A 135,382-nucleotide genomic window follows, 5' to 3' on the forward strand; every position below is an offset into this window, starting at 1 on the left:
TCTTCAGAGCCCATTACACCTTTAGTAAAGGCTGTTCTCCAATTGGAGTACTTGCAGGCAAGTGTTTCCCAGTTGTTGGTGTTTATACTACATTTTTTTTTAAATTGCCTTGAGACAGTCCTTAAACCTCTTTTGTTGACCACCAGCATTACGCTTTCCATTTTTAAGTTTGGAATAGAGTAGTTGCTTTGGAAGACAATAATCAGGCACCCACACAACATGACCAGTCCAACGAAGTTGATGTTGAAGAATCATTGTTTCAACACTGGTGATTTTTGCTTCTTCCGGTACACAGGTATTAGCTCGCCTGTCTTCCCAAGTGATGTGTAGAATAACAGTAGACTCATGGCTAAAGCATATGTATGGTCAAATTCTTAATCTAAAGTCAGTATTACAGACAAAGGTGAAATCCAACACATACATTTTGAGTGCTCTGACGCCAGTTTAACATGCCCATTTGACTGCTTCAGTCTGTGGAACTGGCACTGTTACAGATACAACATAATATTCATTCTGCACTCGTAAGAAATCAATCATTTAGTGCTATATCTCTTGCTGTATTCTTTTTGGCACATTGCTCAAAACATTTATGTTTAGGCAAGCTTATCCAGACAGGTGTGTTTTATCACTTTTTCATCATCTTTTCGATGCTTCTTGGATACCTTTTCCAACTGTTTTATAATCAAGAATTTTAATGTTTTGTTTTATATTCTTGTAAACTGCTTAGGTTTTCTTACAGTCAAGCGGTCTGCCCATGGGCCTGGTGCCAGCTCCCCGTAGAGTCCTGGAGAGGAAAAGGTGTTGTGGTAGGGGGCTTGTGGAAAGACCGCACAACAAACAACATGCGTTTGGGGTGTGCTTTGCAGAATTACCTTAAGTTTTCATGCTAATTAAAACTCTAGAAGGACAGACGGATTTAAAAATATATACATATATTAGGAAGTTCCATGCAGAGCAAGCAAAGAACTTAACGCACCCACCCACACAGCAGAGAGAAATTTGAACAATGCACAATTATTCATTGCTTTAATATGTGATACAGCTACTGTTTAAGCTATCAGATTCGGCTGCCTTAGTACACTGAGATTAGAACAGATTTTCTCAGCAGCCAGCCTCCGCAGTCAAGTTATCCCCCTGCCCCACCCCTTTCCAGTTTAAAAACAGTTTTTGCTTCAGGGTGGAATTCACAATATTCTTCTGGCAGGCAAGAATAATATGAACACCTTTTACCTTGGGTAAGATGTGATTTCTAATTGAATTGCAGCAGATGATGACACTGACACCAATTTTTCCCCACTAAAAGGCCACTTTGATGCAAAGCTTAGAGGACCCATCTCTTTATGGCAGTGCGTGAGATCCGATGCTGATTAACTGTGTTTATACAAAAATCCCCGCTCTCCCCCAAAGGGGAGGGAAGAGTTTAAAAAAAATGGCACAGCTGAGTTTTGAAGTTCCTTCCAAAGAGGCTGGTAACTGACACACAAATACCCTAACGGTTCCTGCAGATGGTCTCAGTTTAAATTATGTGCATATCCGAGTTAGTGGCTGGTAGAAGGAAACCCATGAGGGAAAAGAATCACAACATCTTCTCAAGGTACCAAACTAAAAGTTGTCAAAGAAAAGAGTTCCTTCCAAGTTACCCAGGCTGACATGCTTCACCAATGTAAAAAGCTCACTGCATGTATAAAAGCAGCATACAGTGGTACCTCGGTTTACGAACTTAATCCATTCCGGAAGTCCGTTCTTAAAGCAAAGCCATTCTTAAACCAAGGTGTGCTTTCCCTAATGAGGCCTCTTGCCACCAGTGCCCTTCCACCGCTTGGCTTCTGTTCGTACACCGAAGTAAAGGTCAACAACCGGAACACTACTTCCGGTTTTGCAGAGTTCGTTTACTGAATAGTTCATAAACAGGGCTGTTCTTAAACCGAGGTACCACTGTATTAGGAAAAGGTATAGGTGGGGCTTGTCCACCTGGGAGAAGGAAAACTCTGCCCCGAAACATGGGCGGGGGTGGGCTTTATGTTAGGGGGGCAGAACCGAGCTGTTAGTTAAGCATTTCTATTTATTTACTTGATTGGGGGGCAGCTGCCCCTCTGCCCCCACTTGGCTACTCCCATGCCCAAAACCTCTTTTGCCTTGTGGGACATCTCCGAGAGAAGAAAAGGCTACAGAGTAAGCCCTACACCAGGGGTTGGCAACCTACAGCCCATGGGCCAGATGTGGCCCAATCGCCTTCTCAATCCAGTCCACGGACGGTCCCGGAATCAGCATGTTTTTGTTGTTATTGTTTAGTTGTTTAGTCGTTTAGTCGTGTCCGACTCTTCAAGACCCCATGGACCAGAGCACGCCAGGAACTCCTGTCTTCCACTGCCTCCCGCAGTTTGGTCAAACTCATGCTGGTCGCTTCGAGAACACTGTCCAACCATCTCGTCCTCTGTTGTCCCCTTCTCCTTGTGCCCTCCATCTTTCCCAACATCATGGTCTTTTCCAGGGAGTCTTCTCTTCTCATGAGGTGGCCAAAGTATTGGAGCCTCAGCTTCAGGATCTGTCCTTCCAGTGAGCACTCAGGGTTGATTTCCTTAAGAATGGATAGGTTTGATCTTCTTGCAGTCCATGGAACTCTCAGGAGTCTCCTCCAGCATCATAATTCAAAAGCATCAATTCTTTAGCGATCAGCCTTCTTTATGGTCCAGCTCTCACTTCCATACATCACTACTGGGAAAACCATAGTTTTGACTATACGGGCCTTTGTTGGCAAGGGGATGTTTCTGCTTTTTAAGATGCTGTCTAGGTTTGTCATTGAGTAGAATGTGTCCTTTTATTTAAAATGCATCTCTGGGTTATTTGTGGGGCATAGGAATTCGTTCATTTTTCCCCCTCCAAAATATAGTCCGGCCCCTCACAAGGTCTGAGGGATGGTGGACCGGCCCACAGCTGAAAAAGGTTGCTGACCCCTGCCCTACACAAATCCAGAGTGGAGTCCCTAAGGCAGTTGGATGGTGCTCTGTAATCCTCCTTCCAGCAACTCCTGCAGCCAAGCTGGTGCCAAATATCTTGCTCTGCTTCCCTTTGAACCACATCAGTGAGGCCGAGGGAGGGGGGTCTTGTCATCTCTTCCATACACACTGCCCAGGTTTGCATCCTGGGGGAGTTCACTTTATTGTTGCTAATGCAGCAGTTTGACTTCACCCCCAGAGGTGCACTCCATTGTCTCTCGAGGCAGATAGATGCCAATGGCAGCAACTGGAAAAAGACTACACTAAACCTCCTTCTCTGATATACTTCTTTGCCAGATGCAGGGAGTTTGGTTCTTTCTTCTTTTTATACCTGGACGTACATGCAAATCAGAGTCTCCAACCTGCAGTGAGAAGGGGCATGGATCAGTGCTATTGAGATGTTCTGCATGCAGAAGATCCCAGATTCAGCTTCCATTGTCTTCAGTTCAAAGGATCTCAGAGAGCAGGCTGAGCCCATTTGAAGCTTCTTCTGCCCTGTCTTTTTTTTTAAAAAAAAAAAATATTTATTAAAGATTTTTTGATTACCATACAAATAAAGAAAAAAACAAAATAACACATATCATAACATATTTTCTCAACTTCTTTGGACTCCCTCACATCTCCCGCTCCTGCGTTCCTAATTTATAAATGTCTAACCAGCAATTTATCCCCTTATTTCCATTCTTATTATCTATTTTTCCAATATTGTATCTCTAATTTTAGATATCTTTTATTCAAATCTATAAAATTTAAATTTAACCTGATAATTATCCAAAGTTTATCTTTTCTTCAATTTAACTTATCTTCATACTTCATTTCAACTAGCTTAATGGTGCCAAGTTACTTCCAATCTAGCATCCTTCTTAACATTCATACAATTTACAATGTTTCTGTAGGTAGATCTTGAATTCCTTCCAGTCTTCTTCTACCGTCTCCTCTCCCAGGTCTCGGATTCTGCCAGTCATCTCAGCCAGTTCCATATAATCTATCAGTTGCATCTGCCATTCTTCCAGTGTGGGTAAATCTTGGGTTTTCCAGTGCTTGGCAACGAGTATCCTTGCTGCTGTTGTTGCATACATAAAAAATGTTCGATCCTTCTTTAACACCCTCTGGCCGACAATACCCAGAAGGAAGGCCTCTGGTTTCTTAGGGAAGGTATACTTAAATACCTTTTTCAGCTCATTATATATCATTTCCCAGAAAGCCTTCACTCTAGGGCAGGTCCACCAGAGGTGAAAGAAAGTTCCTTCATTTTCTTTACATTTCCAACACTTATTATCAGACAAGTGGTATATTTTTGCAAGTTTGACTGGGGTCATGTACCATCTATATATCATTTTAATAACATTTTCTTTCAAAGCATTACATGCAGTGAAATTCAGCACAACGGTCCACAACCTTTCCCAGTCTTCAAACATGATATTATACCCAATGTCCTGTGCCCACTTTATCATAGCCGATTTGACCGTTTCATCTTGTGTGTTCCATTTTAACAGCAAGTTATACATTCTTGAAAGTACCTTAGTCTTAGGTTCTAACAATTCTGTTTCCAACTTCGATTTTTCCACCTGGAATCCTAACTTTTTATCAAGTTTAAAAACTTCTTTAATCTGAGCGTAATGTAACCAATCTCGCACTTTGTCTCTCATTTTTTCCATACTCTGCAATTTCCAATTATCTCCATCTTTTTCTAATATTTCCCAATACTTCGGCCATTCGGCCTCCATATTGAGTCTTTTGCGGGCCTTAGCTTCCAATGGTGAGAGCCACCTTGGAGTTTTATTTTCCAGTAAGTCTTTGTATTTTGTCCAGACATTAAACACTGCTTTTCTGACAATATGGTTCTTAAAAGCCCTGTTAATCTTAACCTTGTCATACCATAGATATGCATGCCAACCAAAAGCATTATCAAAACCTTCCAAATCCAGTACATCAGTGTTTTCGAGAAGCAGCCAGTCTTTTAGCCAGCAGAAAGCTGCTGATTTGTAGTATAACCTTAAGTCTGGCAGGGCAAAGCCCCCTCTTTCTTTCGCATCAGTTAATATCAAAGGCCTTCTCTGCATCTATAAAAATTAACACAGCTTTTGTATTGATATTTGTTTGTAGAAGTTCCAAAATATCAATAATGTTCCTTGTGTTAGCAAAAAAATGTCTACCTGGGAGAAAGCCTGCCTGGTCCTTATGAATTACTTCATTTAAAACTTTTTTAAATCTACTTGCTAAAATGTCTGCAAATATTTTGTAATCCACATTTAAAAGGGAGATGGGACGGTAGTTCTTGAGTTGTGTCTTTTCCGTTTCCAATTTAGGTATCAATGTGATGAAAGCTTCTTTCCACGATTCCGGCTCCTTCTTCCCCTCCAAGATTTCATTGCCAACCTCCATCAATGGATGTATCAAATAGTCTTTCAGTGTCTTATAGTACTTGGCAGTGAGCCCGTCTGGCCCTGGAGATTTGCCCAGTTGCATATTCTGAATGGCTTGTTCAATCTCTTGTCGTGTTATTTTACAGTTCAGGATTGATCTATTTTCCTGTGATAGTTTTGGTAATCCATTCTTTATCAAAAATTGCTCTATTTCCACCTCATTTTGCGGCCCTTGAGTATACAATTGTTTAAAATATCTCTGGAAACACTTTCTAATCTCCACAGGGTTCTGAATATTTCTTCCTTCAGTCTCTAAATTTGTGACTGTATTTAGTTTTTGTCTCTTCTTCAACTGCCATGCTAGCAGTTTCCCGCATTTATTCGCCGATTCGAATGTTCTTTGTTTCATTAATTTAACTTTCCACTCTATTTCCTGGTTTATCAATTTAGAATATTGTGCTTGATAGAGTTTAATTTCTCTCAAAATCAGCTGTGACTTCGGTTTTAATCTTAGCTTCTTCTCACATTCTTTAATTTTCTCCAAAATCTTGTCTTTTTTCTCATTTTGTATCCTTTTCTTTACAGCATTCTGTTGTATCAAGAACCCCCTCATCACAGCCTTACTTGCGTCCCAGATAGTTCTTTTTTCCACCATAGTGTTCAAATTTATCTCAAAATAATCCTTCAAAACTTTTGGGGCCTTCTTGATGATCTCCTGATCTCTAAACAAATTGTCATTCATCTTCCATCTGAAGGAGCCAGTTGGTAGTAGTCTCATGTCCATCTTTACTACATTATGGTCGGAGCAGGTCTTTGGGCAGATTTCCACTTTTCTGATCTTTGGTGCCAGACCTCTAGATGTCCATATTTGGTCAATTCTTGTCCATGTCAGTTGGGCTTCAGAAAAGAATGTTCCCTCTCTTCCCAAGGGGTTCCTTGTCCTCCAAATATCAATCAAGTCCATATTGTCAGTCAGCTCAAAAAAAGTCTTAGGTAGTCTGCCATCTTTGGTCACATTTTGGCTTTGTGACTTATCCATGTTAGTTGATACCACTCCATTCATATCTCCCATCATAATGATGTTGTCATAGTCTTCTGCCCTGTCATCCTTCAGAGGTAAATGCCCAGACAGTTTTGTTTTCCAATTACCAGGGACCTCATATACTTGATGTTATTTTAATAGGAATGTGAAGCTGCCATTGGGCCTGTTCGAGATGCTTTTGCTGGTACAAAATGCTGATGGGGCATCACCTTGTCAACCTCTGTCTGCCCAGGCCCAAGGACTCCTCTTTGATGGGCCATCAAGACCCTTTGTCATGTTTAATAGATTGGCTTATACCACAGCCCACTGTGTGAAGCTGCCTAGGCTTGTGATTACTGGTGTCCAAACTTTTTTCAAAGTGGGCCAGATTTGATGAAGTGAAGGGCCTTGAGTTGACCTTTTTTTAGGGTTGAAGTTGCTGAGGTTTTTTTAGGATTTTACCCCAGGATTTTACCCCAGGAAATAAACTGCCACCGACTTAGGCCCCTGAAACAGACTTTGGACATGCCCATCCTACACTGAATGCAACAGCACTTGGCTTGGTTTGAATTTACCAAACTTTGCTCACTTTGTGAATTTATGAGTTTGCTCATATTTCAGCTTTTTACTGACTAGAGATGATGGCAAATCTGCCTCTCCCCCAAACTCATGACAAGATGCACACACAAGCATGCTGAACTCTTGTCTACCAGTTGAGCAGAACAAGAACATAGGGCGCTGCCTAATATCAGCATGTAACCATCTAGTGCAGCATTTTCTGCTCTGATTGACAGCCGCTCTCTGAGATCCCAGGCCTTTCCAACCTCCTGCTAACTGATCCTTTTAATGATGCCAAGGGATTGGACATGTAGACTTTCTGCATGCAAGGTGTGTGCTGTACCACTGCATCATTGATCACTCCTCTGCCCAAAAGGCACCCAAAGAAATGCACCACTGATAGCACTCTGGTCATGGAATTCTTTTGGACACTTGACAACTTTGATTAATTCTGTTGCAAGGGCTTGCCATTACCAGTTCCTGCCAAGAATGGTCCAGTGGCCAGTTGCTAAGACACAAGTGAAAAGCGCTTTTCTTCATTTGCATGTCTCCTGGTATTCTTCTCTCCTCACTCACCCCATGTGCCCAGCCACATTGAATTTCTTTGTGAACCGGCTCCCTGTTTAGCTTTGTCATTCCTGTAAGCTCTTCTTCCTCCTTTATTAAAGTTTCTATTTCCTCTGGGAGCCAGTGTGGTGTAGTGGTTAAGAGCGGTAGTCTTGTAATCTGGTGAACCGGGTTCATGTCTCCGTTCCTCCACATGCAGCTGCTGGGTGACCTTGGGCCAGTCACACTTCTTGGAAGTCTCTCAGCCCCACTCACCTCACAGAGTGTTTGCTGTGGGGGAGGAAGGGAAAGGAGAATGTTAGCCGCTTTGAGACTCCTTCGGGTAGTGATAAAGCAGGATATCAAATCCAAACTACTCCTCCTCCTCCTCCTCCTCTTCTTCTTCTTCTTCTTCTGAATTCTTACTATATGCAATCTGGTAATTGATTGGGTAGGTCCAGCGAGTTGATCATAGGCGCCTCTGGTCAGCTATTGCTGAAAGTGACCACTAGCCCCACTCTTCCCCTTCTAGCCTTTCACTCTGGATCCCTCCCAAGTAGAGGGAGGCTGCGTTAAGGGGGTGAGCTTCTCCTCTGGGCCTGTCTGGCCCGTTGCTCAGCAAAGCGCAGGATTCTCCTTCAGTTGGGTGTCAGAGGGGAAGGAGAGCCAGCAGGACTGGGAGTGACCTGCTGCTGTGTAGCAGGGTCAACCTCTGACTCCTCTCTGTCTGAGTCTGCACTCACATTGTGCCTCTCAGCTGTGGGGTGTGAAACACAAAGCAGTCAAATACAACATTCCTAGAGTGGACATAAAAAGGAGATGTCTGGACCAGCCAGTCAGAACTTCCTGTTTCCTCCTGGGCTGGGACAAATTTCCTCTACATGTGACCAGAGATGGGCGTGACCTCACCTGGGCAGGTAACAAAATAGCACAGGGAAGGCAGCCATCTCTCTCTGACTCCATTCCTCAAAGAAGCAACATCTCCTTAGTCTGAGATGCTCTCTTGGCTTCCAACCAAGAGAGGACAAAGGAACTATCTCCTTATGGGATAGATTCCAGGTGTATATATTTTGTAACTTAAGTCTACCTTCTGGGATCTTTCTGTGAACAGAATGTGAGTAAACTATTTTATATACAGTGATACCTCCGGTTAAGAACTTAATTCATTCTGGATGTCCGTTCTTAACCTGAAACTGTTCTTACCCTGAGGTACAACTTTAGCTAATGGGGCCTCCCGCTGCCGCCGTGCCACCACCACACAATTTCTGTTCTCATCCTGAAGCAAAGTTCTTAACCCGAGGTACTATTTCTGGGTCAGTGGAGTCTGTAACCTGAAGCGTCTGTAACCCAAGGTACCACTGTACTTTTATACAAGACTATGTCGTGTCTATTCTTTTTAGGAGGGAATAAAGGGGAATTACCAGGAAACTTATTTTAGAGGCTTATACAAGCCTGGCAAACCTATCCACTGTGAAAGTTTAAAAGAGGAATGTTACTCTGCTAAAAGGTAGAACTTGTTAACACAAGTTGGGAAGGATATAATTAAACAATATATCCTCTCCTGCCTCCCTGAACATTCCCACATCAGCCTCTAACCCCGTCCTGGAAGACCCTCCTTCTTCTGACCTCCCCTTGATCACTCAGCCCCCCTGCTTCTAGCACCTCCCAGGGCATCCCATCTGCAGACTGCTCCTCATTGTCCCACCACCAGGACCCAGGATCTATGTTGTCATCTTCTGTGCCCTCCTTGGGATCCAGACACAAAATCCACATTTTGAAAAATTATGTCCAGGTGCCATTTTCGACAGACGAATTCCAGCTATGCCAGGAAATTCTGGATGTATGGCAGCCGTATCAGTGGAGGGGTCTTGGGCAGATGGCTCCCACCATGCTTCCTCTGCCATCCAGTCCCTTTGTTCTCAAAGCGCTGGGATACTTCCTTCCTAATCACTGATAATGAGGCATACTTTTTTTTCCTTCCCCATTGGAAGTCTCCCTCAGCCTAACTTATTCCTACTTGCTAAGCACCCTCCCGGTCTTCTAGATTCATGCCCTAATTCACTGTTCCAACCTGACTCAGCACCTGGCTTTGGACTGACTCTGCCTTTAGATTCGCTTTCTAGTGCAATGTTTGCATGGTTCCGCTTCCTGCTTAGATCCTCTTGTTGCCTTTATCATGGTGCTCCATTCCCGCTCTGACCCTAATTCTACCAAGACGAATATTTTCAGCTTTCCAGGGGCTGGGCTGCTAATGATCCAGCCTTGATTTGACTCACTTTCATCTTATCCTTTTCCTCCATTAGTGAAAAAGCAAATAAAGCAGGGAGTGCTATACTTCGCCACCAGTTTGAAGCACCAGAAATTCTTTGTTCCACGTGGCCACATTGCAGACTTTCAATGAAATGTTAAGGGATGAAAAAGCCAGAACAGGGAGGTCTTTGGTCCCTCTGCACTGCTGCAGCATCATATTCAAAAGCCATCAAAATACCCTTTGTTCTCAAAGCGCTGGGATACTTCCTTCCTAATCACTGATAATGAGGCATACTTCTTTTTTTTCCTTCCCCCTTGGAAAGCGAGAGATGGATTTGCCCCCCATGCTCTTCCCTTTGGCGCCCTTGTCTCCTCTTGATTCTTAGTTTGTTCTTTCTCCTAACCCATCATTACTTAAATTGTACCATTGTTCTTAACACATCGTGGGGACTTTATGACTAGCTCCGACCAGGAGGCAAAGGGAGACGGAGTCGTGACAGGGTTTGCTTTTGTTGTAACACACCTGCTTGGGCTAATTAATGAGAGTTTACAGCGCAGGATGGTCTCCAAAATCAGGAAGATGTGATTATCTTTTGAATTGCCAGTATGCAACAGAGCCCTTGCTTATAAATGAGATTTCTCCTTGGAAGCCAAACCTGCAATAGAAGTGTCATTTCAATTTTTTACAAAATGGCTTCTAATAATATAAGTGGCATAAACCCAAAGAGCTCACCACACCGATCTGTCTGGCCCTCCAAACTCTTCCCAGCTCCCACACCTCATCAGCCTCCTTGAGTGTTTTTGCCTGCCTGGAATGCATCCTTGAATGGTGATAATTCCTCTTCTTTGCCTGGAGAATGGAGAGATATGTGTTTAGAAAGTCATAATCAGCAGGGCTAGAATTTAGTCCTCTACACAAGGGCAAAAGCCACATCCATTGCTCCACTCACTTGTGCCTTTGGCTATGCCTGGGGGCCACTAGCATGCAGACCCCCAGATGGCTTTCCATGAGGGAGTGTGGCCCTCCATCTGAAGAAGGCCCCCCACCCTTCAGGCCTTGTTTGTTTGCAATCAGAGACAGATGGTGGAACGGCCCTTTTGACATGCCAACTATTCCACAAGCCTTACAAACACCGTTTTTTTTGCTCTATAAGACGCACCTTTTCCCTCCTAAAAAGTAAGGGGAAATGTGTGTGCGTCTCATGGAGTGAATGCAGGCTGCGCAGCTATTGCTGAAGCCAGAACAGCAAGAGGGGGAGCTGCGCAGCAATCCTTCTTGCTGTTCTGGCTTCAGGGATAGCCGCACAAAACCTCTTCAACAACATTTGATTCAGAATATTTTTCTTCTTGTTTTCCTCCTCTAAAAACTAGGTGTGTCTTATGGTCAGGTGCGTCTTATAGAGCGAAAAATACAGTACTTTTGTTGGAGGGGGTGAAGTCAAACTACTGCATTTGCAGCACCAAAATGACCTCCCCGGGGTGCAAGCCAGGGCCATGTATATGGACACCTTGGGCTGCCCAGACAACAAGACCCCCCTCTCAGCCTCACTGATGTGGTCCAAAGGAAAACAGAGCAATATGTTTGGCACCAGCTTGGCTGCAGGAGTTGCTGGAAGGAGGTCTTCAAAGTGCCTTCCAGCCACCTTAGGGACTCCACTGCAGATTTGTGTAGGGTTTACTCCATAGCCTTCTTCTTCTGAAGATATCTCACAAAGTAGCAGAAGTTTAAGATCAGTGTTTTCCTTCTCCTAGATGGGCTACCTTCCCAGGTGGATGGGGCTCACACATATGGCTTCAGATGTTATGGGCTGAGGATGATGGAGCGAACAGGAAGCTCATGGCTCCATGAGGGTTGCAAGATCTGCCCTGCTCTTGTGGCTTTAATTATGGCTTGAGGCACACACAAAAAGCAGCAGGTGGAGCTTTTGATGGCATGGAGATGCTCTCCTCATGCTCTCCCTAGCCACACCCTCTTTCCCCAGGCCCCGCCCCTCACCTGCCTTGCTGCTCATGCTCTTGAGTGTTTGTGCCTGGCTGGAATGTGTCCTTGAACTCAGATAATGCTTCTTGCTTGCCTGGATGGAGAACAGAGGGGTAAAATAAGCAGCTGCTCCCATTGACATCAGCCAGTGTGGTATAGTGGTTAAGGGTTTCTTACTAGGACCTGGGAGTAAAAAGGTAAAGGTAAAGGTACCCCTGACCATTAGGTCCAGTTGTGGCCGACTCTGGGGTTGCGGCGCTCATCTCGCTTTATCGGCCGAGGGAGCCGGCATATAGCTTCCGGGTCGTGTTGCCAGCATGACTAAGCCGCTTCTGGTGAACCAGAGCAGCACATGGAAACACCGTTTACCTTCCCGCCGGAGCGCTACCTATTTATCTACTTGCACTTTGACGTGCTTTCGAACTGCTAGGTTGGCAGGAACAGGGACCGAGCAACGGGAGCTCACTCCATTGCAGGGATTCAAACTGCCAACCTTCTGATCGGCAAGCCCTAGGCTCTGTGGTTTAACCCACAGCACCACCCGCATCCCATTAGGACCTGGGAGACAAGGGTTCAAATCCTTACTTGGCTATGAAGCTCACTGAGTGTCTTTGGGTCAGTCATTGCCCCTAGGCATAACCTTCCTCACAGAGGTTGTTGTGGGAGTTAAATGTGGTTGGAGAGAACCTAGAGCTCCTTGAAGAAAAAAGTGGGATATGAATGAAATAGACAAATGAGATCAGCCCTGGGATAGGAGACATCATATGGGAACAATCTTCCCCTGTGCTGCTTAAGTCCTTGTGTACTCCCAACATCTACCACTGTGCAGCAAAATTGTATGTTATAATTAAACAAATATATTGTCTTTCTGTCTGAAGACACTCAAATTTGATTAATTTCTATTTCAAGAAATGTATGCTAATGATAAAATGGTAAGGACAATGGTTAAAAGTAATTTGCATTTGAAAGGTGCCTGGACAATGTCCATTATGTCCAATACAATGTCCAATAGATGACATTTTCAGTGGTTCTGTCCACTACTGAACTGTTGGCTTTATTTCAACCGAAATTGCATTTGGCTTTGGGTTTTTGGAGGAGGTATTGTTGTGCCTCAATAAAACACACAACATGAAATGGGTTTTTAATCCCGTAATAGCCACAACTGAAGGACCCCGCAGACTTTTACACAGAGCGCCATTAAGAGTTAAACAGTCATTTACATTCAGGCTGTGATATTAATGGCCATTTACTGAAATGTAAACAATAGCTAGAGTTGCATGCTGAATTTTTCAGGCTGTAAGTTGAATATGAACCCCAGAGTACTTGAGAATTAATGGCAGCTTAACAAAGCGTAATCATCACTGTCTATGGACACATAATTTAGAGACTAATAAGTATGAACTGAACTGAATGTTAAAAGTGCATTTTAAAAAAATAGATTCGGGTGTTGCACCACAGATTAAAACACACCAAAGAAAAGCAGCACGCATAAGATTGTGCCATGAAATTTAAATCAACATCCCTTCCAGAAACTTTTATTTTATTCAAACCTTTTAGCGCTAAGTTTCTGTGCGGGGCTCATGCTAAACAGCTCCATGTTTTGCACCTCAGCATCTTGTATCCATGCAACAGGTTGTATTTAAGGAGATCCCAAAGAGCTTAATAATGTTTTGCAGAGCTAATGCACCCAGCAACTGCAAGAGAGTGAAGGAAAACCAGGGAGAAAACAACGAGTACTGTGGCAGTCACTCCAGACCAGGCAGTGGGAAACAGGTTGTGGGAAGATCAACGCTGCTAAAAAGCACACAACTTTGCAAATTATCCTAATACTCTGTTCACAACTTACTGGTTGCACAAGTTCACGGCCAGCCCTACCAGTGGCAGAAGCCAGTTTTACAGAGCTCTGCATTTCAGTGTTGTAAACAAAAAATGCCCTTTTCCCTTATGGGGTATCCAAGAGCCCATATAGAGTCCTTACATAGGTTCCCTATTGGTAGGAGAAAATAATAGAGGCCAACCAGAGAATATTGAGAAGCAAAGCAGTTAGTAAGCCTGATCTTTATTGATCTGTTTCAACAAGGTCCTCACTCACCACATGGAGGGGAGGAGGAACCCAGAACAATGGCGCACATGGGCTTATAAAGACTTTTGAAATTGCCACCCTGTAGATCAAGACCACCCCCAGAAACATCATACATACATCACAGAAGGGGTGCAACCTAAGACCACCCCGCAGATACATCATACCTACATCACAGAAAAGGCAGTCTAAAACAGAAATTTGAATGTTGTTTTCCTCCTGTCATTGTTTATCTCCTGTCTGGCAGGTTACTTGATTGGATTTTCTGGGGAGCCTGGCTAGTCTTTTGTAATGATAAATACTTAGTTCCTGAACAAAAAAAATTCCTTCCAGTAGCACCTTAAAGACCAACTAAGTTAGTTCCTGGGCCAGATCACAGGCTCACACCCTATTCATATCTTAAATGTGCCCTTAAGACAGGATTTGTGAGGGAAAAGACAATGGGGAGTCTTTTCCATTTTCCTTTGACCCTGCAGAGAAAACATTTGGTCAGTTTGGGACAGTTTGGGAATCAAAAATGGTTCCAGGTCAGTCTTCTGGTGCTGATCTATGTACGTGCTTGGTTGGTACACTTATGAACATTTAACATATAACTAAGACCTCAAAATTCCTATCACATCAGCAAACGCCGTACATATGCAACCAGCTAAACCTTTGAGCACATGTTTTGCCTGCAGTGCAGAAGGTCTCGTATCCAATCCTTAGCATCTCCACTTGTCAGGATCAGTTGGCAGGTGATGTGAAGGACTCCTGCCTGAGAACATGGATAGGCTCCGTCTGGTAGAGAAGGCGATGCTAAGCTAGATGTGTATATCGGCTGGCGTGCTCTGAAGCAGCTTCTTCTGCCCCATTTGGAAGAAACCATTTCCACCATTGCCCCCCATGTTCTTGCTGTTAAGCATAATTTTTTAATTCACACTGAAATGGAGAATGCTTGTGTGTGTTACCAGAAGGGATTGACTAGAAGGCTCCACCGAGGTTAGTGAAGAGCAAGAAGAGTTCACTGAGCAACTAGATTGGCTGATAATGAACGGTTGTCCTTCCCATGGCTATTTAACGTGGACCAGTTCTTGTGAATGAACACAAGGTGGCATTCAACTAAGTTTTACTCAGAACACAGCCATTGAAATTAATGGGCATGGCTGAGTTAGGCAGGCCCATTCATTTCAATGGTGGGATTCACCTAAAGAGCCTCATCAATGAAAAATCTCCTCCCAATGACTTCTGGGAGAAATCCCAGTGGCGCAGTGGAGGGATCGTTCCATATGGCAAGCTGAAAAGGTTGTGCAGATGGAATGTTATAGTGCAATGGGTCTACACTGAGTTGCATACTACCTATGGTCTTAATGTGCTGTAACAACAACAACAATTTGATTTACATACTGCCCTTTATCAAAAGATTCCTAGGTGGTGAAAAAACATTAAGAACATAATTTATGGAGCATAACAATAACATTACAGAGCATAATAATAGACAGCATAATAATAAAATAATAATCATAATAACAGCCTCCCACCAGCAACACATTTAACAGGCCATATATTATTTAATGGCCGAAGAGAAGAAGAAGAAGAAGAAGAAGAAGAAGAAGAAGAAGAAGAAGAAGAAGAAGAATTTGGATTTGATATCCCGCTTTATCACTACCCGAAGGAGTCTCAAAGCGGCTAACATTCTCCTTTCCCTTCCTCCCCCACAACAAACACTCTGTGAGGTGAGTGGGGCTGAGAGACTTCCAAGAAGTGTGACTGGCCCAAGGTCACCCAGCAGCTGCATGTGGAGGAGCGGAGACGCGAACCCGGTTCACCAGATTCCAAGACTACCACTCTTAACCACTACACCACACTGGCTCAGAGGAATGTTTTTGCCTGGTGCCAGCCAGGAGAGAGCATTCCACAGATGGGGAGCCACCACAGAAAAGGCCTGTTCTCGTGTCGTCATCCTCCTAAATTCTTGGGGCAGAGGGACATAGGGAAGGGCCTCAGATGACAAGTGCAGGGGCTGGGTCGGTTTGTATGGGGAGAGGCGCTCCTTAAGGTATTGAGCAAATACAGCAAAATGTTAACATTTTAACATGTGTTATATTATAAAGAAAAATACCTTTGATGAAACCTGGTCTCCCTTTTTTCATACATAAGGGGAAAAGAGGAGTATAGCATCTAGATCTCTAATAGGAGTATAGCATCTAGATCAAGGGAAGTAATAGTGCCACTGTATTCTGCTCTGGTCAGACCTCACCTGGAGTACTTTGTCCAGTTCCAGTTCTGGGCACCACAGTTCAAGAAGGACACTGACAAACTGGAACGTGTCCAGAGGAGGGCAACCAAAATGGTCAAAGGCCTGGAAACGATGCCTTATGAGGAACGGCTAAGGGAGCTGGGCATGTTTAACCTGGAGAAGAGGAGATTAAGGGGTGATATGATAGCCATGTTCAAATATATAAAAGGATGTCACATAGAGGAGGGAGAAAGGTTGTTTTCTGCTGCTCCAGAGAACCGGACACAGAGCAATGGTTCCAAACTACAAGAAAGAAGATTCCACCTAAACATTAGGAAGAACTTCCTGACAGTAAGAGCTGTTCGACAGTGGAATTTGCTGCCAAGGAGTGTGGTGGAGTCTCCTTCTTTGGAGGTCTTTAAGCAGAGGCTTGACAACCATATGTCAGGAGTGCTCTGATGGTGTTTCCTGCTTGGCAGGGGGTTGGACTCGATGGCCCTTGTGGTCTCTTCCAACTCTATGATTCTATGATTCTAGCTCTTCCCGCTGCCTCACAAACCTGTCTGCGGAGAACCTATACAGACTGCAATGTTTTAAGACCATGTAAAATGATTCCATGGGCTTGGTGCCATGTTCTTTTCTTTATTGTGACTGCACTGTATAATAAATATTTTAATTTAAAAACCGAAACAAAACAAAAAACATGTGTGTCAGAGCTGCCCCTAGGTCCCAGCTCACAGAGGACCAACGCGAGGCTGTCGTTATGTACAAAAGTCTTTATTGAGGTTCAGTTTCCATTTCAAAGCCGCAGCGCGCAGCTCTACGTCTTAAACCCTAGACCGGCGAAGTCCCGTCTGAATCTCCTCCCCTCTGACACCAGTTTAAGATCCTAGCCCTGCTCCACCTTTTCCGCTGCTTTCTCCTCCTCTGGGTCCTCCTGCCCGCTGGGGCATCCCCCTTTCTGGACTCTTCTGACGCTGAGTCGCTTAACTCCTCCCCCTGCCTCCGGCGGGCTTTAGGACCCGGTTCCCAATCCTCATTCTCTGCTGTCCCGCGCTCCTGTACATTTGAACTTGCCTCTCGCGCCAACCCAGTGACCTTCCTCCTGACCGTTACACTACTTCTGTCACTGCTTCCCTCTTCCGGGATACTGGCCGGATCTGACCTCCCCTCCGTTGTCTGACTCTCCAATGGAGGTGTGGTCAGCCCTGCCTTATCTTCTCTCCCTGGTGGGGAATGCACTGGCCCCGATCCTTGGGACTCTTCCCCCCCACTCTGCTCTGGTGGGGAAGCTGGTCCTGATTTCCAACTACTGCTCTGGGAGTCCCTGCTGCCCCCTTGCTCCTGGGGCGTTCCCCTTGGGAACCCCCTACCCCTGGCCACTGGCGCCCCCTTCTGTGAATCTTCCAATTCGCTGGAGAGGCTCATGGAATCCCTCGGTCCACTGTCCTCTTCTCCTACGCTCCCCTCGGATTCTTCCCCTTCGCTCTCCATCTCCTCTCTTCCCTGTGCCTCTGCTCCTGAGCCCCTGACAATATGTTATGTGGCTGATATGTTAAAAACTAGCAAATTCTAACAAATCCGATTCTAAGCAGAATCCCGTAAAAATTAGTCATGATTCAAGTCCCATTGGTTCCAATTACAGTTGTGGCCAAATCCCATTGCATTACTCTCAAGGAGAGCAGCATATTCACATGCCTGGAGATCCTTCCTTCAGTATGTATTACAACATTTGTAGTTTAATCAGCCGCAGACAAAAATAATTAGCTGTTTAAGGGGGAGAAAGCAAGAGCATAATAAATTCAAGAGGTTGAGGCTTTTTCTCCCCACATACAAACTCACAAATACCTTCCAAGCATTACAAAAGTTAAAATGGAGTGGATAATTTAAGCCCTGTGAATCATCTGCTGTTATACCAAAGTACTTCATCAGAGTGTTTTAAGCTTCAGTTAGCAGAGAGACATCTGGCATGCTTGAGGTTAAAGAACATCGTCTGAGGGCAATTTGTTTAGAACAGCATCACTCTCATTGCCCCAGAGCCTCTGCAAAGTGCTGTGGGATCTAAAGGTGAAAACATGGGGCAGGAATTGCTGCTATTACTTATGGTAACGATTCTTCCATTTGGCAAAGTCATCCATATGTGCAGGAGTGAGATCCCACCCAACCCCCCACATCCACCTCTCCAGCCAAACCACAGAAAAAATTAATGAGCTGAGAAGGACAGACTACTAGTCTGTGAAGATGCACATTGTTAAGTTGTGGGTGAACATATCAGACGACACAGCGATTCTTCAAAGAGCTCTTGTTTATTCACAGGCCAGAACAGAACAGAACTGAAGGGTTCAGCCAGCCTGCTTATATAGAGCTCCACTACAACGCAACTGTAACCACTTGCTGTAACTATCCAATCACTGAACGTCACTTTCAATCCCTTATTTGCAATATGTGGACCTGAGTGAAAACTATCTACAGTATCCCCCTGCTGGCCCAGGGTGAGAACTTCAGTACATAACACACATCAAGCAGGCAGAAAAGACTGTGGGTTTTCCACACCTCTCCAGCTCCTCACAGGCTGTTATGTACTGAGCTTGGATCCTAGAACAATAGATAGGCAGGATCCTAGAATACAACAACCTGATTGGCCTGCAAGAGTGGGCCAATCAGGCCCCAGGAGAAAGTTCATCAGCCTATTAGGTCAGTAGGATCCTAGAATGCAACAACCAATTGGCCTGCAGGAGCAGCCCAACCAGGCTCCAGGTGGGAAGCAGAGTCAGCCAATCACGTGGGACCCATTGTATAAAAAATGTTTATAAAGCCTGAGGTTTTTTGGGGAAATTCAATCACTGTTCCTATGAGCTGAAATAAAGAGCATGAAATTACAGTGGTGCCCCGCAAGACGAACGCCTCGCAAGACGGAAAACCCGCTAGACGAAAGGGTTTTCCGTTTTGGAGGCGCTTCGCAAAACGAATTTCCCTATGGGCTTGCTTCGCAAGACGAAAATGTCTTGCGAGTTCCTGCGGGGTTTTTTTCCTTCCCCCCTTTTTCTAAGCCGCTTATCAGCTGATCCGATAAGCCGATAAGCCGCTAAAAGCCGCTAAGCCGCTAATAGCGCTAAGCTGCTAAGCCGTCAATGGGCTTGCTTCGCAAGACGAAAAAACCGCTAGACGAAGAGACTCGCGGAACAGATTAATTTCGTCTTGCGAGGCACCACTGTACTATGCAACTCCAAGTATACTTCACAGGGGAAAATGACACCCACATCAAGATGACACCCACATCACACTTTAAAGCACATGGCTTCCACCAAAAGAAGAATCCTGGGAATTGCAATTTACCCCTTGTACAGCTACAATTCCCACACCCTTAGCAAACTACAGTTCCCAAAATTCTTTGGGGAAAGCCATGCGCTTTAAATGTATTAGCGGCTATTAGTCGTGTGAACCTGCAGCAAAAACGTTCTCCCTTATCCTCCTCTCCATGACTTTGTCTAGCCGCCTAAACCTTGATGCAATACATTGGAACAAATGAACGTCAGAAACTGCCTTGCACAGAGCCAAACGAATGGTCCATCTCAGGGGTGCCAACCTGAATAAAATATCTGGGGGAGAGGGGCCCTGGTAAACCCTGCCCAGCACAATTGATCGCATGATGCTGTGCGAGCACAGCATTTGAAGGGCAATGCCAATCGACTTTGTGAGGGGCCGAAGCCCCCTCGGCCTCTAGGAGCTGGCTTCTGTGGTCCATCTAACTCAGTTTTGTCTATACAGTGGTACCTCGGGTTAAGTACGGGCAGACCGTTTGGGCAGACCGTTTGGGCAGCGCTGAGCCTGTGGGCGCCCAAGCCACCTCATCTCTCCCAGGAGAGATGCATGGCTCGGGCGTACTGCAGGCCCTGCAGCGAGTGCCGCTCGGCATTTTGTCACCCCACTCAGTGGTGACACCCGGGCAAACCGCACCCCCAGCACCCCTTCCTCCACCCCTGGGTAAGCCCAGCCCTGCCTGGAGACATCAGGGATTGAACCAGATGCTTCACCCACGAACTATGGTCCTTCCCCAATTCCATAGATAGTATAGTGTGAAGGAAGTCTTTTGTTTTGCCTGTTCTGAATCTACAGCCTGTCAAAAGCATGGAAGTTCCCCATCCCATGCACAAATCGCAATAAAACACGGAATCCACAGGATTACAGGAGCTAAATTGTGACTGTCTTATGTTATCCACCCTCTAGTTAGCTTAAACAAGAAAACTTGTTCAGCAGCAAGAATATTATTGGCCCAAAAATGGAAGCAAGAAGAATTACCGACAAAAGAAGAATGGAGGATAAAATTAATGGACTATGCAGAACTGCATAAACTAACAGGAAGGATTCGAAATCGGCGGGACCAGAGATTCACAGAAGACTGGAGTAAATTTACGGATTATTTGAAAAGTATTTGTGAAGATCAGACAACATTTGTAAGTTTACAAGAAGTTTTGTGAGGAGTATTATTGGAATTATTGCAAAAATGGATAAGGGGGAGGATGATTAGTTAAGAAATTTAAAGGTAATATAAAGTTAAGAAATGCATAAGAAGTGATAAAAACGGTGGATCATCAGAGGTGCTGATGGAAGTCCAAAAAGATTGTGTAAGTGATAAAGTTTTGTGGTAAATATTATAATTTATATATTAAAATCAATAAAAAGCATTATATATATATAAAAAAACAAGAAAACTTGTTGTGCCATCAAGAACTGCAGGCTAAAGCAGGCTTAGCGTTAGTGCTTGCGAATGTAAACTGAAGTTCCGATCTCCATATGAGAAAGAATTTTCTTGATTATTAAGAACAAAGGGGCATTTTTTTCTTTCTGAACAAAGCCGCTATGCAGGCCTACTTTTTAAAATCTGAAATTAATTTTTTGCATAGAACTCATGGCATATTATGCTAGAAAGCCTGTGGGGTGCTGGGATGATAAAACACACACACAAAGCATAGTATTAATTTTTTAATAAAAAAAATAAGCCAGCAAAAGGTCATTTTACTTAATAAAATGACATTTTACTTGCTTATTTTTTAAATGTGATAAATGATCAGCAGGCTTGGTTGGACAAAGGAGCTCTACAGCCTGGCTGAACTTTCTGATTTATATTATACAGGAAACAAGAGGAAATGAATGGAAGCAAAACAGTATGATTTTTTTGAATAAGATAATCAAAACATGGTTATTTCATCTGTAATGTTGCAGATGTCTCCTCCACAACCATTGCTTTAGCAATTATATTATCTCATGCAAATAACACTTCTTCCTACTTGCACAAGATTAATCCACATTTAGGGAAAAGATTGACTCATCTGGATTTAAACAGTAAATGGCTACACTTCCGTCAATGGCTGATTAACATGCATGCAAGGGATGGAGGGTATGGCTATGCCCTTGGAAAGAAAGGCTGATTTCTTCCTTTCTTTTGCTTTAAAAGTATTTCGTTCTTTGCTGGATAAGTCATACCAGCCACGGTCATTCATGCAAGTTCTCAGGTTCTGTTTACAAGCTTCTCAAAGGAATTTGGCTGGTCACTGTAAGAAAAACAAAAATATGTATAAGCATTTATATTTATTGAATATAAATTGAATTTATTGAATATAAATTCAATCAACAACAACAACAAAGTGCTAGACTAGATGGGTCATTGGCCTGATCCAACAAAGCACTTCATAGGTTCTTATACCTTCTTAGGATGTGTACATAGCATGTGTTTAAAGCACATGACTTCACCCAAACAATCCTAGGAACTAAAGTTTTTAAGGAGGCTGAGGAATTATGGATATTCGAGGGGCTAACTACAGTTCCCAGGCTTCTTTAGGAGAAGCCATGTGCTTTAAATTTATGGTGTGTGCACAGTCACATCCAGAATAACAGTACAATCCTGATGAATGTTTACCTGTAAACTCTACTGTGCTCAACAGGGCTTTATCCAGAACAAGCATACATTGGATCATAGCCTAAGTGACTGCAATTCACACTGTGTGGGGTCCTCCCTATATCGTAATAGCACCTCCTTCTGGCATACCTCAGAGAACAATGGCCACCCATGCATTAAAGGTAAAGATAAAGGGATCCCTGACCATTAGGTCCAGTCATGACCAACTCTGGGGTTGCGGCGCTCATCTCGCTTTATTGGCCGAGGGAGCCGGCGTACAGCTTCTGGATCATGTGGCCAGCATGACTAAGCCGCTTCTGGCAAACCAGAGCAGCGCACAGAAATGCTGTTTACCTTCCCACCGGAGCAGTACCTATTTATCTACTTGCACATTGACATGCTTTCAAACTGCTACATGGGCAGGAGCTGGGACCAAGCAACGGGAGCTCACCCTGTCGCGGGGATTCGAACCGCCAACCTTCTGATCGGCAAGTCCTAGGCTCTGTGGTTTAACCCACAGCGCCACCCATGTCCCACCCATGCATTACATTAGCTAAATACATCAAGATCGTGGCAATACATTTTCATGCTACAAGGTGCCTACAGTGGATCAGTTGATTTTTGAAATAGCAATTCCAAAGCAGACAACACTTTCCTGATGCTCGAAAACACACTTCACATTGAATATCACAAAGGCAGGTGTTCAAGCTGCCATACAAGATTGAAGTTCCAACATACTTTTTAAAAAATATGTTCCAATGTATTTTTTTGAAAGTGACTGGTCATTACAGGAACTCTGCAACCAAGAAACAGTGACTAAGTTGTACCTTGACTTTTTGATGATTAGCCTGCAAGGAGAGTCTCATCATCACTGACATTTGGGAGTCCTATGGAGGCTAAAGAGCAGGATAAAAATGCTTTAAACAAATAATAAATTAATTTTAAAACCTTTTTAATAGGGTTATATATCGTGTGTGTGTGTGTGTGTGTGTGTGTGTGTGTGTGTGTGTGTGTGTTTAGTTGTATCCATTTTAATTTATGCTGTGAGGCATGTTGGGTCCTGCACTAGGAGAACGGTGGATGAAGAAGAAGAAGAAGAAGAAGAAGAAGAAGAAGAAGAAGAAGAAGAAGAAGAGGAAGAAGAAGTTGTTGCAGCCTTATTCCATGCCCTTGCCCTTCTTGGGTACAAGGTGGAAATCCCACATATGTTGAGCCTAAGATGTAGTGTTGGAAAAATCCGACAGACTTAGCTTCCTTTGCAGGAGGGAGAATTGGAATCTTTCAGTGCCTGGGCGAAAATAAATGTATTCACACCTCTATATGTTGAAAAGGAATAGATCCTGGAGTAGATATAAGCAAAAGCAGAATTAGCACAAGTGATTTTGGAGCCAAGGTTGATAAGGTCACCGGAAGGCAAGGAGAAAGTTGGCTGCATGCTGAGCAGCTGTACATATAGCTCCATCGCCCATTCCCCAACCCTGAAGGCTCAGCCTCCCTACACTTCTGCTCCCCATGGCTGTGGTCACTTGGCTAGCCGTGCGAAAGTTAGGGGGTTTCATCAAACTGGAAGTGGAAGGGTGAATTCAAGTTCAGACATCTCTATGAACAGATTTGGAGCACATGGGTGGGAAAACACAGGCACAGGGCCATATGCGGCCCTCCAGACTTCTCTGCCTGGCCCTTGGAACTCTTTCCAGGCCACACCCCTCTCCCAGGCCACACCCCTCACTGGTCCTCCTTGGTAAGCAGAATGTTTTTGCCAGGCTGGACTGAGTCACTGAACTCTGATAATGCCATCCAGTAATGGCTGGATGGAGGACAGAGATGGTGTGTGTAGCTTACTGTACAAAATTTACATTCACTGCTCCGCCCACTTCCCCCCCCCCCATGATCCCCACTTACCACTGGCATGTGGCCCCCAGACATTTGCCCCTGAGGGAATCCAATCCCCGGTTACCCACCATGACTTATGCAATGCATGAGAGGGCGCCTTGGTAGGAAGGCGTGCAATGCAAATGGTCAAGAGCAAGAAATATAACTAAATGGTAAGAAATGTTCTTAAAGAACTTGTGCTTGAGCTGGATGCCACTAATGAGGAAGGATGTTGAAAGGCTGGAAGATTTGCTGAGAAGGGCAACCAAAACGGGTCAGGACACCAAGCCTTATGAGGGATGGTTTAAGGAACTGGATATGTTTAGCCTGGAAAAGAGGAGACTGAGAGGAGATATGATTGTTGTTGTTGTTGTTGTTGTTTAGTTGTTTAGTTGTGTCCGACTCTTCGTGACCCCATGGACCAGAGCACGCCAGGCACTTCTGTCTTCCACTGCCTCCTGCAGTTTGGTCAAACTCATGCTGGTAGCTTCGAGAACACTATCCACACATCTCGTCCTCTCTCATCCCCTTCTCCTTGTGCCCTCCATCTTTCCCAACATCAGGGTCTTTTCCAGGGAGTCTTCTCTTCTCATGAGGTGGCCAAAGTATTGGAGCCTCAGCTTCAGGATCTGACCTTCCAGTGAGCACTCAGGGTTGATTTCCTTAAGAATGGATAGGTTTGATCTTCTTGCAGTCCATGGGACTCTCAAGAGTCTCCTCCAGCACCAGAATTCAAAAGCATCAATTCTTTAGCGATCAGCCTTCTTTATGGTCCAGCTCTCACTTCCATACATCACTACTGGGAAAACCATGGCTTTAACTATACGGACCTTTGTTGGCAAGGTGATGTCTCTACTTTTTAAGATGCTGTCTAGGTTTGTCATTGCTTTTCTCCCAAGAAGCAGGCGTCTTTTAATTTCGTGACTGCGGTCACCATCTGCAGTGATCATGGAGCCCAAGAAAGTAAAATCTCTCACTGCCTCCATGTCTTCCCCATCTATTTGCCAGGAGGTGATGGGCCCAGTGGCCATGAGCCATTTTCAAATATCTCAAGGGCTGTCACATGGAAGATGGAGCAAGCTTCTCCTGCTTTGGAGGGTAGGACTCAAACCAACGGATTCCAGTTACAAGAAGGGATATTCCAACTGAACATCAGGAAAAACTTTCTGACAGTGAAACATACTCCCTTGGGAGGTTATGGACTCTCCTTCACTAGAGATTTTAAAGCAGAGGCTGGATGGCCATCTGTCATGGATGCTTTAGTGGAGATTCCTGCATTGTAGGGGGTTGGACAAGACAACCCTCGGGATTCCTTCCAACTCTACAATTCTATCTACACCCTGACCTCGCTCTCTCTGTCCAGGCGGGTGAGAGGCATTGACACTGTTCAAGGACACATGCCAGCCAGGCAAAATCACTCGAGGTCACAGGACAGAGCGATTGAGGGCTGTGGCGAGTGGGTGTGGCCTGGGAAAGTCCTGAAAATCTAATAAGCTTCCTCAGCCCTCTCGTGATATTATACCTACTTAATTCATCAACAGCCACTAGGCCTTTTCCTTCAAATGCTGCCATTCCTCTGCACATCGAACCTTTCCAATTTTATACATTAGAGCAGTGATCTGAAAATTTAATTTGACCAGAAAAAAAGCAAGCATACCTAGCATATGGAAGAGCTAAAAAAAAAGCCAGTGAATGAATGAGAGAATATTGGCTGCTAATAGGATTCACTTGGACATTTTCGTTTCACACCTGAGAGCTGAATTTCCTATGTGGCAAGGGAAAAGGAGGTAGGGACAAGTTTGGGCTCAACTGCGCAGGAAAGGTGATGGAATACCTGTGAAGATTCTGTAATGCCACTGGGTACCGCGAGATGCAGAAGAAACACCGACACAAAGATGTTACTCTTCTAACTCAAGAGGGATGAGTTGCAATGAGAACTAAGTGTGCTCAATATCTCCAAAATGCTGACTATTGGAAGTGGAGTGGTTGGAGTGCAAAACCCAGAGAAGGGGAATTGAATGGCTAGATTCCTGAACTGCAGAACTCCACACTGCAACATATTATTGCTAGTTTCCCCCAACTTGTATTTACTTAAACTTTTCATGTACCTCTTTTTCCTTTTGGAAAGAGCAAAGCTGTTACCTTGATTCACTGGATATACTTTATCGCTTAATGAAAGCCCTGGTGCTTCTTTTAATTCCATATTTCAAGTTGTGCTTTATTTACAGTACCGGTACCTAACAAGGCTGCAAAGCTTCTCTGCTTGGAAGGCCAGCGTTCCTTTAAACCGAAAGCAGAAAGGATTCTGAGAACAGCTAATAGCATCTGATACCGGACTGGAACAGTGACATTTATCGTTGGGAGAAAGCAACCATTTTGCTGTAGCGGGACCATGGTAATAAATACCTTCAAATGTCATTCCCCCTCCCCTATTTTCAGGACTCTGCAGAAAATTCAAGTAGCTACACCCTTTGCCTTCGGTTTTTTCGTCTTGCTTGCTTGCTGCTGAATGAATGGGAATGTGTATTTCTTTCCACCAGATGTTTCAATAAGAATCAGTGGTCAATTTTGGTTTCTCCATCACCGAGAACAGAAAACATGGTTTCTGTGCAATCACCTTTGTGTATTTCTTTATTGTCTAATGCTCCAGCACCAAAAAGACAGAGGGCCAAAAGGACAGAACTATTTCCCACTCTGGCAGAAGCACGTTGTATGTTACAGAGGTTGATAATACATGGACTGAGATATGAAAAGGCCCTGATTGGTGAATATGCCCAAAACACAGGAGGCTGTTATTATCTCTGTGCAGCCGGAGTGTTGACTCACAAGTGGCCAAGCGTCAAGAGGAATGATTTTGTCTAATGCCTGCCATTTGCTTCCCTCCCTATCATTCATTCTAGCAGTTCACAGGGTGCATGCAAAGGTGAGAGAGGGCAGCTATGACGTTGCAGCAGTCGCCCCATGAGATATGTATGCTTGACCAATCTATTTGGAAGCTGAACGGTGATTACAGATATTAGCACACCTATTGTGAAGTGTATCCAGTGAGTCCTGCACTCAGCCCTTGCTATGGTGACTACTGAGAAGGTCTAAGTGACCCTTCTGAACTCTCCCTGTTTGTAAGACTGTTGTTTGCAATATAATCAGCACAGGAGGACCTGTTTTGAAAAGCAACAGTTGCTTCCTCCTCAAGCTTTTGTGGAGCAGTTTGCCTGTTGTTCCAAGCATCGAGATGACAAATTGAAACTACCTTTAATTTGAAATCCCCACGGGATGTTTGCTTTTAACAGGCAACTCTGCCAAAATGATCATAACAATATTTTAAAAATCAATAAGATTGATTTTGCCGCTATGCTGTGTTGTAAATGAAGTAAAAAAAAAAATAAAACCACACACGCCACAGAACAGTCCGATCTTATTCTGTTCAACCTGCACGTCTTCATGGCAAGGCAAAAGTTGCATGGGTTCTTACCTGAGAAATGTTGTCTGTAGCTGACACAGCCTTGACAGCACACTTAAGGGAAGCTTGAGAGAGACCCATTTTGCTGGGCCCAGGGGTAACCCAAGTAACGCGGTCCAGGTCCGGTCCCGAATCCAAGGGTTCCACGAGGAGTCAGTCCGACAGGGGCAAGGCATGACACGAGGCAAGGTCAGGCACAGGATCACAGGCAGGTTCTGGCAAACAGTGTGGTGTAGTGGTTAAGAGCGGTAGTCTCGTAATCTGGGGAACCGCATTCGCGTCTCCGCTCCTCCACATGCAGCTGCTGGGTGACCTTGGGCCAGTCACACTTCTTTGAAGTCTCTCAGCCCCACTCACCTCACAGAGTGTTTGTTGTGGGGGAGGAAGGGAAAGGAGAATGTTAGCCGCTTTGAGACTCCTTAAAGGGAGTGAAAGGCGGGATATCAAATCCAAACTCTTCTTCTTTTTCAACGTTGCTCCCACAACCTGGGGCAGGGTCCAGCAGCCTTTTATCTCTGTCAGGGTAACAGCCGGTCCTGATCCCCCGGTGACTCATCTCCCTGTCTCACCCGAAGGCGAGCACTCCTCCTGCGAGTACTCAGGTCTCTCCTTCTCTCAGACCTTAGTCTCTGCAGCTCGGGAGACCTTGGTGGGTTACTACACCCGGGGACTGCCTCAGCCTCTCCTGACCAAACTGGTAGTGGGGCAGCTGTAAGTGATGGCCCAGCTGGAGGCAACGAGGTAATCCCCGCATCTAGAGCCAGGGCAGGCTCAGGCCCCTGACTCGGCTCAGCTGGTGCTTGTTGCAGGGGAACCTGTGCAGATGGGGGCTCTTCAGGATCAGGCCCCAGATTAGGTTCAGCTGCCGCCTGAGGCAAAGGATCCACTGCAGACTGAGACTCCTCTGGTTCCGAGTCCGAGCCCAAGTCCCAGGCCATCACACCCATCAACCGTTTTGTGTGCAGGGAGTTCAGCCTTACCAACATCCTGGGTCAGGATGTCACCAGCACAGCACTCAGACATCAGCATTGGTGACCACACACTTGAGGAGGCAGATGATATTGTCAACCTGGGCTCCACCATAACCAGCAATCTCTCCATCGATGCTGAGCTGGACAAGCGCATTGGCAAGGAAGCTACAGCAATGACTCACCTCTCCAAAAGGGTATGGGAGAATGTGATGCTAATGACCAATACCAAGATGAAAGTCCACCAGGCTTGCGTGTGGAGCATGCTACTTTACGGTAGTGAGATATAGGCAGCTTACACCTGTCTGGAGCAATGCCTTGACGCCTTCCATATACACTGTCAGGAGGATTTTGGGCATCATATGGCAGGACAGAGTCTCAAACAAAGATGTGCTCTTCAGAACCTCGGCTCTGCCCTCTCTGGTCCTGGAAGGATCCTTTTAAAAAGTGCCATATGCTCAGAGACTTTGCGCCTGTTCATTGTGAGATATAGGAAGCCCAGAGAACTTTTCTTTAGATGCCCCTTTTATGAAGAGGCACGTAGTGAGACCATTGATCCCCTGCTGGTGAGGCTTGCTGACCTCCCAGAAAAGCAAAAATTTGACCTTTTCCTGTTAGGCAAAGATCATAAGACGACCTGGATGGTCGCCAGATTCTGTGTACAGATCTGTAGGCGCAGACCATCCATTGACCCAAACTAGTTTGTTAAGAAAATCCCCAAACTCAGTTCCATGCATGACTCTGGGTCATCTCTCTGCGGTAAGGTAAAGGTAAAGGGACCCCTGACCATTAGGTCCAGTCGTGACCGACTCTGGGGTTGCAGCGCTCATCTCGCTTTACTGGCCGAGGGAGCCAGTGTAGAGTTTCCGGGACATGTGGCCAGCATGACTAAGCCGCTTCTGGTGAACCAGAGCAGCGCATGGAAACGCCATTTACCTTCCCACCAGAGCGGTACCTATTTATCTACTTGTATTTTGGTGTGCTTTCAAACTGCTAGGTTGGCAGGAGCAGGGACCGAGCAACGGGAGCTCACCCCATCATGGGGATTCGAACCACCATCCTTCTGATTGGCAAGTCCTAGGCTCTGTGGTTTAACCCACAGCGCCACTCACGTCCCTTCTCTCTGTGGTAGCTTATCTTAAAGTTTTAAGTGTCTATACGCTTATCACATTTATAAATTTTAAATTTATTGTTGTACATTGTTTAAAATGTTTGTTTTCCTTCTGGGATTGTATCCCCAAGTGTGTTTTATAAGCTGGTCTCTGACCATAATAAATTATCTATCTATAGAGATGTGGTCTCCCGAGCCCAGATTCCCAGCATGTTTGCACTCCTGTCCCAGCGACGTCCACGCTGGCTTGGTCCTGTCCACAGAATGGAAGAGGGCAAGATCCCCATGGACGTGCTCCACGGGGAGCTGGCTTCAGGCACCAAGCCCATTGGCAGACCAACTCCGTGCTACAAAGATGTCTGCGAATGTGACATGAAACCTGGCAGCATCAACCCCGCTGTGTGGAAATCCCTTGTAGATGACTGCAGTGGCTGGAGGGCATCAGACAGGTTTTGTATCCACAGCAGTGACCAGAGGAGAAGTCACTGCTGGAAGGAGTGCAGAAAGAAGGAATGCCATGGTGCATCTGCATCAGCACAATCAGATGCCTTCATCTGCCCCGGTTGCAACGAAACATGTCTCTCCCATATCGGTCTCTACAGCCACTGCAGGCACTGTAACTCTCCAACGGTTTGGCTTCACTCCCAAAGGAGAGCTCTTCCATTGTCTCGCAATACAGATGGATACCAACCAGATAGCACTTGCCAGGTGGAGGGGGAACACCTCTAAGAGGTTTACAGTTAGAAGTACTGATTAAAAGAACAATTAAAAACAGGTGTTAAAAATATTAAGATGGTTGGACAGTGTTCTCGAAGCTACAAACATGAGTCTGACCAAACTGCGGGAGACAGTGGAAGACAGAAGTGCCTGGCGTGCTCTGGTCCATGGGGTCACGAAGAGTCGGACATGACTAAATGACCAAACAACAACAAAAATATTAAGAAGATGGTTAATATCAGCAGTGCCTTGTGGGCTGCCTTGAGATCTTTTGATGAAGGGTGGTATACAAATTGAAATATACTCGGAGTCGAGAGTGGATTTCATGCTCTTTATTCAGCTCATAGTGGTGAGGAGGAATGAATGTCCCCTCAAAGTATCTGTTTTATATACATTATTTACACAATGGGCTGCACGTGATTGGCTAATTCCGGAATTCTCCTGTAGGCCAATCAGGTTGTGGATTCACTTCCATCTGGAGCCGGATTGGGTGGCTCCTACAGACCAATCATACTGCTGCATTGTTCTAGGACCAATCAGACTGCTGCATTCTGAATCCTATTGTTCTAGGACCAATCAGACTGCTGCATTTTGGATCCTATTCAACTCAGTACATAACAAAATCTAATAATTAAAAATAAAAGAAATAAAAGGCACCTAGTGTCTTCAAGTCTGGATAGGCTTACCTAAACAAAAATGTTTTAAGCAGGCACCAAAAGAAGGGCGGGAGGGAGTTACAAAGATTTTGATGCTGCCAAACTAGAAAATAGATTTCTTACAAGTTGACCACCCTTTCTTACATTGACCGCCCTTTTTAAAAGAAGCAGTTGTGGATGCTTTGCTGATGACACACTGCTGGATCCTAGAGAGTTTGCTCACAAACTTCAACCAACCAAAAAAAAAAAAAAGCACATTAAATCAATATTTACATGACTCTCAATTTCCTGTCTACCTCGCACAGTATCTTTCTGGAAAGTCTGGAAACCATGGAAATTGGAAAGTGTCCAGAACTGAGCAAAGGCTGGGGACTCTTGATAGCACAGAGCTGCCCCAAGTTGTCCAATTTGTGGGGTATCAGTGAGCAAAAATTAGCATTTCCATGGTTGGGTTGTTCACAGAAAACTGCTACGATTCTGTGTTCAGGGAGGCTTCCTTGCTTCCTTAGCACCCTCCCAACGGGCTTACATATGGCAGAATAAAACTTTTGTAAAGAATAAGTTAAAATAAATTGATAAATATTTTGCTGTGGTCTTTTCTCTCCCACCCCCCCCTCCTTAAAAGTACAGTGGTACCTCTGGTTACATACTTAATTCGTTCCGGAGGTTCGTTCTTAACCTGAAACTGTTCTTAACCTGAAGCCCCACTTTAGCTAATGGGGCCGCCGGGCCACCACCGTGCAATTTCTGTTCTCATCCTGAAGCAAAGTTCTTAACCTGAGGTACTATTTCTGAGTTAGCGGAGTCTGTAACCTGAAGCATCTTTAACCTGAAGCGTTTGTAACCCGAGGTATCACTATATATACATCATTAAGAAAAATCAACAGATATATTTCATGGTATCTGCTATATTCATGCCCAAGGTTCCAGGTTCAATCCCCAGCTGGAGAGCTACTACCAGTTAGTGCAGGCAATACTCAACAAGATAGACTTGGCATAAGGCAACTTCCTCTGTTCCATCTCCAAGCTTACTACCGTATTTTTTGCTCTATAGGACGCACTTTTTCCCCTCCAAAAATGAAGGGGAAATGTGTGTGCATCCGGAGGCATGGCGTTGCTTTCGCTGAAGCCGCCTGAAGCCCCCGGAGCGCAGGGAACTCCTGCTGTGCTCCGAAGGCTTGCGGATAGCTGCCTGAAGCCTGAAGCCCCTGGAGCGCAGCGCAAAATCCCGCTGCGCTCCAGGGGCTTCAGGCGGCTATCCGCAAGTCTTTGGAGCACAGCAGGAGTTCCTGCTGCACTCCGAAGGCTTGCGGATAGCCGCCTGAAGCCTGGAGAGCGAGAGGGGTTGGTGCACACCGATCCCTCTTGCTCTCCAGGCTTCGCTTCGCTGGAGAGGCACTGCACAGTTTTCCCTCTCTGCGAATGGAAGGGGCTCCGTTTCTCCTGCTGCTTTGCTGAAGGGGCGCTGCGCAGAGAGGGGGATATTTTTTTTCCCCTGTTCTGCCCCTCCTATGATCCGGTGCGTCCTATGGTCCGGTGCGTCCTATAGAGCGAAAAATACAGTAATTATTCCATGCCCTTTTAAAGCACTTTTGTATACGACGTTTTATTAGAAACTGCTCAGAGCTTTGCTGTGAAATTGTATATCTGCAGGCATAGGCAAACTCGGCCCTCCAGATGTTTTGGGACTACAATTCCCATCATCCCTGACCACTGGTCCTGTTAGCTAGGGATCATGGGAGTTGTAGTCCCAAAACATCTGGAGAGCAGAGTTTGACTAGGCCTGGTATATCCATTTAATGCACACACAAAAAGTCGTGGGATGAAGTGAGAAGCCATGCCACTTAAATATCTTTCAATCTTTTCCCTGGAATAAATGGGGTGCTCTCATATTTAAACCAGGTCAAACTTTGGATAGCTTGCCTACCCCTAACAGCCAGCCTTCAACTTTTGTTGTTGTTTAGTCGTTTAGTCGTATCCGACTCTTCATGACCCCATGGACCAGAGTACGCCAGGCACTTGTCTTCCACTGCCTCCCGCAGCTTGGTCAGACTCATGCTGGTAACCTTGAAAACACTATCCAACCATCTCGTCCTCTGTCGTCCCCTTCTCCTTGTGCCCTCCATCTTTCCCAACATCAGGGTCTTTTCCAGGGAGTCTTCTCTTCTCATGAGGTGGCCAAAGTATTGGAGCCTCAGCTTCAGGATCTGTCCTTCCAGTGAGCACTCAGGGCTGATTTCCTTAAGAATGGATAGGTTTGATCTTCTTGCAGTCCATGGGACTCTCAAGAGTCTCCTCCAGCACCATAATTCAAAAGCATCAATTTTTTGGCGATCAGCCTTCTTTATGGTCCAGCTCTCACTTCCATACATCACTACTGGGAAAACCATACCTTTAACTATACAGACCTTTGTTGGCAAGGTGATGTCTCTGGTTTTTAAGATGCTGTCTAGGTTTGTCATTGCTTTTCACCCAATAAGGAGGTGTCTTTTAATTTCGTGACTGCTGTCACCATCTGCAGTGATCATGGAGCCCAAGAAAGTAAAATCTCTCACTGCCTCCATTTCTTCCGCATCTATTTTTTTTTTTTTATAATAATATTTATTAAATTTTTGTATAACCAATAAAAAACATACATAATAACATAATATTTTCCATTATCCACATTTCATTCTCAACTTTGGACTTCCTCACATCTCTTGTTCCTGCTTTCTAAACATAAATTTTACCAGCAAATTATTTACTTAGTTTAATTCGTATAATATAATTTTCCAATATTTAATGCCTCAAATTTTGGGATTTAACATACTCTTATTGAAGCTTAATCATAAAATATTACTTATCCAAAATTTATCTTTTCATCTTCCAATTAAATTTAAATTTATATTCTTTATAACTAGTTTGTTGGAGCCGTGTTTTTGCTAATCTTACATCTTTCTTAACATTCATGCAATTTACAATATTTTTGTAGATAGTCCTTAAATTTCTTCCAGTCCTCCTCCACCAGTTCTTCTCCCAGGTCTCGGATTCTGCCAGTCATCTCCACCAGTTCCATATAGTCTATCAGTTGCATCTGCCATTCTTCCAGTGTGGGTAATTCTTGAGTTTTCCAGCTTTTAGCGATGAGTATCCTTGCTGCTGTTGTAGCATACATAAAAAAGGTTCGATCCTTCTTTTGCACACTCTGACCAACAATGCCCAAGAGAAAGGCCTCTGGTTTCTTAAGGAAGGTATACTTAAATACCTTTTTCAGTTCATTATAAATCATTTCCCAGAAAACCTTCACTCTAGGGCAAGTCCACCAGAGGTGAAAGAATGTTCCTTCAGCTTCTTTACACTTCCAACATTTATTATCAGACACATGGTATATCTTTGCAAGCTTGACTGGGGTCATGTACCACCTGTATATCATTTTCATAATATTTTCTTTCAAGGCATTACATGCCGTAAATCTCAAACCTGTGGTCCATAACTTTTCCCAGTCAGCAAACATGATGTTGTACCCTATGTCCTGTGCCCATTTTATCATGGCTGATTTGACCGTTTCATCCTGTGTATTCCATTTTAACAGCAAATTATACATTCTTGAAAGTATCTTAGAGCTGGGTTCTAACAGTTCAGTTTCTAACTTTGATTTTTCCACCTGGAATCCTACCTTTTTATCCAACTTAAAAACTTCTTTAATCTGAGCATAATGTAGCCAATCTCGCACTTTATCTTTTATTTTCTCCATACTCTGCAACCTCCAGTTATCTCCATCTTTTTCTATTATTTCCCAATATTTCGGCCATTTGGCCTCCATATTGAGTTTTTTCAAGGCCTTAGCCTCCATTGGTGATAACCACCTTGGGGTCTTGTTTTCCAATAAGTCTTTATATTTCAACCAGACATTAAATACTGCTTTTCTGACAACATGGTTCTTGAAATTCTTATGTATTTTAGCCTTGTCATACCACAGATATGCATGCCACCCAAACGCATTGTTGAATCCTTCCAAATCTAAAACATCAGTGTTCTCAAGAAGTAGCCAGTCTTTCAACCAGCAGAAAGCTGCTGATTCATAATACAACTTTAAGTCTGGCAGGGCAAATCCCCCTCTTTCTTTAGCGTCAGTTAATATCTTAAACTTAATTCTGGGCTTTTTGCCCTGCCAGACAAATCTTGAAATATCTCTCTGCCACCTCCCAAAACACTCCATTTTGTCCACAATCTGCAAAGTTTGAAACAAAAATAACATTTTTGGCAATACATTCATCTTAATTGCAGCAATACGTCCTGTCAAAGAAAGTTTCAGTCTTGACCAAGCATCTAAATCCCTTTTAATTTCAGACCAACATTTTTCATAATTGTCTTTAAATAAGTTCCTGTTCTTCGCTGTTATATTTACCCCTAGGTATCTAACTTTTTTAACCACATTTAATTCTGTCTCTTTCTGAAACCTTTCTGATTCTGAAGAAGTCAAATTTTTTTCCAAAACCTTAGTTTTTTGCTTATTAAGTTTAAATCCCGCCACTCGACCAAACTCATAAATCAGTTGTAATACCCTTTTAGTACTGGGCTCTGGCTCCTGTAAGGTCAAAACTAGGTCATCTGCAAATGCTTTCAGTTTGTATTGTTTCGCTCCGACCATTTCTTCCGCATCTATTTGCCAGGAGGTGATGGGCCCAGTGGCCATGATCTTCGTTTTTTTGATGTTGAGCTTCAGCCCATATTTTGCGCTCTCCTCTTTCACCCTCATTAAAAGGTTCTTTAATTCCTCCTCACTATCTGCCATCAAGGTTGTGTCATCTGTATATCTTGTTGATATTTCTTCCGGCAATATTAATTCCGGCTTGGGATTCATCCAGCCCAGCCTTTCAGATGATGAATTCTGCATATAAGTTAAATAAGCAGGAAGACAATATACAGCCTTGTCGTACTCCTTTCCCAATTTTGAACCAATCAGTTGTTCCATATCCAGTTCTCACTAACTAACTTTCAACTAGGGGTGTAAAAAAGCGTCAATTTCCCTTCCACTCTGAATTCAAGTGCACACAGCACTGTTTCCTTTCTGCTTCAGTTCATCTTCTGCCCAAAACTATGCTGTGTGCTGTAGTGAAATTACATAAGCTATGTAACTACGTAATTAATTGCGTAAATTACATTGTCACTGTGTTATTCCACTCCATTCTTTTCAGTGCAAAGGAAACATAATGCAAATGTGGGAAGACAACATAACCAATGACAAACTGATGGCAGATGGGAATCTACAGCAACCGTGAATCCCAATCCTATTCGCTGGATTGAATTTCCGCTCCCATTTCTGTTGGGAATTGAGAGCAAAAAGGCCTTGCTAATAACTCGAAGCATCTATGCATCAGTACAGGGCATCCTGCTGGTGAGGGCAGGTAAGTTATTGCTACAGAGATGGCTGAGAACAGTGTGTCTCACTCATTGCTTCAGGGAGAGACAACTGCATACCCTCCAACATTTCTCTGATGAAAATAGGGACGTCCTATTCCATAGTAACAATTTTATTATTTATACACCGCCCATCTGACTGGGTTGGCCCAGCCACTCTGGTTGGCTTCCCATATATATAAAAACATAATGTAACATTAAACAATTTTTTACAAAAACTTTCCTATACGGGGCTGCCTTCAGATGTCTTCTAAAGGTTGTACAATCATACCTCAGGTTACAGCCGCTTCAGGTTACATTTTTTCAGGTTGCAGACTGCCAAAACCCGGAAGTACCGGAACGGGTTACTTATGGGTTTCGGCGGTTGCACATGCGCAGAAGCGCTAAATCGCACTTTGCGCATGCGCAGAAGTGCCAAATCGCAACCCGCGCGTGCGCAGACGCGGGTTGCGAACACTGTGGGTTGCGAACATGCACCCCGCACGGATCGTCCACTGTATAGTTACCATATTTATCTCCTTGGCTCAGGGTCGCAAAACTCCATTCCCTCCAATGAAAATAGGAGCATCCTAAGGGAAAGCAGGACATTCTGGAATCAAACCAGAAACCGGGACAGATTCTGTAAATCCAAGAGTGTCCCTGGAAAATAGGGACATGCATAAATAAGCATTATAGTATTAATGGAAAATAAGGGTAAAAATAAGTTAAGATATTTATATGACAGAAAATAGAGAAAGATGGAAAGGAATTGCTGAAACAATTAATAGAAGTGGAATACAAAAAGGGAGGTGAGAGGAGGTCGATGAAACAAGGGTATGAAAGATAGACTACTGAAATGGTATAATGTATGTTTTTAAATTGTTTTTGTTTTGTTTTGTTTAGGTTAATGTTGTGTTTTGTATTGTTTATATATTGTATTGTATTGTTTTTTCCCTTTCTTGTTGTTTTACTCCTGAAGGGGAGTGAAAGGCGGGATATCAAATCCAAACTCCTCCTCCTCCTCTTTTCTTCTCTTTCCTTTTTGTAAGTTTTAAAAGTAATAAATATTATTTATTTATTTATTTTAAAAAAGGAAAATAGGGACATGGAGGGTCTGCAACTGTAGATTTTCGCCATCTCATGGATGCATTAGTTGAGATTCTGGGATTGCAGGGGGTTGGACTGGGTGACCCTCTGTGTCCCTTCTGAGTCTACAATTCTGCGATTCTACTTTCAACACAGCTTAAAATCAGAAATCGGCTGACAATGAGCCCCTGGCAGTAGTCTAAGGCTCATGTAAACAGGCCCTGAGACAAAAGACAGTGTGACACTGGGCCACAGGAGGAAGTTTTACTTTTCCCCCATTATGCAAAGTGCCGGACTCCTTTGCAGCTGCACTGACCAATACTAATTAAAAACATTAATCAGTCCTCCCACTCTGTCGTTTCCCCCCCTTTAAGAAATGGAAGCAATGAGTAAACAAAACCAGACTTTTCTTGCAAAAGAGCAGTTGCTTAAAAGGGCAATCCAGTGAATAGCAAAGTGCACATTCTTGTTCCTTCCTAGCTGCACAGCATTTTGTATTCTTATAATGGGTAACTAAGGACTGCATTCAAAGCCTTGAAGACGAAAGGATTAAGGCTTTTTTTAAAAAAAAAAAAATTAAAAAAAGATATGCAGAAACAAAGTCAAGACATTGCCTGTCTGTGATTTTTTCAACTAACAACAAAAAACGGCTGCTTCTTGCTATTTGTTGCTTTAGATTGGATTGTGCTCACAATCTGTAGCTATGTGTGCTGAAGCACACTGAAAACAAGGGGCTTAAGCACACTTAATTCTGTACCGTTTCGTGGTTTGCTTAATGAATTACATTTGTTATATCAAGGAAGGGGGACCTGTGCCCCCCCCCCAGCGGTCACTGGACTCTGTTACCGGAAAAATCCGAGGGCTCCCTTGGACAAAAAGTAAAGACACCAACCAGAGTAAATTGGAGCAAATCAGCAGCCAGTAGGCTTGGCCTTTATTGATTGTTGCAACAGGGTGCTCCCCTCACTTGCAGGTGAGAGGAAAGACACAGAAAAATGGTGTGCAAGACTTTATAAAAACTTTTGAAATTCTCATCCTCTAGGTCAAGCCCACCCCCAGAAACATCATGCATACATTACAGAAAGGAGGGGTTGAGGGAGGAGTTGTGGTGGTAACCTGAATGTCCTGTCACCTGGCTGGTTCCCTTCTCCTCCTCCCCATGAGTCATTTTCTGAAGACAAAAGGTAGTCGCAGTTTCCTGCCCCCTGAGGGAAGATCTGATCATTGTCCTTTGTTCCAGTCCATGCTGAATCCATTCCCATATGCAAGTTCTTTGTGATCTTGATTGTCTTCTGTCTAGGACCATCAGGGTTGGCATAGCAACTGGGCAGGGCTCCTGTGGATGCGCTGGGATGGTGAAGGGATTATGGTGCCCTGTATCAAACCTTCCCCATTTTGTAGTCCTTCCTTCATGGAGTAAAATAAAAGTAGAACAGTGCAAATCCGATGCATGGTTGATTTTCTATGAATTTATAACAGAAGTGTAGCGTATGTAGTGTGTGAGTGTGTGTGAAGTTTGTACAAACTGAATGATGGGGGGGGGGAGTTTCCTGCTACAACTCCCAACTCCCATCATCCCCGGCCAACGTGGTCAATGGTCAGGGCTGATAGGATTTGTAGTTTAACAGCATCTGGAGGTTCTGAGGTTCCTGCTTGCAATGTCCATTGGGTATTTCCATAAGTGTCTAGGCTGGCTGTCATGGGATAATTCTGCATGCCATGAAACCACATTCCTGTTAGTATAGAGTATTCCCATCACTCTACATGGAGAAGCCGGGGTCAGCATCCCTCCTGTCCCAAAGCTTCCCCTCCCTAATCCTGCCCAATCCTTGCTACATGCAGGAGAATACTGACACAGGTAATGGGCAGATGGGAGATGTTGAACTCCATTGAAGCAGACTCCATACTGTAGACTTCTGCTCTGTTCTTCAGCAGGATTCGGCTATTCTACCCAAGTCAGCAAAAACATTTCTATTTATTTGCAAAAGGCAGAGAGGCTGCAGGTGTAACATGACTTTGCATCTTAGAAAAATGTGATCAAGAGAATAATTTGCAAGTATTTTGCAAAAGCACGATGCACAGATAGTCACTCGCGTGGATAACTTAAACAGATCTAAACAAATTTAGAACGAAACCTGAACTAAAAGTTGCAGCAACATGAACTGTTCAAACACATCCAGGCAAGCCTTGCAAGCAGAAATTGTACTGGGGTAGCAACTTACACCAATCATTAACATCAGCTTGGGGCAAGCCAATATTCCATGTAGAAAGACCCATTTGCTCCTGGGTTAAAACGTTACCCTTGGCCATTTTTTATCCGACAATTGTGGGAACTTACTGTTCTTTGAGGTGACAATGCCCTTATAGGACAAAGAGAAACACTATCCTCCTCTTTAGTGCAGAAAATGTGCACCTGGGACTGAAAATTACCCTTGATCTGAGCTTGAAGTTATTAAAAAATAATAAGCAAGGTTCTAGCACAAAGGATATATTCACTGGCATTGCACTGGCTGTTCCCACTCTCTTATATTTTGTGTCTTGTTGGGCTTATCCACAATTGCCTTTCCTCTGCTTGTTCCACCTGTGTCTGAGCATCCTTTATTTTTTTTGCTCCTGAGTTTTCCCCATGAAAACTCGCTGACGTTTGCTCCGACTGAGCGCTAAAGAGCCAGATTTTGTGGGGAAAGCTCAGGGCAACCCCCCCCCAAAACCCACCCACTCAGACACAGAGCATTGAAGAGCAGGGCAAAAAGTAAGTGTGAATAAGCCTTTAGTAAGAATAGTGTTTACATAGGTAAAAAGGTAAAGGTACCCCTGCCCGTACGGGCCAGTCTTGACAGACTCTGGGGTTGTGCGCCCATCTCACTTAAGAGGCCAGGGGCCAGCGCTGTCCGGAGACACTTCCGGGTCACGTGGCCAGCGTGACATCGCTGCTCTGGCCAGAGCCAGAGCCAGAGCCGCACACGGAAACGCCGTTTACCTTCCCGCTGGTAAGCGGTTCCTATTTATCTACTTGCACCCGGAGGTGCTTTCGAACTGCTAGGTTGGCAGGCGCTGGGACCGAGCAGCGGGAGCGCACCCCGCCGCAGGGATTCGAACCGCCGACCTTTCGATCGGCAAGCCCTAGGCGCTGAGGCTTTAACCCACAGCGCCACCTGCGTCCCCTCGTTTACATAGGTAAAACTGCACATATAGGATCCTTCCCATGGGACTGGAAGTGTTTCTTAATCCACTTTGTAAGAATAGGCTTTGCTCACGATCCCCACTGTAGATTGGGAATAGAGGGTTGTATCCAACAAATCACAAGGACGTAACCTTTTTCCTCTCCAAATCTGCTCTGGAGCTTGAGGGAAACCCCAGAACTGATTTGGGTGGTGGCTGGGCAGGGGGAGAGGAAGTCCTACTGAACTAAGGAGACAACTTCATTGGATACAAACTTTAGATTGGCACCATGATGCTGCTGCTTCCATAAAACGTGAATGTGTGGTTTCTGTTGTAGACAGGGCTAGTATATACCAAACATTCATCAAAAGTAGCATGAAGATTAACAGTCCATGTGGCTTGCTGAAAAAGTTCACCATCACCACTGTCAATAAACCAGTTTTATAAACACAAAATGGTTAGCATTAATTGCTGTGACATGGAAGAGCTGTTGGTGTGCATTTAAGGACATAATCAAAATACAGAGGCAACATCCTTAGCTCAAGAAAGATCCAAGCATTAATGCACTCTAGAAACAAACACGAGTAAATCAAGATTGCAGCTTCCTAGTGTACCATACTTAATGTACACTGGAAGCATGTAATCCGTCTGAAAAAGATGGAGAAATTTCTGGCTTGCGTATGATATGTTCACCATATCATTCTGTTTTGTTTAAGGTAACATTTTAAGTGGTTGATTGGGAAGGGAATGCCTCTATTCGTGGAATATGGATGATGGAATCACAAAAGCAGTCACATCACTAAAGAACAAGGTAACTTCAGAGGATACAGGAAGCTACCAAGTCTTTTGTTCATTAGAACCTGGGGGCTAAATTAGATATGGCATTTGTCACATAATTCACTCTTGCATAGTTGGGAATGCCCAAGGTGGATGCAGATTATGGCATCAGGGGAAGAGATCTTTAAATTTTTGCCCTGCTGGAGTCCTGACTGAAATCTAATTCTTCCCAAGACTATTTGCAATGGGCAGCAAACTCCTGCTACTGCCATCAGGTTTAGAGGGTGCTTCTCCCTGAACAACACTGTCCCAATATGGTTCAAGCACCTTCATTCCTCTGCCATTTTCAGCTTTTAAGTTAACTATGCAAGCACAAACCATGCGACAAAGACCACACTAGTGTCTCTCTCCTCTGATGCAAATTAGACACTGATTTTTATTTATTTATTCTTACAGAGAGAAAAGCAAAGCAAAGCAAAGGATTCCAGTTCAGGCATCAATACCAAAATGAACACCACCATGATAAGTTTTAATTAAGTCACAAATCACAGGACACAAATTGGAATATCAAGCTATTAAAAACAGGGACATCAGCAGCTGTTGAAGGCACACACATGAAGTAAATAAAACATGTTTTTAAATTACTTTTACACAAGAGACATTTATCTATGTAAATTTATTTCACATAGGCACATGGAACTAATTTTTACATTTTTATCTAGAAATTCCTGGAAGCTAGACGGTTATTTCCCTCTACATTTCTAATTGAAGGCCGTAGGAAAATACTCATCTTGCTTGGCAATATTTATCTTTTTAGAAGCAGAGTTATCCACTGATTCTGCAAGCTTGGATCATTCTTCTAGAGAAGATGGGGAGAAACCTCTATGGTTAACTGCTCCAGAGAGACAGAGATTTATTCTGAAAGCAAAGTATTTTGCACTCACTCCTCCCACTTTCCACCTAAATATGGCCAGAGGGTCCCTGTGGCCAGCTACCACTTGACGGGTGCATGGTTCTGTGCTTCTTCCGTTTTGACGTACTCATCGTACAGTTCTTTCAGGTGCAAAAACAACTCCTCCAGGTTTTCACCTGTCAAAGCAGACAACGGGATGACTTTCTGTTCCACTCGTTCCTTGAGGAGAGACAAATTGCTCTTTGATTGTGGAAGATCAAACTTATTTCCAATGATGGCATGAGGTCTCTTTGACAAGCCTTCTTCATACTGCTCTAGCTCATATTTTAAGTCTTGCAGCTGAGTCCAGGGCTCAGATACCGAGAGATCTAACACAAACAGAAGAAAGCGGCAACGTTCTATGTGCCTCAGGAAGGCTAAGCCCAGCCCCCTGTTTCGATGGGCCCCTTTTATTATCCCAGGGACATCGGCAACTACGGAAACAAAGCAGAACCCAGCAAAAACATTCATTAGTATTCTGGTCATTTGAGCATGGTCACACAAACGTCAGATTTTGCCTGCAAGACTAGAACCAGAAGGCAACATCATTCAAGCACGCAAAAAACTCCATCTGATAATTCAGCATGGCTACAAGCAGCCAGCAGGCATGAGTAGAAAGAGCTGTTATACATTTCCTCCTGAGCATCATACTACAGGGGTCCACAAATATCAGTGTGGCTTGTTGCTGTTTAGTCATTTAGTCGAGTCCGACTCTTCGTGACTCCATGGACCAGAGCACGACAGGCACTCCTGTCTTCCACTGCTTCCCGCAGTTTGCTCAAACTCATGTTGGTAGCTTCGAGAACACTGCCAGCATTTATGTGTGCTTCCTATTCACTCTTACTCCTTTTCAGATCCTCTAGCATTTGCAGTGGGCTTTGGAGAGACATGGGGATTTCATTAGTTTGTGCTACAGTATGAAGGAGGTAAAAAATAGCAATATATAACCAAGCCATGCCATTAGTGCAAGGACATCTGCCTGTGCAGCAGGACTTCCTCTCCTCTCCCCATGCGCGCCCCCCAAATGTTCTGGGGGTACCTCAACCCTCCACAGCAGGTTGGGTGACTGTGTGCTTGGAGAGCAATGGGAGAGGTAGTTCCATTAAGCAAGAGGGCGTCCTTGAACTAACAAGACACCTTTGATGGATACAGCCCCAAGAGTCTCCCCTGCTGTTTCTTACTTTTCCAAACTGCTTTGCAAGCCTAGAGGGCTTGCCAGGGAAGCATCGCTTTGCTTTATTCATGCTGGGGTTTGGATAAGATCAGAGACAGCGGAGAAACTGCAGCACTTGTGAGAGCTTGTTGGAGGCGGCTGACAAGCCGTTGCCCCTAACTGCCCAAGGCACGTCCCTGGAGAATGGATTAGTGGATGCTTGCTCAAAGCAGATACTCATTCTGTGCTTGGGGATTTGAAAGAAAATGTTCTCGGCAACACCATTCAGTAGTTTCTATGTGAATAAAGCAGACCAATTAGAGATGACACAAGGCACTGCCTCTTCCAAAATGGTTAGCTTTAATACCCTCCCATAGGAGTCCACAGATACTGGGGTTAGCTTGGTAGACAGCATCTATTTATCCTTGCTACCAACTCCCCCTTTCCTGCTCTTTTTCAAATCTTCAGGCATATGCATAGGGGAAGAGGTAGTGCAGCAATGTGACTACTCGACCTTTCCTTATTTTGGCTTGTGAGATCCAGCTGTGTAAGGACTGACAAGGAGGGTCCAGGGTCGATTTTCCATGGGTAATTCCCTTGCACACCCAATTCATCAGGCTGATGGGCTGTAAAGCCTAAGCCTGTTTTCCAGTCGGGAAAGTACTTCAAGGTTCCTGACTCCAATGGCATGATTTGGGCAAAACAGCCTCATGAGCCAAATAAATAATAATAATTTGAACCCCTGTTGTTTAGCCTGTAGACTAGAGTCACCCCACAAATACTGCGGGACTAATGTATTTATTACCAAACAGGAGACAAGTATCTTAATGTTGTCAAGTCTCTTAGCTGTGCTATGATTTGTTGTTGTTGTTTAGTCGTTTAGTCGTGTCCGACTCTTCGTGACCCCATGGACCAGAGCACGCCAGGCACCCCTATCTTCCACTGCCTCCCGCAGTTTGGTCAGACTCATGTTCGAGAACATGATTAGCTCTGATTAGCTCTGTTTTAAGTGAGGTTGTGATTTTGTATTTAGACCAGCTGATCACAGTAAGCACATGGCTGCCAAAAGAAGGGGGGGGGGTATTTGTTCTACTGCCCTACATCCGAAGATCGCAAGCCAGTTGACAATAGAAATACACGAAAATATACACCATGTGACTATGATACACAATTTTCTTTTTGCTCTTTCAAGAGGAAATGCGATGGAGGCTCAGTAAAAATATTAAGCACTTGAAATGAAGTTTTATAAAAACATACCTGCAACTTGCTCATAGTTTTCATAGTGAACAATGCCTACATGTGGATTTAAGGTTGTGAATGGGTAAGAAGCCACTGCTGGTTTTGCATTGGAGATGGCTCGCAACAGTGAAGACTTCCCAGCGTTAGGGAATCCTACCTGGAATAAAGAGCCTAATTTGGATTATTTAGAAGGCAGGTCTCTAGCCACACTGTTCACACACATCACTGTTTGGCTGAAGCTAGAACATTGCATTTTAATACATAGGTGCGCATAGACGGGGTTTGTGAAAATGCTGCACCCACATGCTTCACCATGATACGTGTTGTTCATAACGGCTAGACAAGGTGAGCCCAAGTTTTCGAGCTGTTGCTACCATGAACATCATCAGCCTCCAAGTCAAGAGATCCAATCAGGAAAGCACATGCACACACATCAGTACAAATCAAATAACTACATTTTTAAAGTCATATCTCCCTCACTCCACATTATGGGTAAAGGTATTTAAAAAAAAGGTAAAGGACCCCTGGACAGTTAAGTCCAGTCAAAGGTGACTATGGGGTTGTGGCACTCATCTCGCTTTGAGGCTGAGGGAGCAGGCATTTGTCCACAGACAGCTTTCCGGGTCATGTGGCCAGCATGACTAAACCGCTTCTGGCGCAACAGAACACCGTGACGGAAATCAGAGCACATGGAAACACCCTTTACCTTCACGCCGCAGCAGTACCTATTTATCTACTTGCACTGGCATGCTTTCAAACTGCTAGGTTGGCAGGAGCTGGGACAGAGCAGTGGGAGCTCACCCCGTTGTGGGGATTTGAACTGCCAGCCTTCAGATTGGCAAGAGGCTCAGTGGTTTAGACCACAGCACCACCTGTATCCCTCCATATTATGGAGCTGTTCCTAACTAAACAATGAAGGTTTGTTCCTCCAGAGTCAAATGTTCTACCGAAAAAAGGCAGACTCACCATCCCTGCATGGGCCATGGTTTTAAGCTCCAAATGGAGAATTTTTTCTTGACCTGGTTCACCCTTAGTAGCAGTTGTTGGCGCTCGATTGTCATTGGCCAGAAAGAAACGGTTGCCTTTCCCTCCAGCTCCACCATAGGCTGCAACATACTCCTCACCATGATGGTTGAGATCAGCCACAACTGTACAGTCCTCTTTAACCACCGTGCCAATGGGAACCTTGAAAGTAAGAAGAAAGTTAAGCAAAGCAAAGCAAAGACGACCATTTGCAATGCGTTGCAATTTGCTTATGCCTGAATGCAAGCAGAGATCCAAATAGTCCCAGGAAGCTCTCCAAACTCTCTCACATGGATGAAGTATGCCTGTAAGCGTTTAAAAGGCTGAAAATTAGAGAAGTAAGTTGTGTTATGGGGCAGCAAACGAAGACAATTACTTTAAAAATAATAATGAAATGTATAAAACTTAAAATTAAAACGTTAGCTGCTTACCTTAACATAGATAGTTTTACCAGCAGCTCCATAACAGTTTTTGCTCCCTCCATTTACTCCATTGAAACCTCGATAGAGTGAGAGAAGAGAAGCCAAGGATCTGACTTGCTTATCCACTGTAAAGCAAGATTAAAAATGTTTGAAGTGTACAGTACTCTTACTAGATAAATTTTCTTGTCTGCATATGCAAATCAACTGATTCCAAGATGAGGACATACCATTAATGTCAGAGAATGTTGTGTCTGCACTACCCAGCAGAGGACACTGGGACAAAGCAATACTAGGAGTGATCAGGTGTTCTTACTGCTCACCTGCCTTAACCATATTAGAATGCTAAGTGTATTAATGTACATTAAAATATTTTTGAAAGCAATGTCTTTCAGAAGGTAACTTCGCTTGTGATCACCAAACCAAAATATTTCAATGATCTTAGGAAGACAACTTGAAAAATGCCCCCCCCCCAAAAAAAATTGTTTCACACCACACTTTGTTCCTCACACTTTGTTTTCAGTAGTTAAAAACTGCCAAAATTCATTAATCCGTTCTGTCGACGATAAACACACTTTGGTTCATTATCTTATTTTGGCTAGCTTAGATTATTGTAATTCTCTATTCCCATTTTAAGCATCCTATTCTATCTTGAATTCTGCCACCCAACTTGGGCTTTTTTCTTGTATTCCCCCCCCCACATGCAAATATATTATTATTATTATTATTATTATTATTATTATTATTATTATACTTATATACCACCCTTTATCCAAAGCTCACAGGGTGGTTTACAATATAAAAACACAAGCATCGTGTTCCTTTTCTTTGGATTACTTTATGGTGGTAATGTTACCATATTATGCTAAGTTTCAGGTAGCATCTTGGATCAAATGATCCCACCATTCAAGTAGAAGGCACTTCTAAGTGCAGTAAATCTCTGTGAGCTGCCTTGATCCTGGCTCTAGAGGAGGGATAAAGAACCTCTGGTTCTCCAAAATGTTGCTGGAGTCCAGCTCCCATCAATCCCAGCCAGCACGGCCAGTGGTTAGGGATGATGGAAGTTGTAGTTGTAGTACAGAAACACTTGGAAGACAGTAAATTTCCCATCCCCGCTCTTGAGGGTCAGCAGAATGAGTGAAATGAACAAACCCTCGTGAACACAAGCAAATTCTGCTTGACTTATAGGATCTTTGGATCAAAATTTGTGTTCTCTGTTCCGCCCTCCCACCTTTTTCTCCAATACATCTTCTTGATTATTTGTGTCCTCTTGATCATTTGTGTTCTCTTCTTTGATAAGTCTCATACATTTCCTTCTGCTTTGCACCTTTCTGCTCTTTCCTCTTTTTACTTCTTTTAATGGAATTCATTGCCAGCCTATAGCTGGTTAATTTATTCTTATTTCCTTATTTAAATATGGCTCACAGATTAAAGCTATAACAGAGTTATTATGGTTTACATTTTGACATTCTCCTTCTCTTCCTCTAGTTTCAATTATGTGTCTTTTTTGTCTATACTGTATGAGAAAACAAGCTATTTAGGCACAGACCTGTTTCTGTTTGTACTCAATACCACACCTAGTTTTTTAGGTGCTCAAATAATAATTATTATTATTACTGCAGCTAAGCTGCTTAAGACAGTACTTTGCAAAAGATGGAACTGTGATTACCATGCACTTTGTATATAAGGCGCTTAAGAAAGTTTCTGGAATGCAAGTTAAGATACAAAAATACCCCAGTGCCACAAAATAACCACCAAACATTTTACAGCTACTGATGCATTTGGTAAAGAGGTTCAAGCTACGTGTTTGTGAAGAATGGCTCTTCACGTGGAAGAGAGCATGTTCAATCTAAAATAGTTTACTTTTCATTCTATTAGAATTGCCTTTTCAAAGCTGCAATTTCAGCACAATTACTGAGAAGGAAATATACAGGAATTGCACTATCACCTAATGTAGAGCTTGTCAAATGAGCAACAGCATTACACAACCAGCACTGTGCCCATGCAGCCACTGACAGCTTAGTCTAGGCATGCTGTGGGTATAGGAGTTTGAAAATTCAGCAGCAAGCTTGGAAAAGAATGCAATCATATGCACACTTAGATGGGTGCAAGCCCCAGTGAACACAATGAAGCCTACTCAAGTGTAGGAATGCATAGAACTGAGCTGCATTAGGGCAGAACTCCCAGGATGACTTCGGTGTGCAATACTTGAGCAATCCAATCAAAGTTTGATCTGTTTAAGCACCATTCCGATCAATGGAGCATAAGCACACACACACTTAGATTCTAGTGGAGGCTGGACTGATTTATACATTATGTATCTTCCATAGATGGAAGATACTTTTATGCAGCAAGTCTGTGTGTCTGTAAATTTCTATGCAACTTCTATGCAACTTATATATAGCATAGAAGTGCCTCCTTTAGACAATTCAAGTTACAAGAAAGGAGATTCCAGCTAAACATTAGGAAGAACTTTCTGACAGCAATAGCTGTTTGACAGTGGAACAGACTCCCTTGGAAGGTGGTGAGCTCTCCTTCACTGGAGGTTTTTTAAGCAGAGGTTGGATAGCCATCTGTCATGGATGCTTAAGTTATGATGCCTGCACTGCAGCGGGTTGGACTAGGTGATCCTTGGGAACCCTTCCAAGTCTACAATTTAATGGAACACCACTAGGTACAAGCATTTAATCTGCCCATGTTTATTCTGGGCATCCACCAGTATAGGAGCTGCCTCTTCTTTTAGAGAATTTCTGCCTTGTAGAACACAGGTGCTAATATGCAGTTTCAAGGCTGTTTCTAAGTACCTTTAGTATGCACTCTCAATAAGGTTTTTCTATTCCACTTAGGTCATTATGCCACTCTCATCACCACAATGCTGAAGTACAATCCATAAGTATATTATAAGTGTGTTATATAAGTGTATTATTATGGTAGCTTTTGGCTTCAAGAGGGAAAATGGTATCGACTTTCATGCATAAAAGCAAGGTCAGAGAGATGTGCTTTCTACTATTTCCACAGAGTGAACCTTCTAGTATCTCTACAGCATATGCACATAATTCATGTCAAGTTGTCAACTAGCTGGATCCTCTCTTTACAGTGATTCATCCCAAATAAACTGAGCTATGCATAAAATGCTTTCTCGTTTTTGGAAAACTATTTTTAGATTAATTTCGGGCTGGTCCAGTTATATACTGCTTTTTGTTAAATGTAAAACATTATGTTGGATTTTGAGTTTCACATTACTTGTATTGAAATTATTTTATGTATTGCATTATATTTTAATTATTTTATTGATTTTTGTAAACTGCCCAAAGAACTTTGGTTGAAGCGCAGTCTAGAAACAAAATAAATCAATGTATCAAGATGTGTGCAAGAGATATTATCTCTTACCTTTCAGTATAATGTCTCCCCCATCTCCTCCATCTCCACCATCAGGACCTCCGTATATTTTTCTAGGTTCACTGTGGAAACAGCTGATACCATCACCTCCTTTGCCTCCTACCACATATACCCTTCGATGATCTACAAAGTATCGGGTCTGAAATAGGGAGAAACACTATTCAGAAAAGCAAATCAGGACATTTAAGAAATTTTCAATTCTAAGCCTACTAGGAATTAAATTTCCATTTGATAAGCGAGAGGCATTTAAAGTCTACTAGGAATTAAATTTCCATTTGATAAGAGAGAGAGACATGCATATTGCATTTAAGGTACTGGCCAGATAAATTTATCTGGCATTTATTACCTAGCAAAAATTCTTATACTCAAGGCCACAGACTGGGTTAAGTATATTCTGGAGGACTGATCCATCCCTTGGATGTTTTTGACATTTCTCAGAATTCTATCAGTTCTTCAAAAAAAGGAAACTTGATTCCACATTCCAGTGTTCTGGGCAATTATTGCAAAGGCGCTAGTATGGCCAACAAGCAATTATGCATCTATTTCGTATAGTGACCAATGAAGGAAAAGGGGGCAGATTTTCCATACTAGTATATTATGTTTTCCATGAAGTAGCTCTTGAAAAGCACTGATTCAATTGGTTCAAAATGCCATTGCCAGAATGTTTGGCACTGCCCAGCCACAGCAGGTTCTGCTGTTGTTATAATTGGTCATACATTTCTTTTCATTCAAATTGCTCATTTTCACCTTTAAAGTCCTAAATAGCTAGGACTTTCCCTCCTATAGTTCTCCTTATGCACTCTAACAAGCCCTGATGGTACTGCCCTGGTTTCTCCTGCTGAATGAGAAGCCATATGAAGGATTGGGTATTTTATTATGCAAGACACTTTGCAGGGAAATACACCTGGCCCCTTCTTCATTTTCATTCCAAGTAAAGTGGGAAGGTCTATAAGCTCAGGGCTTTGCATGCAAAAGGCTCCAGGTCGAGTTCCTGGCATCTCTAAGTTGGGCCAGTCATTGAAGAAAGAATACCAAAAGAGATTAACAAATGCTCTGACTTGATAGAAGGCAGCTTCCTATATTCCTAGTTGCACTTAGTCCCCATTTCTCAAGGGTATTCTTTTTCAGCTTATGATCAGAAGCGAGGAGCAAATACAGCAGGCAGTCCTCCTTCTCATACAGTGCCTCTTATCGGGATACAAAGTGCTTCACTGTTATCTAATTTATTCCAAGGCAGCGGCATTCAGTTTGTTCAGGGACCCTTGGAGACATATCAGGGGCTCCTCTGTGAAAGGACAGACAACGACAGGTAAGTTTGCCTTAAAGAGAACTTCCTTACTGTTAGTGGACCTTGCTCTCTAATGCAGTGCTGCAAGGAAGAGGTGGTGCCAACAAGACCCAACAAGTTTGGACCAATGGCCTGCCTGAACCGCGCAGGCATCCAGAACATGTCCCCAAATGCTCCATGGTAGGTTGGAGATCCACGGCAGACATGAAAAGCTTCCTCAACAGAGGTTGATGTGGAAAGTGCTCCCTGAGGTTACAGAGCTCAAAATACAGTAATGTATCTGAACCAAGAAAGGGCAGAGGGAGGAAACAGTTAATTTATTCTAGTGCTCTCTAACACAACCCAGGTATGCTGTAAAAAGAGCATTCAGCATTTAAAGGACATATTTATCTAGCATTTCCCCCTTCTTGGAGGAGAAAAGCTGTAGCTATCCCAGCAGTAATCTCATTGGCCCAGCAGTTACAATTCGTTTTTTATTTCACTTTTTAACTCTTCTTGCTGTAATATAGCCAAGTAATTGCTATGTTCCCTGTGAGTTTTTTAAAAGTATACTCTATAAATCAGTACAGAATTACTGGTAATATCTTAAGTCTTGTGATAACACCAAAGATTATAGCTTGTTTTTTAAAGCACAAGCAGCTGGAAGGGAATTGATTGCCACAAACATGGCCAGTTAGGCAAATGCTGCAGAGAAAGGTTCAGGACATTGAAAATAACGCAGGGTGAGTGCCTGGGTAAAATGCAGGTGGCCAGCTGTGTGCTTAAGTTGTGACAATATTTGAGGAAAAGAACATTTTCTGAATTTACATAGCATCACCAAGTGGTTAAAACAGCAAACTGCTGCCTTAAATTACTCAAAAGCAGCACAATAGTTGCCCTTTATCTGTGGTTTGTTGCTAACAGGATTTATAAGCTTGCAATCTCAAACACATTGCAAATTAAGTTGAACAAAAGAGCCCTTTCATCAACAGAGAGGATTATGCAGCCATATTTTTCACAAGATGAGTTTGTGATCTCACGATAAATAGCCACAATATGTACTCTAGTAACCTTAGTTATCAAACGTATCTTCAGCTTGTGAGCTGATCAGTACTTGACAGATGCAGTTCTGAGCACAGACTATCTCGTGATTTGGCCAGGGGCTCATGAACAAAAAGCAGGATGCGCAGGGCAGGGATATCCACCATTATCCACCAGGGCTATCCAACTGAAAAATCTACTTGAAGAGGAAAAATGACTGGCACATCTGCATTTTTAACACAAACGTGCCATGTAAATCTGAAGTTCCTATTGCTGTTGTTGTTATTATTATTAAATTTGTATATGAAATTAAGGCCAAATACAATCTAAATCTTACACAAGTACTTAATGCACAACCTCACAGTACAGAAACAAACAGAATTAGCAAGATATGAACACACAACTTAGCTTATTATTAGTCATTTGATAAAAGAAGCATTTTTGTTAAGGTCAGTGAACTATGGCCCCAACTACCTACAATTGTCAGAATTCTTGCAGCTGAATTCTAACTAACAAGAGGCTTTGAAGCCATTTTGCAGCCCCACTAAAAGCCAAATAATGAAGTGACATTGAGACCCCTTATTCTTACATGTATGCACAAGAGCAAGTATGATACAGTAAACAGAGCACTGAACTTGGAATGGAGAGAGATTGGTTCATCAAATCCTGCTCAGCCTTGTAACCAGCTGGCTGTCTACTACCTCCCATCCTAAACTCTCTATAAGATGACTGTCAGGATAAGAAGGAAGTGGTAGCAGGGAGAAACTACGTATGGTGTCTGGTACTCCTGGGAGAATGGGAGTGGGGAAATGGAAATTTAGTAAATAAACAAAGATAACATACAGTTCATTCCTACATATCTTTTCTTAGAGAAGTAAAGATTGCAGCCTTTTTCAACCTGTTTATAGGATTACAGTGGTACCTCAGGTTACATATGCTTCAGGTTACATATGCTTCAGGTTACAGATTCCACTAACCCAGAAATAGTGCTTCAGGTTAAGAACTTTGCTTCAGGATGAGAACAGAAATTGGGCTCCGGCAGCACGGCAGCAACAGGAGGCCCCATTAGCTAAAGTGGTGCTTCAGGTTAAGAACAGTTTCAGGTTAAGTACGGACCTCCGGAACGAATTAAGTACTTAACTTGAGGTACCACTGTACTTCTGTGATCATGTAAGTCAGGATGTCTGCATCCTAAAAACACTTGCATGCAAAATTTCTGTTGTAACACAATTTAAAGAAACAAAGTAGACATTGCTAAGGGTTTTCAAACAGTATTTCTGCCTTATCATCCTGTAATCTTCACATGAAAAGGATGTAAGAAATAAAAATGCCAGAGTTCTAACCAAATGCTTACTAATAAATGTTTAGCTTAATGTTTTCTGGTTTTGTATTATGTCTTAAATTTACAAAGGCTTTTAAATCAATGTGTTATAGGAAAGCGGAAGTCAGGGAACTCCAAAAGCAAGTAAGAGAAGACAAGAAATATATTGCAGTACCACTAAGTTTAATTTGCAGCTAAACTGAATATTTTTCAAGACTTTACCAGCTTCTTTTCTGAAAGGTCTCTTTTATGTCCCCGTCGCCGAGACTTGGAACACCTTGCGCAGGTTGTGCTAAGATTCCTGTGCCAGCTCTTCTGAAGTAAGTAACTCTGTATGAGTGAATGTGTCACTCTCCATTGGCTTTCCAACCAAGCTCTGATGGGTATTTGTTGCATATTTGCCTATCAAGGGAGAAAAACAGTGCTGCCGAGATCAAGACATACTAAAGAGCAAACACTGAGAAAACAAGAAGTGCCAATGTATCAAAACTGAACACAAATTCCTTCTTGAAAAGACCAATTATGCACAGCTGCTTCCACTTCTGAGTTGCAGTGGTTGTGAAAGGCCTGGAAAATCAAGTACACTTAACTGATGAATTGCTGCCCTCACAAGAGCATTCTCACAAACACTTTTTTTATTGCAGAACTCCCCCAGATCAGTCCTGCTATTCTCTGTAATAAAGGTACCTCAGTCATCGAAACACTTATCCTTGCACATCCCACTTGCACACTTGCAGAATCAAACTGGCATGTTGAGAATATGGAACAAATGCAGTCAAACTTTGTTAAATGATAGCACAACTGTATGGTTACCTTAACTTTTATAATATAAAACCAAGTCTCCAACATTCTGTCACATGTAAGCACAATTAAGAATCAGAACCCAGAATGCAACAATTCAGATGAAGGGGTAGGCTTGATTTAGGCGGAAGGCTCACCAGTGATAGGAAGCAGGTTAATCCCTCTCTTTCCTTGGAGGTTTTTAAGATGAGGTTGGTTGGCCATCTGTCATAGATGCTTTCCTTGAGATTCCTGCATAGCAGGTGGTTGGACTAAATGATCCTTGCGGTCCCTTCCAATTCTACAGTTCAGTAGTACAGTCTAACTGTATTCATTTACCTTCTCTGATATAAGAAAATAACTATCGCTCAGTCCCGTGGGCATGTGTAAGAGATCTGCACTTAGGGACACTTTTGAAGCAAGGGCAAAACAAGCACTCCAACAGAGTGGCATGACAGTGATACTTGGAGGGTGCAATGGACTGCAGTGTGCACCGACACAATGCACCAGCTTCCTGGTATGTGAACTGTTGTTGCTTATAGGCAGAAGACAGTTTACCACAGTGCAAGCACACGAGCAAGAGCACCAGATTGCTTCTTCACCAGATTGTTTGGCGTTTTACTATGTTTTCATATATCCTGTAAGCCGCCTAGAGTGGCTGGGAAAACCCAGCCAGATGGGCGAGGTATAAATAATAAAATTATTATTACTGTATTACTATTATCATTGTTGGGACGCAGGTGGTGCTGTGGGTAAAAGCCTCAGCGCCTAGGACTTGCCGATCGAAAGGTCGGCGGTTCGAATCCCTGCGGCGGGGTGCGCTCCCGCTGCTCGGTCCCAGCGCCTGCCAACCTAGCAGTTCGAAAGCACCTCCGGGTGCAAGTAGATAAATAGGGACCGCTTACCAGCGGGAAGGTAAACGGCGTTTCCGTGTGCGGCTCTGGCTCGCCAGAGCAGCGATGTCACGCTGGCCACGTGACCCGGAAGTGTCTCCGGACAGCGCTGGCCCCTGGCCTCTTAAGTGAGATGGGCGCACAACCCCAGAGTCTGTCAAGACTGGCCCGTACGGGCAGGGGTACCTTTACCTTTACTATCATTGTTGTTGTTGTTATAGTTAGTGTATTTAGCACATTTATATCTTCCTTTTTCTTCCAGCACAAAACCCAAGACATGGAGTTCTCAGATGGTCACCTTTCGCAAGTGCCCAGGCTTGATTGGCTTCAGCACAGTTACTGCACAATGTTGTGTTTTGTGAACAGCCACATAACGTGGCAAGGACCAGTAGAATGAAAAAAACAAGTTAGGCTGCCAACCTATAGTGACTTAGCCAATAGCAAGCCCAACTGAACACAGTGGGAGATTATTTCTGAGTAAACACATGCAGGACTGCACTGTTAGCCATCCTGGTGGGATAGGAATGTCTGAGACTACTAACCAGAATGATAAACACAGCACACGCCTATTTTTATTGTGTGTTTTAATTATGGATTTAATTCACACTTGTAAACCGCTTAGAAGCCTTTTATGGCATTAAGCGGATTAAACAGCAACAAGTCTTGGGACTAAAGCCTAGCCACAGTAGTTAATGCACTGCCTGCTTCAAAACTGGATTACTGCAATGCGCTCTGTGTGGAGCTTCCCTTGTGCATGATCTGGAAGCTGCAATTAGTGCAGAATTCAGTGGCACAATTGCTGGCGGAAGTGAGGCCTTGTCACCTGTGCTCAGAGACCTGCACTGGTTGCTGATTTGCTACTGGGCCAGGTCCAAGGGGCTGCTATTAGCATACAAAGCCCGTAACAACTTGGGACCAGCGTAGCTACGATATCGCCTTACCCTACATGCGCCCACTCCGCTACTTCGATTGAATCAGAATTGGCACTTACAGCAGGCGCCACACAACATCCACAGCACATCTGCGTGAAAAGCTCAGGATCATTCCATGTGGGAGCACCTGCACTTTGGGACACCCTGCACAAATGGAATCAAATCAACAACTGCACTCTTTTTCGGCGCACTCCTCTGTTTAGACAAGCCTACCTGGATGCTTACAGAGAGCTGAGGTCATTATCACCTGATTTGGCATTTTTAACTTCTGCGTGTTTTTAAAGCAGCATTGTGAATCTTTCTCGGTCTTATGTTTGTTTGTTTAATCTTTTTGTAACCCACTCTGGGGTGCTGGTTTCTTTCCTTTTCTTAACATTAAAGAAATAAATAAATTTATTTTAATTTAAAATAAATACACACTGCAGCAGCAGCTCCCCCAGCCTGCCCAGCACATTTTCTGAGGCAAATATCTAGCTGCCCATGGACTTTTTCTTGTTTTCCACAGAAGGCCGGCCCCCCTCAGCTCAACCGCCTTTCTCACTGAAACACACACAGCGCATCTCGCTCCCCACTTCTCCGCCCTCCATATATATTCATATATATATTCATATATATATTCATATATATACTCATATACATATATATGAATGAGATATATATATATCTCACACACACAATGATTTTATCGTGGTTTCTTCTCGTTTTTAGGCACCCAGGTTTTTTTTTTTGTAAGGTTTGTTTGTAAAAGAAGAAGAAACGGCATACGCGTAAATAAAAAAAAAGTCTCACCCACCCCAAGCTTTTATCCTAGCTCCGCCATTTTCTGACAGGCTTTGCCCATCCGCGGGTTCAGCATCACACGCCTGACGTCACAGCCGCGCGCCGCGGGCGCGTAAAGAGAAAGCAGTGGCGAAGGCGGGTCGGGGCAGCAAAGACGTCAGCCACCCCTTTCGCTGCCTCGCGCCAAGCAGCTGCCGCGCAGACGCAGTTCTAGTGGCTGCTAGGCGCTGGAAGCGGCGGCCGCAGGGCTGCATGTGCGCCTGCGCACCTGCCGGGGCTGGCGGTTCAAACGTTGCGTAGTGCCGCTTCACTCCCCCTCCCCCTCCTTTTACTCACCGCGGACGTTATCGAACGGGATTGGTGGGAAGGGTCCGCGGGAGGCTTGTGATTGGCTGATGTGGCGATAGAGGCGGGAGAAGCCGGAGTTGAATTGGCCGTTGGGCGGCGAGGGACAGGAGCAGCACCTGAGGTAGTTCCACGTTTGGGCCTGTCAGTATTTTCTCCTGAAAAGGCTCCTCCGTCGCTTCGACGACCTACAGTTATGCAGGCGGAACTTCATAAGGCCATTAAACATAACTGAGCGTATAATTGATAATAATAATAATAATAATAATAATAATAATAATAATAATAATAATTTATTATTTGTACCCCGCCCATCTGGCTGGGTTTCCCCAGCCACTCTGGGCGGCTTCCATAAAAACCAAAAATACACTAAAATATCACAGATTAAAAACTTCCCTGAACAGGGCTGCCTTAAGATGTCTTCTGAATGTCAGGTAGTTATTTATCGCTTTGACATCTGCTGGAAGGGCGTTCCACAGGGCGGGGGCCACTACCGAGAAGGCCCTCTGCCTGGTTCCCTGTAGCTTTGCTTCTCGCAATGAGGGAACCGCCAGAAGGCCCTCGGCGCTGGACCTCAGCGTCCGGGCAGAACGATGGGGGTGGAGACGCTCCTTCAGGTATGCTGGACCGAGGCCGTTTAGGGCTTTAAAGGTCAGCACCAACACTTTGAATTGTGCTCGGAAACGTACTGGGAGCCAATGTTGGTCTTTCAAGACCGGTGTTGTGTGGTCTCGGCGGCCGGCCCCAGTCACCAGTCTTGCTGCCGCATTCTGGATTAGTTGATAACTATTTTTTATTTTTTTTTATTTTTTACACATAGACACATTATATATTTATTTATATCCTGCCTTTTTCCCTCATGAAACTCAGGGTGACTTACAACGTGAACTCCATGGTTCTATGAAATACAACCAAAACGGCACAGCACCAGCCCTTTCCATTTCAAAGCAGCCATAGTTCCCAAGGACCTTTCATTAAAAGCAGCAGCAGCAGCAGCAGCCAGTTCATGTGCCGACGGCAGAAGGACCCAAGGAGGGAGCCAGGTTGGCTTCTCCGTGGAGAGAATTCCAGAGTGTGGGAACAGCCACTGAGAAGGCCCCTTTGGCAGACGCACTTTGACTTGTTACCGTAAGCGTAGTATAAATATACAGTACCAGCAATAAACTTAGGTGAGTTATGTGACATAATGTAACTAAAATAGCACCATATGACATACATGGCTAAAATGGCACCATTCACACAATCAGCAGGTATATGCACAACCAGGGGAACCCTTGATATTCTGTTAATACAGGCATCCGCTCACTCACACAAGGGCCTGCATGTGCATAAGTGAAATCACATAAAGTGGGGAGTACCCACTAAAAGGGACGCGGGTGGCGCTGTGGGTTAAACCACAGAGCCTAGGACTTGCTGATCAGAAGGTCAGCGGTTCAAATCCCCTCGACGGGGTGAGCTCCCGTTGCTTGGTCCCTGCTCCTGCCAACCTAGCAGTTCGAAAGCATGTCAAAGTGCAAGTAGATAAATAGGTACCGCTCCAGCGGGAAGGTAAACGGTGTTTCCATGCACTGCTCTGGTTCACCAGAAGTGGCTTAATCATGCTGGCAACATGACCTGGAAGCTGTACGCTGAGCACCGCAACCCCAGAGTCGGCCATGACTGGACCTAACGGTCAGGGGTCCCTTTACCTTTTACCCACTAAAAAGCATGTTAGGCAGGTAGGATGAGCAGCCTAAACAAAGTCCCGCTGTGCCTCTAGTCTCTTTGGGGCTTCGTCTGTCCTTCGCGACGTCCTCTTCAGGTTCTGGGGAGGGTCTCCTCGAGACATGAGGACTCTTCAGCTGGTTTTTATTTATTTCCTGGTTTCTATTTATTTCTCGGGACGCAGGTGGCGCTGTGGGTTAAAGCCTCAGCGCCTAGGGCTTGCCGATCGAAAGGTCGGCGGTTCGAATCCCTGCGGCGGGGTGCGCTCCCGCTGCTCGGTCCCAGCGCCTGCCAACCTAGCAGTTCGAAAGCACCTCCGGGTGCAAGTAGATAAATAGGGACCGCTTACCAGCGGGAAGGTAAACGGCGTTTCCGTGTGCGGCTCTGGCTCTGGCTCTGGCCAGAGCAGCGATGTCACGCTGGCCACGTGACCCGGAAGTGTCTCCGGACAGCGCTGGCCCCTGGCCTCTTAAGTGAGATGGGCGCACAACCCCAGAGTCTGTCAAGACTGGCCCGTACGGGCAGGGGTACCTTTACCTTTACCTTATTTATTTCTCAGCACCATGTATATAAATGGTAATGTGTGAATAGATCACACATAAGATTCCTGCATTGCAGGGGGTTGGTCTAGATGACCCTTGGGATCCCTTCCAGCTCTACAGTTCTATGATTCTATAAATATGGGGGTACCTGCACTTGGCTCTACTAATTTCCAGTGTCTAATCTGAGAGAAGATATTGACACTGAATTCTGAACATGGCAAAGGTGCTGTTGGTTTGCATTTTTCCCAGTTTGAATGTATTCAACCTGCACATGTGTCAGTGATCAAAACTGCTTTTCATCAGTTTTGAGTCCAACTGTTTTGCCAATTACAGCCCAGTCTGGAAGAGGTATATCTAGCCTCAGTCACTCACACACTGGTTCAGATACAATAAACTACAGTGGTACCTCGGGTTAAGAACTTAATTTGTTTTGGAGGTCCGTTCTTAACCTGAAACTGTTCTTAACCTGAGGTACCACTTTAGCTAATGGGGCCTTCCATTGCCACTGTGCCACTGTTGTGCGATTTCTGTTCTCATCTTGAAGCAAAGTTCTTAACCCAAGGTACTATTTCTGGGTTAGCGGAGTCTGTAACCTGAAGCGTCTGTAACCCCAGGTTCCACTGTACATTCAGCCCATGCAAAGGTAAAAAGATTTCTGACTTTTGTCAGGCTTCTGACACCCACCTATATTTCTGCCTTATGGAATGCAAAAGACATTGTCACAATTCAATGGCACATTCTTGCCATGCAAAGGCTTTGTGGAGGGCTTGAGAAAGCGCTTGTGAGAATGGCCTGGAAAGAGTCTCAAGGGCAACAGTTAACTCCCAGGCCTGAGGTTCTCTAACCTGGATTACACCATTATGAAGGCATTGCTCTCCAGCTCATCATTAGTTAAGGTCAGAATGGTGGTACCAGTGACAGGGCTTTTTCATTGGCTCCATAGTTGTGGAACACTCCCTAGAGAAATCCAACAAATTCTCTTACTGTTTTTAGACACCTTTTTGTTCCATCAGGCTTTCTATGAGGGGTAAGTATTCTTCTTTCTACGGTCACTGCTATATACTGTTTTAAAAACATTTTTTGCTGGTGTATTTTCTGCTCTGCCTGTTCTTTACTACTGTTTTTATTGCTACTAGAAATTATTTGGAAATATTTTATTCTGAAAGGCAGGGTATAAACAAATTAATTAATCTTAAATTCAAATTTATTAAATTGGATTCCAATGGCTTATTGGTAAATTACCCCCATGGTAGTGGATTGCCAATGAACCATTGGAATTCATGCGGCACTCTTTTAATTCTATGACTATAGCAGTTCTATGTTACTGTGTCATGCCTTCTAGTGAGATCATTGGCTAAATAGGAAACTAGAAAACCTGATCTTGAAATTCAAATGAGATTTGACATTTTGAAAACTGACATTAACACTTTTTCTCATGCAATGATCTTTACTTGAAATATTTCAGAATATAAATGAAGTGTGATTAATGTATTGTTTTCATTAAACCTGCAATTAAAAAAAGAACAGACTTCAAACATGATTACAGCAGTCCTTTTAAAAGTCTTTTCATCATACGAAAAAGTACCATTACTTGGCTTCACAATCAATTCATTTTAACCTAAAACATGTCCAAACATTCTGTATTACAAAACAGAAAATATGATACAATTAATGAAAAAAGTCAAAATGCTGGCATCACCGTTTTGTTTCCACATCAATACATAAAAATGGACAACACATTAAATATTTTGTTATTAACAGTTAGAAATATTAACACTAAAAATCATGTATAAATTAGGAAATAATGTACAAACTATTTCCAAAGCGCTCTTTCAAATACAGTATATACACAACATTCAAGAAATTCTTAATGTAAGACATTTCCAACTGATGCGATGTTGCTGTTTTACTTGTTAAAATGCTTGTGGTCTTTAAAAAATGATTTTCAGCAATGCTAAAAACCATACGAGAAGCAGATGTCAAAGCTGGTAAGGAGCAATGCATTTTTTTCTGGCTATCAGTAAACTCTAATGTGAAGGTGACCATTGTTTATTCTAACACCTCGATGTTCTAGGCAGGCAATCCATTAGTGTTTCCCACTGCACTGGTATGAGCCTCTCCTGCATCAGCACAAACAGCCAAGTCCTGACAAATGCCAGGAACATAGGAGACCCTACAGTGTAGTTGCCATGCAACAACTGCTGGAAATTTTGCAGTGGCTGTTGGCCAGGGTACTCTGCACCAGGGGCTCATGGCTTCTTGCAAAGGCCTCTTTTGATTGCTCCCTGTGAACATAACCACCCATTGTTGTGCAGTTACATGGGTTGTGAGGGTTCCTCCTGCAGGCATGACCAAGCAGGCTAGGCAGAGAGTTATTGGCCATCACCCAAAAGTGCTACATGGCACTGGCAGAGTTGTAAATAGAGCCACCGCTGTGCTTAGTGCTATGAAGGGTTCAGAAAAAGGAAGACAGAAATGACAATATAGAGAAAAATTATTCTTGATGAACAACTATACAAATGTTGATTTGTTTGCTTTGGGCCTGTGTGGCTTTGTATTTTCACTGACTGCTTGTTAGCAATGCTAGGTATATTGGAGTCCCCCCCCCCCCTATTGCTGCCTTTAAAATTATTAAATAGTTTTCATTTATACCTTTATATGCTCTTAATTCATTTTAAGTGGAATAAAAATTCCTAAATACATTTTGCAGAAGGGTAGATCTTGAGCAGCACTTTCTAGCAGCACTTTCCCTGACCCTCATACATATATAAATTGTCCTTCTATTTATACAGTATTCTCATAGATCATTGGATCATTTTTTAAATAAATAGTAATATTGATATTTTTTGGGTCCAGTGTCTATTTTCTGGAGGTCCGTGTTTTTGAAAATTGGTATCTCCACACAAAATCTAAACCATCCAGATGTTTATAATATAATGATATAATATACTATATTCTTGAATTGAGTAAATTTATGTACTCAAATTCATCTTAGATTATTTATCTAAAAAAAAATCCCACCACTTTTTGAGAAATCCTGTAGTTTTGAACAACAAACTGAACATCTTGCCAATCTTTTACAGTTTAAATGTTTTAGAAGCTTTAAGTTTGGTTTATTTATGTTTAAACTATATGTTGGGCAGCACTTGCATTCAGAGCTGAGTGGCATCTGACCCAAGGTATCATAGGGAAAGGGCTGTGTGGCTCCCTTTTCTGTACGCAGAAGGGAAAGGCTGTGCCAGAAAGCGGGAAGCGTGGGTGCCCCTCAGATACGCACCCCTGCAGAAATCATGGGGATGAGCAGTACTAGCTGAGGCAACTGAAGGAGAGGTATGGAACTTGTAGCCCTCTAAATGCTACAAGGCCGCTGTCCCTGGGTTATAAGGATTTTACAGAGCAGTTTGTCCCTCCTGGAGTGATGATCTCTCTTAACCTACTACCCTGTATTGTCTTAGACACTGTCAGGCTGTACAGGAGCTTTGAGGGCTGAGCTTTATAACTGATAAAAAGGGCAGGCAAGAATTGTGAAGGAGCCCTGCAAAATGAGGGGGCCAAAGACCTACTGACTTCCTTTCCCTCTCTTTTCTGCCCTCCCCGAGTAGGGATCCATGTGATACTGAATGCCTGGTGTGTACCTGCTCTCTCATTCCCAGCAGGTGATCAGCATAAGAAACCCAGTGTGACCAAAAGACACAACGTGAGCAATAATTTTTATAGCAACAGTGCCTTTTAAATGCTACAATGTTTTCTGTAGTTCCTAACAATGCAGGATCCAGTCAGTTAAATATAATAAACAGTCCGTGAATATATCTGATTACTGGAAACAGAGTTTCCAAACTGCTACTGAAGCCAAAATATCAAGGAAGAGCTATCGTACTTAGAGTAGACCCACTGAAATAAATAGACTTAAGTTAGGCATGACTATCTTTTTGATTGATTGATTGAAGCAAATGATATTCTGCCCCTCGTTAAAAAAATGTCCAGGCAGATAATAAGGTTAAAAATACAAAAATCAAAACATTAAATTGCAATATATCAATTAGTCTAAATATGCTCATAAAAATATTGCCATTGTAATATATAGGTCAACGATCTTATTACAGAAGAAAGTCTTCAGTTAACTTGTCCGCTGATTTCTATCGGTCTACTCAGAGTATGACTTAGCTGAATGCAGCCCTTAAGTCTGTAACCTGATTTTGTTTATGGCTATATTTCTTGGTGGAAGGCTAAGTGGAAGGATCAGAAAATGAATTGGCAGCTAATCAGCTGCATGGGAAACATGCACTATCTCTAATGTGCATGATACAGTTACTTTGTAGTAAAGTCTGGATGGTCATTTATGCTTCTCAACAACTTGTGTGGATATGAAGCTATATTGACTTTTGACAGACTGAATCTTGGAGTTACCTACAGCTTGGATAACAAGATTAAAATGGTACTAGTGAATTTTTGCTTTGGCAGATAGACGATCCAGATCCAATTAGAGTTAAGCTGAGTTTGGTCCCTGATTTCAAGCACACACTCACTGCTCTCCCAGTGAAATCAATGGAATTTTAAAGTGCTTCGCTTTGGCTGCATTTCATCATCCTACTGGCTAAATTTGTTCCGCAGTACATTTTATTGTAAATGGTCATACTGCAGATATTTAAATCAGGTGTAAGTCTTTATGGTAGCTGTCCTAAGCACACTCAGTTGGAAATAAAACTCCACTGAATTGTTACTGAATGAATCATAGAACTTTGTTTTTACGAGAATCCCATTTTATGCCAAAGGCAACTATACTGGGTCTTCCCCACAGTGGTAACTATTTTGGCACTATATCCTGCAGTAAATTAGTTATGTGAAGGAAATTCATTTTCTTTACATACTTGCCACCTGAAGAAGGAAGGTTCCTTGTGGGGACACTCAGTAGAGAGAGGCAAATCTCTTCTCAGAATCAGGCAGCCCCATAGCAATGGAAGCACAGCTCTTCTGTTGCCCTTCATTATTAGTCCGGGAGCCTGTAATGGCTTTGCCTTCTTGATAAGGCACCTATTTTCCAAGCAATGCAACAGATAGATGTATACAAGAGATGCAAGTCTCATGAAGCAACTTGCAGACTTATTTTTGCTACAGGACACCACAAATGTCCCTTATGTTGATGTCATCACCTGGGCCAGGATGCCTAAAAATGTGTCCTAGTACATGAATTCCCCAAGAACATTATACAATAGGTACAGAAGGAATCAATCTTTTCCTTTACCAGATTCCAGATTCCTCGGCCACACACTAACTGAACCCGTGGTCATATATCCAGGATAGCTGAAATAGAGTAGTCTTCTCTGGTGGTTTAATATAAATTCAGTGGAACTACTGCCCACATTTCAGCAGTTTAATGCTTCTTTGGTATTGACCTGCTATGGGATATAAGGGCATCTTCCCATAACAGGGCCAGTTCCCAAGTCAGCAATAAACCCCAATCATAAATAGTTGGTGGAAAGGTGACTTAAATAGGCCCTACTTACTGCTGTACTAATTTGTTGTTTCACTTTGAAAGTATCTAGCAAATCAAACTCATGCCCATACATTTCAGTATTTGCAGTTCAGAATAAAAACCAAGAAAATGCAATAAAATGAGCCTATCCCAATACCATCAAATTAGGATCTATTGATTTCAGAGGATAGTAGATACAAAATAATCTGCAGCACATCCAGGCTGTTTCACCTTGAAAACAATGCTAAGAGCAGTTACATGAGCAGAGCACGAAAAACTTAATTATATGTGTTTGATGTATTACAGAATATTGTAGCCTTGTAGATGACGAAGAAGAAAAATAGCTGGGTGTGATGTGGATACTGATGTTCAAGTAACCTCTAAAGCTAGACATCAAGTGCGGGTGGGGGCAGGAGAAGGAAGAACCTTTGCATTGTATCAACATACAGTATTATACACAGCACCAAAACATACCAAACCGTTAAAGCATTGCCTTGTTACCAGTAGTGCACTGCTTCATATCCAGCATGAAATGAATACTATTTCACAGACAAATGCTCCTTTGTGCTAAGGGGGTTAACCAACATATTACGATTAATCAAAAACTGCCCGTACATCCAAGTTCAAAAGACGGACATAAATATTGAAACAAATCTGACACAGGTGCTTGTCCTTTTATTGCTGATAGTTTCCATACTGGCTCTGTTAAAAATAAGAGAGAAAGAGAGAAATTAATACAGTCATTTCTACAGACACATAGGCCTGGTTCACATGCAGCACTAAACCAAACTATGGCTCACCATGAGTGAGTGCAAATACTCAGGAAAAATTGGGCACTTTGCTCCTCCTCAGCTTTTGCTGCTGTCATGCTATCTGGAGCTAAGCTTAAAGTTACGTCCACACCAGGCCACATGGTTTGTCCTCCAAACAAACTACATTTTTTCTTGGCTTATGGCTCATGATTTGTTTAGGGGAGACAAACCATGAGCACAGGTTCAGACACACTCAGTTGTGTGGCAGCACCAGGAGCTAGAGAGGAGCAAAGCAATCACAATTTTCTCCTTGTGTACTAGCATGCTTACTTATTTATGCTAAGCTCATTGGAACAGCATCTGCTTTGTAAGGTCCAGGTTCAATCTCCAGCATCTCCAGATAGAGCTGGGAGAAGCTCCTGTCTGAAACCCTGGAGAGCCGCAGGCATTCAGTGCCGGCAGTGCTGACCAACATGGGCCAATGGTCTTACTACATAAGGCACCTTCCTGTGTTACTATGTAACAAAAGCACCTTGAATTGGGACCAGTAGCATGTTGGAAGGCAGTGCAAGTCCCATGTGATCAAAGTATAGTGGTGCCCCACAAGACGAATGCCTCGCAAGACGGAAAACTCGCTAGACGAAAGAGTTTTCCGTTTTGGAGGTGCTTCGCAAAACGAATTTCCTATGGCCTTGCTTCGCAAGGCAAAAATGTCTTGCGAGTTCCTGCGGGTTTTTTTCCCTTTCCTCCCCCCTTTTCTAAGCCGCTTATCTGCTAAGCCGCTAAAAGCCGCTAAACCGCTAATAGCGCTAATCCACTAAGCCGTCAATGGGCTTGCTTCGCAAGACGAAAAAACCGCTAGACGAAGAGAATTGTGGAACGGATTCTTTTCGTCTTGCGAGGCACCACTGTAATGTGATTCTAGCAAGATGACCCATTTAACAACCTGATCCACCACCACATTTTTACTAGCTGCAGCTTCCAGCCTGCTTTCAAGGGTAGCCATATATAGAGTGCATTACAGTAATCTAAATGGGAAGATTTACCTGCTCATAGCCGTAAGGCCTCTGTTGCTGTGCAGATGGTCCTGTCTGTGAAGCTCTGTAGCTTCCATACTGTTGCCCCTGACCCTGTTGGTAACTGGAGTACTGTGATGAGGCTCCTTGGGCTGGACCTGGGAATATAACAGCAAAAGTCTTGTCAAGAGTTCAAGAGTAGGTTGCATCATGTCCTTAAAAGCCTGGCAGCAGAAGAATATAAACATAATTTTGATACATGCATAGTAGACTACATACTTAAATTTCTCCTTCTGAGTTTGTTTGCATATTTGTTTGCATATTTGTTTATATCCCACTTTTTAAATTGACAGAGCAGCTACAATAATTTAACCAATAATTTCATAAAGGTAATCTAACTATAATTTCAGAAACAAGGCAGCAACACTTAAAAATAAAAACAAGCACAACATATAACAACAACCAGCACGGCTCTTTAACTGAAAGTTGACTGACATAGGAAAGTTTTCACTGGCCATTTAAAAGTTAACAAAGCTGAGGCCATAATAATAATAATAATAATAATAATAATAATAATAGTAGTAGTAGTAGTAGTAGTAGTAGCAGCAGCAGCAGCAGCAGCAGCAGCAGCAGAAACTCTGTCTCTACGACCAAGCAATCTTATTTATCCAGACTGCAGGCCTTCAAGGAGGGCTTGTGAAGCTGATTTTCACCCCCAGGCTGATTCTTTTATGTACGAAACCTGCTTTTATAGTGATAATAGACTGACAGGAGAAGAACTGTATGTATATTTTGTTGGATTTCAAAGGTTCCAAGGCAGTACTTACTTTTGCATTTAGTTTTGGTGTTTTTCCTTATGGTAATGACTAATAAAAACTTGACAGCAAGGATGATATCCCTGAACTTACAATTAGGCTCAGAAGACAGTTGCAGACACAGGTCTTATTTGCATTACTGTCCACTCCTTTGCATGTTGACTCAGAAGTAAGTCCCACTATATCAACAAATCTTACCCTTAGGTAAGTGAGCATGGGACACTTCTGTGGTTCTTTTTGAATCAACAGGCTACTATAAAGAAAACCTGTGTGGTATGGTGGTTAGAGAATTGGATTTATACTGGAGAGACAAGTGTTAAAATCCCATTCAGCTACAAAGCCAGACTCTCCCCACAACCTCTCTCTCTGTCAGCCCAACCTGCCTTGCAGGATTGTTGTGAGGATGGAAGGGGTTGGGACTACAAATGCTGCCCTGAACTCTTGGAATAAGGGAGGACTAATATCTGAAGGACTATTGTATTTCAATATTTTGTTGGAAGCCGCCCAAAGTGGCTGGGAAAACTCAGCCAGATGGGTGGGGTATAAATAATAAATGATGATGATGATGATGATGATGATGATGAATAAGAAACCAGGAAGAAAGAACTTTTAATAAAGACTGGGGAAAGTTTGTTGAGTATTTGAAAAATAATTGTAAACAAATTAAAACGCTAGCAGAGTTGACATAAAATGAACAGTAAAGCTAAATAAAGGAAATTCTTAGAGAAAAATTAATAATTAAGGAATTATTTTGGATATGCAGCAGTAAAGACAAAATGGAAGGATCCACAGATAGAGGGGAGGGGAGGTTGATTTGATATGAATTGGTTTTGTTAAAGAATTTGCATGTTTTGTTGTAATATTCAAAAAGGATAAATTTTAAAAAGAGAGAAAGGAAGAAAGAAAGAAAGAAAGAAAGAAAGAAAGGGTACACAGTTGTGCAGAATCAAGCTACAAAGTAGAGCAAAGCAAGGCAATACACATTTTCTCACCATATCCTTGCTGCTGTCCTGGATAGCTCTGCTGATTTGGGTATTGCTGCTGTGAATACGTTTGCTGTTGTACAGTTCCCTGTTGGTATCCCGCCTGCTGCTGGCTATACTGGGAATTCCCTAAAGACAGAATATCAATAGGGTTGATTTGCAAGCTAACCAGCACCCGACATCCACATAGGGTTCAATGGCATACTCTAAATCTTCCATGGATGCAGCCAGTTTGAGAGAAGCTTATCCATAAAAGGCAGGCATCACTTCCAAGCACTAATCTGTGTGAAAGAGTGAGTAATGTGCCACTGTATTCACACCAGTTCTCAATAAGAAATGGTGCCTGCCAATGCAATTACTCCAGCTCATGCGTCAGTTCCTTCATATGGCTACACTCACAGGGTTGCATATGGCACAAAGAAGTGTGTGAAGTATCCCTAGGTGCCTGTTTTTGCAGGGCTCACACAATACAGATTTCTAGGATCAGAGGGAGCTTTTCAGTCACCTGCACCATTGAGCAGGCATATAAGTAGCCTGTGTGGAAACTTTAAAAAATAGAAATTCAGATACTTCAAGACTTGTACTTAAAAAAAGTTCTAGTTTGCCATGAAAGAAGGGGTTGTAGACAATACCATGCAAGGTTTCCTTCCCTCCAGAAGCAGATGAGTATACATAGGTGTAGTTTTGGCACTTAATGCTTAAAGACTGGAGGTATGTGGCTGGACTCAACAGCTGATTGACTGTTCAGTCCCATCCATCTGATCTTAAGGCTGCTTCAAAGCATGCAAATAGACACGACATGTTTTGCATACTAAAGGTCCCAGGTTCAATGACTGGTATCTCCAGGAAGGACTGAGAAAGACCTCTGTCTGAAACACTGCTAGTCAGTATGGTTACTAATAAGCTAGATGAAGCAATGGTATAATGGAGGTTCCTTTATTCAGAGCAAACTGGGGGTAGTGGGCATGTTGTTGCTTACACTAACACTGCAACACTCTCCCCTTAAGTCTGAAGCCCCTCCCTGGGACATGGTGTGTACTATAAGAGAAGAGGGCCAATTCATTGCCCTGCTTAATGGACCAAGGAACCTTGCAGCTGGGCCTTTGTTGTCCCCAACATTAGAAGTCAGTTGCTGCTGGCAGTTTCCTGGGAGGCACTTACCTTCAGCCCAATGATTGGGAACCTATAGCACACCAAATGTTATTTGACTACAACTCCCATCAGCCCTGGCCAGTGATCAGGAAGAACGGGAGATGTAGTTCAGGAACATGGAGGGCCACAGGTTCCCTATCCCTACTATACCTATTACCTAGATGGCAGCTGACATCTTCTTAGAGGAAGACGGAACAGCTATATCTTTGTATAGCTAGCAGCAGTAGAACACTGTGTGTGTGTGTGTGTGTGTGTGTGTGTGTGTGTACGTACATACGTACGTACATACACCCAACATCTGATGCGTTCTACAAGAACTGCTTCCATAACGTCTTCTTACCTCCTTCATAGTAGTGCTGTGTAGAATCTTCAAATGATCTGTCATAGCTTTGTTCAGAATAAGATGACTGCTGGTACGCATAATCACCGTGACCTATGACAAAAAGAAAGGTACATAAGAAATTTATATTTTAAAAATTGATTGTGCATTTTTCAGATGCATGACAATTTCAAACTTGTATTACTATCAGTTGAGTTATGGCTCCTGCCAAATGTGTGTAGTGCACAGAATTCTGTTGACAGAACTACTCCCTTTGCAGAACTACAAGTCCCATTAGGAGGATGGGTAGTTAACACCTGCAGTGTAAATATGACTGAAGTGTAGCTCACACCTGGATTAATCAAAAAACATGGGGAGAAAGATAGCAGCACTTAAATCTCTAAAAAGAGACGTGCAAAGGTTCAAACTTTGTTTTTATTTTTCTAAATTTTGGAGCTGTAAGGTTTATATCCCATGAGAAAGTTTCCCTTGAAACACTTCAAAGACAAAGGACATAGGGTTTTCTCTCCAACTGCCTTCCTAGGTTTTTCTTTGGATACATTTTGCAGCTGTTTGACCCCTCTTGCTGCCTAGTTCTGTTCAGAGAGCCCACTGCCAAGAAGAAGAGTTTGGATTTGATATCCAAAGCAGCTAACATTCTCCTTTCCCTTCCTCCCCCACAACAAACACTCTGTGAGGTGAGTGGGGCTGAGAGACTTCAAAGAAGTGTGACTAGCCCAAGGTCACCCAGCAGCTGCATGTGGAGGAGCGGGGAAGTGAACCCGGTTCACCAGATTACGAGTCTACAGCTCTTAACCACTACACCATGCTGGCAATCCTGGTGCGCCTTAACCCTCCTACTTGCTGATACTGCTGGCTCACCTGGCCCATCTAGTTCAGCATCCTGTTCTCACAGTGGCCAACCAGATGCACATCAGAAGCCTGCAAGCAGGACCAGAGTGCAACAGCCACTGGTATTCAGAAACATTACTGCTTCTGACAGTATAGGTAGAGCTAGTAGCCATTTATAGCCTTATCCTTCTTGAATTCGTCTAATCCTTTTTTAAAAGCCATCCAAGTTGGTGGCTATTACTGCCTCTTATGGAAGTAAATTTCACAGTTTAACTATGTGCTGTGGGAAGATGTGTTTGTTTTTGTCTCCTAAATCCTCCCAATATTCAGCTTCACCGGATGTCCACGAGTTCTAGTGTTAAGGGGGTGGGGGGACAATTTGCTCTAATCACTTTCTCCATGCAATGCATAATTTTATACACTTCTATCATGTTGCCTCTTTTCTCTAAATTAAAAAGTCCCAAGTGTTGTTACTTGCCTCATAGGGGAGTTTCTCCATCCCCTTGATCATTTTGGTTGCCATTTCACCATGTGTATGGTGGTCCTTATTGGCACTGAATCCTGATCTACCCTGCATATTTTCTTTCTGCCTTTTGTGGTCTGGGTTCTTTGCTGAAATAACCCTGTCCAAACTTACCTCTTTTCCCTTGGTTCAACTATGCCACCTACAAACTAATTTGCCTACCACCACCCACCCACCCACCCAACCCACCCCTGGCACAGTGATCTCAGGCCTACTTGCTTGAAAATAAAGCTCCAATAAATATCGTAAGGTCTTATTTTCAGGTAAAGGCTTGGGAGCATTTGTGAGGATTGGCCTCCGTCTTTCAATTCCATTCCTGGGTGCCAGAAGCCTTCTGCAGGTCAACGGCATTATGGAACCATTTTCCCCAATACTCAGCAAAATTACCATCGGGATAATATTGCTGGTTCATGGGCTCTGATGAACCTTGTCCATGACTGTATTGTTCACTGTAGTATTCCTCCTGGCCCATGTACTGCTGAGAGGAACCTACAAAGCAGAGTGAGAGTACCGTTGTCAGTCTACAGTGAGATCAAAGGTGGATAACTGAAACAACCTCTTTAAAGGGAGTGATACCCTATCTGCCTGACTTGTAAGTCTGTTCTATACAGAGGAGGTTCTGGCCTAGCACTGTGGGCTTCAAGTCTTGCCTCTGCTGTGAACTTCAGTGTGAGAAACAGAGTTCTATTAGGACCATAGCACTGGAAGGTTGTTTTGGTTCACTCATCCTGTGCCATTTTTGGGATCACACCCTCCCCAACTGCTCTTTGCCCTGCAACTACAAAAACTGCAGTAATGAGGGAAGAAGTGTTAACCCTGGTTCCCCAGTGCTACTTTCCACACCTGAGGTAGGCCTCTCAACAGTTGAATTTGCTATTTAAAAAGACCCAGCTCACATCCAACCATGGATCTTCCATCTCATACGGTCATGCCCTTTGAACACACGCAACACTGCGGAGCTATACAGTTCTGAGTCCTTGGTTCTTATTTACCTTGCTGTGAAGGTCGGTAAGGGCCCATTGGCCGTTGGCCCATCATGCTGTTGCCTTGGTTACTCTGACTCATCATGGCAATGGAAGACTGCCCTTGGTAGTGTTGGCTCCCTGCTTGCGCAGAGTTGTAATGTGACGTTGCCGCTTGCTGGTGCATCATGGACACTGCAACACACACACACATTTTACATTCTCAAATTCTCTACACAGTGCTCCTCCACCACCACCACCACTGTAGCCCTGAGTAGAATAAACTTCAATTTAAGAAATATATATTGCAACTGTACTTAAGTATAATATGTGAAATAACTGCATATGTTTACAGTGGTACCTCGGGTTAAGAACTTAATTCATTCTGGAGGTCTGTTCTTAACCTGAAACTGTTCTTAACCTGAACCACTTTAGCTAATGGGGCCTCCTGCTGCCGCTGCTGCACGATTGCTGTTCTCATCCTGAAGCAAAGTTCTTAACCCGAGGTTAGTGGGTTAGTGGAGTCTGTAACCTGAAGCGTATGTAACCTGAAGCGTATGTAACCCAAGGTACCACTGTACCTCCATCTCAATTTCCTGGCCCTTCATCTATTTTTAGAATATAAGCCACCTGGGGCAGGGACCTATCCTCTCTCTCTTTTTAAAGTATATCGTTGATGCTAAAATGTAAGGAATCATAGGGTTGGCTGGGAGATCCCAAGGGTCATCTAGTCCAGCCCCCTGCAATGCAGGACCCTCAACTGAAGCATCCATGGCAGATGGCAATTCAACCTCTGCTTAAAAACCTTCAATGAAGGAGAGCCCACAGCCTCCCAAGGGAGTCTGTTCCACTCCCTTCTCTGAAGGAAGCTTCAGAAATATTTGGAGCTCTTCAATAGCCCTGCTCTGAACCTGATTCCTGCCACTGCCCACCTCCTCGGGTCTGACCCTCTTATAAGTGGTCACAGAAGCCAAGAGCCCCATGACACTTTAAAATGGCATATCTATCCAACAACAAAAAAGGCCAGGCCAAACCAAGCCAACCATACCAGGATTGGACTGCATGTTGATATTTGTTCGTGAGACGTAGTTGCCTATTGATCCCTGGCCTTGCATTGGTACATTCTGAGACGCAGGCACTGTATGGCTATAGCCGGTTCCGGTTCCGTGGCTACTGACAGTCATGCTCAGGGAAGTCGTGGGCATGGTATTCTGGCCTGACTGTTGCATAGACACATGATTGGGACCTAGCAGAAAGCAAAGAAGGAAACAAGGGGTGGCAGTGAATATTGATTTTGAATCCTGTTCAGATTTTGCCTTCCTTCACTCTCAAGTTGCCAGTATCTAAGCTTTCTACATCTCTGCTGCAGAAACTGTGCAGCCAGGAAGCTCAAAAAACTATGCTCACATTATGCAACTTTATATCTTACCTTTCCCAGTTCTTTTTAGATTCAAAATAAGGACTTTGAAGGATTGGAATTCCCCCCCTCCCCATGTCACATTTGGGAATGGTTTGGAGTTTGGAAATGACATCCAGCGAGGAACCTAAAATTGCCACAAATATATAGGACAGAAGGAATAAATACTTGGGTGGGGTTGGGAGGGAAGAGAAGGTGAGCAGGGAACCACGTGGGCTGTATAAAGTCAGGGGTAGCCAACACTGAGTCTTAACAACACCTAGAGGATCCCCAAGTTCTCCATCTCTGGACAGGGGGTCTATAATTCTAGGTATGCTTACTTTAGGAAAAGGATACATCAGTACAGTGGGACTTACTTCTAAGTAAATATGCACAGGAACAGGCTGCATGAGACCTTAAAACAATTTGGACTTTTGAGTGAAGAAAAGTGAAAGACCTTTTCTTCTGTGCCACATTTACATGCTCCCTCTTGGGCTCCCTTCACCCTTCAAAATGCTTGAAATTAGATCACTGGTTACAGAGCGAGAATTTGATGCTGGCAACCAGTGCTTTTTATGCTACCCACAAAAGCCGCTGAAGCCAACATACGCTCAAGAACTTGAACAGCACCCACCTCAGTGTTCATGGATCAATTCCTCCTATAGGAAATCCATTGTTGCAGAATGCTAGTGGCAACTGTATGAAGAATTGTAACCGATTTGTGTGCATATTTAAGCCCGTGCCGAGGTTTTCCACATGCCCGAGAGGCTAGTTAAACAGCCATAAAAGGCTCCTTTAGAAGCACGTTCGGCATTTGCGATGCAGTTGCCAGGCAACCATGGAAAGCTCACCATTGCTGATCTGACTCTGCATGAGGGAGGGAGGCGGAAGGCCTGTCCCGATTGCATCACTGAGGTTGCTCTGTGCATGAAGAGACTGGTTGGATGCGCTCTGATTCATTCCTCCCGGACCGAGGTTCATGTTTTGCGTCGGTGGCTGCAGATGGCAAGAAGGAGAAGAGAAAAAAAATCAGCAAGAGGGATTTGTTATAGGAATAAGCTATGAGGGGTGGGGATCCGACAGAATTCCTGCCATTATTTATTATTATTAGACATGATTAATAATGAATCAACGCAGGAATAAGACTTTTCAGTAATGAAAAAATCAACATCAATGATAATTACATATACCATCACCTCCTTCATCTAAGCAGACCGTGATGAAACAGTTTTTTGGTTTGTGTGGGAAATTATACGACTCTTGGATAAAAAGCACTGATATTTACAAAAGATTAACATCAGGTTTGGAGGTTAACACTGGAGTATGGAAATACATGAAAATATGTCAGATAATTGCAGCTCTGCTATTTTGTAATCCATTTTAATTACCAGACAGTTAATTAGAAAACAGTGAAACAAGTGCATGTACGCACACACAAAGCCCGAGCCTGTCACATTTAACTCCTAGATGAGCACTTCCAAAACAACATAAAATGTAGCTTAGTATCTTGAACATTTTGAAATATTCCAATTTTAACTTCACAAATGCAAACGATATATATTAGCTAAATAAATTCTGCGTCTAGTTTTCCTGTGCAAGTGAAGCTTCCTTTGAAGTCAATAGAGAATTTGTGCTGGGTCATTGAAGGGACATAGTCAACATTTTATATGTCTAAACCCAACCTTGACCTGGCCCAGTTTCATAACATGCATGTACATATCCAATGTTATTCAGTGTCAGTTAAAGACACCTCTTCTCCTTTGGTCTTTTAGGACATAAGGAAACCCACAAACTACAGTTGTACACCATTGCACTGTAATTAGACTTTTGGAATTATTTGTTTTAAAAAAATCATTATTTTAAATAGCTGTATTATATAGGCTTTTGTGCATGCTGCCATGGGATCTTTTGGGATAAATGGCAGTCTAAATATAAAATAAAAATATTAAGGGGAAGGAGCAGCAGCAGAGGCCAAGAACTTTACTAGATAGCAAAATAAGGCAACTCTCCCAATTGCATGTCTGCATCCTGAAATGAAACATGTACATATCACCACATACACCCCACCCAACTAAGAATGAAGTCTTATTACCCATTCATCATCTAGCTCAGTATTGCCAACTTCCACCTGGGAGATGGTATTCCCTTTTTAAGAGCCTTCTCCAGGGCAGGGAGATATTTTGCTGGAGGAGTTTTCCTACTCCATTGCCACAGGGGTCAAGCTTCTTACCCACCCTTCTCTCCCAACCAGTATAGAGCAGGCAAGAAAAAAGAAGAAATAACTAGACTAGGGATGGAGAATTTTTTCATCCTGAGGTCCGCATTTTCTTCTGAGCAGCCTTCTAGGGGCCACATGCTAGTGATTGTCAAGACTGGAGGCAAAAGTGGGTGGAGAAACAAATGTAAATTTGACCTTTCTACAGTAGGCTCATTTCAACATAAATTCAGTCCCCCGCCTGCCAGCTGGAGGGCCTGAGGTTCCCTACCTCTGTAGTATACAGTTGCAATATCAAAATAAGGCTTGCTGCATCTCTGCAACATCACTTCCCCACAACTCTTGGAAAGATGAAAAGCCACCCTCTCCAGGTAAGGTAGTGTCCAATTTTGTAACAAGGTACTGGAGTTCAGGCCTGTCTAGAAGTCACATACTGGATGCCCTTCTCTACAGCAGACTGGGCTAGGTGAATTCTGGCAAATACCGCTTCAGACTGCCTTGGAGGGGTGGTGGCATTTGTATCATTTCTACATGCAAAAAACAACAACCCTTTGCTAATTAAACAACCTATATTACTTAGCTTTTCAGGGATAAAGATTTTTTTCAGCCCCCTTCCTTGCAAGGAGTACTTTTTGTTGTTATTTTAACAATTCAGAGGAAATTCTTAAATGCAATTCCCCACCTACAATCCAGCATGGCACAGTCCGCTCCAGCTCTTCCACCCCAAGACTCTACCACTTCATGTGCAGACCAGTCCCCAGATATGTGCAGGCTAGCAATAAGGAAATGCACTTTCTATAACCATGGTATTGACCCTAGAATATGTGCAGTGGGAAATCAGCTCCAGGCATGCCCACATTGGGTTTATGCTCATGTTGGCAGCATTGTTTTTCCCCCCACAAAAAGCATATCTTTAGCTGCAAGTACTGGATTTCATTCAATCTCATCAGTCAATACTTACAGCAGGAAGCAAGGACTGCATATTCTGGTTCGAGTCTGCTATTGTTGCCAAGTAGACCAAGTTTCTGTGCAAAATTTGTTGATATCTGTAAGCAAAGGAACATGACATTATCTTAAGGAAGTAAAGCTGGTTAGAAAAACACCTTTTCTTCTCTGGAGTGGCTATGTGCATCTGATCTAACTCACCTTTGCAAGCTCAGCAAAACACAGGTTTTGTGTAGCAACAGGAGTCAAGAGTTAACATTCACCTGTTTAAGCATGCAATGTCATCCTGCCCCAGGCCATGTTCAAGATCTTGTTATTAGCATAAATTTTTGAACTTCTAGAGACCTGGTTACCTGAAATACCACCTGGTCCCTGCTCAAACCTGCAACGTCACTTAGATCATCTGGGGAAATCCTGTCGGTGACATTGCACCCTACAGAATATCACAGGTCAAACCCAAAACCAGACATTTTCCACTACCGCCCTTGCACTATGGGATGCCCTTCCCTGTGCTATACATGAAGCACAATCCATCAGTTCCTTCATACATGTTTTAAAGATATATCTTTTTGCCCAGGCTTTCCTTGGCCCATAAGTTTAGACCCTATTACAACTAGATTCCTGTTTTTGTGTTGCTTTTCTGTTTTATGACACTGGTCTATTTTTATGTGATGTTTCTCTATACTGCTTAGATGTTTTTAAACATAAAGCAGTTTAGAAAGGCTTTTAAATGAAGAAAACAATAAACACATATATTTCAACACAACAACAAAAAATCATACTCACTGAGTACATTCTGCTGTTTTGCCCTTGCTTTGATAGTCCATAATACACTGTATTAGATGATGGTTTTCATCCAACATCTGAATTAAAAAACAGAATATAAAAGATCAAGATATGACTGACTGAAACATAGTCAGGGACCTTGTACATTCCCTCCTTTGTTTAGCTAAAACTTTCTGTAGTCTTCGTTTTCCTTGCACGCTCTTTATGCATGTGCATTAATCATCATTAAAAGTAGATAAAGCAAGGTGAAAGAAGCAGGGAGATAGTTATTTATGATTAATATGAATGCAGCACCCCACCATTATGGAAATTAATATCTGAAGTTGTCTTATACAGAATTAGACCACCAGCTGGTACTGCCTACTTGAGGGCTCATAACCCTTTTTAGGTCTGTGAACAGATTTGGATTTTTTAGCTAGAGTGGGGCGCACCACTCCTGGATCAGCCTCTCCATCCCCTTGCAGGTAAAACACTCTGTGCACACTTTGGTTTTCCATGGGGTCTGGGTAAAAGCTGAATCCAGTAGAATTAATCTGAGCCTTGAAAAACACATAGATCAGTGAAGAGGCCCTGCTGCATGATCAACCCTTTTATTCTGGAGAGGAACCCTTTTGGTTTACTAAGACTATTTCTTTTGTTGCATCTATTTTCTTTATTTCAACAATTTATATACCGCTTAGCAGCATGGTTTCTAAACTGTGTACAATGAGTTTACAAAAGATAAACACTTATTAAAATTAACCAAACCAAATTTTAACCAAACTGTGGGAGGCAGTGAAAGATAGGAATGCCTGGCGTGCTCTGGTCCATGGGGTCACGAAGAGTCGGACACGACTAAACAACTAAACAACAACAAAATTAACCATGGAATCAGAAACTCAAAACACTTGCTAAAATAATAATTGAGAAGTCTGAAGTTCAGTGGGGGCCGGGGTCTGATTTCTGCTAGAAGGACGTTCCACAGAATTGGGCCCACAATACCAAACACCCAGTTCCTGGTGGATGGAAGCCATGCATTAAATCCTATTCCTTTTTTTTTTTTAATAATATTTTATTGAGATTTTTAAATACCAATGCAAAATTAGTAAACAATGTAACATATTTCATAACATAGTTTCATAACTTCTTTGGACTCCCTCACGTCTCCCACTCCCATTTACATCATTATAAATTTTTGCCAGCAATTTATCAACTTGTTTGCGTTCTTATGTCCCGCTCGTTTAAATATAATTAATAATTCTCCAAAAAAATTATATTTTCCTCAATCTCATTTATCATCCTAATTCCAACTATTTTAGTGGTGCTCAATTGTTTGTGATCTAGCATCCTTATTAACATTCAACCAAATTACAATATTTTTGTAGGTAAATCTTGAATTTCTTCCAATCTTCTTCAACCCTCTCCTCTCCCAGGTCTCGGATTCTGCCGGTCATCTCAGCCAGTTCCATATAGTCTATCAGTTGCATCTGCCATTCTTCCAGTGTGGGTAGATCTTGGGTTTTCCAATATTTAGCGATGAGTATCCTTGCTGCCGTTGTTGCATACAAGAAAAAAGTTCTGTCCTTCTTTATCACCCTCTGGCCGACAATACCCAGAAGAAAGGCCTCTGGTTTCTTAAGGAAGGTATACTTAAATACCTTTTTCAACTCATTATATATCATTTCCCAGAAAGCCTTCACTTTAGGGCACGTCCACCAGAGGTGAAAGAATGTTCCTTCATTTTCTTTACATTTCCAACATTTATTATCAGACAGGTGGTATATTTTGGCAAGTTTAACTGGGGTCATGTACCATCTATATATCATTTTCATTACATTTTCCTTCAAAGCGTTACAAGCAGTGAAGTTCAACCCAGTGGTCCACAACCTTTCCCAGTCATCAAACATGATATTATACCCAATATCCTGTGCCCACTTTATCATAGCCGATTTAACCGTTTCGTCTTGTGTGTTCCATTTTAACAGCAAGTTATACATTCTTGAAAGTACCTTTGTCTTAGGTTCTAACAGTTCTGTTTCCAATTTTGATTTCTCCACCTGGAACCCTAACTTTTTGTCATTTTTAAAAACTTCCTTAATCTGAGCGTAGTGTAACCAGTCTCGCACTTTATCCTTTAATTTCTCCAAACTCTGCAATTTCCAATTGTCTCCTTCTTTTTCTAGTATTTCCCAGTATTTTGGCCATTTGGCCTCCATATTGGGTCTTTTTCGGGCCTTAGCTTCCAGAGGTGAAAGCCACCTTGGAGTTTTGTTTTCCAATAAGTCTTTATATTTTGTCCAGACATTAAACACTGCTTTTCTGACAATATGGTTCTTAAAGGCCTTATTGATCTTAACCTTGTCATACCATAAGTATGCATGCCAACCAAAAGCGTTATTGAAACCTTCCAAGTCCAATACGTCAGTGTCTTCGAGAAGTAGCCAATCTTTTAGCCAGCAGAAAGCTGCGGCTTCATAATACAACTTTAGGTCTGGCAGGGCAAAGCCCCCTCTTTCTTTCACATCCGTTAATATCTTAAACTTAATTCTGGGCTTTTTGCCCTGCCAGACAAACTTAGAGATGTCTCTCTGCCACTTCCGGAAGCACTCCGTCTTGTCCACAATCTGCAGTGTTTGGAACAAAAACAGCATTAAATCCTATTCCACGGTAGAAGCATCCAAGCTGGTGATGGTGGTCTAAGAAGCAGGGATGCAGAACTCGGCCTGAAATCTGCATCAGTGACTAGATTGAAGCAGCAGACGAAAGGAGAGCAGGAAGATCCTCAATCCATTCTCCCTCCTTAGAGACGTTTCCATTCAGAAGGGGGATTTTGTGCAGCCACGCACCAGTGAAATGGCATTTAGGAGAAAATCAAAAGCAATGATTGACTGAACTATGCCTTTGGCTAAATTCTAGAAGAAGCCTTTCTGTTTCTAGGGAACACGACTGGGGAAAAGCATAAAGGAATGGAGCAAAGGATCCTGCCCACCCCCCACTCCCCGGTCACCAATTTAATTCATGTGGAAGAAGGTTGAAGTCCTGAAATAATTTCATTGCTGCTTTTTGTTGTTGTTGTTGTTTAAAAATGACACAGCCACAGACTGCATCCCTTTGCCTAGGTTTTCGTAGCATTTCACATTTGTATATTAATCAGTGCAAAGGAACTGGAGGAAGCACAAACATTTCTTTGGTGTATTTATTTCCAGTTTGTTCTGGTTTCTACCCCAAAAGCTACAGAAAAATATTTATAAATGCCCTATATAGCATTTCAAAATGTTCAGTCTAAGAAATGGAATATAAAATTGGGGATAGGGGACAGGCAAACTTGGTTCTTAGCGAAGGGACATAGGCTCAGTGGCAGAGCATTCGCTTTGCATTGTTGTTTATTTGTTCCCCGCACATCAGACTGGGTTGCCCCAGCCACTCTGGGCAGCTTCCAACATAATATGAAAACACAAATGTGACATCAAACATTAAAAATTTCCCCATACAGGGCTTCCCTATATCTCCTGGTAGGGCTGCAAGTGAGCCTTGCTTGAAACCCTGGAGAGTCAGTGTGGGCAATGCTGAGCTAGGTGGACCAATGGTCTGACTCAGTGTAAGGCAGTTGCCTGTGTCTGGTGGTTCCCCAAAAGTTCTCTGGGGCAAGTTAAACCATCTGCAAACTGGGATACAAGAAAGACAAAACACTGCCTTGCTCAGCCATGGAACACCAGGGCAGGCAACTTGTTCATTGCTACCACAATGGCTCCTCTGGAAAATGCATCCGTTTGAATTTATCTCCTGCAAATGCATAGCTGCCATGCACTTCCAAAGGAAACAGTAAAGTGCTGTACTTGGAAATGTGGTTGTGTGTTGTGGTCAAATCCTGCTCTCCATTCCTGGTATTTAGGGGCTTAGCCCTTGCACACAAATTCTCTGGGGCTGGGGCTGGGGAGGACAGTGTGTCTCTGCAATGCTAGCTGCAGGTTTTATGGGTGGGGCTTGGTCAAGATACCCTGAGTAGTGCCACCCCATCCTCACAGCTGCTTTCTCCCCATTTGCTTGATCTGTCCCATTGGGCACAATCTGCAACTTGCCAAGAGAGGGCAAAGTGAGGATGTGAGGGCGATCTGGCTGCAACATCTGTCACCCCATTGATCGCCAGGGTTGATTCGGCTGATCTGGCTGGCTAGGCGGGTGTCCCCTTCCTCCTTCACCGCTCCATGTGCGTCCCTCCCGAAGCTGCGCGCTCGGTGGAAGAGGACGACCATCCCAGATAGAAGGAGTGTACCGTTCTTCGGTCAAGGGTATACGATAGCTGCGCTCCCCTGCTAGAACCTCCAAACAAGCTCAAGAGAGGGCAAAGTGAGATGAAGTAAGATAAAACATAATGGCTGTCGGGGGCCTAGGGAAGTTGTTCAGATTTTTCCATATATAACACAGGCCCAACTGTGGCTCCCAGAAGAGACTGCAGGTGTCCACTCTTTGAGGCTCTTTCCCATGGCTCTATGGCAGATGTGAGGAACCTTTGAGCTGACCTGAGCTCAGCTTCCTCAGTAGCTCAGGCAGGACATCTGATTTGCATGCAGAAGGTTACCAGGTTCAACCACTGGCATCTCCCAGCAGGGCCTGGAATGTCAGCCGTCTGAAACCCTGGTAGGCCACTGCTAGTCAATATAGGCAATAATGAAAAAGATGGATCAACTATCTGACAGTGGAAGGGAGCTTCCTGTGTCCCTGGGAATGTGGCATACAGATATTTGATCAAATCAAAAAGCAAATTATGCCAGGGGTGGAGGAACAGGAAGCAAATGAGAGATTGGCCAGGGGGTTACAGAGACCTGTGGGTAATGGGATCATGCCATTCAAGCATTTTGGTCAGCCTACCTCTAGCCTTCCGTACACTTTGCCACTCCCAACTTCCCTTGGTCTCAGCCAGCATGACCAATGGTCAGGAATGATGGGCGTTGGAGTATAACAGCATCTGGTCGGTCACATATCCCCCATTCCTGCTTTTTAAGGGGTAACTAATAATGTATACCAGGGATGGGGAGCCTGATGTATTCCAGATGTTGTTGGACACTTCCCATTCACCTCAACCAGCATAGCCCCTGGCCAGGAATGATGGGAGCTGTAGTCCAACAGGAGATGGATGGAAATGGGTCTCTACCAGCACCATAAACTAGGTTGTTTTAAAAGGTATTGGATGTGTTTGGGGGTCAGGGTGTTACATGATAACTAGCTCTCTCAACTCACTTCTGCCTTTTTTTCACCCCTGAAATTATGCCTGGGCACCTGAGGGGCTTATAATAGCACAACATCTGTAACAGCAGAGTATTCAAGATGCACCTCATACGCACGTCAGAAGTGGGGAACCTGTGGCTCTTCCAAATGTTCCCGGCACCTTCATTATACACCTTTAGGCACCAGGTGAAAACGTTCATCTTCAACCAGGCCTTTGGCTGACTAACATCCTATGCCCTTTTAAATGTGTTTGTTCCTATTGTCTGTTTTGAGTTTTTATCTTGTGGACCACCCTGAGATCTCCAGAGGAAGGGTGATACACAAGTTTAATAAATTAAAAATAATTTTTTAAAGGGGAAACTAGATGGTTATCATTATCTGATCTGTTCCTGAATTAGGTCTTGGGGGAGGAAAACAGGTGCTTCCAGAGAGGGGTTTCTCTCCAAGAAAGATGGCATTTGGGTAGAAAGAAATAAGATGGGAGAGAGAGTCCATTTCTTTGTGCAAGGAAGGCCTACGTGTGAAAGACTACCCCAAAGCAATATGTTTGTAAGCCACCCTTTACCATGCAAACAACTTTGAGAACTTTTTGTTGGGCAGTCGTTCACCAATAAAGTGGCTATAGACATGATCCAGCCACAGCTAGACTGTCACACTGAAATCTGGACTAAACCTCATGCAACCTCCAGGTATAGGGCAGTATATAAATTCAGTAAATAATAATAATGCAAATAATTGTCACCTTGCTTATATTTATTACATATAATGCTGGAGTATTATTTTTGTTTGTTATTATGATATGTATTTTTGTGTTTTTATATTGTAAACCACCCTGCAATCATCAGATGAAGGGCAGCATAGAAATTTAATAAATATAAATATATTACTAATATTTATTTATTTATTTGTGTTTCTTTGTTGGTTTTTAGCTCTTATCTGTTTCAATTATTAGTTTTTTATCTATCCATTATCTGTGTTTAATTTTGTATTTTATTCGGATGTTTTATGCCTGTTTCCTTGTCCTCATTTGCCCTAACAATTATCGGTCAAAAATCCCAACTGCTATTTTATCTATATGCTTTTCTTAATCCTGGTCTGTGACCGTAATAAAGTTCATTCATACTAATAATAGAATTTAATTTCTATGCAGCCCTTCATCTAAGTATCACAAGGTTGTTGTTATTACTTTCAATTACTACAGTGGCATTAAGACTCAGAATAGCATGGAGATGATCTATAATAGTAAACAAGGGGGTGTGGCCGAAACTCTGGAAGGGCTTTAGCTTAGTGTTGTAGCATCTGCCTTGCATGCAGGAAATCTCTGGTTCAATTCTCAGCATTTCCAAGTAGCGCTGGGAATGTCCCTGAATGCCTGAAACCTTGGAGAGCTGCTGCCAATCAGTGTAGAAAATGCTTAGATAGAGGGACCAGTGGTCCTACTCAGTATAAGGCAGCTCCCTATGTAGACAGGGGCCTAGGGATAACACAGGAACTGAAGCACCTGCCTTATCTCAAGTCAGACAATTTTCCCTTTAGCCCAATATTGTCTGCTTTCACTTTCTGTGGTTCTCCAGGGTCTCAGACAGGGGTCTTTTGAATCACCTAGAATCACAGAGTTGGAAGGGACCCTGAGGGCCCACCACTTGCTTGTTCTTCCTCTTGCTTCAAACATAGCTGAAGAAACATTATTATTATTATTATTATTATTATTATTATTATCAACCTCTCTTGCAAGCCTGAGCTCATTCTGAGCTTTGGCCAACCTGACATTCACCCTGCGACTGTTGGCTACTCATGTATACTCCTCCTTTGTGATTTTCCCTTTCTTCCATTTCTTATACGTGCCCTTCTTAAATCCCAGCTCATCTGTAAGCTCCTTATGCACTCACACTGTTTCTTTAGAATTGCCTGCACCTGTGCCTTCAATATTTCACCTTTAAGAAACTCCCATCCATCTAGGACTCTCTTCTCTTTGAGTATTACTGGCCATGGGATCTCACTCAGTAGCTGCTTGAGCTTTCTGCAACCGGCCTTCCTAAAGTCCAGAGTACATGTCCTGATTCTTTTAAACTTAGAGATTCAATGCATGTTTACTACTACCACTGAGCTATGGTCTCTCCCCGACAAGCTGTGGTTTTTTGCTTTATTATTACTACTAGTACTACTACTAATAATAAACAGGCTGAAAAGCTGCACTGTAACACAGGGAAGATTATATAGATTCCTATGGGATCACCTCAAAACCAGTATCAAATCATAGGTCACCTATGCGTACACAGATGTTCTGGTGGTTTCATTGTCATGCTGTGTAACGATCACAAAGATATGCTTTGGATCAATGTTTTTGTAGTGCTGACAAGCATCGGATCTGTGATTTTTTTAAAAATTTTTTACTGAGTAGTCTACCACTGAAAGATTTAATTTGAAAGTTCTTGGGGATCCCTGTGGCAAAAGCATGCAAATTCAGGAAGATTTGTTTTAGTTCTGCTGGATCCATTTTTTTACTCAGTCCCCACGGAAAAGCAGCAGTTCTTGCATTCACTGAGCCTCTGGTTTTCTGTCTGACTCAGAAATGGGTGTGGGAGAGAAGCAATCTGAGGGGGAGGTGCCTATCACACTTTGAGAGAAAGTTCCCACTCTGCCCACAGTGTCCCAAAAGGTTGGCAACATCTGATGGCAGTCAATAAATCTATCAGTTGAACCTTAAAACACAGTGATAATGTATGTATCCCTGAATACAAGATGCTAATAGCAACCACCTTCATGCTCTGCTTGGCCTTAAAAGGTAAAGGTAAAGGTACCCCTGCCCGTACGGGCCAGTCTTGACAGACTCTGGGGTTGTGCGCCCATCTCACTTAAGAGGCCAGGGGCCAGCGCTGTCCGGAGACACTTCCGGGTCACGTGGCCAGCGTGACATCGCTGCTCTGGCGAGCCAGAGCCGCACACGGAAACGCCGTTTACCTTCCCGCTGGTAAGCGGTCCCTATTTATCTACTTGCACCCGGAGGTGCTTTCGAACTGCTAGGTTGGCAGGCGCTGGGACCGAGCAGCGGGAGCGCACCCCGCCGCAGGGATTCGAACCGCCGACCTTTCGATCGGCAAGTCCTAGGCGCTGAGGCTTTTACCCACAGCGCCACCTGCGTCCCACCTGCTTGGCCTTAAACTAGTGATAATCCCGTGAATGCCAAATTAAGCATAAATAACGCCAACCAGGATTAATTAGCTCTCAGTCTTGGATTTAAATGTACAGTAGCAAGGAATCCAAATAAGCAAACAATTTCCACGAAATGCTTTGACAAAATGATTGCAAAAGAGTTGCAGTGCAAACGATAAGGGCTCACTTTTATATGAAGCACGCATCACAAAATGCCTACACCTTTTCCCACACATCGTGTTAAAAACCCAAATTAAAAACATTTTCAGAACTGTAATATTCAGAATATTTTATTTGAGTTGTTTGAGATCTATTTCACAGTATCACACCAGCCTACTAAACAGCTTTGTCAACTAAGCTCTGGTATAATCCAGTACCAACAAGCAACCTGTAAGAAAAGCCAACACAGGGCATGTTTTAATATTTTGTTAGAAGCTACCGAGAATAGCTGAGGAAATCCAGCCAGATGGGCGGGGTATTATTATTATTATTATTAATCTGAGAGTGAAGGATGTGAAAGACCCATTTATTTCATTAAGATAGTGACACGTATATTGAGATCTGTTTGCTGACTGTAAGCTCCTTGGGGCAGGGATTGATATGGGGAAGGGCCATAACTCAGTGGAAGAACATCTGCTTTGCATGCAGAAGGTCCCAGCTTCAGTCCTCAGCATCCCCAAGCAGAACTGGGAAGGACCCCAGTTTAAAATCCTGGAGAGCAGCTGCCAGTCAGTGTAGACAATACTGGACTAGATGGATCAATGATCTGACTCAGTATAAGGCAGCTTCCTATCTTCCTATATAAAACACTATAGTACTATATAAACAATCACCTCTCCCATGAAAGTCAATGTGACTTGCAGCCAAATGTTTACTCAGAAGTCAAATCACTTGCTTTGCTTCCTAGACTTGGAACTGTAGCCTTAAGCGTTTAACTTTGGCTATTTTTGTCCTACCCATATTGAGAGGGCAGGAGGTTCCTAACCTGCCTAATGTACACTTCCAGATCTACACCTGCTAGGATGAGTTTTTAAACAAGCTATCTTGCATTTTTGCAAGACAGCGTTGTCTATGTGCTGCAGATTTGTGCTCCAACACCTCCTTCTTGCATTTTCCATCATCACTGACAAACAGATCTGTCATCAGATCTTTAATCCTCCTTGGCTTCTTCCAAGACCCTGGGCTAAGACTCCTGAACAATTGCTACAGTAAAGCTAGGAGCATGCCCGCTTCCAAGGATAGAGGGAGGCTGACAGGCAGGCACTGGAAATAGCGTATTGTTTAAGCGTTAACAGATCTATTACTCATTATTGACATCTCCACACCTCTCCTATTATTTACAGCCCGTTCCCTGGGAAAGGGAGGCAGGGGGAGAACTTGGATGGTACATTCCCCTGCCTCTCTCCCTCTCAGGGCTTTCTCCTCTTCAGAAAGCGGCATTGCAAACTTGTACACAGGGGAACACCTGCCTTGTTTTCCTTACAAAGGTTACAATTCTGCTCCCATTTAGAAATGAATTAATGAAAATGCCCGAACCTCCCTCCATCAAGCATTTAAGATTTTGCCTTTGAATCTGCAACGTTGTTGCTTTTCAGAGGATCTTACAGAATCGTTCCATGCCAAACACTTGACATCAATACACATTTTCTTTTAAAATAATAATAGTAATAAAAAAAGAGAAAGCCTTAAGACGAAAAGCAGCGATAATCCAGTGTCACACTTCCTTAAGGTCCCCTTTAAAACCATGACGAGCCTTCCAAAACGAACAGGAAAATACAAAGATAAAGACGTACGGCCACAAATAGGCAGATTTCTCTTTCTGTGCTAAAAACGCTGCTATGCTGTCATATATAACACACAACAGTCTGTTTGCACTTTGGGCTATTTTCTGCAACGTACGCAGCAATGGAAGTATTTCCAAGCACGAAGATCCTGCAAGGAAAATATATCCGTCTCATTTTGCAACATTCTCCCTCGGCTCCTTTGATCCTTTCCATCTTTCCCCCTTTCCCTTTGCCATCATCTGAACACCTTTGCTTTGTTCCGCCTCCTCCTTCTCTTCTACAGCGGTCCATCTTTCCAAGCCCTTGCAAATTCACTACTTAGCGGGAGCATCTTATAAAATTACCCTTCCCCCTCCCCACTCCCTACGATGGAGACTTGCACACACATTGACACACACGCTTGTCTATATTAAAGCATGCTCTTAATTCCACCCCCCTCCCCCGGTTCTTTTTCTGTTACCTTCTGGATAGTTTGCTGGGTGACCTCTCCTTTGCCTCTTGGGCGAGCAGAAGCAAAGGCAACCGACATGGTGGGATGGTCTTTTTTAAAAAGATGTGTCAAATAATATAGTGGTTCCCAGGATGTAATAATATTGTTATTATCTAGCTGCTATTGCCGTGCACGGGCACAGCATTCGCCGCAGTGCATGAGGAGGGGAGCCAGAGCAGATGGTACAATCTGCGCCTTGCAATGAGCCAGGGGCATTGCACCAAGAACCTTCGTGCACCCCCTTTACCTGGACGCTCCTACTCCCAATGCAAGGCGGAGAGCCAGCTGCCGAGGCTTGGTGGTGGAGGAGGCAGCAAAGCCACCTGAGCTGCTCTGCTCACCCCCCCCCCTTCCTCCAAATCCAGCTCCTTCCCCTCCTCCCCCTTTGCAATGCACATGGTGCATCCCTGCTGCTGGGTTTCCTGTCGCAAGCGAATAGCATCTCTTCCCTGTCTTGGCCAACAGGAGCATCTCGGTGCGCCAAGTGCGTAGGGAAAGGAGGCCGCGGTACGCCAAGTGCGTGAGGGCGGCAGGTGGAGAGGCGGAGAGAGGAGCAGTCGTCGAGCTCGCGCGTACGTCGTGTGCGCAGCGCCGCTCGGCTCGCCGGCCGCCCGCGCGCTTACCTCACCTCCGCTGTTTGCGTACCAAAGCGCTCGGCTTAAGCTGGGGGGGGCGGGGCGGGGGGGCTTACTCGACCAATCGCGTCGCCGCTCTGCGTCGGCCAAGCCGATAGACCCGAGTGGCTTGAGTGCGGCGGCGGGTACGCACTCCACGTACGCTCCCTCCTCTTCCCTCGCGCGCTTCCCCTCCTGACTCTATGGTTGGGGCGCCGGAGTGTGCGCAGGGGCGTTGCGTGAATACCGTCTCGCGCGTGCGCGGCGAGGAAAGTGACGGTGCTCTTTTGAGGAGGAAGAGCGCCGGGAGGAGAGTTTCGGCGGCCGTTTGTGTTTCTCTCAGGCAGCGGCGGCCATGAGCTACGACCGGGCTATCACCGTCTTCTCCCCTGACGGGCACCTCTTCCAAGTCGAGTACGCCCAGGAGGCCGTGAAAAAGGGCTCCACAGCGGTAAGGCGGAGGAGGCAGGGCCGGAAGAAGGCCGCGAGGGGGAGCGGGAGTCTTGGGCGGAGGAGCCGGGCTCGCGTCCTTGTAAAACCCTGTGGTGGTTTCTGGTTTTTTTTAAATGATGCAGCTGTATATCTTTCTTAAAATTATTATTATTATTATTATTATTATTATTATTATTTATTGGGGTTACAGGTCTCCCCCCCCCCTTCTCCTCAGGCTCTTTCCACCATCAAAGGGAGCCGCGCCTCAGCTCGCTTATTTAATTCATTTATACGTTCGTCTATTTATAAAACATGTTTCATAAACCTAAATAAGCCCGGTGTTTTTTGTGTGAGAGGGTGAACAGGCGGAACAGAGGTGCCAGCTCCCTTTGCTTCCCCAACCCCAACTTGATGATGGGGAGGTTATTGGGTTGTTGTTTTTATTTTGATTACTTTTTGGTTTTATATTTTGATTTTGTTCTGTGAGCCGCCATGAAATCTCCCGGTATAGGGCAATATATAAATTTAATAAATAATAATATAATTACCATTCAAATGTTGTGTGTGCACACCACATCATGAGAATATTTTATTCCAAGTTGGCACCCCTGACAAAGAGATGCTGGAGTCCAGATCTTTCGGAGTGCAGCCCTCGAAAACATTAAGAGCACATTTAAACCTCCTCCACTGAAGCTTGTGGTGGGGCTGAGGCTGCTCGGGTGTGAAGGGGATTTGGGATTTCTATCGTGTTCCTTCTTTAAATTTATCAGATATTCCAAGGAAGCAGCAAATTCAGATTAAGTAGGCAAACGATGTGGGGCAGCGTTTTGATGATGCAGGCGTGTGATTGTAACAAAAAATAATAGCCTTCAGAATGTGGCTACAGGCTTTTACAATATACAAAAAAAAAAAAAAATTAAATCAGAGGCAATCAATTCTGACTTTGACTCCCCTTCTCCTCTTCTGCAGTTCCTTGTTTATATTTTAATTTACTGCATATCCAAATTATACTAATTTGTTATTCAGAATGTGGCACACATAGGAACTGTAAGGAAGTGCCAGTTCTAAGTGCCTTTGTTGAACAATCAGAATTTTATGCTTCAATGCCTCCCCCACTAAACACATAATCCCACCACTCTGCAGGCAGAGAGCTAGCAGGAATATTCACCAATTATTTTACCCCATCACACTTGTTGTCTAACTAGTACATGCCAGGAAGTTTGTGTGCAAATACAGACATGTGTAAATGCATATGGCTACACACATGCATAATGGTGAAGATTAGGGAAGCAGTAAAGTAGTGTATTAGTTAAAACAACCTTCCTTAATATGGTGTCGTTCAGATGTTCAGGCATAGAACTCCAAAGGGTCTGGAGAGATGGCATGGTCAGAGTTGACTGAAAGGGCTGTGTAAACCATGGGGAAGAAATCTAGTAGCAACCATGCAGTTAGAACACAGGAACAAGTTGTCAGACTATATCTGAGAGGTGGAGGTTTTATGACTGAATTCTGAAGGGTTAGGTTCCTATATAATGAATCGGGGGAGTGGGCTGGCATGTGAAAAATGAAAGTGCAACCATGTCAAAGTCTACCAAGGGAAATTAGATCATTGCAGAGTGTGGCTGAGGCCTCATCACTACCTAAATTGTGTGTATGATATTTGAAAGAGGAGCTGCATGGAAAGTAAGATGAAAGGCTGATAAGTGAGGTGGAAGGAAAGGAACCGTAGATGACGCTTTGGGTTACTTCCAATTCTACGATTCTGTGATGAGGTCATTAAAGCATTCAGAAGTTGCTCAATTTTCAGAGAGATGTGAGCATGAAAGGCAGAGGTTGGATACTGCTGAGAGAAATGGAATAGGTATGACTATGGCAGAAATTGAACATAAGAAAATTATAGATTATTTGGAACTTTGCTTAAAGTTTCTTCATCTATCTTAAAATTATTTAAAGCTGTAAAATATTTTCAGTTTTCTTCAGTTTAATGAGTGATATCCAGTGTTAGCAGGTTCATTGTTTTCAGTGGGTCTGCACTGGGTATAAATGATGTAATTGGATATCACCCAATGAAATATGATATGCCAACTCATTATCACAAAAATACTGTTTATAGAGTCACATGTAAACAATTTCATGCTTCATATGCAGGTCAGTGTTAAAGCACTGTTGTCTAGTCAATGTGGGTTGCCTTCACCTATTGTTTTTTGCTTCTGTCACACTTTATTATAGTTAATATTTGAGGGAGCTGTTAGATAATGTCATCTCTAATGCACTGTGTAATATTTAAGGTTGGAGTACGAGGAAAAGATATTGTTGTTCTTGGCGTGGAGAAGAAATCTGTGGCAAAACTTCAGGATGAAAGAACTGTCCGAAAGATCTGTGCCCTTGATGACAATGTCTGCATGGCTTTTGCAGGTACTGTTATGATGAAGTCCCCTAAATACCAGGAGTGGGCCTTTGGAGTAAAATTGAGTTGTTTAGTAGAACATTCTTCAGTACAGCAAAAATAAGCGGTGTCATTTTTTCTTTTCAGCTTCCAGGTAGCTCTTCTAAATACCTTAATTGCAAAGAAAAGCAAAAAATTAAATTCAGGTTATATTATAGGTGAGGGAGAAGATTTTAAGTGAACCACCTTGAGACCCCTGGGTATAGGGCAGTACAGTCATACCTTGGGTTGTTTGTGCTTTGGGATGAGCGCGTTTGAGTTGTGCTCCGTGGCAACCCGGAAGTAACGGAGTGCGTTACTTCCGGGTTTCGCTGCATGCACAGACGCTCAAAATGACGTCACGCATGTGCAGAAGTACTGAAACGTGACCCGCGCAGACGTGCGGACGCGGGTTACATTTGCTTCTAGATGCGAACGGGGCTCCGGAACGGATCCCGTTCGCATCTAGAGGTACCACTGTATATAAAGTCAATAAATAATTAAGTGACTCCTCTGCTTTTTGTATTCAGAGTGTTGTCTTGGACAGCTCTGTTAGGAACTGCTCTGCTTCATTTTCTTGTACACTTGTGTTATAAACTTCTCATAAAACAAATGTGAAGTATTTGCATATGCTTAAAAGTACACCATCTAATTATGATTAGTTTCTAAAATTTGAATGCAGATAGTGAAAGTATCAACAATTGCGAAAAATGTAAATGGTAAAATAAAGGCCTGTTAAAACTTTCTTTAGCAGTTAATCTAATTATTCTAGGTATAAAATTAATAGCTTTCCTGATTTGTAGCCCAGTACTTAAACTCTAGGTTGTCAAACCTTGCCAATTTTTGTTTCATAGCTCTAAAAAGAATATTTGGCAGCTGCCATGTAAGATATTAACAAAATAGGTTAACACAGAGTTTTCAATCTGTTCAAAACTAAGGACTAAATTTGATGCAGAATTCCTTCTCTTTTCTTTCCTCTTTAGCCAAAAGCAGCCCGAGTGGAAGAAGGCCAGTCAGGAAGAGTCTGCTTAAATCTTTTCAGCTCAAAAACCTTTTGAGCTTGATAACCAGTATGACTCTTAATACATTGCAGGACATACATTGGATGTTTCCTCTAGTTTTCTACCAACTTCTAATGTACAGAGTTAGATTTAGCCTTGCCCCTCTGAATAGAAGGGTTCTTTCCATTTGCAAAGGAAATTAACATCCATTGGAGATTCCTTGCTGAAGGGGAGTGACTTTTTTTTTGCCAGTTCCCTTTGTAAGTCCTCAGCATCACCTTCAATGCTGTTCTGCAGAGTCCCTGAGCCCTCTGAAATAGAATTTCAGCAGGTTGCAGGGGAAAGGAAGAATCTGCCCCCTATCTCCAACACAAGTTGGAACTCTGCTTAGAGTAATGCTGGATGCAGCTCCCCTCAAAATTACAAAGTTTTGAACATACATATTTTATTAACCAGCACGATAAATGGCCTGTCATTAATCCTCTTTTCTCACCCATTTCTTTTGATTAATGTTTTCTAAAGCAGCAATGTTTCTCTATGTGTTGTATGCTAAATGGCACATTTTGCCCATTTATATTATTCGTAGGGCTCACAGCAGATGCCAGGATAGTTATAAATAGAGCTCGGGTGGAATGCCAAAGTCATAGACTTACAGTGGAAGACCCTGTCACTGTGGAGTACATTACACGGTATATTGCTAGCCTGAAGCAGGTATGTACAAAGAAAAAGCAATACAGTGCTTGTTAAAAGGTGGTTAATACCAGAGAATTCCAGAGAAACATAATGTAATGCAGCTGCTATATTTTATTGAACTTGCTGAGTAACAATGTATAGATGCCTCCCTAGTTTCTTCCACAGACAGTGAAAAGTAATATGAATTAGTATTTAGCTGGTGTCAGTATTTGAAATTGTGGTTGTGGTTTCTGCCCCTTTTTGCCTTTCATTTCCCAACTTTAGTAATTTTGTCTTAACTAAATCAGACAATAATGTCCACCAGATGTATGTATATTCAACATTTACAAACAATGCACCAACAATGCATTTCAAAAATAACTAAAATATGAAGTCATCTCCAATCTCTTATTCTCTGCTACTGCAACACCTGATAGCTATTAAGAATCAGTGGACTGATCTTTAACACATTAATTAGTGAATGTATATTTTGACCATAAGTGAGTCAGGTATTCCTAGTAAAATTGGAAAAGAGCTCTGGTTTACTACTGAAGAAGAATCTCTCTGTACAATTCATTAGTAAAAATTCCTAATTTTGTTAGGAGTGGGATGGAAAAACCAAAACCAGTTAAATTGGCCTTTTCTGATTCCAGCTTGTTCTTTTTTTTTCATACGGTTTAATAATAAAGTAACTTCTCAGAACACTTGCAATGGTTATGTTTTCCTCAGTCAATAAGTTAAGAAAAATATCCAGTGCTATGCATGTATTTCATGAGAAATCTGTACTTCTTTAGGCTCACATTTATGCTAATCAACCTTTTTCTCCTCCTCCTCAGCGGTACACCCAGAGCAATGGCCGCAGGCCTTTTGGTATTTCTGCCCTGATTGTAGGATTTGACTTCGATGGAACTCCAAGGCTTTATCAGACTGATCCTTCTGGCACATACCATGCTTGGAAAGTGAGTTGGGTTTATCTTGCTAAGATGGAATGAACAGAAGCACTTCATTCACATAAGTAAATCTATCTACAGTTTAAGTTTCTGGCTCATAGCAAGGGGGCAGGGGACACAGTAACGCATGGTCAACCCTCTCTCTCCTTGCCAAAGGATGTGTGGATCTGTCTTTGGTGGGCTGGAGTACAAAATTTTGGCTTTTGAGAGAATCTGACGATTAAAGGACTGAAGTAAAAGTCATTTTTGTTTCTCTTAGTTTTAGATGCATCCAGAAATTTGCAAGCTAGTTCCCATTCTCCTTTTTGTTGTTGCTACTCTGGGTTTTATCCAACACTGCATGAGGAGAGTTCTGTTTGTTTCTGGAGCAGATTTTGAGGGGGCACAGGGGGCTGTAGGGGAAAGGAAAATGAAGCCTTATTGTTTAAATGGAAGTTCTGTTCTGCTCATGCAACAACTGCATTGCATACAACCCACAGATTTTAAGTGTTATCAAGGCAATATAGATAGAAAATTTAAGCAAGAAAGTACATTTTTCAGTTATGCATCTAGATTTTCTGTTGGTTTGCAAACTCATTTGTAATAAACTTTTAAAATTCCAGGCTAATGCAATTGGCAGAGGAGCGAAGTCAGTGCGTGAATTTTTGGAAAAAAACTATACTGATGAAGCCATTGAAACAGATGATCTGACCATTAAGCTTGTGATTAAAGCACTTCTTGAAGTGAGTTGGAACAACCAAGTCTTAAATTTGAGTCTTCTTTAGTTAACAAGGCGGGTGGCTATTGACAAGTTTACATACAGTTTCCATTTCTTTTAAAGTTAAAGCCCTGGCTATTGAACAGGTTTGAGAAGCCAGATCTAATGCCCTAATAGTTGTAATATATTTTAATTTTCATTTAGCAAAAACAAGAATTAAAATGCCATTGGTTCTACTATTTCTGCAAAAATGCAATACTTTTGTGTTGCAGGAAAGTCTTTTCCTAACACTTTTGCTTAACTTCTTGAATTTAAGGTTGTACAGTCTGGTGGGAAAAATATTGAGCTGGCTGTTATGAGGAGAAACCAGCCTCTCAAGGTAAGTTTCCAGTGGCTCCTGAATTTCAAAAGCAGTGTCAATTTCTGCTCAGTAGCAACAGTGCAGTTTTAAACTCGCCTCCAGTTAAGACTGACTTGCCCCCTTCAGTTTCAGCATTCAGTAGGACCTTCTTGTGCCTGTTTGTATCCAAGCAATGCTTCACACTCAACTTTAGGGTCTGTTGTTTTTTATTACTTGGTCCTGAAAAGTTGGACCTCAGTTGTTCATTTGGGGATTCCATTGTGATCGTGTTCCATACTTAGGAGAACTTTGAGCCTTAATTGTTCATAGCTGTTGTTCCTCATCTCGTGCTGCCTCTCATTTGAGAGGTTGTCCAAAACCAAATTGGCTTGATAATTCCTAAATTAACCTAAATTCCCTAACAGTCCCATGAATGAGTGGAAAGCACATCTGTGCATACCATTGGGAGGGGGTGACACATTGATTTCTTCATGCTGCCCTGGATGACCACATGATCCTTAGCAGTAGAGGAGGCATAGAAAAGCCCTTGCACGCACATGGTACTCAGACCCACTACAATCTTGTCACTGCTGTTACAGATCTTGAGCCCTGATGAAATTGAAAAGTATGTTGCCGAAATTGAAAAGGAGAAGGAAGAAAACGAGAAGAAGAAACAGAAGAAAACAACAACATGATGTGTGAAACTCAACTGCCTAGCCGTTTTTGGTTTTTAAATCAATCATGAGTTTCTGTATAGACATGTAGGCATTCCATTTTCCTATTCACTGTCAAGTGGCCTATAATAAACCACCTGTGTTTTTTTAAACATCTGTTAATGCCATGTACCTGATTTTTCAGTGTATACTTTAACTTGGTCATGGTACTACAACTTCTCTCATCAGTGAAAACCTTTTTCGTAAGTTGTGTATAAACCCAAAGTTTGAGGGCAAACTTGATTTTTAGTCACCCTTATTTGCTGTCTCTTTATTGTCCATGACTACTGCTGCCTTCTCTTTCCTCCTGTTGCAAATGATGTTTTTGTTGCCCTTATTATCAAAACCCCTAATTTGCCCGCATCTTTTGCAGTATAAACAAGTTGGTTCAAAACTCGAGTGCTGCATTTGGGTGTAAAAGTCAGAAGTAAAACTTAAAACACATCTTACAGTACTTGGGACAGCAGATAAAGGAAGGTAATGGTTCTGAAGGCATTCTTGTGGAATACAAGAGGTTTTCCGTTGACTTCAGTGGCATACTTCCAGAGTTCTTGCAATTTCAAGTATTCAATTAAGTGTTAAAGCTGCTAGTAAAATCTGGCACTTGAAAGCTCACAGCCCCTCCAGGTTTTTTAAGGCATGCTTCATTTTTGAGGATAGGAGTCTGCATCTCCAGATTGCATGGTTGAGAACCTGAACTGTCCTAGGCAGATGGCATTTCTCTTCATTACAGCCTTATCCTTTCACTTATATACAGGTGGGTTTGGTATGTATGTCATTAATGGGCAACATGTTTCTCCTGCTATCAAAACAGTTCTATGGTATAGATGCTTACCTCGAGTTCCACAAATACCTTTCCTTTCCCTGCAAAAGCAACTTCTAGCCTTAAAGGTAAAGGGACCCCTGACCATTAGGTCCAGTCATGACCGACTCTGGGGTTGCGGTGCTCATCTCGCTTTATTAGCTTCCAGGTCATGTGGCCAGCATGACTAAGCCGCTTCTGGCAAACCAGAGCAGCGCACAGAAATGCTGTTTACCTTCCCGCCGGAGCGGTACCTATTTATCTACTTGCACTTAATAAAGGCAGGTTGAAAGAACAGCCTATTTTAGGGTTCATACAAACTAGATTAAATATCATGGACTTCCTCTGCAACATAGGATAGTCTTGCTTCACATAATTATTAGACTGTAATGAAATATAAAGCACAATCTCCCCTCCATAGCAGTTGGATTTGTGCTTCAGTGTCACCAGCAGGTAAATGACACATCTACCTCTCTTCTGTGCAAGAATTCCAGTGCTTTCCTGTCCAGTAGCTTCCTTGACTCCGCTTGTGGCATTCTCTTAAATAAAATATGTACACCACTTGAAATGGGAAAAACAAAAACTTCACAACCCTCCTTTAAAGCATACAAAAGTTTAAAATTGCCTCGACTTTCTAAGCATCTGGGTAGGTTTGACTAAGCAAGAAAGTTACTAGCAGGTGCCAAGGAGTAGTGACTGCACCTGCACCTGATCTCAATAGGTAGAGCGAAATGTAGGTGCTGCCACACTGATCAAATGACATTTGGCTCTCATGGTACCTTACCTGATCAGTGGTATACAGTCCAGCTGAACTTGTTTTAAAAACTTAGTTCAATGCCACTTGCATGCTACTTAATTTTAAGTCCAGGGTCAATGGACTGCAGGGCCTGCTCCTTTCCAGGGCCTTTTTCAACTGGCCCAGGGAGCGTGGCCCAGGACCTCTCTCCCGGCTATAAAGGGACTCCTGCTGCAGTGAGGCCTCGGAACATCGGCTGGGTGAGGACTGCAGGGCCTGCTGCCTTCCAGGGCCTTTTCCAACTGGCCCAGGGGGCGTGGCCCAGGCACTTATTTGGAACAAACTTTTTGGGAAGGGTGGGAAGTGTTCTGCCATTCTTCCCTGTTCCAGGTGGTTAATGTGCTTTAAAATGTCCTCAAGCAGTCGGTGGCAATTTAAATTTAAATTTAAATTTTTATTTTCCCCCCCCTTTTTTCCATTGTTGGGGGTGGGTGGGATGGATATTTAGTTGGGGATTAATTTTAGTATAATTGTTTTGTTTCTTTTTGTTGTTATTGTTTTATTGGTTCTGTATAGTTTGTGTTTTGTTTTTAAGGGGCGGGATCAGGGCTGCCTGGGAGTGGGGCCCCAGCCAACACGATGGCTGGGACAAGTTCCACAGGGGGGGAAGCACTGGGACATCCGATCTCGGTGATCATGGGCAGGAGGCGGAGTTACGCTAAGACCAGACCATGTCATTACCGAGGAGGCAGGTTTAGTCGTTGTTTGAAGACTATCCCTGCCTCCGGGTCTGGCCTTGACCAGATGGATACTGGAATCAACAGGGGAAACCTACATGACCTGAAGGTGTTGCTGTGTAATGCCAGGTCAATGATGAATAAAACCACTGCCATCCACGACCTGATTGTGGATGGAGGATTTGACCTGGCATGTGTGACAGAGACCTGGTTGGAGGAAGCAGATGGGCCTGTCCTTGCCGCTGCTTGCCCACCAGGTTTCTCTTACGCACAGCAACCCAGGTCATGTGGGCGGGGAGGGGGGGTTGCAGTGATTTTTAGGAAGTCACTAGCTTGCACCAGGTGTCCTACTGGGAAGATCCAGCTTTCTGAGTGCATGTTCTGGAAGTTGGGCAATAGGGGCAGTACAGGATTCCTTTTGGTGTACCGACCTCCCCGCTGCACCAAGGACTCCCTGTCTGAGCTGCTTCAGGTCGTGGCGGATTTTCTCCTGGAGACACCTAGTTTGGTTGTCCTAGGAGATTTTAACATCCATGCCGACACGACCTTACAAGGGGCTGCTCGGGACTTCGTGGAAAGCATGGCCTCCATGGGGCTGTCCCTGAATAAGTTTGGCCCAACTCATAGTCATGGACATGCCTTAGACCTGGTGTTCACCTCTAGTGACGTGGGTGATCTGACACTAAGTAAAAGTGAAACAAAAGAAGTGCCATGGTCAGATCACTTCCTGGTGCAACTGGACTTCTCTGCGACCCATCCCCTCTGCAGGGAGGTGGGACCAATTCGGATGGTCCGCCCCCGCCACTTAATGGATCCAAATGGTTTCCAGAGAGTGGTAGGGGATGCTTTATCCCATGTTGATGGCCTTTCAGCTGATTCCCTGGTGGCCTGCTGGAATGCGGAGTTAACCAGGGCTATCGACTGTCTGGCTCCGAAGCGCCCTCTCCGATTGCATGGAGCCCGGACAGCTCCGTGGTTTTCTTCGGAGCTGAGGGCGATGAAACAATCGCTGAGACGGCTAGAGCGTCGGTGGCAAAAAACTCACTCTGAATCTGACCGGACACAGGTTAGAGCTCAACGTCGAGCCTACCAAGTGGCGATAGCGACGGCGAAGAAGACTTTCTTCACCGCCTCTATTGCATCTGCAGAAAATAGTAGCAGGAGACTCTTTCAGGTGGTTCGTAATTTAACGGAACCACCTTTACCACCGGGGCCTTGTAAAGACCCCGAGATCTCCTGCAACGATTTTGCAAAGTTTTTTGCAGATAAAATCACTCATATTCGGAAGGAGCTAGACACCACCGTGGGAGCAGTGCCGGGGCAGGAGAGTGCTAGAGCTCTGTCTGGTCAAGTTGCATGGAATCAATTTCAATCCGTTACCCCCGAGGATGTGGACAGGCTGCTTGGACGCGTGAAACCAACCACCTGTCTCCTGGATCCTTGCCCATCCTGGCTAATAAAAGCAAGCCGGGAAGGGCTGGGCGATGGGCTCTGCGGGGTGGTGAATGCTTCCCTCTGTGAGGGAACATTCCCAGATCCGCTGAAAGAGGCGGTCATTAAACCGCTTCTTAAAAAACCATCTTTAGACCCGGCCAGTATGGCCAACTATCGCCCAGTCTCAAATCTTCCTTTCTTGGGCAAGGTGATTGAGCGCGTGGTTGCTGAACAACTCCAGGCACGCCTGGAGGATGCGGACCATTTGGATCCCTTCCAATCGGGATTCAGGCCTCATCATGGGACTGAAACTGCCTTGGTCGCGCTGGTTGATGATCTCCGGCGAGCTAGGGACAAAGGTGAGAGTTGTTTCCTAGTTCTGCTGGATCTCTCAGCGGCCTTTGATACAATCGACCATAACATCCTTCTGGACCGTCTAGAGGGGCTGGGAGCTGGGGGCACTGTTATACAGTGGTTTCGCTCCTTCCTCCTGGGCCGTGTTCAGAAAGTGGTGGTGGGGGATGAGTGTTCAGACCCCTGGGCCCTCACTTGTGGGGTGCCTCAAGGTTCCGTCCTCTCCCCCATGCTTTTTAACATCTATATGAAGCCGCTGGGAGAGATCATCAGGGGGTTTGGACTGGGTGTTCATCAATATGCAGATGATACCCAGCTCTACCTCTCTTTCAAATCAGAACCAGTGAAGGCGGTGAAGGTCCTGTGTGAGTGCCTGGAGGCGGTTGGAGGATGGATGGCGGCTAATGGATTGAGGTTGAATCCTGACAAGACAGAAGTACTGTTTTTGGGGGACAGGGGGCGGGCTGGTGTGGAGGACTCCCTGGTCCTGAATGGGGTAACTGTGCCCCTGAAGGACCAGGTGCGCAGCCTGGGAGTCATTTTGGACTCACAGCTGTCCATGGAGGCGCAGGTCAATTCTGTATCCAGGGCAGCTGTCTACCAACTCCACCTGGTACGCAGGCTGAGACCCTACCTGCCTGCGGACTGTCTCGCCAGAGTGGTGCATGCTCTAGTTATCTCCCGCTTGGACTACTGCAATGCGCTCTACGTGGGGCTACCTTTGAAGGTGACTCGGAAACTACAACTAATCCAGAATGCGGCAGCTAGACTGGTGACTGGGGGCGGCCGCCGAGACCACATAACACCGGTCTTGAAAGACCTACATTGGCTCCCAGTACGTTTCCGAGCACAATTCAAAGTGCTGGTGTTGACCTTTAAAGCCCTAAACGGCCTTCTCGGTCGTGGCGCCTGCCCTGTGGAACGCCCTCCCATCAGATGTCAAAGCAATAAATAACTACCTGACATTCAGAAGACATCTTAAGGCAGCCCTGTTCAGGGAAGTTTTTAATCTGTGATATTTTAGTGTATTTTTGTTTTTTATGGAAGCCGCCCAGAGTGGCTGGGGAGACCCAGCCAGATGGGCGGGGTACAAATAATAAATTATTATTATTATTATTATAATGTCCCTCTGGTTGGTTCCATGGCAAACTGTTCTAGGACACAGTAATGTATCTAGAAATTTTACTCCTGTCAGAACACTTATGTAGTCTGTATAAGGGCTGCTGCACTTCCTCATTTGGATGCTTGCTTGATTTCATTCTTCATTTCAAGATCTCTCCGAATATCTTGCTCAGGGGAAACACTAGCAAACCTCCGGAACTCAGTTACACTTGGGACCCAGTACCACCACCCACAATGGTTCTGTGAAGTAGTCTTCCCTTTGTTATTTACTTTGCTTCACTCAGTGCCCTCTTATGCACTGAGCACTCCTTCCCATAGTTTGTATCCGGAGAAAACTGTCCCACTGGCTTTTTCCATTCTACCAAGTTTCCATTATGACCACAGAATCAAGCACTCCAGTTTGCCCGTCTTGGCTTGGAGGCTTCTAGCATTAGTGGTTTTTTTTAATATAGTATTTCTCTTCAGGTTCTCTTGGCAGTTGTGTTTTGGCCTGCGGTGCTTTGGCCTCTGAATTGCCATTTGGCACTTTCGATGCCTAGGTTTATACCTTTACCCAGTTAAATTACCAATTTTTTCATCAACCCAGGCAGACAATTTGTTCCAAACCAGACCCTCCTGGGCTCCTGTTGGCTTTCCTCTCCTCCCACCAGCAATCAGTTCAAAAGCTGTTCTGCCACCATTACTTCAAGCACCAACAGTTGGCTTCCATCCAGGTTTAAGTGGAACCCACTCCTTTTGTACAGGCCCGGTTTGTCCCCAAATGCTCTTCCAGTGCCTAAGAAGTCCAAACCCCTCCTCCCAAAATCAGTCCCATTCACACTTTTGAGACTATAAAGCTCTGCCTGTGTTATCTGGTGCTGCATGGGGGGGAAGGGAGGAAGCAACATTTCAGAGAAGAGCTACCTTGGATGTCCTGGTTTCAACATCCTACCTAGCAACCTAACTTGCTTCCATGATCTCATGCATGCCAATGTGCACCAAGACTATTGGCTCCTTCCTAGCACTAGGCAGCGTGACAACCACAACCATCATGACAGGAAGGTAATTCACCCTCCAGTCTATACATTTCACACACCCAACTTTCTACGTTCCCAGTGACTGAATCACACTACCAAGATCTCTACTCCCTGAAGAAGAATCATTGGCACGGGAAGATAGTGGGTCATCATCCAAGGAATGTGTTCCTCCTAAGGCATCATTTCCCTCTTTCTCAGAAGGACATTCTCCTTCCCCCATGTCCCACATTCTCTCACCAGGAGGGGAGCTATCTTCCTAGAAATGGGGCGTGCTGCAACATCCCCAATGGCCCACTCTGCCAACTTCTCTATTCCTCTCAGCTTCTCAAAGTCAACAGCTGCTTAACCCTGAACATTACTTTCGGTTGGTATGAAGCCAGCTCTCAATCCATGGTTATCAAGCTTGATGATGTTTCCATTAAAAGCAACAACCTTGCAGAAAACTGTTAGCCAACAAAACGAGGATTAAACATTTACATGTTTATTTGTAATTACAATTTACATGACTCCATAAAGCAGCCCATGATAAAGGCCTACAAAATAAACCCTAGCTTTTATAACAACGTAAGTGAATGCATGACCTAGGGAGGAACTGAAAAAGCTAGCCATGAAACAGGGTGGGAGAGAATAAATGGCACCCAAAAGAGGCCTTTTAACAAAACATTCCTATAGCTAACAAAAAGGGACACATGCCTATTACTACAGGCTTAACCCACTTTCATGCAAGAGTTTATAATCCCTCCTTACCCACCTTTCAACCCCCCAAAAAAATTCTTTTTAAAAACAAAAAAAAAGACCTGAACTATTTACAGAGTTTGGGAAAGAGGGAATCGGTTGACGGACTTGGAACATGCTGGTTTCCTAAGTTCCATTTAGGTTCCCCTTCCCCATTTTGAGGATTTGAAGTCCTACTCATGTTCCAAGAATACAAAGCATGTATTGCTCTTTCTCCAAGAAAAGGACTATTAACCAAAAGCTTAAACTTATTTTTTTTCCTTTAAGTAAGGGTGGGGTAAAATCTCAAATCTCCTTTAAGAGTTGCTGCATGGGTATCCCATAATGTGTAGCCTTCCTCACATGGAGAAAGCTTCACTGCAGCATGGGAGGAGGAGGAGGCGAATATTGGGAGGGGGCTGGAGAACGACACTTGCCACTGGCCAGCTTAGTTGCTTAGCATTCCTACAGGAGGGGTGACCAGCACCTCAAGAAAATTTGTTGTACAGTTCCCCATAGAAACTATACATTTACGTGGTGAACCCAGAATTACAGATACATGATCAGCGACAATTCCCATCACCGCATTACATACAACTTGTTGCACTACAACTCCTTTCTAGACATCAAAATGATTTGTTTCAACCTGGAGGGTGAATGGTGAAAAGACAAAGAAAGAAAAAAGGAACAACAGAAGGAAGGAGACCAGCAGAATCTTTGTTCCACAGATTAAGAGGTTGCTGGTTTCGAACAAGCTTTGGTTCGCTTTTTGAAGAATTTAGAATTGTCTCATCTCCTTCAGGGAACAGATTAGGTGTTCTGTGTGTTCAGCTATAGCAGCCTTTGGAACCTAGAAGCAGCACAAGTTTCTTGTGCTACCTTAAAGGAAAAAAAGAAGAGACTCCTGGTAAAGGTGTTTAGTGAGCACGCATCTTTGTCCAAGTTGCTCCAGTGCGCCAATCCTGCTTTGACACAGAAGCAGCAGTGCCGTCAGGAGTACAAGCTTGTGGACATATCACTCCATTCACCCATGTTTTAAGTGCAGCAGGTCTGCTTGTTACCTCCTTCCTATGTACACATCGTAACAGAACACGCTTGAGAACCTAGACAACAGAAAGAAAAACAGGCATTTTACATTTGCATGAGAACATTTTCCCTATTGCCTCCCAACCTGGTTCTCAAGATACTGGGGAAAATGAACTGAAATATTAAGATTCTGGACTTGATATTTATTTATATATATTTATATTTATATTTATATTTATATTTATATTTATACCACCCTGAGCTCATTGGAAATAGGAGCAGGTTAGAAGCATAGATAGCAGAGAGCTGCTTCTATGTCACGCTTCCCTTAACGCCAAGAGCCGAGCTAGAACCTGCATTTTATTATCCTTTCTCCAAAGAAATCACAGGACAAATAACGGCTATACAGAAACAGTTTTGTGAGTTTCACTGCCATGAAGATCCTGAACTGGCTGGTTCCAATGGACAAATTCATTTTACCGGGTAGACAATTTGATTTACTTGATGCAGAGAACGCCCCAAAGCACTCCAGACCCAGAACCAAAGATAATTTTACAGCTTGCCTGCAAGGTTCACACTCTTCCAGTGCCCACTCTGGGAGGAGCCTGACTTCGCCGCACAGCTCCAGACCCCCTTCCGCCACGAAATCCCCCACGAAAGCTGCGGCCACGGAGAAACCGCCCAGACACACCAAACGTCTCTGTGTTGAGCTTCCGTTCTTCGGCCCACGTTGTACGCCTTGAACTAAGGAACAAAGGACCAGTTTTCCCAATCAGAATACAGTGGTACATCGGGTTACATACGCTTCAGGTTACAGACGCTTGGGTTAAGAACTTTGCTTCAGGATGAGAACAGAAATCATGCTCTGGCGGCGCGGCGGCCCCATTAGCTAAAGTGGTGCTTCAGGTTAAGAACAGTTTCAGATTAAGAACGGACCTCCAGAACGAATTAAGTACTTAACCTGAAGTACCACTGTACATGCCCCCCCAAGATGGTGTTGCAAACCGTTCCCTTGAATGATGTGCACGGTTAAGGACAGAGCACCAATTTACTCTTCAATATGATAACAATGATGATTTTGAACATTCAGCCTCAGATCAACTTCACAAGCTCCCTGACCAGGGAGGGTGGGGAAAGGGATGCCCAAATGAATAGAACCGTGGACTTCTGATGACTATGACTAGAAAGCCAATGAAGCTATAAAGTGGAGGTTCTAAGATCCATGAGTAACTAACCTTTGTTTCAGTTCTGATGAGATGTTGTCAAAGAAAGACTTGGATTTGTCATAGTAGCAGCTGGGCCCTAGGAGTTCTTCATCTGCATTGCCATCGCAATTCTCAGCAGCCACAGCAGGCTCCCCCTTTTCTTCTCCTGCCTCAACTTTCTCATCTGGAAAAACACATTCGTGCGCAATGAACAAGCCACGTTGCCATTTGTCCTAGCCAGATGCTTCCCTTCACCCATTGCTGGAGGAACTGGCATCCAGATCACAACAAGAACACACATTAGCGAACTTGCAAACCTTTAAAATTGAGCTTCTTCTTGAATTCTTTGTCCAGCTCTTCTCGGTTGAATTGCGCATTTGCAGTTTCGAAGTCAAAGTCGCCCTCAAACTTTATTGTATTCTCTTTCACGGTAGTGGGTCGATTCTGCCCTCGGGAGCGATTCCTGGTTCTCCTGTTTCCTGAAAAGAAGTAGAAGAATACTTCCTAACTTGAGTTTCCTTGGCTCTAGACAGGCCAGGTTCCTTGCATGTGACCATGGAGTGATATTATAATGACACCTGTCATTATAATTCTGTTGTGGAGATAATTATAGCAGCCCAGCTGCTCTGGTTATTTGCTACTTGAATGCCTATGAGTGTAATACTGGTGTGGAGCACCAGAACACCCAGTATTTGAATTTACCCATTCATAAACCTCTAGGATTCAACAATTCAGGCCCCTTCTCAGTTAAAGCTGTAACACAGTGAGACCTTTTGCTACTGAACTGCTATTGTGAAGTTTTCAAGTAACTGGAAATTAGAGTAGCCATTCAGGCATACTAATTGGCTCATAACTCAAGAAATTTCAACTTGGATTTTGACATTTTCAAATGGACTGACGGTGGTCTGTGCTTTGGATTGCTTAAGTCGTGTTAACTAGACAGACCTCAGGGTCTTGTGGGTCAGAGATGTGCTTTGCCAGTTATCCACATGCTTTCCTTTCTAGACATGACATTATCGAATGTCATTTTGTTCTAGTCCTCCAAAACCAGTGGTGCATTAATCCATGTTCTTCTGCCTAATCTTACACATACAGAAGTAACACACAGGAAGGCAATTCAGTGTGGAAAAATCTACAGTCAGGTAACATACCTGATCTCCTCCTCTGAGGCCTTCTATTCTCATCATTCACTTGCCCTTGCATTTGAACAGGCGCTGGCTCAACTGTATCTAAGGCAAAATAGGAAAGTCTATTCAACTCAACAATATAAACCAACAAGCTGAACGGTATCAGCAGATGTTAGCTGAAGCAGACTTCAGACCTGGTTTTAACAGTGCTGACATATTTCTGAAAGAAAGTATTTCTGTACCACTTGTCTTGTTACTTTGTGGAATCTGGCGCATGTTCCGCTGGACCGCCGGAATGACTTTGATTGGAGGAGCTTTTTTGGGATTCAAGTTTTCAGTGGGGCCCGTCTGAACAGCCTGCTCCACCATGGGACTTTTGCGCACTGAATGAACTGATGGAAAAGCAGCTCCTGTGGGGAAACCAAGGAATTGTCAGGATTCACGGTGGTGGCTCTGAACTGGAACTAGTCTCCCACATCCTGCCAAAAGAGTTTGGAACAGAAAGTTCTGCTGAAAAGGGGCTTCACCTAGAAAACATTTCCTGCATTTGAGACTATGTTCAGGAGAGATGGCGGCTTGATTTTAATCCGGTCCAGGAAATGAGAGTAATAGCATAGAAATAAAATACATATAGAATCTAAATTTTCTTTTAACTGATGTTGGGAAGTCAGATTAACCACTGAGAAGCATTGAAGCTGACAGCTATCAGGTTGAACAAGATGGCCCCAGATGGAAATCTAGGCAAATGTTTAGTGAGAGTATTCACAGGCTGAAGTGAAAAATATAACTTTTACCTTGTACCGTAAGCTAGTTTTTACACAAACCTACCTCTCCATTGAGACAAGCAAGCTACATAAATTATCCAAGTTCAAGGGCCCATTTCAGCCAAGCAAGAACACTCAAGAAGGGTGTGGAACAGGGCCAATGAGGGATAAGGCCTGGGTAAGAGCCCCAAGGCCTGGAAGGTAGCGATTGGCCACAGGTCCAAAATTCCCCACCCTTGGTGTCAACCAGGAGTGTTCAACTAGTTTAAATTGCATGCAATATTACAGATGTTAGCCTTCTACATAGCCACATGGTTTACACATGTTCTGATCCTCATGCATAAGCACACATTTCAAAGAGGTACTTAGGAGCCAATAATCCACAGCAGACTAGCACACCTGCATAGTTTCTGCGGCCTATCAGCCCTTCACTTCCCCGTGTGCCTTGGACCTCACATTGCTCTGAAAAAGTACTAACTTAAACAGGCTTTTCCCCTCGCAAAGGCACACTGCTACCCGGCAGAAGCAAATCCACAAGAACTATTATTTGGTTAAGGTGCAGAATACGGCTGTTCATGGTACAGAAGAGAGATGAACAGTGAGTGGAGTATTTTTTATTTACTTCTCTAGCAAAATTTATGTGCCGCTTGATTGTAAGAAAATGTTTAGGCAGTCTGTATATTTCCAATAAAGTATTTGGGTCCCAATGTCTCACCCGTGTTAACATAGCTTGAAACCAAGTTGACAGACACTGTGAAGTCTGGAATCTTTGGAGGGCGGGGAAAGAAATTCAGCAGGAGTTTCGTTAGCTAGCAGACATGTGGCACAACTCTGCCACTCAACAGGTTCTAAACTCGTTACTCCATCTCATCACTTAAACCTCTTAACAGTGAGGAAATCTCGTAAAACGATAGTGGGAACCAAAGTTTGTCTCAAAAATGTGAAAATATTTTGAAAGCCTTCATTCTTGAACTAAAAAGCATACATAGTAGTTTGGGTGCAGAATTCTCTTTTTTGTTTGATTGTATAGTCCTGTTCCAACGTACAAAGCTCACCCTCTTGCCTCCCAGAATTGAGATTAGATGTTCCAGCACTGTCCCTTGTGCATATTTAGCTTTGCACTACAATGGCATTTAGGGGCTAGATCATGCTGTAACTAAAAGCAACCACCGTATTTTTCGCCCTATAGGACGCACCGTCCCATAAGGCGCACCTAGTTTTTTTGGGGGGAAATAAAGGGAAAAAAATTATTTCTCCCCCCAGGCGCGGGACTGGGGCGGGGGAGGCCCGCCCGAGCTTCCCCCGACCCCAGCCCCCAAACAGGCAGCTCTCTGCAAGCCGTGGGAGCCCAGCGCTGGCTCCCGCTGCTTGCGGAGAGGTCCGCGAAGCCTGGACGCGCTGAGCTCAGCGTGCGCAGGCTTCAGCATGCAAGCAACTCTCCGCAAGCAGCGGGAGCGCTCCCGCTGCTTGCAGAGAGGTCCGCGAAGCCTGGAGAGCGAGAGGGGTCGGTGCGCACCGACTCCTCTCGCTCTCCAGGCTTCACCGAAAGCCTGCATTCACCCCATAGGACGCACACACATTTCCCCTTCATTTTTGGAGGGGAAAAATTGCGTCCTATAGGGCAAAAAATACGGTATGCAGGGTAAATTGCCACCAAAACGCAACCCAAACACTTCAGTGTAAAGTTTAGTCTCAGCGCAGTTTGACCAAATTGTTTTTATTAAGAATGCAGATTTGAACCTCTTGCAAAAGCAGCCAAGGGACAATGCGTACCATTAATTGAAGAGCCCTTAAAAAGCAAACTCGAGCATCACCAGAGGAAAATCTGATGGAGCCAACTACAACTTACCTCCTTCATGTGGAAACATTGCAACAAACCTGTCACAACTCACTATCCCCCTGAATGTATGATGCACGATATTCAGACAGCTTCTGCTGTTAAAGTCTCAAGCCACCTATAAGCTTCCCCAGAATCCTTGATTCAGAAAAGCAGTTTTGATTAGATTTGCAGCCAAGAGACACATTTGCAGAGCCTTACACCTCTGTTCTAAAAAAACCGAAGGTAATTCATGCCAAGGTAATGCAACCTGCCTAGCAAGCGTCAATTATGTTCTCAAACTGGACAGACAATGCACAGCCACGGTCAAGACACATGCAAGAGAACAGAAAAGTAGCCACACAAAGCATAACATGCAATGCAGCCCTCACAGGCAAATTTTACTGTAGGAATTTTGAGTAGAAATTCCTTCATGCAGTTTTGAACATTGTCCCATTCCCAGCAGGCACCCTCTCCCCGCCCCCCAAGCAGCTACTTGTCCTCTCCTCTTGCGAAACCTTGGCATCTGATATTTGTAGCACAATCTCAAACCAGAATCTCAAAAATTTTAAAAGGCCACAAGAGTAGCCCAAATCTTATCCAAGGGCAGCCAGTCATCCACAGACAAGACATTCTACTATACAACAGCTTGGTGTCATGCATGTCCTATAAGCCATCAGTATTCTAGGCTTACAGGTTCAATTCCTTGAACTTCAATTTGCATTGTGGTTTCTGATCATCATAGTTTTGCAGGCCCTCTTCCAGAAGCTCCATGGTGTAGCCTTCAAGGAAGGGTTTCTGAACTTAACTAGTGATCAGCCTCCTTGCTTCCTGGTCCCCACATTTCACTGGATTTCTCCTACGCCACTAGCTGCCTTCCCTCTAGCTAGTTCTGCCTCAGTATTTAAAACACTACCCAGAACTCAAGCTCCTTTTCGTCCACCAATCAAATACCTGGAGCAGAAGCAAATGCACCAAGGTTTTCAGAAAGACTACTGCTGTAATCCTTGCTGAGGTTAACTCTGTTCAGGAGCAAGAAGGGGGGTTAAAAGACAAAATGGTTTTGAAAACACCATGCAGTTCTTCCAAATACTTGGAATCCTCAAGCTGCTGTTACCCTTAGAAGACAGCAGGTGTGGCTCTGATGACAAGTCAGGCTCTGAAACTGGCTGAGGAGACGAAGAAGAGCTAGGACTGGAAGCAGCTGCTGATGCTGGAGGGCTTACCAGTTTCTCTAAAAGAAAGACAGGAGGGGAAAAGACAAAGCAAAGAGGGATACCAATAAGACACAAAGCACTAGAGTTATCCAGGTGAGTTGGGAAAGAAAGATGGCTCAAGATCTGTGTGTGTTCTTACAGTTTTGAGACTGGGGAGAATTTAACCAGGAACAAAACAGATATTGGTACCAGAAGAACATTCTGCATCACACAACTTAAGCATCAGCCTATCAATGCCTTTAAATAACTTATATTGCTAATAACCACCTAAAATGGAAGCAACTGTTCAAACATACTGCCTTGGATTCCTCCTCTCTAATTTTCAGCTGATAAATGGAAAGCAGTTAAGCTGGAAACTTAACTGCTGAAAAATATATATATAGTTAAGAGTTCTTAAAACCCGGTACAGTTTCTTCTCACTCGCTGTGATCAGATGACACCCTTACTCTCATTTTACAGCTGAGGAATCACAAGGAGTTTATGAATGAGCTGGGATTAGTCCAAAGGTAGCAGCTCTGACCCAGGTTTGGTCTGTTGCACCACAGCATGAATGGCCTTTCCCAAGGTGGAGGACTCCGACAAGATTCAATTCATAAAGCTAGCTTGTTTCTAGTCAGCAGCTAAAGCAAAGAAATCAAGCTTAATTCCAGTAAGACATGGGCTGCTGAAAAGACGTGCTTTTAACAACTGAGGAATACACACAATATAAGTCTTCAGTTTAGTCCTCACTGCAGGTGGTAAACAAATGTCTGGGCTGTCCACTTTAGACAGCAGGAGGAGGCTCACGTGATGGAATTCCTCCCAACGGGAAGAAAAACAAAAACATTCAGAGCCTCTTCTCTCTCCAATCAATACAGAAGTCTCCTCCATGCTGGAAACTGAACAGCATTCCCTGCGAGTCTCCAGCTGGAATCTGGAGTGGAACAGCCCAGGCAGACATATCAGTTTATTGTTACAGTACTCACCTAAACCAAGGGAAGCTGCATACTGCTGGCTAATTAAAGAGCTGGCAGCAAGCTGGCTGTAGGGCGGCATACCTCGGAAGGGACTGTAAGGCACGTGTGGCTGAAAGGAGGGTGCTGAGGCAGAGCTCAGAGAAGACTACAAAATGAGAGAACACCATATTATATTATTTTATTATTTATTTGTACACCACCCTATACGCACAGGTCACAGGCTGACAGGATAAAAACAATATGAAAAAACAAAATACATAAATGCAAACAAAAACAACTCAATAACTCCCCTACCCCACACCCACAAACAAGAAAAATATTAAAAGGGCATTGGGTGTCTATCAGCCAAAGGCCTGGTTAAAGAGGAATGTTTTTGCCTGGTGCCTAAAAGTGTATAATGAAGGCACCAGGCGAACCTCCCTGGGGGGTGCATAAAGTTATGCTTCTAAAGTTAAAGGCTGCAAAATGAAGATGGACAGGAGGTAGGAAAATATTCAATGCTAGCACAGTTGTTTTTTAACATTCAGGATGTTTAGCATCACTACTACAAAATAGCACAGGTCCTTGTAGGTTAACAGCTACAATGCACAGGTTGTCAGCAAACAAAGCCAGACAAGGGCAGGGATGGGACAGAATTGACTGCTACACTATCATACCTTTTGGGTGGGGGGTGAGAGCTAGCATGTGCGAAGGAATGAACACTCTTAATATAGGGGGAACAGCCTAACTTGAATCTAAGAAATGGCAGAGGGGCTGTCATGCTTGTCTGCTGTACCAAACAAACAGAACAATCTTGTGTCATCTTAAAGACTAAAAAAATCCAATAGTGATAATTCAATTAAGAGACACAAGGGGAGCCAAGCTCAACTGCTGGATGAAGCCACCACTGGTGTTTCAGATGAAATAACTTACCTGGACAATAGCAGGATCCTGGGGGAGATTATGCTGCGCTTTTGGAGGCTCACATACAGTGATATCTTTAATATCACTACCTCGAAAGATGATATATTCATAAACTTCTTCCCTTGGAGGGGCAGGACGGTCTGTGGGACGATCTTCAGTTCCAAAGGAGCGCACTTTGAACATTAAAGAAAAAGTACTAATGTTAATACTTGGAAGACAACAGGCCATTTTATATTGCCTTTATGAAACGCATTTGATAGCAGCGTCTCCCCTGATCTGCTTGAACTACAATTCTGAGGACTGGAGCTGGGACGTCTGTTCTGACCTTGCCTGCTACATCCTAATTTGTCCAAGGGGCAAGCTCTCTTCCCTCCAACAATTACAGTGCAAGCAGCTCTTGGTACTTGTGGTGACTGATGCTGAAAACCACCTCCTGACTCCCCCTTGTTTGCACTGCATTATAGAGCAGGACTACAAACTGGCTGTTGCAAAACTATTACAGAGGAATAGATGGAAGTCCTCTGAATATGCAACTACTATTCCTCCAATACCCACTCTTTATCAGTATCTTTTTCACTCCAGGCAAAGACACCCCCCCCCAGGCCTTTTAATCCTGATGAGGCATTTTATTACTTTGAATTCTGATCTATTGAGTGTTAATTCATTGTGTATTTGCTAGCTTTCCAAAATATGAATCACTCAGAAATACTGGAAAGGAGATCAGTCTTTAGTATCAAGGACAACAACATCTGTCAAGGTTCTAGAACACAGATGGGGAACCTTCAGATGTTTGCAGGCTCCCAACAGCTCCAAGCAGACTGGTCAATGGCCAGGACAGCAGCCCACAAATTTCTGAAAGGCCACAGGTTCCCCAACCCTGTATACCTGAAGGAGCATCTCCACCCCCATCGTTCAGTGCCTGAGATCCAGCACTGAGGGCGTTCTGGTGGTTACCTCATTGCAAGAAGGTTACAGGGAACCAGACAGAGGGCCTTCTCAGTAGTGGTGCCCACCCTGTGGAATGCCCTCCCATCAGATGTCAAGGAAATAAGCAGCTAGCCTATTTTTAAAAGACACCTGAAAGCAGCCCTGTTTTGGGAAGTTTTTAATATTTAATGCTGTATTGTTTTTAACACTCGGTTGGGAGCCGCCCAGAGTGGCTGGAAAACTCTACCAGATGGGCGGGTATGAATAATAAATTATATTATTATATAACCCCATTGTGTTTGCTTTGTATAAGCAAGTTTGGCTCAGCAATTTAGTCAAATTGAGTCCACATTTCAATGCACAGGATTTGTGTTCCCCAGTAATTTGTAGAGCAGTAATGAGACCATACCACAGGGTTAAAAGGAAACTCAGTTAAGAGGCAGGAGAGGGGGGACGGACAGAAAGCATTAACAGAGTCGTACAAGACATCTATCACTTCATTCTCCCTTAAATTCAAGCCTTTCCCATCTCAGCAGAAAGGGCACAGGAATATAAAAGTTGTGTTGGTAAGTCCACGATGTCACAATGATTTAAAGGAAGCAAAGGGTAATTTTTTAAAAAGAGTCTCTCAAGCAGCCAAGAGAAAGAACAGTTACTCTAGAACAGTTGTCCTCAAACCAGACCTTCAAAAATGCCAGAGGGTTGTTGCATGAACACATTTGCGAACCCAACCAATAATGTTTTACACATGTTTTAATAGTACCAAGTTTCCCTTTTACAGATCAGTTACATTTATGTTGGAGCGAGCTGAATAAATTCAGCATTTTCCAGATAGTTGTGTTAAGCTTCTGATGCAGCTATTGGCAGGCTTCCCATTTACATAAATATGATGCTGCGAACAGGATTAAGGCTGTCAGAGCTCTATTTACATGTTCATGATATTCCTCACTATACCATCCAGAACTATGCACAAGTCTTCTAACTAAGCCAATACTGGGCAGTCTTCTTCCCACTTCAACTTACTGAGAAAGAATCCCTTTTTTGGGAGAGAGTGAGAACTTGGTTTCTATATCCTTAGCTGCAGATAGCAGGCAGAGCTGAGAACTGAGACTGGAGCCTCAGAGATAAAAGAGGTGTGTTTTGCTTGGCTACTGGTGATCAGAGAACAAGGCAGCACAGTAGCAACTGCAGCAAGGACTAAAATGATTCAATCAGAGAAAACAAGAAAGTAAAGGTAGCTGTGTTGCCAACAATAAAATCTCCAAACTATTAGGGGGAAACCTTTGTATTTAGCAGCTCCTGACAAGGACTTATAAACAGGGTCGTTTGTGAGGATGACCCAGAGTGCAGTATTGCGCTGTCTGTAGGACCAAGAGACATGGACGGTGGAGAAGCTGCTGCAGCAGCGACCTGCCATGTTTGTCTTCCTGCCCGAGAATGTGCAAAATAATTACACCTGCAGCAAGTGCAAGCTTAGAGCAGAGTAGTCAGTCATAGAACAGTGACATAGATGGGGTGCCCCCAGAGAGGAGGAAGATTGTGCACTGCAGGAGACAAACCCCTGGAGGAACATGACACACAGAAGCAGGACTTGTCAGGAGCCATGCTATGCCACTGGAGCTGCAAAATTGATTCCATGCCCTCACCTCGGACAGATTCTGGGCCAGAGGAGCAAGGATAGCAGTTGCAGAACTCAGAATACACCGAAGGTGGCTGTGGAAGGTACAGCATACAGAACAATTCCTGCCTCTCCTCAGAGTAGGTAGAGACCTGTGGTAGTAAGTGACTCCATACTGCGGAGGACAGAGGCAGCAGTGTGTGGAGGAAACAGGATGCCACAGGAGGTGTCCTGTCTTCCAGGTGCAAAGATTCATGTGACTGAAGTTGCCAAGTCTTATAAAGCCAGCTGGCCATAACCTCTTCCTTCCAATTCTTGTGGATACAAACGATATTGCCGGACACAGCCTTTGACGTAAACCAAGGAACTATGAGACTGAGCAGGAAGCTGAAATGCCTTAAGAGCACAGTGTGATTATGGGGGGGGGGGGATCTAATGTTATTCTAGGCAGCTTCAGATCAAGGGAAGTACCAGTACTTAGTCCTGCTCTCTTCTTTCTTGGTCGGACCACACTGTGTCCAGTTCTGGGCTCCACAATTCAAGGATACTGACAAGCTAGAACTTGTGCAGAGGAGAGAACTACCAATATGATGAAGGGTCATGAAACCAAGCCTTATGAGGAATGGGTATGTTTAGCTTGAACAGGAAACAGGATATAACCATCTTCAAATATCTAAAGGGCTGTCACATGGAGCATGCTTGTTTTCTCCTGTTCCAGAACCCAAACCAATGTCTTCCAAGAATCCAGGCGATTTCAACCAAACATCAGGAAGAACTTTCTGATGGTATGAGCTGCTTGACAGTGGAACGGACTCCCTTGGAAGATGGAAGACTTTCCTTCAATGGAAGTTTTTAAGCAGAAATTGGATGGCCATTTGTCATGGATGCTATGGTCGAGATTCCTGCATTGCAGGGGCTTGGACTAGACAACACTCATTGCCCCTTCCAATTCTACAATTTTAGGCTTCTATGACCAGCTAAAACAGCATGAGTGGATGTCACAGAGTTTTTTGTTTGTCTTTTTGAAGATAAGAAATAAAAGTCAGCACCATTCCGAGCTTCTTGAAGAAACAAGATAAAAATATAACAAAATGTTGGTGCATAATTCTCTGCCAGCTGCCAATGGTATTATTGATATAGGAATTAAAAATATGAGCAGGGACATATGTGAAATATAAAATTTCTTTCCTACCGTAAGTATAGGTCAAGAAATGCTATATTTGTGTAGGCCCAAAATTAAGTCTGCTCAAGGGATTATGTTGGTATCAAGGATCCATTTATTCACACCAACTTATATTGGTAAGTATGTTTTGCTCTGCCAAGTGTTGTGTTTCTCTGTTTCTCAATGCTAGAAACTCAGATATACAATCTAATCACCAAATGGCACCTTTAACCTAGATTACGGCTGCCACAATGGAATGTCAATGCGCCATTTCCCCCTGCCACATGGAGTAATAATTATTTGTATTATTTTCATTTCTACTTTGAAGAGGAAAAAAACTCAAAGCTGTTTACAACACATTAAAACATCAAATAAAAAAATCCAGAATGAAGCAAATTCAAGCTTCAAGGAAAATATTTCAGATCCATATCTAAGTGACATTTTGCTTTCCCCGTATTTATTGACCTACTTGACTGATATAGCTGTCCCATAGCAGACATACTCTAGGAAGCTAATGTAGTTGTAGTGGTTAGTGTGTCAGAGTAGGACCTGTGAGATCAGAGTTCAAATCTCCACCGTCATGAAGCTCACTGGGTGACCTTGAGTCAGTCGCAGCCCCCAAACCCACCTCACAGGTTCGTTATGGAATTAACTGGGGGGGGGGTGAACCATGTACTCCTTGGAGAAAAGCCCGGGATATAACTGCAGTAAATAAGCTCTTCTGCTTACCTGCTTTAGAAAGCTGAAGGGACCAGCCAAATGGAGATGTCATTTGCCAACCTGGTGTACAGAGATCTCCACATGGGCTTAAATTGGACCCACAACAGTCACAAAACATGTCTGGGGGGTTTCTGAACTGCCCCTTCTGTGTGTGCATCAGCATGTGGACACCCTCTTCCAGGTTTTCTTCAAAAGCACAGGGAAATAAAATGTGCTCTTACTGATGCTACACTGATTTTCAAAAGATACTTGCAACACTTCTTGCTGTTTGAGTCGTAGCGGGATAGGGATATAAGCTCCCATCTCTCTTCTAAGCTGTGGAGAAAGGCACAGGCTCACCTGTTGCATTTTAGCTCAGCATTTATGCCAGAAGACACAGTTCTCCCCCTCTTGGGCAGTAGGCAGTCATTCAAATTAACATTTTAGTAGACTAACAAAGCCAGCCAAGATTTCTTGACCATAGGTAGGCAATATTGAGGACTTTTTGAAGCAGGAGGTGGTGGCCAGCAACACTGCTGTGGATTATCTGCAGCAGACACTTCTTGGTGCTGCAGAAGCGGTGCATTTTCGCAATGGAAAGTTGTGAGCGTGGTATGTCCAAAATACAATGCAAAGGTTACCCAGGATAAGCCTCCCTAGGGACATAGGAAGCTGCCTTATGCCAGATCAGACTATTTGTCCATCTAGCTCAGTGTTGTCTACTCTGCCAGATCTTCAGAGCCTCAGACAGATTTTCCCTATCATCCGTTGCCTGATCCTTTTAACTGGGGATACTAAGGATTGAACGGGGTGTCCTACGCATAAAAAAAGTGAGTGCTCGACTATTACTACTAAGCTGTGGTCCTGCTATGTAAAGATTAAGAACAGACAATTGATGGCGCAGGAAGTGGGGAGCTAAATCCAGCCTGCCCCTCCTCTGTTAAGCACATGAGCTTATTTTTCCAGACTAGCAAGCAGAGAAAGGAGTATAGATTTTCTTTTAACGTAGTCCAGTGTTAACTGCAAGACACTTTTGACACAAGTTCTCTCCTTAAGCACCTTACTTGTTCGTTTCCATTTGCCTAGGTTTGTGGTGGTGTGTGGAAATCCACTGCCTCAAGTCAAAGAATCTGTTGCTGGTCAAACAGCAGAGGAAAATATTAAAGAGCCCTTTGCTGGTCTCTGCAAAAGAATATTCAGGTGAATCCAAATTGCTTGCCCTTCATTCCATGCAATATTCAAAATATGTTCTTGCAAAAAAATGAGTTGCTGACCTAAACTAGACACTACCTAGGATGTATGGTTTCTTAATCACCATGAGGACTAGTAACTGGCTTAAATTAAAACCAAGAAGGAATTCAGAAAATCTAGCCTAAGTTCAGGTTCAAAACACAACTGCTTGTTCTTGTGTGTCATCTACAAAGACAAGAATACTGTCAATCGAAGTGTTATTAATTCAGAAACACACTGCTTTTGATAAACAGATCTGAGGGACTAGGACTCTGCTTCAGCCAGCTACTGTTTCAACAAGATGCACATAAGAGTATTAATCCTATACTAGGGAATTGGAGAGGAGACAGAGCCTGATATTTAGCTAAACGCAGAAGACAGCAGTTCACAATTGAGTGCATATCAAATCTATAAAGAACGCAGAATCAGTCCTCAATCACACTATGTGGGCTGATGCAAGAGGCAGGAGCAGTGCAAGGCAGCAGGATGGAGGACCTTTAAAGGAGACAGACATACAAGCTGAAGGAGGTGGGGCTACATTCCAACTGCCTGCAAGGTAAGGGAAGCCAGACAGCATACAAAGCTATACAAGAGAACAATGGCTGGCTGCTGCAGACAGCCATCTCCCTCCTGAATCAAGCTCAGCAAGATCAGGTATCAGATAAGCTGCACTAAAAAAGTTTATTTCCCCCTCCCCCAAATACTGCTGTTGCTTGGCTGCTGGGCTTTAGTATTAAGACACACAAGGGATTTCTTAGCCTTGGACAAGAAAACATAAGGCTAACATCTGGTTGACCATATTTCTTTAATTAAGAGAATACAGGAAGCTGGAGGGGAATTGAACTAGAATCGAGTATACATGCAGCTCACCGCCCCCCCCCCCAGTGCAGCCAGGTAGCCAGCTATTAAATCCTGCACATCCCAGCCAGGTTTGTCAAGCTCTCCTTCAGCTTTAGCAGCACAGAAACATACATCGGGAGCCGACTATGAAGGGGCAAGGCCATAACAGAACACATGCAATTCTGCCCATCTACAAGGCCTGCCTTCTTGTTTCCTCAACCTAGAGACTTGGGCAGTTTGTAGTCAGGTCACAACTAACCATCTCAGCTGAATCAGGGTAGAATCAGCCCCCCCCCAACACTTGTCAGTTGCACACAATCTTAGCGCTAACTTCTACATCATGTTCCAGAGAATACCATGCCTTATGAAAGATGTGGACAGCCCAGCACTGGCCTCCAAGGTGTTCTAAGCCCAAACAAATGCAAGGAACGAACAAACCCGTTTTCTTTACGGGTGTTGGGAAAAGAAAAGAAAAAATCAAGGGGTGAAGCCTCCAAACAAAATGGAATAAGCAGGGAGGAAGGGAATTCCCTTTGTGAGAAGAATGGTTTTCAGAGACCTTGCTATGAGAAAAGCTGTCTTCAACGTGGTATAACTCTCTTGCCAAGAAAGAAAAGGGATGAAGCTGGGGCCACCCCAAGCCATGACCCACAAGCTCAATGCCAGTACCACCTAGTGTGCCAATCACCTGCAACAACCTACAACTGATCTTTTCCATTTACAGATTCCAAAAGCTGGAGAAATTGAAAATAACACAACAGAATGCTTTAGGGAATAGGAGGCGGCAAAGCAGCCCCTCAGACATCTGCTGCAGGAACCTAGGTCACTTTCATCATTATCAAGGCAAAGGCCCCAGAGAAGCTTTCCAGGCCCATGCTGTTAAAGCTTAGAATACAGGGGGCCCCCAACCCATTAAGTGAAGGGGAAACATGGAGACATTTCCCTGGCTCTCAAAAGTAGTGAGGTGAGAAAGAAAATATGAACCACACATCTTCCCCAAGTCAAAGACATGAGGGTCTCCAGGTGAATAAAGTAGTGCCCTTACATACTTGGCATTTTACAGAAGACTAGACATTCTCTTTTCTACTCTCAGCTATTCATGCAAAGTTTTGAAAAATGACAAGATATGACAGGAAATGACGATCCAGAGACCAAAGTGGATGAAATGAAGCTGCAAAGACCATCTTTTCCCAAGCATACCCTCAGAGACCTGGATTTTGAGGCACACTTTCCCAGAGTAAGTCCAATTTGACCAAACTGCAGGAGGCAGTGGAAGACAGGAGTGCCTGGCGTGCTCTGGTCCATGGGGTCACGAAGAGTCAAGACATGACTAAACAACAACAAAACCTACATATAGAAGCTACAAAGGCTGCAGAACACATTCTCCTCCTGGTAATGTGGGTTTTCCATAAAATGTTCACTCCTGATTTACCTATGCCCTAAACCAATCTGAATCAGATTAAACATGTTTAGATGATGCGTACTTTCCTTCCAGCAATTTACAGATAACCAGAACATGAGAATGGGTATTGCACATGGATTTTTTCCCCAAATCGGCCCTGCTTCCTGATGAAGTTTCACAACACTGAAACTGTGCAATGTAGCTGGCATCAAATTTCTCCTATCTATTCTCACAAAAAACATGGGAAAATTTTCCACAGAAAAATATAGAAACAGAAAATTTTCGACACCACAGCTGCTTCCCATAAAGTGAGCTTGCAAGACTGGAAAAAGGCAGCAGCCAAAGTTCTTCAGAGAATATGCAACTTAAGGCCTCCAGTTTGTTCATCTTTCTCTTCAAAGTCAGCAGGACGCCTATGCAAGTAGAATTAAGAAGCTCGCCTACTCTTCTGTGAGAAACAGCAAGAGGTAGGAAGTGTGTCGTAAGGAGTTGCAGCATCTACAAAGGCTGTTTTTATAGAACAGACTTTCTCAACCTTCGGTCTCCAGATATTGTTGGACTACAAACCCCATCATCCCTGACCACTGGTCCCTTCTAGCTGGGGATGATGGGAGATGTAGTCCCAAGGTTGAGAAAGGCTGTCCTATAGGGGTAGAAGATGCAGGTAGCCCAAGATTATATTCCTTACTTGTATTAAAGAACAAAGCATGCAGCATGCAAGGGGACCCTTTTGCTACATAGGCACAAGTCTAGCCAAGAGCCTGGGAAACATGCACGCATGCACAAACACACACAAACTGTTTAAAAAGAAACGAAAAACCCCCAAGGCCCTCATGATTAAGGCACCCTCTTCCCTTGTCCAGACATCCACCCCCCTGCGCTGTCTGGCTTGCAATTTGCAATCTTCCCCACTAATGGCAAAGTGTATAAATATCAACTCTGCATTCTTTTCTCTTTTAGCACCACGGGGTTTGCAAGAAAAGAAAAGGCAGTACTGCAAGCAAGCCATTTACAGCCTCTCCGTGGGGAGACGGGGGGGGGGCGAATGGGGAGGAAAAGAAGCAAAGACTGTTTGCAAAGGAGGCTGAAGCGTTGCTCTCCACCCCACTGCCTACCTCTCCTTCCAGCTTCCCACCAGGCCCTTCAACCTCAATTTCAAGAGCAGCAGCAACAGCAGCTCCTCCATCTATGAGTAGCCATGTTTTTCTGGGTTGCTGTTTTTCTTTCCCCTCTCCCATTTTTTTTTTAAAAACCCCCCACTGCCGAGCAAATAAATTAGGACTATTTGGGAAGCACACGCCCCCTTTAAAGCTCAGCTGCCTCCCTCCTTCCCCCCGCCGAAGGCAGACATCAAACCGCACCCCCTGCAAATGAAAGAAAGGAAAACGCTGGAGGAGGGAGGAGGAAGGGAGGGAGGGGGAAAGGGAAAAGAAAGGAATTCGAGGTAACGCGACTTTTCCGACGTCGGACCCGCTTCTCTCCTTGGGGGGGGGGCGGGGAGAAGAGCAAAAGGATGGGGGCCCCACCCACCGCCTCTCCTGGCGCCCCCCAACCCAGCCCCCTTTTATTCCTTCTCTCCCTCACGCCCACCCGCGCACACGGACACGCGCGCTCGCCCCTTCCCCCCCCCGCGGCTTGTGAGGGGGGGTCTTCGGCGGCCCCCTACCCACCCTTGGCCAAGGCGACGGTGGAGTTGTCGGTGTCGATGGTGTAGAGGATGCCCTCGTAGCGGATCTGCGCCTTGGAGATGAGGCTGATTTTGCTCCCGATGTACGGCGTCCCCGAGCTCATGGCGTCGCCGGGCTGGGCGGCCGCGGGCCTCGGTGGGGGGAGCGCCGCAGGAGAAGTCTGGACTTGAGGGCGGCCGGGCCGACACCCCGCCAGGGACCAGCACTCTCGCTCGCAAGACCGGCTGGCTTAGCCGAGGCCCAGCAGCCAGGCTCGAGTTAGCACGGCGGCGGCGGCGGCGTCGTCTTTATTGTTTACCACAGCTCGACCTCCTTTTTTTCCCCCTCTCTCTCTCTCTTTTCTCAATTCCTCTCCTCAGCTACGCCCGAGCCACTCGCCGCTGCGGCGGACTGAGGAAGGAAACCCCGGCCGGCCGCTCCTTTTATAGCCCCGGAGGCAAGGCAGCGATTGGGGGAGAGGGGCGCGCGCGCGCGAGGCAGGCGGGCGGCGTGAGGGGAGGGGAGAGAGAGGGGGGGGGAGGGGGGGAAAGAGAGCGTGCGGAGGAGGTGGGGAGGGGGTGAGTGAAGGGCGGAGCCGCGCAAGCGCACTTGGCAATGCGCGCGCGCCGGACGGCTCGCGAGGGAAGCGGGTCGGGGGGGGGGGCGGGTCGGAGGCGGTGAGGGCGGAGAAGGTCAGAGGGAGGGAAATGGGAGGGGAACGCGCAGGGAGGGTGGGGCGCGCGGCTCGGGCGTCACGTGACGGGCGGCCTGTTCCTCCCTCACGCGCACGTTATAAAACGAGCGCCCGTCAGTTATTGGACGGAGGAGGAAAACTTCGACGCTGCTGTTGTTTCTCCTCCTGTTTTTGAATAAAGGGCTTTACAGTATGGCCGACCCAAAAATATTTGTGCTGTCTTGGCTGAAGAGCAGCAGTTTTTGCAAATGGTGCCCTCAGTGATCGAGGCCAAAAAAGCTCCAGGAGCACTAGGTTAACCCACCCCCCGCGTCCCTGGCAGTAAAAATATATAATAAATAAGTAAACAATGAATGTATCGCCTTTCTCAGGAATGTTAAGAGCTCTGCAGGATGAGGCCAGCATCCGCCGGCTGTTTGGTCATGTGATGGGTTGTTTATATAACCTGTTTTGATCCAAAGGCTCTCAAAGTGGTGAATAGCACAGTAATACAAATATATATATATATATATATATGCAATCAACATGAAATAGCAAAATGACAATATGTCCAGCAGTCAAACAGAACATGTGTTCTCGAGCTGCATTTGTGCTCTTGCTCGAAAGCCAGATTCCTCCCAGCTGCAAGCACATCTGGAACCGATTTACCCACATTCTTGCAGCGGGCAGCCTGATGCCAATGCAAGGCCTGCAAGCACAAGGGCCCTCTCCACACCTGCAATTCCCAGCAAACTGGCATTCAGAGGGGCATGCAGTTTGCAGTATAATAGCCATCACGGCTGGTAGCCACCGATGGTCTCACTCTCACCGACGACGGATTTGTGTAATCAAAGCCATCCCGACTGTGGCAATTACTACATCTTGTGCTAGCAAGTTCTATAGCTTGAACCATGAGCTCCGTGAAGACGTTAAATGACATCCCCAAATGGCTGCCTCGCTCTGCCAAGTGGTAGGGCCAACCCTGAAAGGCTTGTAGAGGCATAGTCAACGTCCTTTTCTGTGGCTGGTCAAATGGTTATGCACTGTTTAAGAATTATCCACAGGTTCTCTCCCTCTGCGATTGCTCTTTCTTGAATTGTTATTGAAACATGAGCATTCTGCTCACTGATATTTTTCCTTCCCACACCCCCACAAGATATTTTGGTTTATGCTAATAAATAGAAGTCACATCCACATTGCGCATTTAAAGCATTCAAAAGATGCTGGGAATTGTAATTCTGTGAGGGGACCTACCAAACAACTCTCAACACCCTGGCAAATTATTTGCACCAAAGATAGCATACTGTGGCATAGCCCACTATAAAATTAATATTTAAAGGAGGGATGGGGAACTTGTGGCTATGCAGATGTTGCTAGATGGTAATTCAAAACATCCTCAAACAATTGGTCATCCTGACTGACATCGATCAGAGTTCGAATCTTAACACGGACTGGAGGGCCACAGGTTCCTAACCCCTGATTTACTGCTAGCAATGGCAGCACATAAAGCTTTCTCTTCCATCACCCATGTTAAGTGACAGAGGGCAAAAGGTCTTGTTCAGAGTATTGTCTCTCCCTGATAAATTCCGTAGACCATACTGCGGGCAACTAACATCTCATGTTAAGCATGACTTACTGGTCTTCTTTTGGCTAAAAACTCAGGGTAAGGAAAACTCTCTTGTATCCAGTTTATATCAATAGTTGCCTACTGATCCATATATTTACTGATTTGGAAAAATTGGGGCAGCTTAGAGTTGGATCGGTGCTTAAAATAGCTGGCAAAAACCAGTAAGGGTAGGTTAATATAGGAGTACTTGTGGATCCTGAGGATTTTGATATGTATTGTCTGGTCCTGGGTCCTGTTGACACTAGCAACTACATAAGATTCTGCAGGATCAGGCCAAAGGTCAGTCAAGTCTAACACTCTGTTCTCACAGTGGCTGACCAAATTTGAGCATCACAGCACTCTTCCCACCTGCCATTCTCAGCAAGACCGCTTCTGACCGTGGAGAAGAATTCGAGCATAGTCATTGTCATATGAGCAAGCAATTGATAACATCCTCTGTTAGTGGGTCTGATGCACTTTTAAAGTTGGAGGCCATCACTCCCGTTCGTGGGAGAGAATTCCATAGTTTAACTAAGTGTGTGTGTGGAAAAGGTATTTTCTTTTTTCTGTCCTGAATCTTAACTATCAGCCATCCATTTGGGGAGAGGGGTAGTAGAATATGTTGGTCATTTCACAGCTCACTTAGACCACATTGGTTTCCATGCTGAAAGAGATGATCTGATATACTTTGGTGCCTGAGAACATCCCAGTGGCATCTCTGTGGTTAAAAAATAATATGGTAAGTGAAACAAATGATTTAATTTTTTTGGTCCTTTAAGGATGCCTCAAATATGCTACCTGAAGCGGGCTACCTCTCTCAACCTAATAGTAGGGCTAGGCTAGCCCAGTTAGCCAGAATTGCATTAGCTCTGGCATGGTGCAGATATTGCCTGTCACTGTGTTGATTAACTACATCTGGAAACGAATGATGGAATTCTACAATCAGGCTAAGCAGGGATCTTTGATATCAATGATCAAGAGGTGTTAGTGATGCACCAGGAAAGCATAATCAGAAACTACCAGGGTATCTAGAGAAAAGAGGGCCTGAACGAGGTTCCTGCCCTCCTGCCCACAGTTGACATAATAATTGAGAATATGCATGCGTGCTTGTATATGCTCCCATTTTCTTTTGTGTGGCGTCTTCTGCGTAAAGTATGCATGCAATTTTTCTTCATGCGGCATCCTGGGTTGCCCCAGGTGATGGAGGTGGTGTATGCGTTGCCATGGGGACCAAAGCCTGTGTCACTAGGTGTCATCATCGTTGTGGGTATTTTCCATCCACGTCCCAGTGGATGCTCTTGTGTATGTGCTGTATTCGCATGGCTTTGTTGTGGGTGCTTTTAGTGGCATCGCTGGTGAGGCCTAATCTAATTCAGTCTGGGGATTTTGCAGCTCCCCTACAAATTATGTAAAACAGAAAATGAAGGGGAACTATTGCTCTAGTGGCCTCTGATATACAGGGTATTTCTCTTCTCTACCTGTCATTTAAGTTGCATGTCAGTGGTTTGAATTTCACTACAGGTAAGATAATTAGTTATTAATTATGCCCCCCATAATAAGATTTTTAAAACTAGATTTGGCTTGATATTATTAAAAATAATAATCTGTATTGTGTTTTTTAAAAGCATTCTTAATTATATTTCCAATCTTACTACTTTCATAAACATTATTTCCTGTATTAAGTGACAGCTGAAATTCCTACAGATTTGATTTCTAAGCTAAGTTATTTTTATTATAAAAACTATTCATAATATTTATTATGTAACACTGTACTGTTTTTAACACTTGATTGGGAACCGCCCAGAGTGGCTGGGGAAACTCAGCCAGATGGGCGGGGTATAAATAATAAATTATTATTATTATTATTATTATTATTATTATTGCAGTAAACCCCAAGAAATCAGAAGAACAGACCAAGGTTTATCATGCTAGATATTGTACACAGCAAAGCACACCAACAGGGAACAATGGTTCACTCTTTTATTCTTTTTTTTAAAAAAAAAATTGAACAAAAAACAATGCATTTTTTACATATCACCCAGCCATGTAATGCTCTGCAGCTGGAAGCAGTTATGGCAAATCAGAGACCTGTATCCAAAAAATAAATAAGGAGGTTCTGCATAATGATGCATAAGCAGTTTGTTGGGAGACCAGGAATGGAGATAAGTTCTAACTGTTGAAGCAAGTGCAGTAAGTTAATATTATATAAAATTATACTTCGGCAGCAATTTAATTTTGTAAGTGTAATTATATAATTTTGTCAGCTTAGTATGTCTAATACTTCAGCCTTGATTAGTGAAGACAATAGGAAAATATCATTTGTGATCGTTCTTAGACTCAGCTTTCTGAGCGAAAGGCTTTAGATCAGGGTGATATTTTTCAGGCTCCTCAGATCGACTTTGTTTTTTTACTGCAACCTCAAGATCTAGTAACCAGAGCCAGGTGCAAAAAGCTACATAATTAGAATTAAAGGGCAATGCTCCTCTGAAGACATTCTGAGTCTGTGTTGCACACTTACCCATTTGCAGCGCAAATAATAGCTTTCCTCAATATGGAATAATACCTGTTTGTCCTCAGTATTCCACTTTCAGTCCAGATTGATTCTGGATCCTATTATTTAGTTAATTGAGATGCATTTGAAACCTCTCCACTTGGTTAGGTTGTCTATGCCTCCCTCCACACTCCACATGCCCACAGCTAATTAAGAAGGAGGTGGTGATTGTGATCCTGGGAGCGGCCACCAAGACCACATAACACCGGTCTTGAAAGACCTACACTGGCTCCCAGTACGTTTCCGAGCACAATTCAAAGTGTTGGTGCTGACCTTTGAAGCCCTAAACGACCTTGGTCCAGTATACCTGAAGGAGTGTCTCCACCCCCATCGTTCTGCCCGGACACTGAAGTCCTTCTGGTGGTTCCCTCGATGCAAGAAGCCAAGTTACAGGGAACCAGGCAGAGGGCCCTCTCGGTAGTGGCACCCACCCTGTGGAACGCCCTCCCACCAGATGTCAAAGAGAAAAACAACTACCAGACTTTTAGAAGACATCTGAAGGCAGCCCTGTTTAGGGAAGCTTTGAATGTTTAACAGACTATTGTATTTTAATATTCTGTTGGAAGCTGCCCAGAATGGCTGGGGAAACCCAGCCAGATGGGCGGGGTATGTATAATAAATTATTATTATTTGTAGACTTCCCATAGGCATCTGGTTGACCACTGTGAGAACAGGATGTTAGACTAGATGTGCCATTAGCCTGATCTAGCAGACTTTTCTATGTTCCAGGTACAATGGATAATAAAACAACTGGGTGAGGATCACTATTCTGATCACCTGGTTGATGGCTGGAGGCAACCCATCATGTCCTAGCTGCACTTGTAGCATGTGCTTGATGCTCACATCTTGATTGCGGAGATTGGTCCATGAGGGTGAACTGTCCCATAGCCAGCCTTCCTACTTGCAACCAGTCCAGTAAATGGAACCTTCCTCCTCTGTAATGGTTGCCCATGCAGAACTCAGCTGGAAGGAGGATGGAGATGATACACACCCAAAAGTTTCCATGGCATATAGTCTAAAATACGCTACTTGCAAAGTCTGAAATATTGGACATTTTTAGGTCTAATAGTTGAAGTACACACTTCATAATAGGAAGCCAGTATTCTGGCACACAGCCAATCAAAACACACCTACTTATGAACAATAGTTTACAGTACTGTATTAGGTTAGTGCAGGGGTCTGCAACCCGCGGCTCCGGAGCTGCATGTGGCTCTTTTACACCTTTGCTGCGGCTCCGGGGCGGATACTAGCAAGGGGAGGAGGTGCATTGTGCGCCCCGACACTCCCCACTGTGGCGGGCGCTGTACTGGCTGTGACGTCGCATGGGGGCGGTGCGTGCGTTAGTCACGCACTGTCCCGACATCACCTTCCCTCCCGCCCGCTACATTGTAAGGGGCATGTACGCTGGTCACTGCATTGAAAGGGGGCATGTACACTGGTCACTGTTTTGAAGGGGAGTGAAGAACACACACACACACACACACACAAAAGGTAACTTGTTAATTTAACGTTTATTTCTATGAGGAGGAGTAATTCTGAGGGGTCAAACAAAGAAATAATAAAAAAGTGACAAAAAAGTTATTTTTATAATGACGAGTTTTGCGGCTCACGGTTTTTTTTTTCCTTCGGAAACGGGTCCAAGTGGCTCTTTTTGTCTTAAAGGTTGCAGACCCCTGGGTTAGTGCATTAAGATTGTGGGCTGAACCCAGTGGCGTAGCGTGGGGGGTGCAGGGGGGGCTGGCCGCACCGGGCGCAACATCTGGGGGTTAGGGTTAGGGGGCGCAAATCCACGGGTTAGGGGGTGCAAATTACTTGCCTTGCCCCGGGTGCTGACAACCCACGCTACGCCACTGGTTGAACCCCTGGCCGGGGGTGATGTAAGCGAGGAGTCTATGTATGAAAGGTCAGCTGGAAAGGAAGGCTATTAAGAGTCAGAGAGCTGAGTTTTAGAACTTGGGAAAAGACTAACAACATCTTGAGATGTTGGCTGTAACCCTGAAGATATGATGGGGGCACAGCAGATTTTTGGGTGTTTGTTGGAGTGCTATACTGTGAGTTTCCACCAGTGCTTAATCTGTATATGTTGTGTAAAAACACTATCCTCACATGTGATTCCAGCAACAAATAATCAGAAGTATACTGTCTCTGACAGCACAGGTGTAACATAGCCTTATCCCCCATTAATTTGTCTAATTAATTGGAAAGCCATCTAAGTTAGCAGCAACTACTATGTCTTGTGCAACTGAATTCCATAGTTTAATTATGCACTGTGCAAATCACTGCTTTTACCCTGCAGATTTGTCTGTAGTTTTATGTTGGGTTTATTCCTTGCACTTTTATTATTTTATGTTTTTACTGTAAACTAGCCTGGGTAATCTTTGTTTGAAGGGGCTCTGCGGAAATCAATGAAGCAAACATACAAACAAAATGAAAGGTTCCTAAGAGGTCCCTGAAACAATTGAATTCTAAGGACAAAACTAGATATTACATCTTTATAGTTAAGATTCCAGGCACTGGAAAAATGCAAATAGCATGGGTGAGGGGGGTGGGGCATGATAACAATCAGGATCATAGCAGTTGTGGAGGGGGGAATTAACCCTTTCCTTCCACGCTGGGGTCCTGAGAAAAATCCCTCTTCCAAAGCTTGCATTTGCCTGTGGAGTGGGGAATCCCCAATTTGGTGCCAATGGGGGATTTCCTCTCCTTGTAAAGTGCAACCAGCATTAGATTTCCCACTTTGCTGCAGTCCTGAGGAAAAAGAATGAAATTGCTCTTCTACGCCTGCTGTGAATCTGACTCCCCAGCTGATGCTATTTGCTTGTTAAAACTCCTGTATGTTAAATGCAAAGATACATTAATGTCAAGTAGAGATTCACTCTCACCTCATCAGAGCTGGGCTCAGGCAGTCCTGCTTAGGTGAAGTATTGCTGTGAGTTTGGGGAGTGGGGAGGACATAGGTTGTATGTGAGATCCTTTTAACCTCTGGATCCAGCAAGCCTTAAAATATAAGCCAGACTAGCTTCCTGTGTTGAGGTGATAGCTTGGGTGATGGGCCTTTAAGGGACACAAAGAAAAGGGTCTTTGTGTGAAATGGCAAATGGGTGCCCCCACCCCTGGCAAGCTCATGGCTAGTTAGAAGGAGGAAGCCAAAGTCTGGAGTTGAAAATGCAGTGATGTGACCTGGAAGTGTGTTTGCTGTGGTTATGGGAGAAACAAGACCAAGCCAGGGAGCCCCTGGAATCTCTCACCGCTCAGAAACTGGGGTGGCAGGTAACATTATTCCCCCCCCCCCCAAAAAAAAGGCTCTTTGATTGAACTGGACAGAAGTGAGAGGCTGTCTCTTTTATTGGCTATAGCCTGTGCTCCTCCTCGTGATCTCCTCCCTCCATGAAGCTTTTAAAATACGTGTTTTCATTTTAAAGGGGAACTTTCGCAGCCAGTCTCTTTGGATGCTTACTGATGGGTGGTTTCTGGCAAAACCCATTAACTGTATTGCTTTGCCATTGTAACCTACAATCAGAATTGCAGCTGAATCTCTGTAGCCCTACAGATGTTGCTGAACTGCCATTCCCATCATCCCTGGCCATTGGCCATTCTTCCTAGGACCGATGGGGGTTGAAGCTGAGCAGCTACAGCTGGAGGGCCAAAGGTTCCCTGCTCCTCCTCTACACTAGCTTGAGTAGTACAGTGGTACCTTGGGTTACAGACGCTTCAGGTTACAGACTCCGCTAACCCAGAAATATTACCTCAGGTTAAGAACTTTGCTTCAGGATGAGAACAGAAATCGTGCGGCAGCGGTGCGGCGGCAGCAGGAGGCCCCATTAGCTAAAGTGGTGCTTCAGGTTAAGAACAGTTTCAGGTTAAGTACGGACCTCCAGAACAAATTAAGTTCTTAACCCGAGGTACCACTGTACTGTACTTCTTCTCTGTGTACATCCAGCTAAGTTCCTTCCAGCTACAAGCTGTGCAAATTCAACAGTACGGGCAGTATCCAATGTAGTTTGTCCATTAGTGCATGGGTTACTATTTGCACAACAGAACTTCCCATCTCTCTTCTCTCTCTGCACCTTCTCCAAATCTGCTCCAGAGGGTTGGAGGAAACCTCAGAACAGATCAAAGTGATAATACATAAGGAAATGAGAAGGAAAGGAATTTAGACAGCACAGCTGGAAGTAATTGCACTTAAGTACAGTCGTACCTTGGTTTTCAAACAGCTTAGTTCTCAAACGTTTTGGCTCCCAAAAGCCACAAACCCGGAAGTGACTGTTCCGGTTTGCAAACTACCGATATTTTTGGAAGCCGAATGTCTGATGGGGCTTCCATGGCTTCCGATTGGCTACAAGAGCTTCCTGCAGCCAATCAGAAGCCGCACTTTGGTTTCTGAACATTTTGGAAGCTGAATGGACTTCCGGAACAGATTCCATTTGACTTCCAAGGTATAACTGTACTTCATTGGATACCACCCCATAGGGTTTTTTTTGGGGGGGGGCAGAATGTGTGCACTAAATACCCAAGCCTTAAATTGTGAGGAGGAAGTATGTGGATCGCTGTCCCCCGGGATTGCTCTTGTCTGGCACATTCATTACATATCTTTAGGCACCTGGTAAAAATGCTACTCTTCAACTATGACTTCGGCTGATTAGAAAATTGATGGCTTTTAAAATGTGTGTGGGGGGGGTTATTTTTTTGCTGTCGTGTTATATATTTTGTGTGTTGGTTTTGGCTTTTGAAGGTTGTAAACTGCCCTGTGATCTTTGGGCGAGGGGCGGAATATAAATTTAATAAATAATAATAGTGTGAGAATGGGAACGGCATAGGGATTTGTACTGTAAAAGTGACACTGTTGCAGACAAAAGAGAAAGAAATTTAATACAATAGGAGGGCTGTTTTTACAGTGTTACAAATTTCTCTTTCTGTTGGTGCAGAAAGCCAGCCTCTAGAATCTGGATACTGTGCGTTGCATTTTTTTTAAAGGGATAAACTTGGCAAGTGAGAGTAAAAACAAAGGAATGAGTTGGAGTGCGTGCGTACACGTGGTACGTTAACCATTTTCTTTTCAAAAGAGGATCCTGAATGGCAGTGGTGTGTAATTATAATTACAGTTTTAAAGGGGCAGTGGATAATGACAGGCATTTTAAGGACGGTAATTATTGTGTTAGGCTTCCTAGTGAGAGAGTGTGTTTCGAGAGCAGCTTCTCAGTGCCAAGGCAAACCTGAATTATGGTTTGACCCCCAATCAGACATTGCACAGATGCACCATGTGTTAGTATTCTGGTGGTGAGTGTTTCCGTATAGCAATTGCCAGGGCTTTTTTTCAGCCGGAATTCGGATCCGGCACCTCTCAGGTGGGCGCCATTGCCATTGTAAGAGAACAAGGGAGGTGTTCATGGTGAGTTCTGGCACCTCTTTTTATAGAAAAATAGCACTGGCGATTGCAGCCACTTTCTCACTGGTTTAAGGTTGCGCATCACCATGCTGGCACATAAGAACAGACATCTCAAAGTAATAATCAGAAGTTGCATGTCGTATTATGATTTCAGGCCATGAGGATAATAACCTCTCACTCAGCCAATGCTGACATTGCAGGTCCAGAATCACCACACAGGAATGATTGGTATGCCATTACCAAGTGTCTTTGATTAGGAAGTCTTTACTTTCTGGGGGAGGGAACACATTTATCGGCCATGAAACTGTAAGAGCTGTTCCATCCTCTTAATTTCGAATAAGCTGATGCTACAGAGTCAAGAACCCATATTCCAAACCAGCCTAGTAATCCATAGAAGTATGCAGCATAAAATTGTTTTTGTTTTTATGATGCATTTGCTGTTTTTTTAATACAGTGGTACCTTGGTTTAAGAACAGCCTTGTTTACGAACTATTTGGTATATGAAATCCACAAAACCAGAAGTAGTGTCCCGGTTTGAAAACTTTACCTCAGTCTAAGAACAGAATCCGAATGGTGGAAGGGCACTGGCGGTGGGAGGCCTCATTAGGGAAGGCACCTTGGTTTAAGAATGGTTTCGGTTTAATAACAGACTTGCGGAACAGATTAAGTGTGTAAACCAAGGTACCACTGTATTGTGATTTTATGTTGTGAACCACCCTGAGATTTATGGGTTTAGGGCAGTACAGCAGCAGCAATTTATAGCTGGATTATATAGCTTTCAGGCTTGGCGGGGTCTAAAGGTAAAGGTAAAGGAACCCCTGACTATTAGGTCCAATTGTAACCAACTCTGGGGTTGCGGCGCTCATCTACTTCCGGGTCAAGTGGCCAGCATGACTAAGCCACTTCTGGCAAACCAGAGCAGTGCACGGAAACACCGTTTACCTTCCTGCCAGAGCGATACCTATTTATCTACTTGCACTTTGATGTGCTTTCAAACTGCTAGGTTGGCAGGAGCAGGGACCGAGCAACAGGAGCTCACCCCGTCGCAGGGATTCAAGCTGCCGACCTTCTGATCGGCAAGTCCTAGGCTCTGTGGTTTAACCCACAGCGCCACCAGCGTCCCTTGGCAGGGTCTACATTTTGTTAAAGTGCGGTGAAAATGTGCTTTAGGATTAACTGAGCTCACAACTCTTTCTGACCCAAATCCCCTCTTGGTTGCCCCCCTGGACCTTTCTTTATTTCAGTTGCCTGATTCAGAAGAGGGAGGGAAGCTTTTTGGTTATTGTTAAATAATTGGGTGCCAGAAACCCTTTGCTGATTTGCTGCAAATTGGAAATAAAAACAAGTAATGGATATGAATCTATCTTCTGCCTACCCGCTCCGCTTGAAGTATGGTATGGCAAAATTTCCCAGTTTACAAGAAGTTATTTTTCCATTGCTAGCAGTGGTTTCTTTTCATCTCATTCTCTCTCATTAGCTATTGACTTATGGCACTGTGTAGTTGTCAGTCAACCATTAGTGCAGGCCCAGTTCAATAATGTGAGATTTAATCACAACATATAGAGACTGATCCTAAACATATTTACTTAGAAGCAAGCCGCACTCAGTTCAAAAGGACAATCCTAGGCATGTTTACTTAGAAGTAAGGCTCACTGGGCTCAGTAGAGCTTGCTCCCAAGTAAGTGTTTATATAGAATTGCAGCAGAGATTCCTTGTAAGTATACTTAGGACTGCTGCTAGCATCAGTTAAAAAACCAAGCCAAAGATACCTGGGGTGAGCTTTACTTCCACGAGACCACTGAAATTAATGAGGATACCTAAAGTAATATCTTGCAGCCTGTGGACTGTCTTGCCAGAGTGGTGCATGCTCTAGTTGCCTCCCACTTGGACTACTGCAATGCGCTCTACATGGGGCTACCTTTGAAGGTGACCCGGAAACTGCAATTAATCCAGAATGCGGCAGCTAGACTGGTGACTGGGAGTGGCCGCCGGGACCACATAACACCGGTCTTGAGATCTGCATTGGCTCCCTGTACGTTTCCGAGCACAATTCAAAGTGTTGGTGCTGACCTTTAAAGTCCTAAATGGCCTCGGTCCTGTATACCTGAAGGAGCGTCTCCACCCCCATCGTTCAGCCCGGACGCTGAGGTCCAGCGCCGAGGGCCTTCTGGCGGTTCCCTCATTGTGAGGTTACAGGGAACCAGACAGAGGGCCTTCTCGGTAGTGGCGCCCTGTGGAATGCCCTCCCTTCAGATGTGAAGGAAATAAGCAGCTATCTTTTTAAAAGACATCTGAAGGCAGCCCTGTTTAGGGAAGTTTTTAATATTTAATGCTGTATTGTTTTTAACACTTGATTGGAAGCCGCCCAGAGTGGCTGGGGAAACTCAGCCAGATGGGTGGGGTATAAATAATAAATTATTATTATTATTATTATTATTATTAACCATCAGTGTTGAAGGATCATGAATTTAGCTCTCCAGCGAACCCCCGCAAGGCATTCTTAAGACTCTACAAGAAATTTAGCAAAATGCTACTTTCTTTCATTCAGGCTTTGCCTTTGCTTATTGGCAGTCCATCCATGCTAGTTATAAGTCACCACTAAACAAAGATTTTCAAACAAAGACTGACCCCTAGATAGGGATGCTGTAAAAATGGGAGTGTAAATTGCCACAAACCGCATGTTCATAGGAAGTCTGGAATGGAAATCATGCAAGCAAATAGCAGTGGTATTGGCTATGGTGTTTTTCCTTTAAATCTGCAACATTATGTAGTTATTGTCATGTTCTTATGTTTTCTTTCCATTCATACATGATGAATTACATCAGTTCTGGCATTGACATAGGTTTTAGAAGAAGCAAAACTGTAGCAGAATGGCAACAGTGCTGATTGTGATGAACGCAGGGCAGTATTCACTGCCTCCTTAAGTCCCAACCCTTAGAACACATTTGCATACCAACTCTGCCTCCATACCTGTGCAGGGCAAACTGTAGGAGTGAATAGTATCAGTAAGTAGTATTAAGGACTTGTTATTGTGAATATTCAGTTGGGGCTGGTTTACACTTCGTGTGTTGTACTTCGGCTCTGTATACCTGAAGGAGTGTCTCCACCCCCATCGTTCAGCCCAGACTCTGAAATCTAGCTCTGAGGGCCTTCTGGCGGTTCCCTCATTGTGGGAAGTAAAGCTACAGGGAACCAGGCAGAGGGCCTTCTCCATAGTTGCACCCACCCTATGGAATGCCCTTCCATCATATGTGTAGGAAACAAACTGACTTTTAGGAGACATCTGAAGGCAGTCCTGTATAGGGAAGTTTTTAATGTTTGATGTTCTACTCCTACCATGGAGGTAAAATATACCTGTATGGTTAGTATCTGTTGACAGCGTTATCCAAGCTTCTGAGGGTGCTGGAACAACCAAGAGGGCACCCTCCACCCATCTTAGCACCAGAGAGGGTCTGTAGAGAAGGAGGCGGTCATTTGGCCAGACACTGCCAGTACAGACCCCATGAGTGTATATGAAAAATTAAAACAAAATTAAAAAAATCCTTCCAGTAGCACCTTAAAGACCAACTAAGTTAGTTCTTGGTATGAGCTTTCGTGTGCATGCACACTTCTTCAGATACACTGAAACAGAAGTCACCAGACCCTTCTATATAGTGAGAAGGTGGGGAGGGGTATTACTCAGAAGGGTGGTGGGACTGGGTGATTGGCAGATAGCTGTGATGAGCCTGTTGACGACTCTTAACGACTGCAATAGGTCTTACAGGAAAAAGCAAGGGGTGAGAAGGTGAAAAATGGCTTTGTCATGTATAATGAGATAAGAATCCAATGTCTTTGTTCAGACCAGGTCTCTCCATGGTTTTAAGTTTGGTGATAAGTTGCAATTCAGCAGCTTCTCTTTCCAGTCTGTTTCTGGAATTGCAACTTATCACCAAACTTAAAACCTATCTGTATGCAAAATTAAGATTTTTTTTTGTCCCAATGTGCCTCACTTTACACTTGCTTGCATTAATGTGCTGTTGCAATTTTACATTCATTCACTCAGTTTGGAGAAGTCCTCTTGGAGTTCTTTACAATCCCTTGTATTATTAGCAAACTTGGCTACTTCACTGCTCACCCCTTAATCTAAATCAGCTTGCCGAA

General features: G+C 43.8%; 4 protein-coding genes and 2 long non-coding RNA genes across 15 annotated transcripts; 2 read left to right on the forward strand and 4 right to left on the reverse strand.

Annotated features, from left to right (window-relative positions):
• Window positions 1-41,730: 41,730 nt before the first annotated feature.
• On the reverse strand, window positions 41,731-56,481 carry MTG2 (mitochondrial ribosome associated GTPase 2). 3 transcript variants are annotated; one of them, XM_079979725.1, is made up of 7 exons: window positions 56,306-56,481; window positions 53,134-53,313; window positions 49,274-49,421; window positions 45,896-46,011; window positions 45,408-45,626; window positions 44,460-44,598; window positions 41,731-42,483 (listed from the first exon to the last, which is right to left on the reverse strand). In XM_079979725.1, the coding sequence occupies exons 2-7, from the start codon at window positions 53,305-53,307 to the stop codon at window positions 42,089-42,091; spliced, it is 1,191 nt and encodes a 396-aa protein (XP_079835851.1). In that variant the 5' UTR covers window positions 53,308-53,313; window positions 56,306-56,481; the 3' UTR covers window positions 41,731-42,088. The 3 variants fall into 3 exon arrangements, with proteins under 3 accessions (XP_079835851.1, XP_079835850.1, XP_079835852.1); XM_079979724.1 differs by having other exon boundaries at window positions 56,310-56,476; XM_079979726.1 differs by lacking the exon at window positions 56,306-56,481 and adding an exon at window positions 53,850-53,987.
• A 3,180-nt stretch (window positions 56,482-59,661) lies between these two features.
• Window positions 59,662-63,178, forward strand: LOC307218052. Its single transcript, XR_013839708.1, has 3 exons — window positions 59,662-59,795; window positions 59,881-59,914; window positions 62,490-63,178. It is a non-coding gene; the product is annotated as an uncharacterized lncRNA (long non-coding RNA).
• A 112-nt stretch (window positions 63,179-63,290) lies between these two features.
• On the reverse strand, window positions 63,291-88,522 carry SS18L1 (SS18L1 subunit of BAF chromatin remodeling complex). 6 transcript variants are annotated; one of them, XM_079979713.1, is made up of 11 exons: window positions 88,332-88,522; window positions 77,077-77,153; window positions 76,307-76,391; window positions 73,982-74,126; window positions 72,783-72,980; window positions 71,765-71,929; window positions 71,160-71,261; window positions 69,419-69,511; window positions 67,936-68,055; window positions 66,159-66,286; window positions 63,291-65,062 (listed from the first exon to the last, which is right to left on the reverse strand). In XM_079979713.1, the coding sequence occupies exons 2-11, from the start codon at window positions 77,151-77,153 to the stop codon at window positions 65,036-65,038; spliced, it is 1,140 nt and encodes a 379-aa protein (XP_079835839.1). In that variant the 5' UTR covers window positions 88,332-88,522; the 3' UTR covers window positions 63,291-65,035. The 6 variants fall into 6 exon arrangements, with proteins under 6 accessions (XP_079835839.1, XP_079835834.1, XP_079835835.1 ...); XM_079979708.1 differs by lacking the exon at window positions 88,332-88,522 and adding an exon at window positions 87,679-88,293; XM_079979709.1 differs by lacking the exon at window positions 88,332-88,522 and adding an exon at window positions 87,956-88,291.
• LOC307218086 lies at window positions 84,669-87,466 on the reverse strand. The gene is made up of 2 exons (XR_013839751.1): window positions 85,429-87,466; window positions 84,669-85,049 (listed from the first exon to the last, which is right to left on the reverse strand). It is a non-coding gene; the product is annotated as an uncharacterized lncRNA (long non-coding RNA).
• Window positions 88,523-88,567: 45 nt separating the features above from the next.
• On the forward strand, window positions 88,568-95,665 carry PSMA7 (proteasome 20S subunit alpha 7). The gene is made up of 7 exons (XM_079979967.1): window positions 88,568-88,773; window positions 91,043-91,169; window positions 92,767-92,891; window positions 93,689-93,811; window positions 94,405-94,524; window positions 94,816-94,878; window positions 95,439-95,665. Exons 1-7 carry the CDS (start codon window positions 88,678-88,680, stop codon window positions 95,532-95,534), a joined length of 750 nt encoding a protein of 249 aa, XP_079836093.1. The 5' UTR covers window positions 88,568-88,677; the 3' UTR covers window positions 95,535-95,665.
• A 6,553-nt stretch (window positions 95,666-102,218) lies between these two features.
• On the reverse strand, window positions 102,219-121,522 carry LSM14B (LSM family member 14B). Of its 3 annotated transcripts, XM_079979670.1 has the most exons (10): window positions 121,030-121,518; window positions 111,491-111,654; window positions 110,588-110,723; window positions 109,523-109,639; window positions 106,068-106,235; window positions 105,850-105,927; window positions 105,016-105,177; window positions 104,729-104,882; window positions 104,057-104,237; window positions 102,219-103,570 (listed from the first exon to the last, which is right to left on the reverse strand). In XM_079979670.1, exons 1-9 carry the CDS (start codon window positions 121,148-121,150, stop codon window positions 104,066-104,068), a joined length of 1,272 nt encoding a protein of 423 aa, XP_079835796.1. In that variant the 5' UTR covers window positions 121,151-121,518; the 3' UTR covers window positions 102,219-103,570; window positions 104,057-104,065. The 3 variants fall into 3 exon arrangements, with proteins under 3 accessions (XP_079835796.1, XP_079835797.1, XP_079835798.1); XM_079979671.1 differs by lacking the exon at window positions 105,850-105,927 and having other exon boundaries at window positions 121,030-121,522; XM_079979672.1 differs by lacking the exon at window positions 109,523-109,639 and having other exon boundaries at window positions 121,030-121,519.
• Window positions 121,523-135,382: the final 13,860 nt, after the last annotated feature.

The sequence above is a fragment of the Podarcis cretensis genome (genome assembly GCF_951804945.1).
Source record: "Podarcis cretensis genome assembly, chromosome: 6".
NCBI lineage: Eukaryota > Metazoa > Chordata > Lepidosauria > Squamata > Lacertidae > Podarcis > Podarcis cretensis.

Bases quoted from the DNA above. Each gene is read 5' to 3' on its own strand.
- LSM14B (XM_079979670.1), bottom strand. From the start codon at position 121,150: ATGAGCTCGGGGACGCCGTACATCGGGAGCAAAATCAGCCTCATCTCC. The intron at 110,724-111,490 runs GTAAGTTATTTC...CTCATTTTGTAG, and splicing joins AGGATCCTGCTATTGTCCAG to TCTTCTCTGAGCTCTGCCTC. The intron at 109,640-110,587 runs GTGAGTACTGTA...TCTTTCTTTTAG, and splicing joins TGCAGCTTCCCTTGGTTTAG to AGAAACTGGTAAGCCCTCCA.
- MTG2 (XM_079979725.1), bottom strand. From the start codon at position 53,307: ATGCAACAAATACCCATCAGAGCTTGGTTGGAAAGCCAATGGAGAGTG. The intron at 46,012-49,273 runs GTAAGAGATAAT...CTTGCTTTACAG, and splicing joins GGGAGACATTATACTGAAAG to TGGATAAGCAAGTCAGATCC. The intron at 44,599-45,407 runs GTGAGTCTGCCT...TCTTTATTCCAG, and splicing joins CCATGGCCCATGCAGGGATG to GTAGGATTCCCTAACGCTGG.
- PSMA7 (XM_079979967.1), top strand. From the start codon at position 88,678: ATGAGCTACGACCGGGCTATCACCGTCTTCTCCCCTGACGGGCACCTC. The intron at 94,525-94,815 runs GTGAGTTGGAAC...CTTGAATTTAAG, and splicing joins TGATTAAAGCACTTCTTGAA to GTTGTACAGTCTGGTGGGAA. The intron at 94,879-95,438 runs GTAAGTTTCCAG...CTGCTGTTACAG, and splicing joins GGAGAAACCAGCCTCTCAAG to ATCTTGAGCCCTGATGAAAT.
- SS18L1 (XM_079979708.1), bottom strand. From the start codon at position 87,747: ATGTCGGTTGCCTTTGCTTCTGCTCGCCCAAGAGGCAAAGGAGAGGTC. The intron at 66,287-67,935 runs GTGAGAAAATGT...TTATATTCCCAG, and splicing joins AGGACAGCAGCAAGGATATG to GTCCAGCCCAAGGAGCCTCA. The intron at 65,063-66,158 runs GTAAATCTTCCC...TATTTTTAACAG, and splicing joins GGCCTTACGGCTATGAGCAG to AGCCAGTATGGAAACTATCA.